The sequence below is a fragment of the Emydura macquarii genome, unplaced genomic scaffold (assembly GCF_026122565.2).
Source record: "Emydura macquarii macquarii isolate MOO-44397 ecotype Brisbane River unplaced genomic scaffold, CSIRO-AGI_Emac_v2 contig_295, whole genome shotgun sequence".
Lineage (NCBI taxonomy): Eukaryota > Metazoa > Chordata > Testudines > Chelidae > Emydura > Emydura macquarii.
Window position 1 is genome coordinate 14,068,483 of NW_027130432.1, and position 104,762 is coordinate 14,173,244.

A 104,762-nucleotide genomic window follows, 5' to 3' on the forward strand; every position below is an offset into this window, starting at 1 on the left:
TAGGGTGAAGAACCCAAAAACTCAAACCCAGCGGCAATAAGCAATGCCAGCTTGCCTCTGAGGACGCACATTTGACTAGCCCAAATCAGAGGGGCACCTGCCAGCACCAAACTCTGCTTCCACTTGTCCTTGTGATTTTTGCCTCAAAATGTGTTCGAAGTGGCCTCTCCTGACACCTCCCCACCCTCCCCTTGTGACTCCCCCAGCCGTTCTGCATCAGCTCACAAGTCTTACACCTCCTGAGACAGAGATCTTGCCGAGTGCTAGCACAGGGGTGGGGGCCAGAGCTAGCGACAGGGTTTGCTTTAGGAAAGAGGTTTTTAGGTGTCCTGTGAAGCATTTTGCTCCTGCAGGATTCTCATTCTCTCCCTTCCCCACAGTTGGAAATCTTCAGTCAGGGCAAAGGGAACTGCGACTGCGGATGACGTGCTCCAGGGCGCCGATACCTCAATCTAGTTTCCAGTTTGCACCTTAATCCTTAAACTGCATGAGTAACCTGTGATGCTGTCACAATCACCAGGGCCTTCGGGGGAACCTCTCTGCTTCATGCTCCTCACTGAAGACTTCTGCCTGGCATTTCCTCCATGTGGCTAGCTTGCTGCTGAATCTCAGCAAGCCCAACCCTAGCTGTGTGTGACTCACACCAGCATCAATGGAAAGGCAGCATGGAGTCCAATATAAATACCATTCAAGCACACATATAGGGACTTAACATTCTGGAATCAATAAATAACTACAGGCAGCCAAACTCCTGGGCTGGGGAGTGGGCTCTTCTCTTCACATGGCTCACTAATTTACTTCGTACTTGAGGCACTGAACTTGGACAGTCACTCTGGACCTGAATGAGCACAAGGAAGGCTTTCACTGCTCCACTTCCTGCATTAGGCTCTGAAACACAGCTCACCCAAGTGAGGAGTGCCCAGTGTGGGGGAATGGGGTGCAAAGGTTCCATTCCCCCCCAGCTCTGTGCACATGGAGGGTCACTCCTGCAGGAGGACCCTGGGTGTTCCCTGCTGAGTGGGAATGTTGCACACCTGTACCAGAGGAAGTGCACCTGGGAAGACAGCTGGCAGTTTCTTGTTGAGTTCTCAGCCATTGTATTGCTGCTGGTAGCGCAGGTTGAGCTCCCGCAGCTCCCGTTCCCGTACCCGCCGTGACTTGTTGGATTTGGTGGAGCGACTGGAGCGGGTGGACTGGGCCGATTTGGTGCTTTGGCAGCGAGAGGATGCCCTTTTGAGCAGGTTCTGGGAGATGGAGCGATGCAGGTTCTTCATGGACGAGGAGGCTGCCATGCTGACTACCCATGGGTGCTTTAAGGCTTGAAGAGCTGTCATTCTGTCACCAGGATCCACTGTCAGCAGGCGATCAATGAAGTCCTTGGCCAGATTGGACACGCTGGGCCAGGGCTGAAAAATGAATGGGAAATGATGAGAACAAAATACTCCCCATGACTTTGTTAGACAAGCACCAAGGAGGGCCAGCCACGCCCCTCAGTGCCAAGCACTGATTTGTTTCACTTGTAGGCATCCACAGGGCACTTCCCGTCTCCCACTTCCCTTCACTCATCCATACCCAAGTCCCTAAGTTATAACTAGCGTGGCCTCAGGCCACAGAGTGTAGGCGGCTTCCTTCAGCCTCCACCAAATGACACTGCCAAACGGGCTACTGGGGTCCACTGCAGATCACCCTCCTCCTTCGCTGGACTCTGAGCCCCAAGTCACCCAAGACTGAAGGCACCTGCCAGATCTTGAACTCTGTTCCCCTGCTCCGCAGGCCACTGGCCGGTACCAACAAAACACATATTTGGGCCTGGTTCTCAACTGCTATGAATCAGCATGGTTCGAATGGAGCTGTGCTGGAGGATGCGATCCTTTAGCTTTACATTCCATGCTAGTGCTAGGCCGGGTCACAATCCTTTCAGTCCATTGTTTCAGGAGGACACAATTTTTTTAAAACTGACAAACATGCATTTCAAACATCCCTGGCCCTGCTGATCTGCCATGAGAGCCTTCTGCTCTGGTGTGTCACACTTGCAACAGAATCTGAGAAAAGTCACCCACTTTCTGCATACTCAAGAGTCCCAGCTTCCCTGAAATTCATCCTCCCCACATGACACAGCCCATTAATTAAATGTTCATCAGCAAGGTCAGATGAAAGATTTGTTGGGAACAATGGCTTCTGCGAATTTAGTCTTTTTCTTGTCCACTAGCAGCGTGTAATTTTTAGAAATTTGTTCATTTTTCAGTTTGGGGGATAAATAATTTATCTGTCCAAATTTCAGCCTATGAGTTGTTAATGAATAATTCATGGTAAGTATCTGCTTGAGTATTAGAAATGTGGAATTCACCATTCAATACATGTGACTAGCTACCTAAATCATGCACAATTGTTCCCATCCCTATTACCTGAAATTCATTTTGTTTCTGCACAAAACAGATTTTGTTTGCTGATTAAACAAATATTGGTCACAGATCTAAAATATGCCTCCACAAACATTAAAAGGGTAAGAACAGAGACAAATCCAAAAAATGTTCGTCAATACATGTTCCCATAACTCACTCTACTGTTCATCAGTTGCGTACCTAAGAAATCTCAACACAGACTGTCATAAATCAACACTGAGGGGGTATTAATACGGCCTATGTTTGCACCCTCTCTCTCATGCACACACACACCCTTGCAATGCAAGGCTGAGGGGAATTACCCTAATTTCTCATGCACCGACTGCTGTAGTTTCCTTATTACCCTAGCCTCACTATATATTTTCAGATGTCACCTTCTAAAATTACAATTACAAAATTAAAAATATTTGTTCATGCTCTTCAGAATAAGCTTTTCTGATCCTCACCCAAGGCCTTCCAATCCCCGTCACACAAATGCCTGTTAATTTGAGTAGGTAACTACGGTTTCAATGTGTGTGAATGACACACTGCCACTCAAGTCACTCCAAGTGCCTTGTTTATTCAGACACTGGACAGCTCCCGCAGGAAAATGATTCTTAACTCCCCACCCAAAGTTTTCATTCTGTGCCAAGTGCTGCCACAAGCCAGCCCCCAACCCCAAAAGCTCACTGGTGGCTAGACTGCATCTTTAGGCAAAGCCCTGAAAAAAGAGGGCATGTAGTCTGTCCTGCTCCAGAAGGATTGTGACTTGGACACACCCTAGCCTAGAGTCACAGGGCATGTCTATGCTGAAGACTTAAGTCGATAGATTGACTTACAGCCATGGCAGTAATTACTGAGGTGGTTCATGTCCACACTGCCCTCTTTCTGTTGGAGGTACAGGTCCTCACCAGAGCACTTCCACTGATATAAATGAGGCAGTGTGGGGCGCTAAGAGCCTGGGCTCTCTGCTCCGCATATAGCTCCCCGGCAGGAGCTGGGCTGCCCCATGGTTCCTGGCTCCCTGCAGGGAACCCGGCTGCTGCCCCAAGGCCTCTAGCTCCCTGCCAGGAACCCAGTTGCTGCCCTGAGGGTTCTGGCTCCCCACTTCCTGCTACCCCAAGGTTCCCTACCAGCAGCACGGCTGCCCCCTCTCCCAGTTCCCTGCTGGGTGGCTGCCATGCTTCCAGCAGGAAGCAGGGAGCCGAGAGTTGGGAAGGTGGCAGCTTTGCTCCCGTTGGGGAGCAGGGAGCCGGAAGCCTCGGGGCAGCATCTGGGCTCTCAGTGGGAAGCCTCAGTGCAACCAGGCTCCCAGAGGGGGAATGGGGAGCTGGGAGTCCAGGAGGCAGCCTGGCCAGGAGTAAGGAGCTGAGTGGGCACAGCCCAGCTCTGAGGCAGCAACCATGCTCCCAGTGGAGTGGAAGGAGTCTTAGTGCAGCAGCCCAGCTGGAAGCAGGGAGCCAGGACCTTGGGGGACAGGCCCAGTTCAGAGCGGAGAGGGGGGAGCCTGGGCAGCAGCCCGGTGGAAGGCAGAGAGGCCGGGGGCAACTGGGCTCTAGCCAGAGCTGCTCCCCAAACACAGCTTTCTTGTCAATTTCAGGCTCTAACATGGAGCCGTGAAACTGACAAGGACGACAGGAAACAGCCATGTAAGTAACCCTCAGTGTCCACAGGGACACACTGTCACCCTCACTGCTCTGACATAAGCATCTCGTGGAGGTGGAGTTATGATGTCGGTGTAGTAGGGCACTTACATCAGTGGAAGCAAGATTGTATAGTGTGTACACAGACATACTTAGGTCGACATAAGCTGCCTTACATTGACCTAACACTGTAGTGTAGACAAAGCCACAATCCCCCTCCCACTTCCCTCCTTTTGAGGGGCATAGCTAGCGAGCAGGGGCTGTGCTCCACATCAAACCCAAACCCAAGACAAGGCAGGTCCTCAGCTGAGACCTAGTCTTATTCCCCTTCATGTGTAAGTAAGACAAGGCTCCAGGCTGTCCCTGAACAAATTACTGGGGTTTCACTAAATGACAAAATGTCACTGGCTAACTGAAATTAACTGACAAATCACACACACATTCCAAACAAAATGTAAATATGAGGAATTTTTGTAAATAATTTCATTAATTTAGGGAAAAACACATTCACAGAACATTGCAATTGGAAAGAAAAAGTGTGTAATCCAGTAAATAACTCGCTATTCCTCCCTCCCCAGGAACACCCAGAAGTACTGCCACACACGTTTATAGCAGCACAAACACAAAGCTACCCATGTTTGTAGTGATTTGCAATATGCAGTCATATTTTTATTTGTGATAACATATGTTAAAAGCACAAAACGAACAATTTTTAAAATTCCATGTGTGCTCTAAGATTAACGATACAGATGGTGGAGGAGGCAGGAAAAAACAAGAGCAGAAGTCGTAGCAGTAATAAGGTGGAGGAGGCTATATGGCATAAAACTGAGATCTGTGGATTCCATCCATGCAATGGCAGATCTATGAAATCACATATTTTGTCTCTCTCTCTCTGGGTTTTTTGTCACCTCTTTCACTGCAGTATTTTAAACACCATATGTGATGAATAAATACACAGCAGCATACAAGAAATGCCTGACCAGATCCCGAGCATTTGCGTAATGAAATGAGCTAGACAAGGATTTGGATACAACCATCACAACTAAGCCAATGCACAGACATGTAACTATTTGGTGTCAATACACGTTAAACAATAAAAATAAATGTAAAGTCTGCTAAATGACCAACAAATCATCTTCTGCTTCTCTATCATTGGGCAGGAAAGAAGAACCCAGTTATTTTAAAATGTGGAGTCCACATACTGTACACAGTCCGACAGAATGCTCCTTCTTGTGCAAAACAGCCAGAAAAAGATTTTCAAATGTCCTGAAACGCCATAGGTCTGCTATCTACCTCTACCAAAAGCGATCATCTCTCCCTTGCCTGAGAGATGCAAAGCCTCCTGATTATAACTAATCTAAGTATTAGCTAATCAGAGAAACTAATAGAGATTCATAGAGAATTTAAGGCTAGAAGGGATCACCAAAGGGCGAAGAATGGTCCAGCAGGGCACTGGCCTGGAACTTGGGATACTTAGATTCAATTTCCTGCTCTGTCAGACTTCCTGTGTGACCTTGGATTAGACACTGTGCCTTGGTTTCCCACCTGTAAAATGGGATAATAGCAGAGTGGGATTGGGAGGATAAATGCATTAGAGCTTGTGAGGCACTCAGGGGCCATTTTATGTACCTTAGACAGACAGAAGCATTTCCATGTGACATTTGTGATCAGCTGCAACAAATAAAAGTAGTCCTAGTGATTAATCTGTACATGATCTGCATAGTCTATAATTTGTGACCAGGAATGTTTTGGTGAACTATAAAGAATAAAGATATGTAAAAATCCTATTCTGTTTGCAGACAACTCCAGAACAGAAAAAAGGGACAAATTTATCAAATGAATTGTTTGATATGAACAGTTCAACCAACTATACAGTCTTCATGGCTGTGTGTTTTGGACATTAACAATAGGGCATGATGCTTCCACACCATGAGACAGTGTGAAACAGACTTCTGTTGCCAAGATACTTCTACTTCCTTTTCTTCTAGATAAGATTCCATCAACAAAGCACCAGATTTCATGGTAATTCAGCTTGTGAAAACATACAATCTGATTTCTCATGTTGCAGGTGTTTCAAACAACTTTATAGTTGTAAAAATGGGAATTTTGCTTTAATAAATTGTTAACTGATGGGCAAATATCTTTAATATTTTCTACTGAACTAATGAATATTTGTACCAACATTAATTGAATAAAGCATGATGTAAGATATATGGAAAGAACTATATAGGAGTTAGGGTGAATAAATTTTCTGGGTCAGGGAATATTTCATTCTCTGAGCAAGATGTAAATGGTTATTGTAAGGATATTTTTCCTTCACAGTTTAGTATTTTGAAAAAAATCCAAAATACATCTTGTTTTCTTTCTGTTTGTTTAGTATGAAGCACAGAGACCTCTGATGGAAATTGTTGAGAGTCAAATCTGGCAATTTTTCTGTGTACATCTTAACAGCAAGTGTAAATAGTAAGAAGTATGGTGTACTATTAAACAAACAAGTTTTACTCAGGTGATGAAATACTTTGCACTCCTTCACTGTGACAGTGAAATTACAAAACAAATAAAACACAGAAGCTGTTTATTATAAATTAGATTAAAATGAGCTGATCAGAGCAGCTAAAGTGCATATTCCCAGAAGGGGACATGGTCAAATAAAAATGTAATAATCACATTTTAAAATTTAGTAACAAGCCCAATACATGTTATGTTGGTAACAGAATATAACGTGGTATGTGTTATTGGGGAATAACACACTTCAGAAAAGCCCAGCCTTCAGACTCATGCCTATTGTGACAAAGGAAACAACAAGTCAGGCCTACCTGCTGCAGTTAGAGACTGCAAATTTAGCAAATTTGAAGCCTATGAACTAGAATTCTGGGGAAAGTTCTTACTTGAACAAAGTTATTATGGAGAATCAGTGCATGGTGGGAACTTTGTATTAAGAACTAGGTTTTGGTGACATGTTCCAAGATCACGTTCAAGTTTACTTTGTTTGTTTGTAAGTTAAGATTGTTTGGGTTAAAAGGCTTTGAAATCTCTAGAAAGGTCTGTTACTGACAGCCTGGGTACTCTTCCATGGACTGAGGAAGCAAACAAAACCAAGAGAACCCTGAAAGCGGAGGCTTTGTCACTGCTTTTGTTTGCTATGTCCCTTCTTTTCTTTGGTTTTCATGCCAGGTTACAGGTCTAAGGAAGTTGGCTTGCTTAACCTAACAAAAGGAAGGCTGGGGGAGATATGATTGTTCTCTATAAATACAAGAAAGAGAGAGTAGTTATTTAAGTTAAGGGCCAATATTGGCACAAGAACAAATGGATATAAACTGGCCATCAACAAGTTTAGGCTTGAAATCAGATGAAGGGTTCCAACCATCAGAGGAGTGAAGTTCTGGAACAGCCTTCCAAGGGGAGCAGTGGGGGCAAAAAACCTAACATGTTTCAAGGCTGAGGTTGATAAGTTTATGGAGTGAATGGTCTGAGGAGATTGCCTATAATGTCATATGGCCCATCCGCAGCTGCTATTAGCAAGTATCTCCAACGGCCAGAGATGGGATGGACTTTGAGTTACTACCGAGAATTCTTTCCCACGTGTCTTGTTGGAGGGTCATGCCTATATGTTCAGGATCTAACTGCTGGGAAGGAATTTTCCCCCAGGTCAGACTGGCAGAGATCCTGGGGGGTGGGAGGGGTGTTTGTCTTCCCCTCCAGCATGAGGCACGTGCTGGTTAAACTAGAGTAAAATGGTGCATTTTCTGTAACTTGAATTCTTTAAATCAAGATTTGAGGACTTCAGTAACTCAGTCAGAAGTTATGGGTCTATTACAGCAGCGAGTGGGTTGAGGTTCTATGGCCTGCAATGTGCAGGAGGTCAGAGATGATCATGATGGTCCCTTCTGGCCTTAAAGTCTATGAGTTTCATGAGTGTAAAGCCAATTGCACCTCAGACCTGGTCCCCTGATTTGATCTTTGCCTGCCACCAGAAGAGAAGACAAAACTTCATCCTACAACAGGAGCTCCCCCTCCAATCCTACTTTTCAAATTGACGTGATATGGACCAGGGACTGACTCAACATGCCCTAGGAGCAGCCATAACTCCAGCCTGAAGCAGACAATGAGAAAGAATTAATTTAAACATTAGTTGTGGGGTGCACAAAATAACATCCACGTCATAGTCCATATACTATGACATTCTGGTGGTTTTTCCAAGAAAGCAATGATTAAATAAAGCCCTTTATTGTTCTTTTTCCATTAGGGCCCCAACTTAAGGGCCTCTAGGCACTGTACAAACACAGAGAAAGAGACTCGAACAGCTTGCTGCCTTGATAGACAAGACAGACGAAGGGTGGGAGAGAGGAAGGTTTTCTTATCCCCATTTTACCAATGGGAAACTATGGCCCTGTCCATACACAAAGGTTGCACCAGTTTACTTACAATCAGTTTAAAAGCCAACCTAGTTAAACCAGTGCAAATACAGCACAGGCATGATGGAGACAGCCATAAGGCTGCATTGCAAGGACCCCATCCCAAGCCTGGTATAGAGAGCTCCAACAGTTCTGCAGCCCATAGGGCAGGCACTACGGGAAGAGAGCCATAACTTAAGCAGGTTCCTGGGGAACTCTCTAGTGCCCAGAGCAGCCCAGGAGTTGGAAGGCACAAATGCTGTCTGAAGAGCTGTTTAGGCTAACAATACAGCTAGGGTTACTTAAAAACAGGGCAAAAATATAAAGCAGAAATATCTCTGACTCCTGAACAGTTGTGAAAGTGCTGCTGCCACTGTTTCCATAGATCCAATTAAAATTTTCTTAACTGGTAGCCTGGGAGGATTCCTCACTTCCAGTCTCACTTGGAAAAGAGGAGAATTTTTAAGCTTGTGTCATTTCTAAAGGTAGGTCCCTGGTGAGAGTCTATCAGAGTTAAAATGGTAACCTCTTTAATGCTACTTGATCATGAAGAATCTCCCAATGAGTATCAGGAGACGGGTTAGAAACGTACGACGTGAGTGAGTGAGTGAGAGAGAGTGATTGTGCTGCTATTGCTGCTAATCAATGGCTGGAAAGCACCATATTTAAAACCCCAAAGAACTACTGTCATTCAAGAAACAGTCTTGCCTGACTGCTGTAAAGACCATTTTATATTGTGAGCCAAAGAATATTGTTTTCCTGATAAGAGAAATTTCCTTATATCAGCTGGACTCAAAATACCAAGAGGCAATCCCAGAAATAGTTGATTCAATTTACATTTAAGATTTATCAATCTCTGACAAAACTGAATCAACACTGAAATAGAAAGATGTCTTGTATTTGCCTCTTGTTACAGAAGCTCACAAGGTGAAAAATGTGGTACTGAAAAATGCAGGTCCTCACACAAATGACAGAGTCTTTCACTGGGACAGTTATTTTCACATGGGAATCCCAACTTGTTCTCTCTTGAATTCTTATGGATGGCCAAATGCATCCAGTAAGTTTATATGCTTTCCTTTCCTATTCCAAAATGGAGCATTTTTTCCTAGAACCTTTTGCCATAACACGGTTATTCTTAAAGACCAACATACTGTGTGCCCCAACTTTTTTGTCTAAAATAGGTCACGCATTCCAAACAATGTTGTACTAATGCTAGTGACAGGTATATCTGATTCCACTCACTTTACTCAAATTAATATAAAATATTGATGGACACGGAGATGAAAATGTTCTGATTTGTGGTTGTACCATTTCCCTGCAATGTTGAAGGGGTTTTTTTGTTTGTTTGTTTTTGACGAAATTCCTCTTCATCTCTATCATCGTTACATATTTCAATGTCACTAGCAATTGTGATTGTTTATCATATATCTTGGGACACTTCTTTTCCCACTGGTAAATGGAGACCAAAACATCAGGGAATCATCTGACCTCAATTTTGTTTGTTTCTCCTCAGGAATTTGTTCACATTCACATAAAACCTTTTGACCTTCATGAACACTGCCTGTTGCAGATATCATCGACTTTAACAGGATCTTCATCCTCTCCCTTTTAGGCTTACAACCAACAAAGTTATAGCCTCTGAAAATATTGCTCCCTTCTTTTAAGAAAGCCACTATAGCTCAGCACAAATAAATCTATTGTGCTATATCTTCAACAACTTTACCAGACTTAAAACTATATAAGTGAGGAAATCAAGCATTAGTTGTTACACTTCACATAATACTGGAGGGCCTCCTGTTTCTTGCATATACAAGGTGTTTGTATTAAAACTTTAACAGTTTTGTTTTGATGCACCTTCCATCCCCATGGCAAAGGTTTTCTAACTATTTTCTAAATCCCAATGTATTTTCACATTCTACAATGGCAAGGTGGCCCCAACAGGCCTTCCTGATTGAAATCTTTCTTGTCCCAGCCATTGCAATTTATGTGGAAAGGCATTAACTAATTCTTCTTAACCCACATTGCTCCCCTTTATATCTTCTCATGGCATTTCTATCACTTTTACAAACTGTGGTGGGAAGTGGATAACCAGAAGCCAGGAACGAGAATGTATAACAGAGAAGAAGCAGGCCCCTAAAGATGTTCAGTCATTCAGACATGTTCAAACCCAGATGGATTTATTCAAATTAGAAGGTATTTGGCCAATGTGGAATGGGGGACTAAAAGAGTCTCAGAATAACATACTCAGAAAAACAGGAACAAATATAAATTGGATCATTTCATGTAATTTTAGAAGATGACATAGCTGAAACTGTGCCATTTGATTGAAGACATCTGTAAACAACCTCCCTCTTTGAATAAGGAACTGGGACTAAAAAGTAACCAAGCTCAGCCTCAAAAGAAGAGTACCAACCCAGTTAAATTAAACTGAACAAAAACAAACTCCAAACAAAAGCTAATTGGATTTCTTATCCCTCCAATTAGTCTACTTTCATCAGTAACAGGGAGTATGGAGCACCCCTAATTAGAAATCTCTTCTGGTCAGCAAACACAAATCAGTGTATTGATCTGTTTATGCTACTGGAGGTTTCACCAGCTGTACTGTATTTATTTAATTAAACTCCTTTCTTTAAAAAGAAATGAAGAATATATACTGCTGAGACCACAAGTGGGATAAGTTTAGTATTTTCACAGGCCTTAGTCCCTGGAGAAGTTTGTTCATTTCACAGAAGCACCACACCAGTTGGCACAATATCAGTGTCTGGTCAAGTGAGACCCTGGTGTCCTGCAGTTCTGGACTGAAGTGCCATGGCAGAACTGTAGGGAAAACATACATTACACTTAATCTCATCATCATTCTGCCAGCCTCTAGACACAGCAGCTATTAATCCCTCATTTATGTGAACACTAATTTCAGCCACAAAAATCAAAGAAGTCTCCACACTACACTTTTACCATCCAAACCCTTCTGTCTGTAGCTCTGAAAAATTGTCTGAAGTTACATATTTGCTACACACTTTCACTCAGCTTCACTGTATTCTTTTGGTCCCCAAATGACAGCAGTACTTTTCACACTGTTCTGCAAAGAAAGGCAAAACCACACCTTTCCGAGCAGAATCTCAGCAGAATTCAATGGCTGTTCGCAGTGATTCCCTAAATGTGAGCAGCTGTTCCCCTGCCCTCTGCCCAGGCAAGATGCAGAGACCTCTCTTCACATTGCATCTGGCTTTTGCTCATGAGAGGGACACAGGATATAGACCGGGTTCAGAGTGGAAAACTATTGCCCTGAGGCTGAAAGAGTAAAGGTCAGTGGGAAGGAAGTGTCTGTACCCGTTGAAAGTCCTGGTCCATTCTGCTAACTCTGCTGCTCTCTTGAACCAGCAATGCCATCTCAGATCATGCATCCTGCAAGCAATGCCGTACAACAGATCACTAAATCGCAGCATGACAGAGGGAAAAGTTAAAGTCTACCTTGGCACAATACTTCTCCTGCAGTAGAGACCTGGAATACTCTCCTCTTCCTGCAATATGGGGAGCTGATCCTGCCACAGTAGGATAAATATTCACTTTTTAATCTTGTTTTTAATCCTACAGTAGGCAAGATTGATTCAGATTTTATTTACTGGCCCCTCTCCTAGGAAGGGTCAGACTCCAGTCTAAAACCCTAGAACTAGATGTACCCACTGACACACCACCTCGAAGTCTGTTGCTGATCTAGTACTGTGGGGCATCGTTTGGCATTCAGTTAGGGTACATTTAATTGCCAAGAAACACCCGCGGGAGCAAGTGTCAGAGCCTAGGTCAACTGACGTGGGCTCGTAGGGCTTGCTACAGGGCTCAAAATAGCAGTGTAGATACTACTGCTTGCGCAGGAACCTATCCTCCGAGACCAGCCCCCTCGCTGGGTTTCAGATCCCAGGCTTCAGCCTGAGCAGGAAGGTCTACACTGCAATGTTTAGCCCCATCGTGCGAGCCCAGTCAGTTGACTTGGGCTCTGAGAGTCACCACAGCTGGGGTGTTTTTGCAGTGGAGACGTACCTGAGAGCTCTCGCAGCTGTAAGCAGTGCTGATTAAGCTTCTTTGCCTGGCTAGTGTCTATACCACTTAAAGAATATAAATCACCTTCACAAAGCACATCTTCCAAGCTCCTAGGAAAGCAGAGCAGTTGGAAACTACTCCATAACTCAGAATCACCCCACATGCAATTCCATTCATTAAGAAATTTAATCATGAGAAACCACAAACCAGTGCAATCTGACCCACTTAAAAGAAGTGTGTGGCACCGAACTCTTCATTCCAAGGTCTCCAGTCACAATAAGATCTGTGATCTTAGTAGGGTGCAAAAAACCACCATTCAGCAGAATGCCCAAAGAGTAAGAAAGAGAAAAGCTGCCACATTAATCAAGGAGTCTGAGCTGCTCACAAAGGAACAGCACTAAATTGCAGATGGATAGCTAGAATGTCTGCAACAAGTAAAGGACACAGATGCTAGCCAAAGCTGTGAAATCAAACATGTAACACTTGCTGACCAACAGAATCCTTGGGAATTGAGCAGTCCAGCTAGTAATAGTTGGAGACGTGGAACCACGTCTGAAGATTCAGGAGCAAGAACTAAGGTGGAAACAAGTCTAATCCTTTTTCTTATAAACTGAGCTGCCTATTTGTGGGCAGCATACAAGTACATCTCCTCACTGAGAGCAGGGTGCTCCTCACACTGTCAGACCATGGCAGGACTCTGTGTACCAAGCAAATAGCAGAAAGAAGATAATTCAAATGTGAGAAATTGTTTTCAAAGTTTCATTATTGCTGTCACAGTCCTGCCATCCCACCCTGCCAATGCACCGTCCTGCTACCCTGCTCTGCCAGTGTACCTCAATCCTGCCCCACAGCACCTGCTACTATTTCCCTCTGGGTCCCTGCTCAGCTCTGACAGTGCCTCTTTATCTTGACTCACAGACACCGCCACCCTATTCCAGGCCTCAGCCCCCCTCCCCATCTCTGCCAATGCCAGTCAATCCTGGGCTGGAGCACTGACACCACCTAAGCAACCTCTCCAACATACAAATTGTCCATTTTCTAAATTCATGTGGTTGTTTTATAATCTAGACAAACATCCAGCTGCTTAATGGAGACTACACAACCCATCACATGCTGAACCAAATGAGGCCTGAACCTAAAGGTCCAATGACAAAAGGCTGGTGCTTCAGTCCAATTCATTACCTAGCCCTATGGCAGCATGAAAAGAGTGATCAGAATAGCAGAACAGTTCACAAAGGTTGGAACAAATTGTTTCCAAATGAAAAGATGCAATATGCTAAACTCTATGCAGCACAGATTCCCAAGCATTCAATAGTAATTTGATGATGCACAGAGGAGGGAGAAAGGGAGGATGAAAGAGGGACACACAACAGCTTTATTAATCCACAGCACTCTAAGTATGTGCGGCCATCTGGTGCTAGAAACTCCTATAACCCAGATTTTTCAAATGAAAACAGTCATCAGACTCTCCTTGCACAAACACGGTGTATGTCAGCTAGAATCAGGCACAGGAATTACACACCACTGCTCCAGACTCAATAGACAAACATTCAATCCTTCCTGCAGTACTCTTCTAGCTGTGCTGCAGTACCTGCAAGTTGGCCTGCACTGGGGAAAGGACTGGTGTGTTAAAACATGTTAACACACACATTTCAGTGAAAGTATTGCTCACCACCGCTTAGAACCCAGTGTGGACAAATGTTTAAAAACATGTTAGCAGGTTGTGGTTAGCCCCAGGGGGACTCTAGGTTTAAGCACCTCCCTACTCAAGTAACTCCATACCTGACAAGGTTCAAGGGTGGGAATCTTAGAAACAGCAATACACATTTAATTCTCTACAGACTAGATGATAACTAATGACTACAGAGAAACTTCTAACTAACACCGCTAAAGAGATGGAGTGAGTTAGCAAAAGGGCAAGCAAAGGAAGTAGTCAGTGACTTAACCAAATAATATTACAGGGATCTGAGTTCATAACAACAACATTTACAGTAACTGAATGAGGAAATATCTTCCCAGATCAGGCCTCCATTAGAACAGGGGTCGGCAAACTATGGCCTTGGCCAGCATGGCAGCTCCTAACCCCCTTCCCTCGGTCCTTCTCCCACCATGAGGGCCCAGTGGCGCCCTGACTGGAGCCGCTCCCAGCCCCAAGCAGTGCTGCGTGGCAGTTGCTCCTCCTGTGCAGCCCTGCCCCGTCCCCCCACCCCTCTGTATGGCCCACCATACATTTCTATATGCAGATGTGGCCCTCGGGCCAAAACGTTTGCCCACCCCTGCATTAGAACAAAGCACCTCCCAACCTTTAGTACAGATATCCTCACAAAAGCCCAGGCAGCTGGGGCAGGGCTATTACCCCCATCTAACAGCTGGGAACTGAGGCACAGACATACTAATTGCCCAGCCAAAGGTCACCCAGGGAGTATGCAAGCCAGGCCTCCTGAGTCACAGCACTATTGCCCTAGCCACCAGCCCATCTTTCCTCACTTGCTGAGTAAGCTCCAGCATCCAGCAAGCACTGACCCTCTAGCCGGATACGAATTCAAAAAGGTGAGACAGCGAGGAAGGGCTGGACCGTGTGAGTCTACTACCCTTACTAAGAATCCTATGGAAGTTAAGGAATCCCACTCAGTCCTATCTAGGAGCTACACAAGTCTCACCTGGAAGAACTACAGGCTGGCCCAGGGTTATCAAGTAGGTGTTCATCCATGGGGCTAGGCAGTAAAATCTTAGGGAAGCATCCAGCTGCTGTGAGCAAACCTGAGTCTCCAAGAGGTTCTGCAGAGAGAACTCAGTGCGATAGTGACAAACTAATGCATTCACTTTAGTGGACTCTGAATGCATCGCATGATCAGACCTTGGGGAGTGCAGAAACATGGCTTCACTCTTCAAGTGCCCAAAAGCATCCAGCAGGGATCTTCCCTCCACCCATCACCAGTCAATGGGACTACTCGCATGAGGAAATGCTACTCAGTATACATTTTGCAAAATCAGGTCCTACCAGTCTCTAATGCTATGCATCTCTCACTCAGCAGCTACCTTAGGGAAAGCAAACCCCCAGTGGTAGTGTGCCTAGTCTAGTAGTTACAGCAGTCTGCACTAGGTCAGGATCCCGGGGTTCTGTTCCCTGCTCTATCATAGACTTGCTGTGGGCCTTGTTTTCTCATTTGTAAAATGGGGGGGAGAAGGAGGTTACCATTTGTGAAGCACTCTGAAATTGTGAATTGAAAGATTCTATTGAATGGCCTATCATCATTTCTCTTTAGCGTGCCTTTACCAGGGTCAGCATCTTAAACTTGATCCCATCATCTCATGTCTAAACTTCCTTGATTCCTCTCTCTGTTAGTGCTTAGGTGATGCCAGTCATGCTACCCACACTAAGGCCACCGCTAGGAAAAGGAGGCTCACCTAGCTGTCTTAGGTTTCCTGTGGCACCCATCACTGCAGTCTTTGAGCACTTACTAGGTAATTAGATTAGCATATTGAGGTCCTAATGAACCTCATATTCTACTCCTCTGGAACTGGAAGAAGCTCTGCTTGGGATGTATATAGCTACCTTCAATGTACTGGAGTTATAAGCATATTAAAGTTGCAAAGACGGGCACTCAAAAGTTAGGAAATGCCAGAATTAAGGTTTTATGTGAAGTCATGATTCAAACCCCTTTCTTCCCCCTTGGATGTCTGCATTACAATACATGACCTGGAAGCCTATGGCACAGCTAAGAATAGATTCCAGCTATCCTGGGTCCTATTGTAGTGCCTCAAACACAAGCGAGCATCCCTTCTCTTATTGCAACCCTCTGCCTCATATACAGTCCACTCTGTGCACTGAATGAGGAAGCCTCCTATAGAACAAATGGCTATAATTCAAGAAAGCCTCAAACTGCATATGTATAAGTGGGCAGAGTTAAGGTTATATAGGCAACCTTAACTCTGGCCTTTCCTAATTTCCGAGTGCCTGATTTTGCAATCTTAATGTTCTTTTAATGTAGATTTATAAAGGTAATTTTCTAGATTTTAAAAAACAAAACCAGAAAAACAGATTTTTTACCAAGTAGAACCATAATGACCTTTCCATGGATAGTCAGCTGTCTTTCAGATCCATAACACAGACTTCCACACCTAGAGCTAAAGGAGTAACTGATATCAGCAGTAGGACATGTCTACTAGCAGGAGATGACACACAGAACTCTTTGTCAGACACCAGAAAACTGGGAATCAGGAGCCTTGGGTTCTACTTCTGACTCTGGAAGGGACTGTGCTCTAATGTTTACAGACAACACAGCCAACCATACAGCTCTAGCACATTCATTCTGCAAAGTAGAATAGCAAAATGAATGCAACTATATTAGAGATCTGGGGCAGATTCTAGCCCCCAATTTGATCCCTTGATGACAGTACAGGGGCTATGAAAGGTGCAGAGTAGCCTCGATAGAACTTCCCCAGTACAAGGGCATTGCTGAGCTACACAGCACTATCCTACCTCTCGGGCCTGGCAGAAGCATCCAGAGAACTATATTCTGGGTTGCAGAAGCCCACAAACAGTTATGTAAAGCTGCCATAAGTTTTAGCAGCCTCTGAGGCTGCTAACTTACTCTGGGGGAGTCACAGTGGCCCCAGGAGCAGCTGAGGTTCTGGGAAGCACAAAAACGGCTTCCCACAACCCCACCTCATTGTCTGAGCCTCTGAGAGAGACAGAATCCAGCTCTAGCTTCTATTTCCAGATCTGCCAGAAGTGACCTGGTGCAATCCCTCAGTTACCACACCTGTACAATGGATAGTATGTGACTTACCTCTGCCTAAGGTAGGGCCATGAGGCTCTGTTCACCTGAAAAGTCTGTGAAGTGCACAGAACTGTTAGCCCCAGCCAGTGAACAGCTGAGACTGGAACTCTCAGTCTACACTTGGTGCCCAGAACTCCTTCCCCAGTGGTTACAATAGACTGAAACAGAAAGGTTAGCGCCTGCAGTATCAACTCAGGAGGGGGGAGCTGGAGGGGAACAGTATGCCCCCAAGCCAGGGGCAAGAGCTCACTCTACTTTCAGCCGAGCAGGAAGAACTGTACTCCCCTTATTCCCTCTTAGGCTAGCCCATGAGGGGAGGCAGGGTTCAAAGAGCCAGCAGCAGCTGCGGCATTGCTCCCATCAGTTGTGCCAGATTTGTGTCTGGGAATATGCTCTGTGAGGCTGGTGTAGCAGGGATTTCTGTGGCGCTGGCACATACTCAGGGCAGATGAACTATTCCCAGATTTCAGACTCTGTGCATATGCAAATGGTGATTTCTAGAGACAGGCAGCTCAGTCAAATCTATGTGGATTTTCATGGGGACAGTAAAAGGTACCCTTGATCCCAGGACTAGCCCTCAGTCAAACTTCAAGTTCCTGCTCCACACACTGGAGGTTGCAGAACTCTTCAAAGCACTGAGGGGTGGGGAAGAGAGGAATTAACATTGGCAAACCTACCTATTTTTTCCAAATTTTGTTCATGCTGAACCATTTTTGCTGAAACCAGCTTGAGGCAGGGAGCAAACATGGAAAATTTCAACCGGAACTGCTGAAGTTTGGCAAAGCTACCAACAACTGGAAATGGGGCTCTAGTATAAAGCGACGGGCAATCATAAATTTAGGCAGGCTTTCTGATGGTGGTGAGTCACGCAGCACAGCCTGAAAGGGTTCATATTCTTGACTAATCTGATCTCCTCTGGAAGTTTGTTCTTGAGACAGGATGAAGGGACGAAAGGGCAAACCATTTCCCTCAGATAATTCCTAGGGGTGGCTTAGCGCTACTATATATTGAAAACTCTGAAGTTAATCATTCGAAATACACTGAAGTAATGAGTGCACTAATGTGTGGAGCATATTATACTGATGGAACTTCGCAAGCTATAGACACAGTCAGGCATACAACCACAGGAGCAGCTTGGTGTATGCAGCAACAACAGCAGGGCTGCTAATAACCACAGCGGGACACCTATCCCTTACCCCAGATGTCTGCACTGCTTCCATTTCACCAATCAGCCCTGATCTCTTGTCTTAGCAAAGTCTCAGGTTTCAGCACAATCCATAAAAGAATTAAGTCAAGATAAAGAGGGAATTGCGGAACGTGTTTGGGATCCCCAGCTCAGTGCTCACACAGAGCAACAGGGAGGGGTGTGTGTAAAAGGGGCAGATGAGGGAGAGAAAGGGAAGGACCCCCTACCAGAGACAACTAGATTGAACCACACACTCAAAAATCCAAGAAACCACTCTCAAACCTCAGACACGATACTGAGAGGTGCCCTAAAAACACCACAGATTAGAAAGACTAACTCAGCTCATACTAGAAAGGCTCTTATCACAGCAGTTAAGCAGGGTCTGGCTTGTTCAGTGTTGGATCAGAGACCTGCAAGAAAAACCCAAGGTGACACAAGAAGTGGTGTACATGATTCGGGGGGAGGGACTGTTCCCTCTGATGCAATACTGAAACCCCCCCAATCCATGCTCCAACTCTTGAGCAAGACTTATGAAGATCATAATACTTGAGACTGAAGAGCCCAAAAATAGATATGTTAGCCACAATGTCCCACCCAAATTCTAACTTGGAAAGTCACCTTCTCCATAGTATCCTTCCCATTCAAGTGAATACAATATACATCATCTCCTGCCCTAAGCTGATAGGTACTGCAGGGTTATTTCTTCCAGCTAGCTGCAGACTGAGATTACTACATGAGTTAAACTTTAAAAATATGAATCGAGTGTCTCTTCACAACTACAAGGGTTGGGGAATGAAGTTAGGACTCAATGGCTATAGCTGTGGAGTTGTTTTAAATTAAAGCTTGGCTTCTAAAGCCCAATTCTGCTCTAGGTGGGACGGATTCTGGGGGAAATTTCACAGCGATGGAATTGCAAAGTACACTACTGCCTTGTGTGTGCAGCAAAAAAAAAAAAAAAAAAACCACACACACACACACACACACACACACACACACACACACACACACACACACACACACACACACACACACACACACACACACACACACACACACACACACACACACACACACAACTAGCTTCCAATGCTTGTATGTCCTGGATCCCCACATAACCATTAGCACCCTTTCTGAAGCTGGCTTGGCCGTGCTCACTGGGGAGAGAGTCTCATTTCCCTCCCTTAGTTAAATAGTGTATAAACTTGCTTCCAATTTAGAATAGGAGAACTTCAAAATAACCTATATGCTCATATAAAGGCTTATTAACCAGGGCATCAAAGTCGGCCTATACGTGCCTCTGCTCTAGAACCAAGCTGGAATACACAGGGTGATGACAGGCCCACAGAAGCTAGTAGCGTGATCCTGCATTGATTAGTTATCTCCCACAGAAAAAGGGAAGAAGATGCACGTGTGAATACTGTTCATCTTTGACCTCTTCTACTCTAGGTAAGACAGTGACCCTGAATGCAGGTTCTTCAGCAGCTTCCTTCTTCTCCATGGCAACCAGCACCGACTTCCTCTTAGTCTTTAGCCTCCTGTGACTGGGCATACTCTGCACTTTTGGGACAGCAAGCCTCTCCCTGCCCGTTGCAGATAGGTGAGGCACCCTCTCAGGAGTCCCAGAAACTAAAGGCCTATGAGGAGAGCGCACTACATTCACAAAAGCTACGTCTTCACTGCAGAGTTAACCCAAGTGATTGGACTTCAGCTCTGAGCACCCAGGGTAGTTTAGCCTGGGTGCAAGCAGCCACACTGAAATTACTGTGTCCTTTGTGGTGCTCCAGTCCCGTGTGTGTGTTGTTAGGACCTGCTCTATGATTCTTTCCCAGTGAACTGTAAAGAAACTTGTCTGTCCTCTTTGGCACATAGGGGGAAATCTAGGAAGATATTGGAGAACTACCAGTACTCAAGTAGTTTATCTTGCATCCTTGCTGCAAAAAGTGGGCTACCTGCCTGAGCAAAAGCAGCACTCTGATTTTAGCTTGTGGCCCCATACAGGCTGAGCCTGAAACACCACTGTGCGTGCGCATGCTGGCACATATGAATAGGAATTGCGTTAGGACAACAACCCAAGTAAGAGCCCAGTTTAATTCTGCAATGAAGACAGACCCTAAATATGCTGGCAGGGCACACATGCTAATTTATGAAAATCTAGCTCTACTGCAGTACTGGAAACTCAAATCTATACAACACAGAACTGAGCCAGGACATGAGAACCAGAAAGCCAGCCAGTCCAAAGCAAAAGGGAAACTGCCTAGTGAAATGCAAAGGAATCAAACAAAACACAGCAGGAAGCCAATAGTTTAAATCTTTCTGTTAATAATTTAGGGCATAAGAAGGGTAGGGCAGAGGCTAACGTGTTTGGGATTTTTTAAACCTTGACAGTGGCCCCTGGCCCCTAATTCACCAGTGTTACTCAGCCATTAAGATTTTACAGGGCCCAGAGGTGCAGAAGTGAAAATGTAATATTGTGTATTACAGCCTTATGTCAAGCCCTATCTCTTTATCCCTCAGTTGTGACTCCTGCCCTCCCACAAGCACCAAACAATTGTGTCCTATACCAGTGGTAATCAATTATTTTTTGTCAAGGTCCAAATTTCTTGGTCAAGGTACAGTCAAGGTCCAGACTCCAGAGAAAATAACACAAAAACAAGAATAATAATAATGATTATGATAATGATAATAAGTAAATAAAAGGATTTTGTGGTCCATTCAAAAGCATCTGGTGGTCCGGATTTGGCTCCTGGTCTACCTACTGACTACCCCATCCTATACCTAAGCACTCAGCTTCCCCCAAGCTCAATCATTCTTTCAAAAAGCAACCAATATGCCCAGCATATTTTGTCCAGATATGCCCAGATATGTTGTCCCCAATCCCCTTCATGGCCACTTTACCTTGCATCTATGGTTGTATGGAAAGTTGTATTAACATTTGTGTCAAGGGGCTCAGGAAGATGCTGCACACAAATACATTCTTCTTGTATTTTTACCCTCAGTAATTGGCTCATTTCTCCTCTGTTCTAATGATGCCTGCTTGAATCACATTAGCTTCGTTCCTGGGCTACTGTTTCTCTGCTGAATACAGTGAAAGAAATATACCTGCACATGCAAACAGACTAAGAATTGTCTTCAAAATGGCATGAGATTGTCCAGCATCATTGTGGTTAAGATGCAACAAACACCTCAGAAAACACCTAGATATAAGCACACACTTTTGTGACCCATGGACACTGCAGGCCAAAAATGAATGAAAGCTCATGACTTCAGTCCTGATATAAGTGGCTCAACTCTATTGAGTTCGGCCCTTCATATATAACTGAGAATTGAAACAACCTAAAACATATTTAAGAGTCTATGTCTGCACCAGACAGAATGTGCATTAAAAGGAAAGATGCATTTACAACAAAACACAGGAAGATCAATTCCTATTTCACTTACCCTGCTGAATACCAACTTCGGGATTCTGAGTTCACGTTGCAAGAAGTGAACAGAGCAGAAGCACCTATTGAAGTAAGTGAAGAGAATAGGGAAGACATTCCAAAAGAGGTGCTTGTGATGTATCAGTTCTTTCAGAGGAAAGCCTCTTGAACTCAAGTAGCAGCAGCGAGTGAAGGAGAATCGATTTTCAAATGCATGCGTTGGTTTTAAGCCTGCAGAGATATCCTTTTCCTGACGCAGAAGAGGATTTTTATTTATTTACATACACAGTATTTTCCGCAATGTTCCACAGCAACATAGGCCCCAGATCACAATGTGCACCTGGCAAGAGGCTACAGGATTTTCTGAGTTTGTAATGAGCTGATAATATACTGTAGGGAACATAAGATGTCAGTTCCTCCAATGCATTTCAGCTAGCAGGTGTGCACAGAACAACGTGAATTCATCTGCACTCACTTTCACTAAGGTGGTGCATCAAAAGAAAAGAGAAAACAGAAGCTAGAAGAAGTTTCAAGAACACCAGCGCATAGCGTGTTTGTCAGGCTGACCTCAGCATTCCGCACCAGCCTGCAAGAGGGCCTATTTTAGTCCTGTTTAATGTTCCAGCTCTCCAAAGCAGAACACTTTGCCTCTTCAGAGGAGAGCCCTTCTTTCGCTCGCTGCCTTACTGAGGCTCTCGCTGCTCTATTAAAACCAATGTTTTCATGATCATCTGAAATGTAAAAGCACATTCCTCTGTAAATTGATTTATCCTTTTCCAGGAGGAGAGACTCGCACGTATTTAAAAACAACATTTCTTTCTCTCACAAAAAGTTTGTCTAGGATTTTTAGAACCATGTACGTGTTTCTGCACGTCTTTAGGCCTTAACTATTGTATTGTGTTACTGCGTGCACTGGCTAATGCAGCTCACAGATGAAACACTGAAGAAGCTGCAATGAGGACAGTCTCTTTCCATCTAAATAGCTGGAAGCTGAAATAGTGAGCCAGAGGCCCACATGCTCATTCAAGTCGGGGTGATGATGTGCAAAAGTGGCTTCAAAGGTCTCTTATCTGCTGCCCAGGTCCTGATGCGGCTCTGTGCTCGATATCTTCATTGTGTTGAATGAAAGAAAATTTACCCCTGCTTGGAAGAAAAATCTCTCTTCTTCTAGCAAAAGGTCCACAGATCCTTTAGAGTTGGTGTTGAGCCCTTCCACAGCTCAGGAGACAGAAGCAAACATGTAAGTCACTGGCAGGGAAGAGGGGCCCACCCCTAGTTGCAGACAATTTGAGCTAACTCCAACAGCTGCCTCCAACTAGTTCCTTTATTTAACTTGGAAACTACTAGCAAGGATTGCTTCAGATTCCCTAGTGCAATAGGTTACTGCAGAGCATGTATTCTGTCACCAGATAAGACAGCTACTAAGACAGGGCAAAAGCTGAATGTGTTCTAAGTGAGAACTGATCTGTGGAAATTCCTACTACAAAAAAGGAAATTTTCAAGTAAGCTTGCATACATTTGCAGTTTTTCTGCACAGTGGAGTCCTTTACAAAGGGATTTCAAAAGACGGTGGCTAGAAAGGGACAGCAGCATCCAATCTGACCACTGAGACAGGCATTCAGTGCCCTCTTGCCAAAGGTAGCATCATATAATTACTTGTATTATAGATCCTAGAAGCCCTAGTAATGAACCAGGACCCCTTTGGGCTAGGTATTGTGCAAACAGATAATACATTCTTGGGGCAGGAACAATCTAAGTATAAGACAAGACAAAAGATACAATACAGACAGATGGGGGAGTATAAAGAAACTGCTGGTCAGCATGATAAGCAGTACGCTCAGCACACCAGCAGACATGCTGGATCCCTATGTCATGGGTGCACAGGCTCGGTGCTCTGCAACAGTTGTGAATCAGATCCAGGCAAGGCCCTCTTCAGTGTGAAACCCCTCAGGGCAAACACTCATTAGGTCTCCTTGACTTCAGTGCCTCCTGGGACTGACCTCAGAGCCTTCACAGCACTCGTTCCACTCCATGAGCTTCCCACAGTGAGTTCACCTGAAGAGGACACCTGTGGTAAGCTTTACCATCCCAAGGGGGAGTCATGCACCCCCAACTTCCACAGTCAGCAGTGACTCTCAGCCAGCACTCTAAAATACAGGGGGTTTATTAGTGACCTGGAATACAGGGTAGGAAAGATCTTTGTTAGCACAGAAACCAGAAAGTTACAGCTAAGTCCATCTTAATCAGACTCAGAGCTCTGAGCCCTGGTCTACACTGGAGATTTAGGTCGACATAAAGTCACTTACATCGACCTCTGTACACCTGTGTCTACACTGGCACAACTGTTAAGTTGAATTAAGCCGTGGCAAAAGTCGACTGAATAAGGCCACCTCTGCAAGTGGCGTAGCGCCTAATTCGAATTTGTTAGTTTGATTTAGTGTCAGTGTAGATACAACTTCACTTAAATCGACTTAATTGCCCTCTGGGAGGTATCCCACAGTGCCCTGTTTTGACTGCTCTGGACAGTTACGCTGTGCTGTTCTGTGGTCACGCTACCAGGAAATGTCCCCTTCCCTCAAGCCCCGGGAAGATTTGAATTTTCATTTCCTGTGCTGCCAGTGTGGAGAGAGCTGTCACTGTACTCCGTATGGCTACTGCAAAGCCTAAACACGCTCCAGCATGGAGTCGACCAGAGGTCTTAGATCTCATCGGTCTATGGGGCGAGGAGTCCATTCTGGCTCAGTTTAAGAGCCACCAAAAGGAATTTGGACATTTATGGGAAGATATCCCAGGGCATTCTGGAGAAGGGACACAAGAGGGACGCGCAGCAGTGCCGTGTGAAGATCAAGGAGCTGAGTCAGTCATATCAGAAAGCCAGGGAAGCTAACAGCTGTTCTGGCTCTTAATCCAAAACATGCCGCTTCTACAATGATGTGCATGCAATTCTCAGTGGAGATCCCACAGCATCGATACCTCCACTAGGTCACAGTCCATGGACAATGATGAGGACTCCGTGGACAAAGGAGGAGGAGAAGGCTGAGGAGAGCAGGGTGCAGGAAAGCGGGGTGTCCGTTCTCCCTGAAAGTCAGGACATATTCCTGACCCCAGGGCAGTCCACCATCACACACGACAGCACTAATGATTCCAAGGAAGGCACATCTGGTGAGGTTTTTTTTCTTCTTAGCAGATCCTCTCTGTAAGGACACAGCGAGCAGACCCCTCTGGGATGTCAGGAGTGGAAGGAGGGACTGTGTTTGCCCTGTGCACTGCATGGGGAATATTGTCTACATTGTTGCAGTTGTATCATTTTCTTCACTCTGATAACAATGGCTACCTTGTTGTTTTTCTTTCATTCTGTAGAAACCTCGTCCTTGGCCCCACCCTCAAGAAATGCTGCGGAAAGACTATTGCAGATTAGAAAGAGGAAAAAAAAAAGAGAGAACATGTTTGGCGAAATCATGAACGCCTCAGTGGCCGCAAAGACAGAGTAAAGAGCATGGCAGCTCACCTTGTCCGAGAATATGGACATAGACAGGGAGAGTAGCAGAGAAATGATGGAGCATGATCGCAGCACCACGCAGGAGATGCTGCAAATCATGCGGAACCAGGTAGACATGCTGCGGCGGCTTGTGAAGCTTCAGGAGGAGCGGAAGCAGGACAGAGTCCCGCTGCAGCCCCTCCATAATGCTCCTCAACCGAGGGCTCTGCTGCCCTGGCCCTCCCCCACTCCCAAGAGGTCTTGGAGACGACTAGCCAGGCTGCAGTACATGCTCGCCTCCACCCCAGTGGAGGCAAGCAGAAAGCAGCGGCTGACACCCTGACAGCTGGCCAGCAAGCTACCAGCCTACCCCTTGAGATAGTGAATGGACACTTTCCCCCTTCCCCCAGGACTGAATGTTCATAAATAAAAGTTTGCATCGTTTCAACACGTTTCTTTATTAAATCATATCTTGTTCTGGAGGGATTTGGCAGGTACAGATAGCGATTGGGGGGACGGGGTGTTCACCAAAGGCAAACAACATACAGGAACAGAAATCAGTCCTGCATCTCGTTGCAGAACCTGGTTTTCAAAGCTTCCATAATGCAAAGCGCTCTGCGGTTCGCTCTCAGCGTAGTGCTGGCATCTGGCTGCTCATAATTGGTGGCCAGTCTTTCTGCCTCCACAGCCCAACCCTGGGGGAACCGCTCACCCTTCACTTCACACACGTTATGAAGAACACAACATGCAGATATCACAGAAGGGCGGTTCTTCTCACTCATGTCCAGCCTAGTGAGCAGACTCCCCCATCTGGCCTTTAAATGCCCAAACGCACATTCTACAACCATTCTGCAACTGCTTAACCTGTTATTAAAACACTCCTTGTTGCTGTCAAGGTGCCCGGTGTACAGCTTCATTATCCAAGGGAATAAGGGGTAAGCAGGATCCCCCAGGATCACTATGGGCATTTCCACACCCCCGATGTGAATTTTTTGGTCGGGGAAAAAAGTGCCTGCCTGCATATTAGAGAACAGCCACGAATTATGCACGTGTCATGCACCTTCCCAGACCACCCCACATAGAGGTCAGTGAAATGACCCCTGTGGTCCACAAGGCCCTGCAGGACCATGGAAAAGTATCCCTTGTGGTTTATTTACTCGGTTGCGAGGTGGGCGGGTGCTAAGATAGGGATGTGCGTCCCATCAATGCTCCCCCCCCCCCGCAGTTTGGGAACCCTATCATGGCAAATCCCTCCACTATAACCTGCACATTTCCCAAAGTCACTATCCTTCGTAGAAGTCTATTGATGGCCCTGCATACATGAATCACTGCGATGCCCACTGTATATTTATTGACTCCAAACTGATTCCCAATCGAGCAGAGACAGTCGGGGGTTGCCAGCTTCCAGAGATTGATGGCGACTCTCTTCTCCACTATCAGAGATTGTCTCAAGCAAGTATTCACGTGCTTCAGTGACAGGGCCAGCTCCAAGCACAGTTCCAGGAAAATTGCCATTCGCATACAAAAGTTTTGCAGCCACTGGTCATCATCCCACAGCTGCATAACGATGCAGTCCCACCAGTCTATGCTTGTTTCCCTGCACCAGAACTGGCGCTCCACAGACTGCAGGTGATTCGTTACAGCCTGCAGCAATCAGGAATTGTTCTGCTCAATGGCTTGTAGCAGGGCAGACTCTGTGGCATCGCTGTTGTCTGTGCTTCGGCTTCTTGCTCTACTTCGAAAATACTTGATGATAAGCCGTGTTGTATTTGTGACGCTCACAATAATAGTGCAGAGTTGAGTGGCTCCATGTCTCTGCAGCAATGGCGAGCACAGGGGGTATAAAAAGGGCGTGAAAATATTTTTCCTGTTTGTTTGGGGGAAGAAGGGAGGAGGAAGCAGTGTTGCATCATGGGACGATGACACTCGTCCCAACAGTCACCGCGGCTAATTGCACTGTGGGATAGCAATCCACAGTACACTGCTTTGAATGTCGACACAAGCGCAGTCAGTGTGGACACATGAGACCTGTGCAATGTGTACACGCTGCTGTGACTTCTAAAAATTGGCTGCTGAAAGTCAACTTAAAGTAAGTCGACTTCCCTCGGCAGTGTAGACATGGCTTGAGATCAAAGTGTCTTGCTTCCAACAGGCCAATCCAAGTCATTCCCATTTGCCCCATCTCCATCTTTTGTTGCGTTTCCCAGGCAAAACTGGTCACCTGGCCTCCACGTCTCTCCTTGTTCTCCAACTCACTGCAGCTGGCTGGCCTCTTGCAGAAGGGCTCCTCTACCCCTGCCATAAGTTGCTAATTTACTAAATGTCTGGCCATTGTCTGGGCCCAGGCAGCTAGACGACAGTCACATCTGGTCCCATACGGTTTGCTGCAAAGATCCAAAACCTTTGTCCCACCCCCAGTAGCCAGATCCTGTCCTTGCTTCTGTGAAAAGCATCCAGCAACAGGAAGCTACTGAAGCCTTTCCCCATTGCCTTTCTAATTTTGTCCCTACATACTTGTATTTTTTACCACATCTTTATACAAAAATACAAGCATGTAGGGACAAAATTAGAAAGGCTAAGGCAAAAATGAAATGAAACTAGCTACGGACATAAAGGATAACAAGAAAGTACATGAAAAGCAAGAGGAAGACCAAAGACAGAGTTGGCCCATTACTCAATGAAGAGGGAAAGACCATAACAGAAAATGCAACAATGGCCAAAGTGTTAAGTGCCTCTTGTTTGTTTTCACCAAAAAAAGTTAGCACTGACTGGACTGCAAAGGAATATATATATTCCTCCTTTGCAATTTGTCTTAGTTTCCACTTTTTGTATGACTACTGAGTTTCAGTCATTCAAGATCCCTTGGTTAAGATAGAGTGATTGATCTCTTACCATACTTAAACATTGCTATAGTTTGCTCTTGTGTCCTTAATAATGTCTCTTAAAAACTGCCAACTCTCCTGAATTCTTTTATTCCCTTAGACTTGCTTCCCATGGGATCTTACCTACCAATTCTCTGAGTTTGCTAAAGTCTGCCTGTTTGAAGTTCACTGACATTCTGCTGTTTTCCCTCCTACTGTTTCTTAGAATCATGAACTCTATCATTTTATGGTCCCTTTCACCCAAGCTGCCTTCCATCTTTCAATTCTCAGCTAATTCCTCTCTGTTTGTCGGAATCAAATCCAGACTAGCCTAATGACCCTTGTCGCCTTCTACACCTTCTGTAATAAAAAGTTGTTTCCAATGAATGCCAAGGCCTTGTGCTCTGTGGGGCTGGGTTAAGCTAGCTCTTCTCCTGACATATTACAAAGCCATGCTCCTACGTTATTTCCAAGACTGCAGGAAAGCACTCAAGAAAGCCTGCACTACCATCCTCAGCTACTGCTGTGGGTTGCCATGCCCTTCCACTTCCTTGCTTTTCCCCTCAGCAGCTGGCCAGGGAGGGATGAGCATAAGAGCAGCTGAGACATGGAGGAACAAGCTGGCAATAATGTGACCACTGACCCAACACTTGCTTCTGTCCACCTCCCCTCCCCCTTTTATTAAGGCATTGGCCAACCCTTCTGTAACTTGCCTTGCTCTCCATGGTATGCAGTAAGAAAAAATAACTTCCTCCTACAAGCTTGGATCTGCTAGGCACTACTGTCATACAAATGAAAATATATATGGACATCTGTTAAACTGACTGCAGCTAGTGCAAAAAATTTAGTCAATTAACAACTCAATTTCAGAGTGTTATGGGACTGTAGATGATTCAGGGCCCTGACTATGGATACTGGCAGGGTGGAGAAACTTGTCTGGCCACTACCTAAGTGGTATCTGTTACATGGAGAAATACAATACTTTCAAGTCCTCAGAGTATCCAGTCCAGTATCGATGTGGCTGTGCTATAGACTCAGACTCTAAGGACAGAAGGGACCAATATGATTATCTAGTCTGACCTTCTGTACAATGCAGGCCACAGAACCTCACCCACCCACTCCTGTAATAAACCTCTAACCTAGGACTGAGTTATGAAAGTCCTCAAACCATGGTTTAAAGATTTTAAGGTACAGAGAATCCACCAGCAAATGAGCCGTGCCCCATGCTACAGATGAAGACGAAAAACCCCCAGAGCCATTGCCAATCTGCCCTAGGGGAAAATTCCTTCCTGACCCCAAATATGGTGATCAGTTAAACCCTGAGCATGTGGGCAAGACTCGCCAACCAGACACCCAAGAAAGAATTCTCTGTAATAACTGAAAACCCACCCCATTTAATATCTCTTCACAGGCCATTGGCATATCTACCACCAGTAGTCAAAGATCAGTCAATTGCCAAACTAGGCTGTCCCATCATACCACCCTCTCCATAAATTTATCAAGCTCACTTTTGAAGCCAGCTTGGTTTTTTGACCCCACTGCTTACCGTGGAAGGCTATTCTAGAACTTCACTCCTCTGATGGTTAGAAACCTGTGTCTAATTTCAAGTCTAAACTTACTGGCGGCCAGTTTATATTCATTAGTTCTTGTATCCACATTGGCACTGAACTTAAATAATTCCTCTCCCTCCCTGGTCTTTATCCCTCTGATGTATTTACAGAGAGCAATCATATCTCCCCTCAACTTTCTTTTGGTTAGGCTAAACAAGCCAAGCTCTTTGAGTCTCCTCTCATAAAGCAGATTTTCCATTCCGCAGATCATCCTAATAGTCCTTCTCTGCACCTGTTCCAGTTTGAATTTATCTTTCTTAAAAAATGGGGGACCAGAACTGCACACAGTATTCCAGATGAGGTCTCACCAGCGCCTTGTTTAACAGTACTAATACCTCCCTATCTCTACTGGAAATACCTTGTCTGATGCATCCAAGGACCACATTAGCTTTTTTCATGGCCACAACCCTTTGGCGGCTCAGAGTTATCCTGTGATCAACCAATACACCCAGGTCCTTGTGCTATATTCACAAGCACAGCAAAAATATTTTGTAACTCTTGTTGTGTTCTAGATATTCATGTTATTGTGGCTCATTTGAGATTGTGTTCCTGAATGTACCATACTGCAGTGCTGCAGAAGACAAATATCATAGCTTCTGTCCCTTATCCTTTCTTAGCTATTCCTTACCCTGCTCTAACATGTATACACTATGTAAATACTACTCCCAGTATCCTGCCAACAGACATGCTGCCAAACAAGCACTGTTCCAGGGGCCTTAGGAAGGACACTGTATATCAAGGTGGTTTAACTCCCATGCCATCTGCTGTTAAGGAGGGGAGGGGGCTCAGCAGTGGATAAAAGCTGGTGTGATTCACAAAGTCATCAGAAGTGCTGAAAACAGATGGTGAGGGCTGACATTCATGGGCCATTTTCCCAAGTGAGAAGAGAGTCTTTTTAAAAAGAAATACCAATGAGAGGAGGTTCCTTCTGCCCATTAAGGAGGGTAATGCAGCTTCTGCTTTGGTACAATAATGGTAAGAGTTTATAAAGAACATTTCAGGCTTAGTTGATTTTATTTCCAATGGCTGTTGTAAAACATTTCAGGATCTACGATGATAGACCCAGGCTTTCTCTGGACAAATAGGTGTCCTGAAGGCTTGATCCTTCCTGGAGTTATTCAGTCTTAGCCAAGAGTTGATGCTGGCACAGAGTTAATGAGAAACTGAATCAGAGCAAGCAAGGACTTTGTTTTCTTCAGTTTAGAGAAACTTTCATGTTGATCATCCTGCAACAGTCTAATTAGTACTTAATTATATCACAGCCTATACAGACAGAGCGCACCATGAGCAAAGCAAGACCAAGCCCCTACCCCAAAGACTTCACAAGCAAATATAGACCAAATACATGACAGAGCAACATGTGGGAGAGAGCAGGCTAGGAAGGATTCTCAAAGGAAGCAGGTTTAACAGGAGGGATTTGAAGAAGGCAAAAGAGAGCTCAACGGATAAAAGATGGCAAAGCTGCTGCAAGAGTATGGGCTGCGTGAGTAATGCAGCCAAGAGTGAGAGGAGGAGATCAAGGGAACTGAGGAGACAGGCCTGGGGGAAGGAGGAAGTGAGGAGCAAGATAGGTAGGAATGCGATTATGTAGGGCCTTGAAGATGAGGATGAATCTGATGCGCTGTACAAGAAGAACAGGGTTATGATGTGGGGTTGGGAGATGGTCAGAGGAAGCAAATCTAATTTGCAAAGGAGGTTGGGATAGATTTAGAGGGAAGGATGATATATGCAGAGACAACAGCCTCTGTCTGAACTGTGTGGAACCAGCAGCTATATGTATTGTGTCACCCTTTGAAACCAGGTCCCTCTCTAGGTCTGAACATGAAGACAGCCACCTGGCCCTCTTTTGGAGCAACTGACCAAATAGCAATTCTGTGCAGAAATTGCAGACACTAGCGCAACAGAGGAAGAGAGTTAAATAAAACAGTAACCAGTCTTTCCGCAATGGCTACTCTGAAATTCAGCTGGGAACAAAGAGTAAGCAGGCTATAGGGCACATCTGGAAATATTTTAAAGTCCATGGCCTAGTCAGCTAATCATTTATAGCTTATTTCCCCAATGCTGATTTCCCTGCTCATTTATTCATTTATATATAGAGTGAACAAACGCAGAAATCCGACCACTGCACATTTGCCTACCAGACTGAGCCTGCTCAAGCTGACTAGAACTTCTGAACTTTCCTCTTTGGGACAGGAACCAAAAGTTCTGTCCCAAAACGGCGCTTGGTTAGCTGCACTTAAGTAGCAAACACTGCAGCTCCCGGGATCCTAGAGTACAGCCACAGCTCATCTCTTTGCCTAAATCCCTCCTGTGACACTGCAGCTCGCTGTGGGCCCTATACTTCACATCAGGAAGAGAGTCCATAATTAGTTCTGCATGCAATGTCCTCCAAGCACAGAACGGACACATCTGCTTTTCAGTGTCCTTACAAAAGAACTTAGGTGGGTGGCCAGTTGTCATTTGGGACAACCAAATCTGAAAGCTAAGATCTCCTTGGACAAGTGGACTTACAAAAGTTTGCTCTCCTGCAGCCCCTCCCTGCTTTCATTACAGATACCAGCCACAAATCCTATAAGTATATAAGAGAAGAGATATCCAAAAAGGAACTAACAAGTAGCATGTGTAAATTAAGCACAGCTCATTCTTCATTAGATGCTGCTGCTCTTGTCCTTACTTTGTTTAGCATCAACTCTTGCTGTGCTATGTCCAATCTAGACTGTAAACTCCTCAAGGCAGATATCTGCTATTGTATTAGTCTGTGAGATACCATGTGTAACTATGGCTGTTTGTAAGTAGCTTTTCCTCACCTTGCACCTAGCACATAGCAGGTTCTGCTCTCCTGAAGCACAATGATATTAAGATCATCGATCACCTACCTTTAAAGAGAGAGATAGGAAACCATGAAACTCATGAAGCTGAAAGCAGCCTTGCTCCCCCTCCAGGAAAGTCAGCATCTCCAGGAAACGGGGGAAAGATTTTTTCTTGTGTACACTTCATATGCAAAGGCTACTTAGTTACTATAGGAAGCAGGAAACCAGATCAAAAACCTGGGACAAGATCCTTATATTCTGTGGCAGTCTGCTGAAAATTCTGTGGCCAATTAAGATAAAATTACAAATGGAGGTTTATAAAATTAATAATCTAATCAGTGCAGCAGTTCCTGTGTCACTGTGAAATTAATCCAGTACTGTGAATAATCCATGCACATAAAACAGTAACACAAAAGAACAAAAACATTGGTTATAGCAACCACTGCCTGCTCCCTGTAAGAGAAAGGAAATTTATGCACGCCTACATGGAGTGGGCCCCTGCCTGTGGATTACTATTCTGAACAGCCAGGGGAACACCAGACAGCAGGGAGCAAGAAAGGTTTTGGTTTCACTTTGAAGAACCAGGGTAGATTGATTCAAATCAACAAGCAGGAAATCTTGATTTAAATCAATTTTAGTAACTTTCTTAAAGAAAGGTTGATTCTCATTGATTGATAACCATGAAAACATGTTGATTGCAACTAAGTAAGATCTTTGCACTAAATTTGGTGCTTCTTTTTGCTAGCCAGGAGGATACATTATATCTGTACACATTTATTTAAGCAATTATAAAGCTTAATTTACATTTATTCATAATCTTCATTTTTACCTTTTTGATGATCTTAGAAAATGGTGAATAATGCATTTCTAATTGACAAGATGATTAATTTTTTTACCTGTGACTTGGGTCAAGCTCTAGCTGGATGGAAATTAAATTTATAATGCACAAAACCAGATTTTAAAATTCAATAAATACACCTTAAATGTACTGGATATGTAAGAAAAAAGTTTATCAAAACATGTTTTTCCTTTAAAGCTAATTCATTAATTGATTAAACAAAGGAAGTGTAATTTGTAGTTAGTGAATTGAACTAATCTCCTTCAAGATTTTAGAACTAGTTGATCTCACCCTCACATCTTTCCTGCTTTTTCAACCCCCAATTGGTTTGTTAACTGAACAAACAAGTCATAGAACAGAACCAGCTGAATAAACTGAAATAGAGAAAATGTTCTCTCTGCACCTGCAGAAGAGGCTGCTGCTGTCAAAGGCTGGTTAAGCTCTTCAACAAACTACAGTTACAGGTGGCTTAGCCAGTGACTTCCACCAGTTCAGTTGTTTGACTTTCTTTAAAACTTGACAGCAAACATGTACTGCTTCATATTTAATTTAAATGCTTGTAAAAGATTATAAATTAAGGCCTTAACATAGGTTGTCAATTTAATATGTTTATTTCTTTAAAATAAACCTGTATTTAATTTACATTTTAGAAATCACTGATTTTTATCCTCCCCCCACAGCATTCCCTCTGGATGGCAGAAGAGCAGACAGGATACAGAGATTCCCTCCTCAGGTGATAAATTGATAGCTGCGCCAACAGCGACTCTCAGGATGGGGAATAGCCAGAGCCATGAGCTGCAAGGAAGGGATACCACTGTGACCCTGGTTAGTGCAGAACATCCCTTTTGCAGCCTCAGACTAAACAGACAGTTCCTTGAGCCTCTAAAAAACCTAAATCCCTACAGCACCTCACCGTATGGCACTTCTCTCAGCAATTTACACCATAGTTTCTAACAGAATCAAAACTCTGATTGCAGCACACAGGCAGAACCCATCCACTCAAACATCCACCTCTCCAAAGAGAAAACCCCAGAACAGGAACAGGCCCACTTACAACAGCCAGAGGGCATGTCAGCCACTTTGCTGGCACAATCAAGAAAACCAAACATAGACCAAAAGGCATTTTCAGAAAAAGGGCTAGGGGCACATCTACATGGCAAGGAGAGATCCAGAGCTAGCCCATGCCAGCTGACTCAGGCTCGTGGGGCTTAGGCTAAGGGGCTGTTAACTGTGGTGTAGACACTTAGGCTCCGGCTACACTCTAAGATCTGGGATCCTCCCACCATGCAGAGTTCTAGAACCTGGACTCCACCCTGACTGTCTACACTGTAAACAAACAGCCCCTTAGCCAGAGCCCAGGGAACTCAAGTCAGCTGGCATGGGCCAACCCTGGGTTTTTAAACTGAAGTGTAGAAAGAACTTAAAATGGTCTCAGATTACACTCTGCTGGGGTCCTCCTTACAGACAGAAAGAGCTGCCCTACAAGATTCTAGTCATATCCCACAGCAGTGCAGCCTTTTGTGGTGGGAGGTTAGTAACTGGATGGCTGTTAAAAGCTGTCCCATCCCTGGCATTAAAGAAGGATCTAGTAGGTAAGGTGCACAGCACTGCCATGAGAACAAGATAAGCAAAGGGGTGCTGTACAAACAGGTCCATAGGTAGACCTGCTCTGAACCAGGTTAGACAACACAGTGCTTATAAGGTATGCCTGGAGCCTTGGCTATACTGACACTCTCCAGACTCAATCCCAGCTACCAAGCTGAAATGCTGGTAGCAACTGGGGAAACGTTAGAAAAAATATCCTAGTGCAAACCCAGCCTAATAGGTGGAGCAGTACAAAGAGTACCAACCAAGCAAGATCCCAAACTGTACAAAAAATTGAGAGAAAAGCAGGCCTACAGGGAGGGTTCTGACAGGAGGGAGCCATCAAGTTAATGCCTCTGGTGGAATAAATGAGCCACGCAAGCTAACTGGAGGGCACAGTGCTTGTGTTTCAAACAGTAGGAATGAGTCACCATGAGAAGGGCAAAAATCACAAATGCAGCGCAATTCACACCAACTGGTTTTCCTTTATAGATGTGCAACGTCAAACAAGACTCATTTTCCCCCAGAAAATCTATTCCACCCACCCAGAACACAACTACAGAACAAAAGAGGAAATTAAACTGGCATTTTATAACCTGCAAAATACAAACTTTTAGGCTCCAAACAGTCTATGTATGTTGCCTGCCTTTGTACCACCTTTCCTAAGCCATTAGCACCATTAGCATGATTAGAAGTGGAGTCTCACTGAACTATGCAAACATGCTCCCCAGAGTCGAGTCTCATTCCCTCCTTTGCATCTCTGGGGATGCTGGAAGTGTGTGATTTGTTGGTTTTTTTAAAACGTGTCTAAAGAAATTAAACCTGTGTGAGCTAATAGAGCGCAGGATTGATTTCTGCCTCTCTGTCTCATTTAAAGCAACACAGGCCCCAAACAACAAGCTAAAGACCACGCTAGAGTAGAGTTTTCTGTTCCATCATCTGGGAACTGTCCCTACGCAACCACAAACACGTGAGCAGGCCTGCTGGTTTGGTGTGGCATTCCTGCTCCAGGCACAGACAGCAAGAGATGGTCTATCCCAAGCATGCCTACGCTCAACAGTCAGGCACACATCTTTAAAATGCGTGATGCTGAGCCCTCCCCACCATAAAGAGTAGATAAAAGTAGATTAAAATACCTCAGATATTTGTATTTAAAATTAAATACATTTTTCTTTTTAAAAATAGACCTCTTTAAAATTCAATTTGAAGTTATGAAAAACTATGTTAGGCCTAGACTTACTATAATTATAAAAATCATTTAAATTAAATAATAGTTAAGCAGCACGTTTGCTCCTGAACTTTTAAAGAAAGTCATTCCACTGAACTGGTGGAAACCACTGGATAAGCACCTGGAAGAAGAGTTTGTTGACGTACTACCAGCTTTTGACAGCAGTAACCTCTCCACATACTGGCACAGCATGTCAAAAATGGTATTACCTGTTTCTCAGTCACTGGTCACTTGGAAGAAATTGCACTTGAATGCTTATAGATTGACGTTCTAACAGATAAAGCACAAGATGGCATATTAGCTGGTCTCTGCTACAGACCACCAAATCACATTAGGAACAGGATGACCAACTCCTCATGCACCTATCTGTAATGTGTTGGGAAAAAAAGTTGTGAGATCAAGGGGAACTTCAGTTTGAATGATATATGCTAGAAGTCTCATGCTGCCAGTTCTAAAACATTCTTGGAATTTCTAAATATTATAGATGATAATTTCCTAACTCATCACAAAGCAAAGGAACACAAGGAGAAATCCATGGGCAGGAGAGTAAAGGACAATAAGGAGTTTTTTAAAGTATATTAGAAATAAAAAGAATCCTAACAATGATAGATGAAATGGAAGAATCATCAATAATAATGCAGAACAGGCAGAATTGTTCAATAAATATTTCTCTTTTGTATTTGGTGAAAAAAACAGGATGATGTAGTCATGCCATATGATGACACTCTTTTTGTTCCACTAGTATCTCAGAAGATGCAACACAGCAGCTACTAAAGTTAGACATCTTTAAATCAGCAGGTCCAGATAACTTGCATCCAAGAGTTTTAAAAGAACTAGCTGAGGAGCTTGCTGGACTGTTCATGTTAATTTTCAGTAAGTCTTGAAACAATGCGGAAATTCCAGAAGACTGTATGAAAGTTAATGCTTTGCCAATATTTCAAAGAGTAAATGGGATAACTTGGGTAATTACAGACCTGTCAGTCTGATATTGATCCTGGTCAAGATAATGGAGCGGCTGATACAGGATGTGATTAATAAAGAATTAAAGAAGGGTAATATTATTAATGCCAGTCAACATGGGTTTGACTTAGTATCACATAACATTTTGATTAAAAATCTAGAAAGTTATAGAATTAACATGGTACATTAAATGGATTAAAAGCTGGCTGATAGGTCTCAAAATGTAATTGCTAATGGGGAATCATCATCAAGCAGGTGTGTTTCTAGTGGAGTCCCTCAGGAATCGGTTCTTGGCCGTGCACTATTTAACATTTTTATTCATGACCTGGAGAAAAATAAAACCACCAATAGTAAAATATGCAGATGACATAAAAATTGGGGGAGAGGTAAATAATGAAGAGGACAGATCATTGATACAGTGAGATCTGGATCACTTGATAAGGTGGGTGCAAACCAACAATATGCATTTTAATATGGGTAAACATAAATGAACAAACCTAGGAACAAAGAATGTAGGCAGTACCTACACAATGGAGGACTTTACCCTGGGAAGTAGTGACTCTGAAAAAGACTAGGGGGGTCATGGTGAACATGAACAACAGTTGAACATGAGCTCCCAGTATGACACTGTAGCAAGATTAAAGGATTAGAAAACATGCTTTATAGTGATAGACTCAAGGAGCTCAATCTATTTGGCTTAAGGAAGGGATGCCTAGATTAGTCTATAACAGTGGTTCTCAACCTATTTACTATTGTGCGCCACATATGGGGCCCACAATGTGTTATGTGAATCCAATACTATTTGTATGGCCCTGAGGATGTCACATGTGTGCTGTCTGGGCTGCAGGTTGAGAACTACTGGTCTGTAAGTATGTACATAGGGAGCAAATAGTTAATAATGGGCTCTTCAATCTAGCAGAGAAAGGTCTAACAATCCAATGGCTGAAGTTGAAGCTAGATAAATTCAAATTGGAAATATGGTGTAAATTTTTAACAGTGAGTAATTAACCACTGGAACGATTTATGCAGGGCTGTGGTGGATTCTCCATCACTGACAATTTTTAAATCAAGCTTGGATGTTTTTCTAAGAGATCTGCTCTAGGAATTATTCTGGGGAAGTTCTATGACCTATGTTATACAGGAGGTCAGACTAGATAGATGATCACAATGGTCCTCTCTGACCTTGGAATCTATGAACAACAAAAAACAAGCAGCAGCATCCTCAGGTTACAACACAGCTTCACACAGAAAGAAACGAGGACTTTTCAATTAAAGTAACACTTTGCCCTTCTCTAGAAACATCCCTGCAAGACTCTCAGAGCATGTCACAAACCACCATTAAAAAGCATTCAGTTTTATGCCCATATTTTTGTAATATTTTTTAAATGCTATAAAGTTTATTATGTGTAAATGCATCCAGAACATCAGATATAAAAGTAAACAGCAAAACTGAAATAAGGAAAATAATTAATGGATGAGGAAATGAGGCATACAACTGTTAAGTGTTTGCCCAAGATCTCAGTGAGAGCATCAGAGCCAGGAGTCCTACTCCCAGGACCTGGTCTATCCAATAGATGACCTGTTCTTTCTTATACTGTAAGTGTCCTGGGCAGTTGAACACTGCTGGGAAGATCAATACAATATAATAAAAGGACTCGTTTGGAACACCATAATTCTGATTCCATCTCAGGGGATGCTGGTGACTTGAGCTTCATTCTTCTGGTTTAGGTTGTCATCACAGAAACCCTGGATGGAATTCTAGCTCTATAATAAACTGCCTGTTCTTTACACTACATAGAGCTTCGCAAGTATGACATATCTCCTGGAATATGTCACAGGTCTTCCGTTTAGTCAGCGAGACCAGTCTAATAAGACAAATGGAGACAGGTTGGGTTTTTAATGGGCAGCCTGCACAAATCCAGCTTTAATGGACTAAATAACTCTTACACAGAGACCTGGCATTATTAGAGGATCTTGGCAAGTTACTTTTCCAAAGGCCTTTCTCATTTCCTTGCCTTATTCTTCCTTCCGATCACTCCAAACAGTTTAGGAGCTGTCAAAGGAGACTGGAGTGATAATTGGAGCAGTGATGTCAGCAGTACCTGGATGAACTATTATGGGATGCTTCAACTATTGATCTGCTAATAGCCTCTTCAAACAGACCCCACGCTTCAGAAATAGAACTCCATTGGTAAGTAGCTATCTCTCAGACAGCAACTACATTACCTGAGTGTCAGATCATTTCTTGTCAAGAAAATGGAAATACTTCATAGGCCAGCATGCAGTCTGGCTTTTATTCCTCTCTCAGTATGGCTTTATGTTCTCTGTCTGGGATCTGAGCCCAGCCACATCTCAGAAAGTGGGTCTCAACCTTTTCTTATTCTCACGCTTTTGCCACAGTCAGCAAAAATCTACTGCAATCAAGGTGGATTGATTTAAATCAAAGTGATCTAAGTCACAGATTTAAATTAGCAAGCAGTAACTCTGGATTTAAATCACTGATTTATCATTGCATTTGTACTTTTTAGTTATTTTCCTAAAGCAAAGTCAATTTTCATTGGTTGGTAATCATTAAAACATGATTTGCAACAAAATATAGCCTATATACTAAATTTGGTGCAATTCTTTGCTAACCTAGAGGATATGCTGTAGCTATACACATTTGTTTAAGCAATTATATAGCTTCTTACATTTATTCAGACACTTAATTTTTACATTTTTGTATTACTCTGGAAAATAGCAAATGAGGCATTTCTTACTAGATGAGGAATGATTTTATTTATTTATTTATTTTTTAAATTTGTGATTCTGTCAAGCTCTATTTGGATGGAAATTTGAATTCAGTTAAAATGCACAAAAACAGCATTTTAAAAACTAATAAAAGTGGGCTGAATACATAAGAAAAGAGTATCAAAAAGTTTATCAGAACATGTTTGCATTTAAACTAATTGATTTATTAAATAAAGGAAGTATTATCTATAGTTACTGAATTCAACTGACTGTTTCTGGTCAACATCTCCTTCAAGATTTTCAAGCTAGTAGATCTCATCCTCTCACACCTTCTTTATTCATGGACTAGAAAACAAATTTTTCTGCTTTTTCAGCTTCAATTGGTTTCTTAAGTTTGAATGAACTACTCATTAAACTGAACTAATTGAATAAACTGAAATTAAGAAAATATTCTCTCAGCACCTGCAGAATAGACTGTTGCTCTCAAAAGCTGGTTTAGTGCATCAACAAATTTTGATTCCGATGCTTAGCCAGTGATTTCCACCAGTTCAGGGATTTGACTTTCTTTAAAACTTGGCAGCAAGCATGTACTGTTTCATATTTTTTTATTTAATTTATTTGAATAGATTATAAATTTAGGCCTTAACATAAATTGTCATCATTTCAAATATTTTAAATGTAAATCTAAATCTGCAATTTAATTTTTAAAAATTCAAATTTAAATCAGAAAAATCCAATTGTTTTAAAAATCAATTCTTATCCACTCTGACTGCAATGAGGTTAAGATGCAGCTTCCTCCTCTCCTGCAAACATCCCTCATCAGTGACACCTGTTTTTCCTGCACAGCTCCAGCTGTAAACTCCTGGCAAACAAACACCCTTACATATTTCTCTCCCCAGCGTTCCCCTCTTGGGTAAATGCACCCTCATAGTATCACGGTTAGAACTGAAAAAAAACCTGGCTGCTCCTGTCTTGTCCATCGCTCTGCATTCTCTGTCTAAGGCAGATTGCTCCTTACAGTAGATTCTCAAAAGTTTTGTCCAGTCTAGTTTTAATATACCAAGCAATGGGGCTCCCATCCCTTCCCCCAGGAGCCTGTGCCACAAACTGACAAATCTCACCCACAGGCTCATTTATGAGATTTTCCTCCTTATAGAAGGAGAAAAAGTAAAGAAAAGCAATTCTCTACGAATATCAGGAAAGTGGAAGCATTTACCTCCCCAGAGGATGCCTGATGCTTGGAAAGACTCTAGAGAGCTTTTAGAAACCTGCCAGGCTCCTCTGAACATTTGGCCCACTTTCCCACCACCTAGAAATCAGTCTCTTGCACTGTGCAGCACAATGCTACATCTGTGCTAATATGTGGCAGCAGTAGAGTCTGTGCAGTTCAGGGATAGAAAGGCTTGTTTAATCTCATAAATCAGAACTTTCTACAAGAACAGAAGCCAACTGGGCAACAGATACTGATTGACGCATACCACACTCCTTCAAACAGTAAGGGGACATAGCTTTCCAAAACACACCCCAAAAAAATCACATAGTAATCATGGACTATCCCCCCAAATGCGTCATTCTTGGCAGGATAGCTCTAGTAATGTGCTTCAAATTTGCCAGGATACTGAGTTAATACCTCTACCTTTAGAGACAGTGTCATATAATCTCTGATGACCACAGGTGGTCAGAATCTTGGTTTTGTGTCTCATCTGAAACATGGTACCTCTGAAAGCACAGTGCCTTCATCCATACTGGCAGACTAGTAGTAGTAGTTCTAGTAGTGACTCCGAGAGAAAAGTATCACTTACCAGTGACACTTTCATCAGCGCATCCTTGAAGGTTCCCTACGCAAATTCTGACCCACTTTGACGGGGTTTAGCTTGCAAGATCTAACCAGATCACAGCATGAGATGGTATAGCTGCTGCAGGTCAGTTTAGGAAGATCACAGCTTGACAGGATAAAAGATTATTTTTGGCGTGGGCCTGTCCTACACACGCTTACACCTTCCAAAGCTTTTTTAGGGAGAATGACTTACGTTTCTACAGCACTTTTTATTCTGAAGGAGACCAAAACATTTTGCAATCTGAGTACACATTAGGAGACTCACTCCATCCATCACTGAAATGCCAACACCCCCCCACATTTCTAAAATGCCAGCACAATTGAGATAGTCTTCTGTTTTTCAGACATGGTTATTTTACTGTCACTCCACAACCCTCTGCTTCAGAAACTACTCTTAGTCATGTGTTGGCTCCTTTCCCACTTGGTTCCTCTTCACAAAGTCATGCTATTCGGGAAATCTCAGCTGAATTACAACTTTGTTTCTGAGTACTTCCAGAAAAGAATGCAGGTAAGTAAGGCTACCTCCAAATCTGGGTGCCCTCATCCTCCTGTAACTATGGGACAAGGAGTGGACTAGATTCAAAGACAAAATATCGGGCCAAGTTCAGAAATGATCAAATCCTCAGGACCTAAAGTCTGGGGGCTAGATCCATACAGGTGACTTAGGCTCCGTGCTGCAACACCTAACCTTAGGCACTCTGCAACTCATGGAATGCAAAGCCTCGAGTTAGGTGCCCATGTTCCCTACACAATGCATGGGGAGAGTAATGCGCCTAAAAAGGAATGCACAGAAGCCAGGACACTTAGTGGGGAGACACCTAAGCTAGTCAGCAGGAAATGCCGAAGAGAGGGTTGGGGCCTCAAAGAAAGTTAGGCACCAAACTCTGGGCTGGAGGGAGGCTCCCATCTCTACCTGGGATTCACAGCCACAAACCCACTCCTATGGCACCAAAGCCAGGTTAGCCCTTTTGTAGCAAAAGAACAAAGTGGTGGTTTTCTCCTTGCAGCCAATAGCCTGGGTGAGATAGGGCACTCACCCAGGCTGTGGGAGACCTGGGTTTAAACTGCCCCCTGCCAGATTCAGAGCAGAGACTTGAAGCCAGGTCTCCCCCCTTCCAGGTGAGTGCCCTAAGTTATTGTGGGGTAAGCATCTCAGTCTCATCTGTTGAGTACATAAATAAAAATATTCATTGTGCCAGAAAGAGAGAGAATGACTATCACCTACTGGCTAGCACACTCTCCTAGGACAGTGGTGCTCAACCAGGGGTACACATACCCCTGGGAGTACGCAGAGGCCTTCCAAAGAGTACATCAACTCATCTAGATATTTGTTTAGTTTTACAACAGGCTACATAAAAAGCACTAGCAAAGTCAGTACAAACTAAAATTTTATACAAAATGAGAAAGTAAGCAATTTTTCAGTGTGCTGTGACATTTTGTATTTTTATCTTTGATTTTGTAAGCAAGTAGTTTTTAAATGAGGTGAAACTTGGGGTATGCAAGACAAATCAGACTTCTGAAGAGGGTACCAGAATCTGGAAAGGTTGATGATAACTGTCCTAGGAGACCAGGTTCCAGTCTCTCCTCCAAGAATATTTTATACCAAGTGGAACAGCTTCAACAGGAAAGATTGAGACACTCGCTCCAGAATGCCCTGGAATGATTTGGGGACCCTGTCTATACAACTTGTGACTGCTGGTTGATAAAATTACTTTATTCTGAGATTATCATGAACATGCTGTATCACAGAAAGCTTCTGTATGTGTATCCACCATGAGCTGGCAGGGTTGTGTCATGTCTTCCCCGGACCAGGGACAATGGAGAACATTTAACATTAACCATGGTGCTGTGCATGGACAAGATACATGCTAAGGGAATTTGCTCAAGCTGGGAAAAGACAATTCCTCTGTCTGAAGTGAGGGGAGGGGAAAGAGTAGTGGAAAATTATCAAATACCAACCAGGGTATTGGTAAAGGGGTATACAAACAGACTCACAATCACACAATGGAACTTGGAGTGCGACACACAGGAAATGTGAGCAGGAGGAAGAAAGGGATCAGACCTGCCAAGGGCAAATTGAGCAAAATGACCTAAAGCAAGATGACTCCATGTTCCAGGCTTAGCCATGCACTGCAGAAGGATGACTCTGCACAACCCAAGGGACTCTGACCCCAACCATGGAATGGTGAGGAAACTGAGGCAGAGAAATGCACACTGGGTTATTTTTGTACGGATCTGTGTATCTCTCTTAGAAGCCAGTGCAAAGTGTGTTTTTATATGCTTTATACCTACCAAGTTTTCCCCCCGAGAGAGTTAAACTAACCCAGAAGGCTCACATTTTTTATGGATACTGGGAGAGGGCATGTAAACAATGGGGAGCCTGAAGGGTCAGCGCTATGCCCAGAGGCTATGGAGACCATGAGGTCTGAGTTCTAAGACACACCTCTCAGTGTGCAAAGGTCATAAGAAAGGGACAGTGAGTGATCTCTGTTCAGATTCTGAAGGCTTAAAACACCTAGGAGCCTGGCTCTAAGCCAACCAGATCTGTGGCAATCCTATTGCCCAGTAGTTAGGGCACCCACCTGGGTGCTGGGAAAGCTTGGTTCAGATCCTTGCTCTGAATCAGGGAGAGTGGGAATTTGAATCCAGGCCTTGCACATCCCTGGGTGAGAGCTCTATCCACTGTGCTACTGGATATAAAGACAACTGCATCATCTCTTGCTCCTTAGCTGCATTGTGCACTCTAAAGCAGCCTCTGAGCCCACCTACCATATCTGGCCCCAAGGCAGACAGATGGCAGTATGGCCAGTTTGAGGATTCCACAGGGACTCAGACAGAAAGTAGATGTCCAGCAACTCAGCAGTGTCAGGACTAAGGTAGCTTTGCCTGTGCTCACCAGCTGAAACTTATGTGCCTAGGGACTTTAGAAGCCTCCAGGATGAGGTGGCATCTGAGTGGGGTTTTAAGGATCTAAGTTTTGAACCTAGGCACCTAAAGCGGCAGTTAGGCACCCCGAGCCCTTTGTGGCTCAGCTTGAGGTGACCTGTACAGTGCAACTAAAGTCTGGGAATTTCAAAAATGAAGTCTTTCAAGACAGATTTGTAGTTTGTAACTGAAACAAAGAGCAGATAGGTGTATGCTGCATCTTTTTTATCCTCCTAACACCATAGGATGACGGTGTAAAAGAGAGAAGGTATCAAATCTAATCGGAGCCTAGCACTAAGCCAACCGTTAAAAAAGTCTTAACACAGCTCTAGGATAAAATGTCCAAAGGCTCCTAAATCATTTAGATGCATAAGTGCCATTTTCAAAAATGACTAAGCAAACTCAGTTTCAGTGAAAGCCAATAGGTCACAAGCGGAGTTCCCCAGGGGTCGGTCCTGGGGCCGGTTTTGTTCAACATCTTTATTAATGATCTGGAGGATGGGGTAGATTGCACCCTCAGCAAGTTTGCGGACGACACTAAGCTGGGGGGAGTGGTAGATACCCTGGAGGGTAGGGATAGGATACAGAGTGACCTAAACAAACTGGAGGATTGGGCCAAAAGAAATCTAATGAGGTTCAACAAGGACAAGTGCAGAGTCCTCCACTTAGGAAGGAAGAATCCCATGCACAGCTATAGACTGGGGACCGACGAGCTGGGCAGCAGCTCTGCAGAAAAGGACCTGGGGGTAACAGTGGATAAAAAGCTGGATATGAGTCAGCAGTGTGCCCTGGTTGTCAAAAAGGCTAATAGCATACTGGGCTGCATTAGGAGGGACATTGCCAGCAGGTCACGGGAAGTGATTATTCCCCTCTATTCGGCATTGGTGAGGCCGCATTTAGAATATTGTGTCCAGTTTTGGGCCCCCCACTACAAAAAGGATGTGGATAAGTTAGAGAGAGTGCAGCGGAGAGCAACCAAAATGATTAGGGGGCTGGAGCACAGGACTTATGAGGAGAGGCTGAGGGAACTGGGCTTGTTTAGTCTGCAAAAGAGAAGAATGAGGGGGGATTTGATAGCGGCCTTTAACTACCTGAAAGGGGGTTCCAGGGAGGATGGGGCTAGGCTGTTCTTGGTGGTGGCAGATGACAGAACAAGGAGCAACGGTCTCAAGTTGCAGGGCAGGAGGTCTAGGTTGGACATTAGGAAAAAGTTTTTTACTAGGAGGGTGGTGAAGCACTGGAATGGGTTACCTAGAGAGGTGGTGGAATCTCCATCTTTAGAGGTTTTTAAGCTCAGGCTTGACAAAGCCCTGGCTGAGATGATATAGCTGAGGTTAGTCCTGCTTTGAGAGGGGGTTGGACTAGATGACCTCCTGAGGTCCCTTACAACTCTAATATTCTATGATTCTATGACTTAAGTTCCTAAGTCACTCTTGAACTTTTGAAAATTTTACTCTAGTCTAGTTTCCATCATAAAATAAGCATTCTGCTGTCCAAAATGAGCAGAACACAATTTGGGTCACCCAAGCTAAACTCAGATTCCAATCAGCGTCTTAACCAGTTAACGTTCTTCCTATCTTGTCTTACAGGGACCAGGGGGCTGTTCTGCTTTGTTTAGGAAAAAAAAAAAAGCTCACTGTTCCTAGTGGAATCAAACCTGAATGCGGGAGAGAATCCCCTGCAGGGTAGGGGGGATTTTAATGGGCCAGGATTGAAGATCTCTGCTAATTCCTAAAAGGAGCCAGCACTGAATTAATCTGTGTAAGATTCCCAGCCCTGAATTAACCTAAGGCAAATCAAGAACAGCTCGGACTGTTGTGGCACAGGAATTTGATCTGAGGCTGTTACAGAAGCCACCTTATGTACCACTTATTGAACAAGGCAAAGCCAAATGGAAACCCCTTTCAAGATAGCCACCTTGCACTGCTTATGATCACAGGTTTCCAATCAGAGCACTAATGATTTCTGTTAGAATAGAACTCTGTGGCAAAGGTTGAACTAAAGGGGCCTCCAGCCAGACTCACCTCCCCTGAGTAACTGTACTTTCCTTTCAGGATCTGCCGGTACAAGCGGGTTCGGTTATCATCCTCAAAGGGCATAGTTCCACTCAGGAGGATGTACGAGATCACGCCCAGTGCCCACATGTCCACAGAATTGGTGTAGGGTTTCCTCACCAGAATTTCTGGGGCGATGTATTCTGGTGTCCCACAGGTGGTTTTCATTAAGCAATCGTCTCCCTTCTTCCGAGCACTTGCCAGCCCAAAGTCTGTGATCATGATTTTAGAATCTGTTCCAGGATGGTAATAGAGCAAATTCTCTGGTTTTAAGTCCCGGTGTGTAATGCCCAGTGTATGTAAGTACTTTACCCCATCCAACACCATCTGCAGCACTCGGGTAGCATCTCTCTCAGTAAAGGAGCCTTTGGCAATGATTCGATCAAACAGTTCCCCTCCAGTGGCCAACTCCATCACCATGTAGACTCGTTCCTGGGTCTCAAACACCTCAATGAGTTGGATGATGTTTGTGTGCCGGACACGTCGCAACACACAGAGCTCTGATTCACACACTTCCCTCCCTTCCCGGTACTTGGTCTCTATCATCTTGATTGCATAGGGCTGCTTGGTAGCCTTATGTTCCACCCGCACAACGCGGCTAAAGCTGCCTCGGCCAATTAGGGCTTTGATGTCATACTTGGCTGTCACCCTGGGGTCAAACTTGGCACGGTACTTAGCCACCTTGTTCTTACGGGGCTCAGGCTGCTCCATGTAGTTAGGTGGGTGGCCACTGGAATAGGGGTTGGTGTGACGAGGGGGTGAGGGGGAGCCAGCTTTGATAGCAGCTCCACCATCATCCTTGATGAAATGCTTGTACACGTCATTTTTATGACCAATGTAAGGCTCAACCTTTTTAACCAGATCTAACTGAACATCCGTGGGGGGCTCGGGAAGCACTTTGCTTGTCCCACAGCCCATCACTGAATGGTGTTAATCACCCATCAAGGCATTCTCCCAGGGCGACATCAGCAGCAACCACATCTGGGACAACTCCCACATTCGAACCTTTCAAAAAACAGAGAGAAGAGAGCTATGAAGTAGGAGTCAGGGAAATGAAAATTTATAACGTCAAACATCATGCAAATGACTCATGGTTCAAGATGCTACTGTAGATGAAGGGTGCAGCCACACAAGCAAAAAAGGTGGGTTTTCACCGTGCATTATCTAACATGGTAAAATCGGTGTATGCACAAAGCAGATGTACTTTAAACACATGGGGAGGCCAAATTAAGTCCTAGAGGAGAGTCCAACTGGGATTAGAAGAGTTACCCATGTGAGTCAGCTAGTACATTCCCCTGCATTATGGTAGAACTGAGCATAGTATCCCCTAATATGAGGGTATCCTCTCAGAGAGACAAGGTGGGTGGGGACCAACTTGAGTTTGTGGAAGAGAGATGCTTTCCAGCTACACACAGCTCTTCAGACCTGAAGAAAAGATATTACCTCATCCACCTTGTCCTCTCTAATATCCTGAGACCAACATGGCTATAAAACTGCAAACAATAGAAGATATCCTCTCCTGTCCATATTAGGCTTTTGTAAGGCACCCATCACCCTACTTTCTGGGCATTATTTGTAACCTTGAATCTCAGATTATGGGAATGCCACAGCCTTGCTTGGAAGCTTGCTCTTACTGAACTCTTCCTAAACCTTTTCCTAATTAACTGGGAAAATGTATCTTAAGTCTGTTATTTCTCACTCTGTCCTCTCTGACTATTGATAGCTGGTACCTGTCCTCTATATAACATCACTTTACTAGAATGCCGTTGTCTTCATTCAGGCATCTTTTCTCCATGCCAAAATCTCTCGAACATTCCCAACAGCTTTTTTCCAAACCTTCAGCAGCTTTAGCTGGTCTCCTGTGAACTCTCTCAGATTTGCTTGTTTTTTTAAAAAAAATTGTTGCCCAAATATGAACACAGTGCTCCAGCTGATAGCACCGTTGTGTGGAGTGGACAAAATCCCATGCTTGTTTCATATGTGATATTATATTACAATAAATGTAGTTCAACAATTATCTGCTCTCTGCTACTACTCCCCAGTCTGTATCCTCTATTCTACAGCTGCAGATCTGATTATCTCTTCTGTATCCCCACTGCATACTTCCTTTGGTAGGATCTCATAGGACTCATTTCAGCCCACTTCGCTCATTTACCCAGATCAGTGCAGTCTGTTCCTGTCCTCTCAGGTATTTGTGATCCCTTTCAGTTTTGTACCATCTTTTAATCTGATAAGTGCATTGACTGCTTCAACCTCCAAAGCTTCACCTAAAATATTGAATAGTACCAGACCTAGAACAACCCCTGGGGCAACCCATGACACCTCCTCCTAATGTATCACTAATCCGTGCTCCAATTTTTAAGCACTTGTGTAGACATTTTAGAAGACAGAGTCTCTGAGAAAGGTTTTCTGTTGAGCATTTGGTATTCACTTTCGTCACTAGTCTCATCTGGAGTCTCAACCACAAATGCTAGTGGGGATGTTTTATGTAGGATTCTAGCCCCACGTGTACCCAACTGGCACAATGAGCTGCTGTTCACAAGGTGCATCCTGTACACCACAGGTGCATGCCCTTTTACAAAACGATTTATGTCTTTTACCAAAAAATCACTTCCCAATGCACTAGACACACAGAAGAACATGGATCAACCGGGAAAGAGAAAAGGGTGTTGCCTTGTAGGTTTTTTGACTGACTCATTCAGGCGACAGGAATTCTAAATAGGTTTCCTACAAATGTAAAGATTATGTTTCAACACAGTTAACCAGAGATCTAACACAATTACATTACATATTGCCTGTGCAGAGTAGACAAAATTGTGCAGTCTTACCATACTGGGAACCATGAATCTGTGAATGTGCTTAAGTAGCTGAGCCCCTAAAAAGGTGACTTGAAAACAAAAGCAAAATCAGTTTGTGCCGTTTTAGGTCTTCTCTGTATATCATGAAAGATCTCCACTCCCACATCAAAAGAAGAAGTTCTGCTTGTTTTTTACTTTAGAAATATCTTCCCCATGTTTTTTGGAGAACTCCTTGATGGGCCCAGAAAAATAGACAGGATGCTTTCCCAGCCTTCCTTCTAACAGTTAGCAATTTGAGTTATATATGAAGTTTTAAAATCTATTCCCTGCTCAATCACATTTCACTTCTTTGAAGAGTGTGATGCTGTAATTCTACTAATAGGATAATACTCCCATCCTTTGTTGAGTCTTCCAGGTAACAGTGTAGACAAGACCTGAATCTCTAATATAAAAAGCAAGCAGAAAAAAAAAAAGGAAAACCTTTCAGGATTTCTCTCTCAATCATAAAAAGACAAAAAGTATACACACACATTTCCCCCCTTTTGCAATTAATCTTTAAAGGTGGCCTGAAAAGCCTTTGGGGAAAAAAAGAATTAAGATCAAAGATCAGTAACACAGTAGCTATGTAGAGATAAGTAACACAATAATTACATGTTAAAACAAAGCCTAAGAGATAGCTAACTGCTTCTGCATTTGCCCTGCTGCTGTTCATATCAGCAGATGCACTTCAGGTAGGGTAGGAAAATTCTCTGCTTTAAGTGCTCACAAAGACAGCCACTTTTACAGAGAATCCTGAACATAAATCTTGACAGGTAGGCAAAGAAAGAACCAATTCCAAATTAAATCTATAATTATGTATAACTTTATATCTACACATTGATCCTGCTCCAAATGGGGGAAACAGATTTACTGCTGAATAATTATCCTTACATAGTTCCATTCCAAGCAATCACTGTACATGTGGTTTTCAAGTCTGCTGCAAATTAAAGCTAAGAATTCATTTTATCAGAACTGTCCTTCTCTCCTACCCCACCTCCAAGTCTGATTTAGGATTAATGGTTTGATATAGTCTATTGACATTTTCAGAAGCAGGCAGATATTTCTGCTGCACTGTCACAAACAGCAAGACACACATTAGGCCATGTATGGCTTCAGCTACTACTCACTTAAAATCATTCAGAAAGTCCTTTCTGCATTCAGATGAAGAGTCACATGGGTCAGACCACACCTGCATTTCAGGCAGCTGCTGGAATCACTTCTGAGAAACAGCCAATAATCCCTGCAGCTAGCGGTCCCAGCTCAGCAAAATGACATTGGGAAACAGACATAACAGGGCTCAAGGAATGAACCAGCTTTAACATCTCCAGAGGCGAGGCATCAAACTGTGGCCACAATGAGTTAGGCAATCTCTCTTCCCAGTCCCTATTTTGCACATCACAGAATTATTGCATAATTCGGCAGTTTCTGACCACAGAAATCCAGGACTGCAATAGCTGCAGTTCAATGTTAAAGGGGATTGGCCGAGTTGTGCATGGAAAGCCCAGAACTGCAAGTGTAGAGTGTGATGGAGGCCACTTCAGGGTCACTGACAGAGTTGTGGGGCAAAGAGGAGGGTAGGATTAGAAAAAGTAGCAACCATTGCAGTTCAGGACTGTGGTATGTGAGTAACCCCATAATGGAATGGTAAATCAGGACTGAGATGCGTAGCAAAGCTTTGAGAGAGTATCTTGCACAGACCAAGCCCAGCCATTACTATCAGCCATTCATTTTCAGAAGCACTAATTTCACCAACTAAATTAAAATGAAGTGAGAAGTAACCTTTGCTCTTCAAAGCATCACCCAGGAAGACTCATCATAAAGAGCAGAGCAAGATAAACTAGAGTTTTAAGACACAAACTGTTCTTGGCAAGGAGATTGGTGAATAAATTCTCATTTAAACCTCATCTTTGTTACACTGCCAGTCTACAAGGGTTACCCAACATTACAGAGTGCACACAGTGCTGTGGAAGCGGTGTTTTAAGAGTATTTTAAGTGCTACTCCACACACCTACTGGAAGCACTATTGCACTGGAAGTCTTTAAGGTCAGCTATTAAGATGGATTGGGGGGGGGAGGGGGGGAGGAAGGGGATATGACAGGACATTCAGACACTATCTTCCCTGCTCCAGGAAATCCTATGGCAGATCTTAATACTGCCCAATGCCAGAGTCCAGATCTAATGATCAAATTTGTTTTATTTTGAGTCACTTTTGCCTTTTCACAGGGGCATGGAAAAGTTTTACTTTTAGTTGCAGTGAAGTGGAACTCATTCCATTCATTGTGTTGGAACAGAAACTGCTCCTGTGCCCAGGGGAATGCAGCTTTCACTCCCCACACAGTATTCCAAATGAAATCTGCTGCACTTTAGCAAGACTATGGCATTTGCAGATTAAAACAAGATGACTGCTAGGAGTTGGAGATGCTGCCTACACACATTTTGGCAATTAGCCTGACCATTTTAAATTACTATTCTGGCTCAAAGTCTGGTTGTGGTGTGCCTGTGCATGCACAGGGGACTATGGGAAAGCTGTTAGCCTCAATGACTTATCACACACCTCAATTATGGCACACAACTGGCATGAAGAGAGCCCAGATTACGCCTCATTCAGAAGGGGATTATGGGTAGAAAGAGGAACATTTTAAAAGGGACACAAGGAAGTTTAGGCCCAACGTTCAGTTTGGAAAAAGAAACCAAAAGTTTAGAAAATCTAATGTTGAGACTTTTTTTAAATATCAGTGAAAAAACCTCTTCTAATCTAACCTCTCTGGCAACATTGGAATGTCAATTACAGGGGCCCTGCCTTAGAGCACAAGAACTACAAAGGGAAACCAGCTACAGAAAAAGTGAAACTGACCTCTTGAGTTTAACTGGTCTTTTGAGTGAAGTGCCCAAAAGTAAAAAATAGCCTAACAGGCCAAAAGAAATCCAATATTCAACCTGAAAGGATATTAAATAATCTCAGATATTATTAGTAACATAGGGGTGGTTGTTTTAAAATATCATCTGGCCAGTGTGCATTTAAAGCATGTGAGGAACAGCCAGGTGCATTAAAACCAATTAAATTCAAGTCTCAATGCGACAGTCCAATTCAGAGAATAGTCCAGAAGAGAGAGGGACTGAATCTCTGCCCTAGTCAAAATGATTAATCTAGGCCCAAGTTCCAGTGCTTGTATGCCACAGTCTGCATTGAAATGGTCCTGTAGAACATTATATTGCATACAGACCAGAGGAAGAAGGAACTATCACATTAGATGAGTGCAATGAGTGCTCTTTGAGCAGGAAACACATATTCAGCATATCCACATAGTTTGGGTATTAGCTGCATGTTTTAGCCACGGTTGTAATTAGCATGATCTGGTATTAGTTTCATACATTAAAGCTACTCACTGCTTCCCTCAGACAGCAGCCTGATTAAGATCTTGTGGCCTAATTGTCAAACATACTGTGGACTCACAACTTCCACTGATTCAGTAAGAGTCCTCAGCATCTCTGAAACCCAATCCTGCTGATTAATAAGTTATTTGTGGGTGCTCTAGAAGATAAGAAACCTCAGAGACAACTGAGTAACCACACTGAGGATGCACCGAAAGGCTTTCAGTCACACAAAGGAAATCAGAGACATCTTCAAAAAGAGTGAAGCAATTTAAATTCACACACACTTTTCAGTGATACATTAATACAAAAGTTTGAAAGGCAAGGTCTTTAATGCATACAAACTAACACAGCAAAGGATCATCCTTTCATCATACAAGTTCATCTGCAAGTCTTCGTGCTGTTGAGCAGGTATGATGAGGAACACCTCCATGGAACTCTCTCAGTCCTGGATAATCTTACTAGAAGTACAGTCTCAGTGGTCATTTTGCTGCCCACGGTTGGTATTTATTGATCATCACTTCTGAGACACCATAACTGTACATGATGCTTTATGAAGTAAGCCACACTCCAACCTCAAAACACAGAAGTAGACAAGGCCCAAAATATACAAGATTTAGGCACAAATCCACACACCTAGGACATCTCACTAAATCCCATGCAACCTGAATATGAGGGAGTAAAACGTGTGCTGTTCACATACTTGTTATTGTCTCTTTCTTCCACTGCAGAAGTGCTGCTATATTCTTCCCTCCCTTGCCCTCTACCTGGGGCTTCCCAGTGGGCAAAGCTCAGCTTCCTTGCTAGTTAGTATCGGAGATTGTTCAGCATATGCTGGAAGGGGGGATGTCAGGGCAGCTCCAGTTTGTGACAAGTTGCCCTGCTTGTTTGGCATGGCATAGAGACCATTGGTCATAGATGTCCATACACTGGAGTGTGTTGTTGCTAGGACAAGAAGCTTACCTAGACTCAGGTAGGAGGGATGCTGACCAAATAATACTACATAGAACCTTGTGTAGGGCTTGAAAAATAAACCAGATATCTATCAGCAAAAGCTGATAAGAAAGATGAAGTCCCTGCCAGCAAAGTCCATGGACAATGGCCCTGGTTCTGCTAAGGGAAACCAAAGACCATTCAGTTTTTTCCAACTTCGTCAGGGGAGTCAGATACCACAATGAGTGTGGTAAAACTAACTAAACAGACTCAACTGTTTAAAGCCAGAGGGGACAACTATGATCATCTACCCCGACTTCTCATCTAACAAGGGCTGTGCAATTTCATCCAGTAATTCCTGTAGTGGAAGAAATCATTTATCTCCATGATGTAAGTGAACACTACTGAGCCAAATAACTTGTGGTTAATGACAACATTATCTCTTAGAAAGACATCCCATCTTGATTTAAAGAATTCAAGTAATGATGAATTTAACATTTCCCTTGGGAAGCTGTTCCAATGATTTGTTAGTCTTACGGTTAAGAAGTTGCATCTTATTTCTACTTTGACTTTTCCCTCTAACATCACCTTCTGGCCATCAGATTTTGTAATGCCAGTGTCTGTTAGTTTAAATGGCCCCCAACATCACAGCTTCTCCTTGTGTCAGTATCTACATCAATCAAGTTGCCTTTGAGCACCTTAGGTTACTGAAGATTAAATCTGCTTAAGGCTTTCATTGTAAGGTAGGTTTACCAGACCTCAGATCATTTTTGTGACTGTTCTCTGAACCTAGTCCACCTTTTCAATATTCTTTTTAAGTATAGATACTCGAACTGTACATAGTATGCAATATAAAGAGGTAATATCGCCACCCACACTCATTCCTGTTGCCTTGTTAAGTACCAAAGGGTAGTATTTACCCTTTTTACCACAGCATCAAACTGGGAGCTCATGTTCAGTTACTTATCTCCAGCAATCCTCCAAATCCTTTCCAGAGCCACTGATTCTAGGAAACAGTCCCCTTTTCTATAAGTATGGCCTACATTCTTTGTTCTGAAGTGCACAGCCATGGATTTAGCAGTATTAAAATATATTTGATTGCATTTAGTGTAGGTCTATATGACTGATAGGTCCTTGTCATTATGTGCCACCCCATCATCTTTGCATCATTTGCATAATTCATCAGCATGATTTTCTTTTCTTTTATGTCATGAATAAAATATATTGAACTGTGTTGGGACAAGAACCATTGAACTAGCAGATTGCTATGTTAGCCACCACTGATTCTTTGTTTATTTTGAATTCTCCCATACTAGAACACATCTATGCTTGTTGTCCCTATCAGGACTAACTGAACATGAGTGATTATAAAAAATGCTTTAAAAACAAAGTCTAGGGGTTTTCTCCATACATCCAAAAGAGAAGGAACTTCTTAAAAACCTTCAGAGAATGTTGATGGAAGGAGGTTGTCCTTAAGCCAAATGAAAGAAGCCATACCTAGAAACTTGAAGCACACAGTTAAGCATTTCATTGTGATACAGCAACCCCCAACGCTGATTGTTGCCATGTTTGGATTTCCAACTCTCCCCCTGACATCCTGTTCCCCCACACACATCTACCACATTATGTAAAAACAGACCCATTGCACAAACATCCATTAGAGAAAGACAGTAAAAGCTAACTTATACCTCATTTCTACCCCACATATCACGAATCTTTGGGACCTAGAGACAACCTATCCCAAAGTAAACAGGAACAAAATAGGATTCTTCTGCTGTTTATTGCAATCTGACTGTCAATTCCAGGCTTTATACTACTGCTACCCCTATATTATTAGTGTACTGACTGGGAGATTGGTAAGTACTGTAGTTAAGATGGGCCAAATCAAGGGCAATGCTCCAGCTCTCCCCTGCTCAAGTGCTATCACCTGCACTAATGTTGGCTCACATTGCTCAGCCAGAAGCTAACAACAGCCCTTGACCAACCATCTATCTAGGGCCCTAGCCTAGAATGTTTTGCAGGGTGTTTTTAAGCTGGTCAGAGTCCACGTGCTCAGACCAAGGAAGCTCCCGTGGGCAGATCTGGGAAGACAGGCTGTCAAAGCCCCACTTTCCCCTCAGCACTGGGGATCTTTTGCCACCAAGCCCTACGCTCGGGACTCTGCATTTCTGAGGGCCGGAGGTACACACGGGAAGCCGCCTTCCCTGCTGCGCTCCCGCGGCTCTGGGAGCCTGCGCGTGCCGCTAAGGAGAGGCAGGGAGCCGGAGCGCCGACCTCGGAGCCACAGCGGGGCGAGGGACCGGGCGAGCGGCCAAGCTCAGGCTGTGCTCCCGCCCAGCATGCATGAGGGACCGCCTCGGTACCGACGGGCCGGCCGGGGGCTCGCTGAGCGTCCCACGTCGCCCCGTGCACGGTGGGGGACAGACACGGCACGGGGCAGGCTAGGCTCGGCTCGGCTCGGCTCGGCCCGGCCCCGCCGCTGAGGGGCGACAACGGACCCGCCCCGCGGAAGGACGCGGGCCACAGTGCGGCGCGCTCCCCGAGGCAGGTGGCTGCGGGGCGCCGCTAGGGGCGGCTCCTGGGGCCGGGCGAGCCCCGCACTCACCTCAGCCCACGGCGGCTGCGGTTCCGACCCAGGCTGGGGGCTACGGCCCGGCGGCGCCCGCGTCATCCCGTCACCACTGCGCGCCGGGGAGGCCCAGGGGGCGGGCCGAGCCTGCTGCCCCGCCCTGCGATTGGCGGAGGGTCGGCCCCGGCGGTTCCCGGGCAGAGGTGAGAGGTCAGCCTGGCTGCCATGGAACCGCTGGGGGGCGGGAACAGGTGTCCCCGCTCCGTCGGCAGCGCGTCTGACCCGTCCCGGGCCCCGGAAGCGAGCCGGTTCCCGGGCCCCGCTGTCCCGGACCCTGGGCCCACAGGGCGCTGCGCCGGCCCTTTAATGGGGCGGGCGGCTGCTGCTCCCGCTGTGCTGGGGCCGAGCCTGATCCCGCCCCTTCAAAATGACGCGCCCTCCCCCCTCCCGGGCCTGAGACATGGCCCCGGCCCGACCTCCGTCGGCCCGACCTCCCGCCGCCCCACCCCAATACCACCACCCCCAGCCCGACCGCCTGCCAGAGCCACAATCCCCCACTCTGAGCCCCGATACCCCCGCCCCAGTCGCTCACGCGCCTTCTGGCATGACACCCCTCCCGCGTCCTGACACCCTCCAGCCTGACGACAGCTGCCTTAACCCCCCCGGCTCGACCAACCCCTCACACACACCTTCAGGTCAACTGAGCCCCAACACCTCTGGGCTCCCCTCCCCCAGCCCTGAGCCTCCCCAGACCCCACCAGCCTGATTCCTCTGGACCTTCAACTCCTCCACCTGACTCACACCTCCGAAGCCTTGAGGCCAGCCTGACACCCCCCCCCCCCCCCCGCCAGCCCTGACACACCCCTGACCCCAAACCTGAAATCCTGACACACATCCCCATCCCAACCACCAACAGACCCTGACACACACACACCTCTCTCCACCCCTCACCCTGACACCCTCCCACCCCAACCTGTTTAAAGAAAGCTGTTAAGATAATTCTCATATATGCATTTGTGCTTAAAAAAAATTAAAAAGGAGCTGTGGTGTTACTGTTTTTTGAGAAAATGAACAGACTCTCCAGGGTTCAAGAACTGATGATTTGAGGAGGCAGCTGGTTTCAGGTTAGACTGATAGATTGACTTGACTTAAGATGCTCTGTCAGTATGTTAATTATGCATTTACTAAAGACTGTTGCTGTTACTACTCATGAATTAAGAGTAGGGGACTACTTGAATATAAAACAGAACATATTCATCAACTGGACTACCTCCTGAAGGCCTTGCATAGTGCCCCCTCCAACTCCCACTGTGTCTGTTCACTTTGGCTCAGTCCCTTCATGAGAGAATGAGATGCAGTGAGAGTTTGGGCAGAAAAAAATGAATGAACTCTGAGGAAAAGCTTCAGGGCCTGGCCTATAATTGGTTTGTTTGTTTATTTATTAGCTTTATAGCTCCCCATCATGGTTGGCTGTAGGTGCCAATACATAAAGGGAAAGCAGCATCAGTGCCTTCCAGGAGAGGCGCCCGATTCTCTCTTCACTTGGATTAAAACCAATCACTTCTGAGAAGATCCGTTGTGATGCTCCTTATTGTATTATTTATGTCATGGTCATGCTCAAAGGCCCATCAAGCGGAGATGCCATTGCACGAGCCATAGTACCAGTGTCCTGGAAGACAATCATTGCCCTGAAGTCTCTCCAGAAGTAACATTGGCAGGGTTCTGCAGCTCATTGCCAGAAAGCCTGCTGGAAGAGAGAGAGAGAGGGGGTCTTGCAAAGTGCCTGAGTCTCACATCCACAGGGTCAGTGCTACACACCCAAGCTTTTGAGCAGTCTCTGAGGAACCCCTTCAGTGTGCTGGACCCCCAAAGGATAGGCCACACAGCTCACTGCTCCCTAGACTAAGCTCCTGGGCTCCAGCACTCCTGCTTCATAGTGAGCTCTGCCCAGTGAGTCCTACTGAACTGAGATAGATTCCTGAGAGAGACTTGTACACTCTCCAGGGACTAATGCACCTCAGCCAGTATTTGCAGTGACATCTTAAACAATCTTTTCAGAACAGAGCAGGGTTCACTGGGTGGAATTTAGCATTGGAAGTTGTTAGATTAGAATAGAGAAATAAAGGTTCTGGTCAAGCCACAGTTCACCAGCCAAGCTGTAGTGAGCTCCTTTGTGAGGCTCAGCTACTCTCTGACTTCTTTCGTCAGTTCCGAGATGAGAGAGCCCCGTTTCCCTGGAAGCCACTTCTTTATTCCCTGCTGGACACATTTGTCCTTTGTTGTCCAGGCTGGGCTATGCTGAGTTCACAACTCCACCCTGCCTTCCTTTGGGGCTGGAGCTTTCCCCTGTTGAGTGTCACTTCATGAGTCATTGGAGCTTGCATTCTCTCTCTGGAATTGCTGTTGATCTAGGTCAGTTTCAGCCAGTTCATAAGTGATTCTATTAATTCCACTCAGACAAGGAAAAGAGGTGACACAGGTACACCACACACCTATGTAGTCTGACCAGAGCAAACTTCATCTTCCCCATCCTCCCCCCCCCCACCCCGCCTGGGTAGCAATGTAAAGTAATGGTGGGAAACTGAGGCACACATAGGATTCATAAAAACATTATAGAAATATTCCCACTTTGTCACGTCTTCCCCCTGCAAGACTGAACTAAGTGGGTCACTTTAACTAGTGACCAGGGAAAGTTCAAACCCTGAAATGCTATTCATAAATACCACTGCGTATTTCTCATCTTGGTAGATGTCTTGCCAGACACTTCCAAGATTCTTACAGCACACTGTCTAAACAGCCAAACTTAGTTTCCAGTACTCAGTTCAGAGCAGTTTCACCTCTTCCCTTAGGTCTGTGAGTTGATACTAGCAGGGTGCAGATGGTATGAAGGAGCATGAAAACTCCCCCTTTTGGCTACCCCAAAACCTTTGGGTTTGAAACTGGCTGAGGTCCTGACCATCTTGCAGGGAGTGGGGAGGGCCGTGAGCCCACATTTCTCCATCTATCAGAATCTCTCCACCCTATGAATGTCTTCCCATTAGCTACCGCCTGGGGATCTGATGAGGGTGAGCCCAGGAGAGTACAACAGGACACATTCTGTTGCCTGGAGTGGTAGCCTGTCTGCCAGCACACCCTGTGCTCCAGAGCTTTGTGTGACTGCTTTCCTCTAGAAGTTCACTCACTTAGTTCACTCTCTGAGCCTGAGCTGCAGGTTGCTTTCTTTGTTGGACAGAGGGCGAGTAGGTCTTCTATTCCCGGTAACCCTAATTTCATCAGCCCTTAATCAATAGCCGTTTAGGCCTATTTTCCTACAAATATTGCACCTCAAGTCTTTGGGCTCTCTTGGAGGTTTTCTACCCGCTTCGGCAGTCACTCCTGCTTTGCGTTTACTCAACTCCCACTTCGGGCCTCCCCTTCTGACCACTTGGAGTTTATGCAGGAGCCAATCCTGCACCCTGCCCACCTGTAACCAACCCACACTTGCAGCATCCACTAGCTGTCACCTGAGTGCATAGGTGCTAGAGCTCCTTGATGGACAAAGAAGGGGCATGCGAAGGAATTAATTGTAGCAGCAGTTTATGGACACTGATTCCAGGTGCAGCCAGCTGTGCAGGGCTCTGCCCCAGGGGGAACTAAGTCAAATGCAGGGCCGGGATTTGTAATAGGGCTGGGAATGTTCTGACCATTACTGACAATTGTAGGTATCTGGCCTAAGGCAAATCAGAGCTTCCAAGGCCAGAAAAAACTCTTTCCCTTACACCCAGCACTTCACAGCTGGCCGATTATGGAATGAGAGGTTTCTGCTTTTCTTTGAAGCACCACACTGGAGGCAGGACACAGGACTAGATAGACCAATGATCTGATCCAGTCTGGCAAATCCTGTGGTTCTTACGCATGTTTTAAGTAACCAGTTGGACATACCAGGGTACAATCCAGCCTAGTGCAACCTTGGGTGTCTCACAATGCCTTGCTGAAGCAGCTCCTACCTGAGCAGCTCACAGACATGCAAGCCACACCTTGAGCGTCTGTGTATGTAACTGCAGCCTGCCAGCTACACCCTGGCTCTTACCAACCTTGGTTATACTGCAGGGAGGCCCTAACACATCCCCAGATCTTCCCCCCCAAAATGTAAGTACAAATATAATCAATCCATTATTCCTTTAAGGGAATAATATGCCAGTTTATTACCTTAAATAGTTACCCGACATTTCAACTTAAACATACTGGATTAGATAAAACAGTAAAATAAGTTTGTTAATGATGAGAGAGATTTCAAGTGAGTACAAGTAATGAGGCATAAAAGTCAGAAATGGTTACAAGAAAAATAAAGATAAAATGCTTCCTAGTATCTACTTAAACTATTTTAGTTGCAAAGCAAATTCTCTCACCACATGATTCCAGCAAGGTTACTGACCAAACGCTTCTGGTCAGGACCCCTACCCAAGAGTCTAACAGCTGTTTCCTTTTATCTCCTCAGGGGCAGAGAATAAACTGTGCAGGAAAAGAGAAAGGGAGGGTTTGGGGTCCCTCCTTTTTATAGTTGCAGTCCCCCTCTTGAAAAAACAGTTCCAGCTGAGACCATGAAGACAAAGTTTATGTGGAATGATATTCCCTGTTGTTTTTTTCACTTGTTTGGACTTCTTTTGTTTTCCCTTTCTGCATGACAACTCCATTTACTGTTTAAATGCAAATAAAAGAAAGCACACATTCCTTCCTTTGTTAAGAACAGACCCGACTTCTGCCTGCTCAGGGCTGAGGGGTTTGCACCATGTATCATTAATATCATACAGGGGAATCTTATAACTTCACAGGCAATGTCACCACACATTTTACCAGGACAACAATGACCAGCAAATGATTAATTTTCAAATTATACCTTATGAGGCAAACTTCTGTACAATAATTATTACAGTAGTGTGGGGGATGTGAATACAAGGGTGTATTCCATCACCCCCAATGAACATATTTGTGCTGTGGCTTTAAGAATGAGCTGCCTTAAGGGACTGTCAATCATGAGTATGATTTCCTGTTGAGTGGAAAGCACTGGAGGCAATCGCTTATCACCATGCTGATCAGATCTGTGCATCACACTGAGCCCACAAGTATTAAAGTGTGTCTGTTATTTATAAATGGCATGCCTTGCCTGCTTTCCATATTATGTTAAAAACACTTTACACCTCACCTCCCTGAAAGGTTTAAGGGATTATTGGCCCCCAGTTCTCCTGCTGCCCCAGTTCTGTTCCTGTACTCAGAGCAGGAATGAAGAGGAGATAGCTTTAAGCCCCGCTTGTGCCATTAGACCATCTGAGCCGTGCTCTGCCCCAGTGTGAATTACAGCAGCCCCAGCTAGGTGAAGCTCTGGCTGCAATGGCCCCTATGAGCTGTACGCTAGCTACAACACAGCACACTCCTGCCACTCCCTTTGCATCCAAAGCTGCAAGGAAGGCTGGCATAGCCAGGGTTCCCCCTTGTACTGGGGGGAGCCCCTTCATGGTGCTGAAACAGTATGGGGGAGCCAGGGGTGGAAGAGATACTGGGGCCCACTGTGTGTGATCCGTTTAATCTAGATGTAAATCTGCAAGGGAATCTGTCCCGATTTGAAGGAACAGTTTGGGTAACATGTGAATCAACCCCACGGGAATTCTTTCTGCCCTGCTGTATTCCTGCCAGTGAGATGCCCACTGTGCTGCAGCACAATGCCAGCCTGGTGCCTTGACAGGTAGAAAATGTGGGAAATGGCACTTCAATGAGCAAGCTGAAGGTCACCGCCTGCACAACTGGGTGGAGGCCATGAGGGACAGATTCATGTTCAATTAAATCTGCTTAAAAAAAGAAATCCAACGTCACACATGCTTGCTTGAGGCAATATTCCAGAAGCTGAGCTTAGAACAATGTCGCTGGGTGTCTGCCTGGGGAGGACTGGGATTCACCTCCCGTGGTCATTCCCTGCCCATGTTCGGAGCCGTGGGGATTTAAGCAGACTGTGTTTTGACATTTTCAGCATAGTGGAGATCCCAGAGCAGTCACAGGAAATGGCCTGCTCTGAGCTGCTGGAGTTTTCAAGAGCTACTTCCCCACCATGCACGACTCTTATTACCGCTTCACTGACAGATCTCAATGGTTCTTCATCGTGACAAAAATCGGCAAGTGTAGCCTGTTTAAAAGTCATTTCTCCCCGGGCTGGAGGCCCAGTGAGATTCCCATCTGAACATGCTGGGATCACCATTCCTACTCCCTGTCCCCAGAGCCACGGGAAAGGAGATCCCAGGGGATCTAGTGCACTGAGGATGCACAGCAGCAGCAGATATGTGCTGAAAACACACTGGAGCAAGTTCTGCCTTTCAGCCATGCCTCTAAGGGCAAGTTGCCTGACAGGCAAAAGCAAAGCTCAGAGAGGATATCTTTGACTCAGGGGATTAACAAGAGGCTACGGAGCCATTCCTCTCCCAGTCATTGACTCCAGTCCTTGCCAGATTGCTGATGCCTGGCTTTGTTACCTCCTTGATGGTAGGGTGGGAGGTTACTGTCCTGCCCTTTGCAGACTCACCACAAATTTGTCTTGAAGTCATTTGAAGGAGGTTGTGAAGCCTCTGTCTTCCAGCGTGATGATCGGTGGACACAATGGCATGCTGTGGTATTGCAGTGAGCCAGCGGAGCTTCCCGAGAGAGGTGTGTGTCTGCAGTGACATTAGCAGGGCCCCTCATGAGCAGCCTGACAAGGACTGGACAGGCCATGAAGACTGAAGGTCCCGTCAGGCAGGGGTGAGGCAGATGGCTGGGGCCATGAAGGGGAAACCTGCCCTGCCACTGCCTGTGCTCTGCCTGTCGTGAGGATGAAGAGTGGGTCTCATCACCCAGGGTTCCCAGCCCAGCAGCAGGCAATCCACTGGGCAAATAGAAGACGGATTTAAAATTTGACAACTTAAGATGGGGAGGGTGGTGGTGGCCGTGACAGCTGGGGGCTCATGGCTCTGTTCCACATGTGGCCACCTCTGTCACACAGATGCCTAGAATAGTCTCACCATCTGCTTTCCGGCCTCCCAACAATGGACGAGCCCCAGATTTCCCCCTGCGATTACAAAAAGTGACTTTATGCATCAGCTCCTTTTAACTCTCCCCTTTACCCTGTGGACGTGTATAGATATGTAAAATTCAGGTTTGGCCCTTAGAAAAGAGAGGGAGATAATGTCTGCAAAGCATTTAATCTTCTGCCCAAAGAACAGCAGAGAGCAAATTAGGATTGACTCCAATTAATTTGCCTTGATGGGCAAAATCTGGAGAGCAGCCATTTCTAGGAATTAAGAACAAAAGCAGGGACCGTAAAGTAGGTCGCTGGAGTTTCATAAGCAGTGAGCGGGGCTTTCACCATGCGCTGAGCACACCAGAGATGCCCACTGCCTGGCAGGGATGACCCTACAGCTGCTTCCATGTGCAGCACCAGGCTGCCCAAATGCCAGCCTGGCATTCAGAACTAGCAGGACTCTGCACTGGTGTTCAAAGCAGAGAAGGCACTTACCTGCCTGGCCATGGGGAGGAGCCTAACAGGGGCAGATGCCCTGTGGGGGCCTGACAGCAGCATCCAGTGTGGGGACAGAACTGGGGGAAGCAGGGCACTGGAGGGGAGGAAACGTAGTTCCGTTTCTGACATGCACTGGATCTCCTTCATCCCATTGTCACCTTGCAACTTGTCCTGACTCCCGCCTTCCCTGGCATGCCCCTAACTAGCTCTCAGTCACCCCTGCCCCACTCTGAGGCTGTTGGCCTGCTCCTCCTTCTTGGTCTGAGCCCTCAACACATGCACTGACTCCAGTCAGTCTTCCCCAGGTGTCTTAGCTTCCCCAGCCCTCTGCACTGTGGCATTCCTTTCCCCACAGGCACTGCCACTGGGTTCTCAGCCCCACCCATGGAGCCTCAGCCCCATCCTCCTCTGGCCCAGCAGCCTGGGGTGGGAGCAGGGGAGAAGCATTTAGCAGCTGAGCTGGTGGGAAAATGGCAATTATTTTTAGATACATTTGGGGGACTTTTTTTTTTTTTTTTTTAATTTGCCACAATTTGTTTTTGATGTGGGGGAGGGATGTTTGTTTTTTCAAATCACATTTTCAGAGGAACTGTTTAGTTTTGAAAATCTAGCCCAGAATTGTTCTGGTGTCATCTTGGTAAACCAGAAAAGTTCATCCGAAATGAACAGTAAAAAAGTCCCCAGCAATAACTAGCCCCCCATTAGGAGTGCACAAAGGGCCTGACAAGAGGGGGCTCAGTGGGCTCTAGCCCTTTTAGTGCGTTCACAGGGGAGAGGCCCACACAGCATTTGCTGATCTGCAGCCCCCTAGATCGACCCAGGATTTCTGAGTCCGCTTGATGGGGCACTAAGGGAGTAAATTAGAAAAGCTATGGGTAAAAATTCAGCCTTTGGCAGCTGCTGGAGACAGATGCCCTGCCATGGGATAGGGTATTGACCAGTGTGAACCCGGATCCTCATCAGGCGACTATGCCAGGCTATAGAAATTAGCAATAGCCCTGCGTGTCACCCCACTCCAACACAGCTCACACTGCTGCTGACCAAAGCTCATTTCCCACACTCACACCCCTGGGCCAGTCTCTGCCTCTTGGATCCCCCAGCCAGGGGAATCTAGAATCATTGCAATGTCCCCCATTGAGTGCACAGTCTGCAAAAGAGAAGAATGAGGGGGGATTTAATAGCAGCCTTTAACTACCTGAAAAGGGGGTTCCAGGGAGGATGGAGCTAGGCTGTTCTCAGTGGTGGCAGATGACGGAACAAGAAGTAATGGTCTCAAGTTGCAGCGGGGGAGGACTAGGTTGGACATTAGGAAAAAGTTTGTCACTAGGCGGGGGGTGAAGCACCCAGGGAGGTGGTGGAACCTCCATCTTTAGAGGTTTTTAAGCTGCGGCTTGACAAAGCAGGGGGTTGGATTAGATGACCTTCTGAGGTCCCTTCCAATCCTATGATTCTATGCTATTCCACCCCCATACACCAGGGCCAACACAAAGCTAGACTGTGCTCCCTGCCCCACAACTTGGTTCATGTCAAGTTGAGACTGACGGGCAGTACCCCACACCCTTCCAGAATGCCCAGGGCACCTAGGCTTACCCCCACGGAAAACTAGAACCTACAGTGACACCAGCCCCACACCGCAGCTTGAACTCTGCCCCTGCAGCTGGCAAGCGTCCCCAAGGATGATATGGTTCAGCCAGGGTTGCTCTGTAACAAACCGGCAGGAGGAATGATGCAGTTAATGGGACATTTTAAGTGCTGGGTTGTGTCCCAGAGAACGACATTTCCTCCTGTACTTGTGCCACGTCAGGGGGAGCTGTAGGGACAGCAGGTGCGAGATGAGGAGAGGACATCTGCACCCAAAGGGGTCCTGGCCCCTTGCTGCACTGAACAACGTGGGTATGGCAAGCAGAGGAGTATGGTAGCTTATTCTTGCTGTGGGGCTGGGATGGGTGTAGCAGTCTGGTAGCAGACATGACAGACCACTACAAGGCAGGGGGAAATGCAGGGAATGTCCCAGAGGAATCCTTAGGACAAGGGTCAAGTGGTGGGAACATCGGGCAACTCTGTGGTTTGTTGAGAGAGGATGAAGTGGATGGCTGGGTCTAGCCCAGCTTCTAGGTAATGCCTAGAGTTAAAGCTTGTCACCACGAGCCACCTCCTTCCTCTAATGACAGCATGTCTGCAAACACGAACTTGCAACACAACCCTGCCAGACTGCACCCGTGCAAATTATTTTCTCTGGTATGTTAACTTTGGCTCTACAATGTGGCTTGAGCTGTTTTTACACTGAATAGCTTTTCAAACAAGGCTTCTCCAAAGGGACAGTCATGGGTGTCAGCTGCTAGCTGAGTCAAACCTGAGCAGATGGTAACAGTATGGCAGGATCAGAGCTACACTTCGACCCCCACGTGTCCATACAAAACACCTTGTAAAACTAACATTTTTGTCATGTGATTTTAAAGGGGTGGGGGTGGGGGGTGGCTGTATCTCAGGAAATCCTTGCTCAAATAACCACAGATTTGGGCCACTAACCCTACCCCAGATCCCCAAGAGGTGCAGCACAGTTAAAGGAAACCCAAGTAAACATCTGGATTTTGAGTACTTTGGTTTACTGTTCAATGGTCAATTTTTTCAATCTCAAATCATACCTACTGGTGCTACTGTTCCACCATAATCCTCACCTTCTTTTCCCCTGTCGGGAGGGCTGTGGCAGTACTGGGAATTTTACAACAGTGTTCCCTGATCAAATCCATTTGAAACCTACTGGCTTAAAGGGAAAAAAAAGGGGCAAACTAATTGCTCTGTACTTCTTCCAGGCCTCTGGGACCCTGGTTTTTCCCATACATGCCAGTCTGGGCACATTGTCCAAATGCTGCCCACAGCACAGGCACCCAGGACTACTAGCAATAATCATTACATTAGAGTCCCTACAAAAACGTGCTGGTTACCATTCGGATGCAGGACAACGCTCTCCTGAAGAATTTACAATCTAATATCCAGTAGGCTCCGCTTCTAGCTGTGGGTAAGTCACTGCTCTGCACCCAAACTTGCCTGCTAGTCAAATGGGAACAGTCGGGTCACTAACACAAGTGAGAAGAGAGCTCCCCCTGCCCCCAGTCTTCACGCCTGCCATCACTGCATATCCACTGCAGAGACAGTGGTTTGCACTCATCAGGTGCCCTCACAGGCATAATATTATTTAATAAAGAACTATTAGTGGGCTGTTCTCATTATGTTTATCCAGCTCCAGCAATTCTCCATAACAGTTCCCCATAACTCCTACACAACAGGTTATGAAAGGGGCAACATTACATACAAACTAAACAAAACCATCCGGATCCGTAACAAGCAAAACCTGCTGTGGAGATCAGTGTGTGACCAAGCAGGTAAACCTTACATTAATTATTCTGAAAGCAGCAGAGCGAGCTATCCAGCCTAAAGAGAATCTGCTTTGTCTGGGCAATTAATCTTCCCCTGCCTGGGAAACATACTGCACACGATCCTTTTTTCAATGTTAATAATGGAATGAGCAGTTCAGCTCTCCTATTACAAAGCTCCAGCCACAGCCAGATGCCCCAGTGTTGACTCCCAGGGTGTAGTATACCCTGCCTCACTGCTCAGGCTTCTTACACCATTAGCAGGGGACAAAGGGATGCTTAGGAGTGCCGCCCAGCTGTCTGGAGTGTGGGGAGCTCTGTGCTACAGAGAGTGGGATGGGCTGATGCTCATGATAAAATGGTGAATCTGTGTGGATATGGGCTCAGCCAGAGAGGAAGGATGGCCCAGTGGTTAGGGCACTGCTGTAGGAGACCCAGGCTCAGGTCCCACCTCTACCACAGACTTTCTGTGTGACCTTGGGCAAGTCACATGAGCCCGTAATGTCCCATCTGTAAAGATGTCTCAGTCCTGTGAGACAAGGTGGATGAGGGAATAACTTTTATTGGACCAACTTCCATTGATGGTTTGTGGAGGCCCTCAGCTACTATGGTAATGGGGGTAGATGTGTGTCTTAGACAGATAACGAGAAGGTCTTCCTGTTTACAGCCCCATCAGGTTTTCTGAAGTTAGGGACAACAACACACATTTAACACAATCCACCTCACTGCCTCCTGCTGCCTATCTGGGGAATCAGCTCTCAGCCAGACAGATGCTTCTCTCCACAGTGTTTCACACTCAGTCCTGTCTCTGCTGGACTCTCCTTTTTGTGATTCAGCCCTCTGGTTGAGTCACAATCCATACTCCCCCTTTCCATACCAGGGGATTCTGCAGTCCATTCTAGCCACGTCCCACTGGGGACGCTGCAGTCCTGCCACCAGTCCTAGGGTGATTGGGGATGCAGAGGGGACCCTGGCCCATCCACTACTCTGGGTCCCAGCCCAGGGACTCTCTGTGTGCAGTAGCCACCCACAGCCACCTTCCACTGCAACTCCTGCACAACTCCTCTGTAGATTTCCCTGGGCCACCTCCCTGCAGCCCCAGTACCTTCTCCATCCTTGCTTCAGGGCATTTGGCACTGCAGAGTCCCAGCAACAAACCACTACCCTGTCCACAGTACTGACCATCCTTCCCCTCCAAGTTCTTGGGAGGCACTGTCCTAGTAGCCTGCTGTAGCTCCTTTATGTACTGGCCTCCTGGGCCCTGATTGGCTGCCATGCAGCTCCTTCCTATTGGCTGCCTTTCTCAAAGCCTCTTCAACGGCCCTCTTAACCCTTTCCTGGCCAGTGCCCCATCACAACACAGCTTTGCTATTGTGATGTATGTAATTTCCAGACCTCCAAAGATTTAGTTCTCTATTGGAGCTGAGCAAAAATCAGAACTTCCATCCTGCAGGAAATTCTAACACATCAACATTTGTTTTTATCCTGAGCAGAGATGAAAAATATCAAGTTTTTCATGGAACCAAAAATTCTGAAAAGTTTCTCCTCAGAAATGTCAAAAAGTTTCACATCAGTATTTCTGATCAAAGTGAATCCTGGTGGCCTCCTGGTTCCCAGCCCAGTGCACCTTCACCTAACCTAAAAGGCAATTTAACGGGGGAAGCATGAAAATGATAATGAGATGTCATCTCATCTGGTCTGTGTCCGGAGCAGTTGTGTGCTAATGTGCCATGTTAGTGGGCTGTCGACAGGCTTGGGGGAACGCTGTATTAAGCAAAATGTAGACAGGAAATGGTGCTTTAAAACATGTGTAACTTAGCTACAGCTGGGTGGATTTTCATGGGACCTGCAAAAGGCACTTCCCTACCACTATCCCCGCCCCAGCCAGTGTAAAGTTCCTGATTCAAATCATGGAAACACTGAGTTCTTTAAAAAAAACAGTCAAAGTGTTTATGATGGAACGCGCTGAGCAGTCCCAGGAGCGGCTTGTCTCATAACACTGATGCCCACTGGCGGATATTGCACTGGCGTCATCTATGGCAGGAGACAAGACCTGGGGTACAGCTCCCAGCTATGATCTTTTCAGAGTCTGTCTTTGGGTTCCTCTTGATTTCACACATAACAGAACTTGGTCCCCCATTTTCCAACCCTGCAGAGTGGCCAGCTACAGGGGCTGCCAGGCAGCTGAGCCAGGGATTCTGGGAGCCTGCGGGTCTAGAACCCACTTCAGTGCAACCCCTGCACTCCACACCACTCCCCCAGCCTCAGGACAGTGGAACCCGTTCCTTGGCAGGTGAGTGACAAAGCCCATAACGCCTGCCCCAGTTTGGATTTGTGGGAACCTGCTTCCAAGCCCTGCTGTGCTGCCGGAGGGAAGGAAGTCATCCACACCCCTTCCATGACACCCCCCCCCAACGCTCCCCCGAATCTACCACAGCTGGGAAGCTCTGTGCTGTCTGCGGGGGAGGGCTGCACATTCCCATGCCATTGCACCCTCTCATTAGCATAGCCACGCCCATCCTGAGCCCACTCTGAAGCAGTATTTCTCTAGGGCACAGGGGTGGAAACTGTCAGAGTCCCACAGAGCCTGAAGCATGGCACCTGCCTGAAGATCATGGAAACATTCAAGAGAGGAAGTGGGGTCAGCTGGTTAAAACAAGGGCCTGGGAGTCAGGACTCCTGGGTTCTAATCCTGACTGAATACATCAGTTGCCCGCTCTGTGCCTCAGTTTCCCCATATGTAACTTGGGGACAATGAGCCTGACACCCCCTTATGCACACATCCCATTCATCTGTGTTTGTAAAGGTCCTCAAACAGGAGATGCCAGAGAATGATGGGTGTTTTGTCACCGGGTGGGTTTATCCCAGACCTTGTCTGCCCCCCCTTGTGGGGCGTGAGATGTGGCGCTTTGCCATGGCCATCCATGCGCCTACGTCAGGGCTCGCCCCACTGAGCCCCCCCCACCACACTCGCTCCAGCATTGCTGGGGCCCAGATAAAGCACAACACAGAACCCCACGGCTTGGGCGGCTGGGAGTGGCCCATGAAGCCAGCGGCTGATCCTCTTAGTGCAATCCTGCAGGGATCCAGCACTAATTCACCCTTAAACACCGGATTGTCGGCAATGGTAAATGAACGACTCGGCAGATTATCCGCCCCGTGGGCTGCCTGAATGGCAGTGAGAGCACACAGGGGCCTGGTGGAGTGCGGGGGGCTCAGCCCAGGTGGGCAACCCTCGAGGGGCACCGGGGGAAGAGTGAGCAAAGCAGATGTGTGCAGCACCCAGCTGGCAGGTGCCAGGCCTGTGAGTCAGGTGATCCCCTGGCTGCAAGGCAGAAGGTGGCTGGGCAGAGCTGGAAACGTCACTCATCCCACCGCCTTCCCCTCCCGCAGGCAGTCAAAGGAGAGGGAGAGGCACCCATGGCCAAAGCATCCTGCCTGTCCCTGGCTGGGCGCTGCCCAGCCCTGTGGGGCACAGAGGATCAGGGTATTAGGATAAAGGAGCTGGGACTGGCCCCAGGAGAGCCCCATATGCAGGGGCCACCACGCCCCGAGCTCCGCAGCCACAGCTCTCGCTGGCTTCTGTCTGTGCCGGAGCAAGTGACCCTGTCTGCACAGACTCCAGCCACACACCCGGCTCCCTTTGAGCGGCGTGTTTGACTCACTATAACAAACCAGTGTGCACAGTCCAGCCTGCCTGAGACCCTACAATAACAAACCAGTGTGCACCACCTGGCCTGCCTGAGACCCTACAATAACAAACCAGTGTGCACCACCCAGGCTGCCTGAGACTCTACAATAACAAACCAGTGCGCACAGCCCAGCTGAGCCTTCCTGAGACCCTACAATAACAAAGCGGCGTACATAGCACAGCACAGCCTTCCTGAGGGAGACCCTACACTAACAAACCACCATGTACAGTCCTTCACTGCCGAATGACCCTGAAATAACAAATCTCTAGGGGGCAGCTCTGTGTGTGTGGGTTGTCCCTCAGTGAAACCAATTTAAACTGAGTAACTCCCTGACGCCTGTCCTAGCTGGTGCCGATGCCAGTCCGTGTGGCTAAGGGAGGCTGGCTAAAATCTGCTCAGCCGGGGGGGTTCTCTCCCAGCAGCATCCCCCACACACCCGCCCTCCAGCTACCGGTCCCTGTGCTGCTCTCCCGGGCACGGCACGGTAGCTAGTGCCTTTCCCCAGGGCTCAGCACAGACACACCTGGCTGCTAGACTAAAGCTGCCACCAGCCGGCAGCTTGCTGCGTCCCAGCGCAGGTTACGAGATGGAAACAGCAGAGGCCCTGGCTCAGGCTCCAGGGAGAGGCCACCTCTGGTTTGTGCTGGTCAGCAGGGGACATGCTGCGCCCAGGAGGCTCTGCAGGGCCCAGGCACAGCCTCTGCTCCCTGGTCAGGGACCCGCCCACAGGTACAGAGTGGCCAAGAGCAGATTTAACTGCTGGGCATGTCCCATGGTGAAGCAGGTGTCTGAGCCCCCTCATCTCAGCCTGGACTAGTGAGAGGAAGGCTGAGCTGGTGCTCCCACATGGGCCTCAGAGTGTGGGGCTCAAGACTCCCAGGGCCTCCTATCGGCTGGCATCAGAACCCACCCGGGTCATCGCCGCCTTCCTGAGAAAACAAGGGGCTTGGGGGGGAGGGGTGTCTTTTGTGTTGCCCACATGCAGCTTGTTAGGCAGTTTGACCGTTTGCTAATTAACCCGACCCAGCATGCCAGGGGCCATGGCTATGACATGAAGAGGCCTTAGTCAGCCGTAATGAGCTTGGCAAGGTGACTCAGCCACCCCCGTCTAGCCACAGAGGAGCCTTCCTGGCCAAACAGCTCAGCCAGGCAAGCATTAGACTGAAAATCCAAAGGGCCCTGGTTCAATTCTGGGCTGCAGCCAGCTGCAAAGCAGCGAGCTCCTGCACTGCTTCCGGATTTCTTGTTGGTTCCAAACCGCTGCTCTAGGAATTATTCTGGGGACATTCACTGGCCTGTGTCATACAGGGACTCAGCCTAGAAGTAGATAGTTCCTTCTGGCCTTTGCATCTATGCTCCTCCTAGAGCTTTGCCCACTGCATCACAGTAAATTGTTCACCCGCAACTGAAATGCAACCACCTCTGGGGTGGAGTGCAGCTGGCATGCTGCGCCAGCAGCCCTGCTGTGTACGAAGTGAAGCAAGGCAACTGCTCAAGCTGGGGATGGGGGGAATTGCAGGGATGGAGGCAGGATGTAAGGCTGGCGTTTAGCCAGGAAGCCAGGGCTCACACCCGGACCCCTGGGAAAAGCTCCACTACTGGAGAGCAGGATGTTGCGGTGCCAGGGGCCCCACTCACCTGCTGGTAACAATGGCAGATTCCCATGTGGCCTCCCTCCTTGCAGGCAGGCACAGCAATGGCTGGTGTGCGTGCTCTCTATCAGCAGTGCCATGGGCACCTGGCTGGGAAGAGGGGCACAGGAGAGCTTGTCTCCCTTGGCGGGGCGGGGGGCGACCCTGGCACAGGAGCCCTGGGAGCCACACATTTGCACAGCTAGGCCCCATTTGTGCTGGGGGCTGGAGAATGCCAGCAACGCTCGCTGGGCACCCAGGGGGCAGACGGCAGCATGGCCCAATGGCCCCAGGAAGGAGCCTCATGTGCACATTAAACTTAGACTCCCAGCTTTGCTCCCTGGTGATGGGGCAGCAGGACTAGAAAGGCCATGGAGATCAGAGGGCCAAGACTGACTGTGTGGCCCAGTCACCCATGGGGACAGGGATGAGGGGCGCAGTGGGGATGGAACATCAGAGCAGCCTTCACTCCCCACCCCCAGCCTCCTGGGGAAGGGCTCCCTCTGACTGGGGAGCAGGGACCCAGCTCAGCTGTTAATAGGAGGGGTGGCACTGATGGGCAGGTGCCCGAGGCTGGGCTCAGGACCTGCAGGGCTAAGATAGGGGAGGGGAGGCCAGACCCCTTTCATCATCACTCAGCAGCCCTGGTCACCCAGCAGAAGAGGAGGCCGACAGCTGTCACGTCCCCACTGCAGCGGCAGAGAACAGGGCCCTTGCAGAGCTCAGGCCAGGGGCACCGAAATCCAGGTGCCAGGGGGAGCCTCTCCCCGGCTGACATGACCCAGGGTGCCCAGGGAAATCAGGAGCGGCGTCCTGTGCCCACCTGCTATTGGCTGCACCCAGCTCCCCGTCAGGCTCAGCTTGTCACCAGGCTTCCCCCATGCAGCAGGCTGGCTGGCACACTAGCAGAGCAGCCCTGGTGCCGAGGTTTAATTGGGGCTGTTGGGGAGGTGTTGAGGGCTCAAGCGCCTGTAAGCAAGAAGGCAGATGAATTACATGCTGGGCAGGCAGCGCTGGGAAAGCTGAGCCTAAATCCAGGCAAAGCACTTAATACCCTTTAAGGGGAAATCACGCTGTAGTACAACCCCCTCCCCCCGACTGCCCGTGCATATGCCCAGACCGTGCTCCTGCCTGCCAGCCTGGGGAGAGGGGAAGGGAACTGGTTGGGTTTCCCTGCCACCTAGCCACTCTCCAGTGCCGTCACTGCGTTGCTCTGGGGTGATGGACTTCATGCCCTCATGGGACTTAGCTCTAACTGGGAGCCCAGCTGCTGTCCCAGATCCTGGCAGCTCTGCCTGGGGGGATAGACCAGGGGTTAGGGCAGTGGCCAATGCTGTGGGAGACCGGGGCTCACCTCCCCGCCTGGCCAGAGGCACCTCGCGCCTGCAGTTTGCAGGGTCAGGGAATTCAGATTCCATAAATCTGAGCGAGCTGCAGCCCCCAGAGCGGGCAACCAACCTGTTACCCCTTTGGCTGACCTGTGAGCCATCTCCACAGACCAGCCAGCCCACTATCCCCCCAAACTGCTTCCAATTGGCTACACTACAGATGGGCTAGGGGTCAGATATCCCAGCCCTCCCCGCCCCCCCCCCAATCCATCCTGCCCCAGGCAGACAGGCAGAAACCTCAGCCCTCCTCCACCTAGGGACTAGGATGCTCTCTCCGCCCCTTCCCATCGCTCCTCTCAGCCCCTGTGAACCAGAGACTACCAGGGAGGGCAGGGGCACCAGCAGCCCCAGGTCAGCTGGACTGAGTGGGCTGGAGCAGAGACTCTCTGCTGCAGTAAGGCGGGGGTCGCCTTCTGCCGGCCCCTGTGGGAGAGACAGGGCAGGCACTGACCCTCCCCCTCCCCAAATGCCCACTCTCAGATCCCAGCAGGGAGCCAGGTCCCTACACTCAGCACCAGCCTGCCAGGGGTTAACACCCATCAAAGAGCTGTGTGAGAGCCAGGGTGCCTGGGAGGGCCCAGGGTGGCAAAGGAGGGGCAGCCCTGTGGCACTGAGCGAATCTGGCCCCAGGAGACCTGGCTGAGCCCTGGGGCTCCGGGCACAGGCGTTTAGCAGTAGCACATCCAAGTTTTCCTCCTAGTGGGTCATTGGTTCCTTTCTGTGGGGTGGAGGCGCCGTGTGCCATGGTGGGGCGGCCTGCCCTTGGTTCCTTCCAGCAGGTGCCGAGCCATCCCTCTGGGGAGACATTGCTTCCCAGCAGGACACCAGCAGCTGCCAGTTCAGGGCACCCCAGTGCATGGGGCCTATGGGGCGAGAGGGTTGTTGGACACCTGGCTGCATGAACTCAGCTGCTGCGAGCTGACCTTTCCTGCCCAAGGATCGCAGCTCTGCCACCTCCCGGAGCCGTTTAGATGTGCTGCTGCAGCCCTTTGCACCTGGGCTTAGAGGAGGTGGCAGCGGGACACGTACTAGGAGAGCCCCGCTCTGGCACAGCAGCACTGGGGCTGGGACAGGAGGTGGAAGCTGTGGGATGTGCTTCCCGGGGCACAGAAAGCTGCTGAGCCCTGATTTTAAGTGTGCCCCAAGAACTTCTCTCCACTTGGCTTAGAGATGTCAGGGGTGCCAGGGCTGCCCCACAGCTTTTTTCTCTGGGAGCCCCAGGGCAGGTGGTGCAGGCGCCACCCTCTCGTCATGCCCATCCTGGGAAGGGAGAAGGCAGTGCCCATTCTGCAGCGACCTTGGCCGTGTCCTCCCTGTGCCAGGTACTTCCCCCAGCCCTGCAACGCCCCAAGCCAGCTTCCTCTCCAGGTCCAGTGCCTCAGACAGACAGGCTGGGCCACCAGGATTGCTAGCACCAGCTTTGGCAGGCCTGGTTCCCCTTCTCCAGATACCCCCAGCTAAGCCTGGTGCATTGCTGCAGCCCCATCCCCACTTCCATCTAGTCAGAAGGGGGTCTCCTGCTCCTTCCACCTTCTAAGCTGGGTCATCTCTCTGCAGGTCAAGCCCAGCCCTGCCGCCTAGCCCCGGGGATTGCTCCCGCAGACTCTCCCTCGGACGGGAGTGTCTCATGCACTGGCTGCCTTCCCTGGATGCAGCCTCCCTGGGATCCGAGGGCCAGGTTGCCAAAGGTATTTAGGCACCTAAAGGTTTTCAGAAATGACACTAGGCACCTTTCTGCATCTTCCGGTGCTTAAATACCTTTGACAATCTGGCCCAAGGCCTCACAGTGAGTCGGGGCAGAAGTTGGGAGAGTGGCAGGACGCAGTGTAGGAGTTCAGCATGTTAGTCACTGCGCACAGGGCCAGGGGATCAAAGCAAGCCACATACTACACTGCTGGAGAGAAAGGGAGCGAAAAGTAAAGGTGTCTTTTAATAGAAATATAGATCCATCTGCATGAACCCAGAACAGAGACATAATCACAGGCCTGGCGCTCACATCTGGTTGATTATTCACTGCACATTTAAGTCAACTAAAGAATATTTGTGTGGCAGTAAAAAACAAAACAAAAAAACCCAAGCCCAGTGGTGTTAATTAAAAGGAAGGCATGCGCTCAGAGCTCTCTGTGCCCCAGGACTAGGTGACCAGATGTCCCGATTTTATAGGGACAGTCCCAATATTAGAGGCTTTTTCTTATATAGGCGCCTATTGCCCCCCACCCCTTCCCATTTTTCACACTTGCTCTCTGGTCACCCTCTCCAGGGCAGGCTGGGGCACTGCACATAGCTCGCTGCTAGAGGACTTCTCGGGGCAGATACAAGAACAGCCTGATGCCAAGTGACGCTATCTCCTAGAGACATTCAAGAGACTCTGCAGGGCTCCACAGGGAGGCGCTGTCCTGTCCTATCATCCAGCGCCAGGTACGGCTCCGGCAGGGGGAAGTGTTGGTTTGGGGACCCTCCCTTTAGCCGTGCCACTCCAATGTTTTGTGCCCTCTCGTGCCTGCAGGCAGTGCCGGGCAGGGAGCCATACAAGGTGCCGATCTCGCGGGGGGAGGGAAGCAAGAAAGACAGCCTCACTTCCCCCCTTCTGGGAGCCTCCCCCATGGGACCAGTCCCACAGGTGCCCAGCAATGGTGGGACACCCATACAGTCGGCTTGGCAGCAGGGAGGGAGTGGTCAATGCCTCCGGGGAAACAGAGCAGAATCAACCATCAATGGGAGGGGCTGGCGTTCAGGATTCAGCCTTCAAAGACCAAGCACCTGTGATGGGCATGGACTTTGGTACCTTCCTAGACTGTGTGTGCAGACCCCTGCCAGGCAGTGCCCACAGCCAGGGTAGCCCCCAATGCCCACACACAAGTGCAAACACGTGAGCAGAGCACCGACACTGGGCAGGAATCAGCTGGGCGCGGCCCTGCCCCCTTGCTGCTCATCGGTGTGGCCTGGCTCGGGGCGCAACACTCCACGTGTTGCTAGGGCTGTGAGGCTGTCATTGCTGTTACCGCAGCATCCCCTTGGCTGGGATGGCACATGGCGCTTGTGACAGCAGGACAGGACAGGTTGTTTTCATGCAGGTGCCCTCAGCAGAGCACGGCCAGGAAGGGAGCAGAGCACGAGGCAGAGGGCAGGGCCACGGCCAAGGGGAAGGAGCTGCGGGAGGTCTTCCCAGGGGGCCATCAGCAGCTCCAGGGGGAAGGTTCCTAGTCCCAGCTTCCTTGACACAGCCACCTGCTGACTTCTATAAGGGAGAGGAGGGGCACAGGAACCGTAGAGCTGTCGGGTTGGATCAGGGGCAGCCGGCCTGGGGAGTCATAGGCTAAGCCTGTTTCTAAAGATCCAACTCGGGAACTGAGACAGGCTCGGGTGGAAAGTGACTCCAGGAGCGGGCATGGGGGGCACAGGAAAGCTACCGGCACAGGCAGGGCCGAGGGAAGTGGGAGCCAGTCCCTGCAGGGAACGCTGCGCACACAGGGCAATGGGGGATCTCGGTCGCCATGGTCCAGGGCACCCAGAGAACACACAGGGCAATCGCTGGAAACACAGGACTCTGGGGATCCAGCCTCATTTGCCCCATGAGACACGACGCTCCTGGGCCCAGGCTGTGCCAGGGGAACGCAGCCTCGGCCAGCCTGAAAGAGACTAGGAACACCACACAGGCAACAGGCTCTGGTGCCCACAGCTCCTGGCGCGCCGGATTTTCAGACTGACCCAATCTATCTTGCAGAGATGGTGCCTGGCCCTGCGAGTGGCCTGGCTGGGTGATGGCAAGGGTTGCCTGGCTAGATGAAGGGCGCCAGCAGTAGCGTGAACAGCAGGACAGCGCCGGCCAGCAGGCTGGGCAGGGGGAGCAGGGCTGAGCCCCGCAGAGTCTCCTTGTTTGTTTCGTCCGTGTCGGAGCCCCGCACGCTGCCAGGCGGCCTGGTCCGCGCGCTGCACAGGTCATGCAGGTTCCCTTGGAACTGGATCTTCCTGGACTCCTGGCGCAGCGACTCCCAGATGGCAGCAGCTTCATCAGGGCAGCTGGATAAGACCCTGCTGGCACAGGTGTGAAAGTCATCCCAGGACCTGGGCCAGGGACAAGGATAAGTCAGAGGCGAAGGCCAGGAGGGCACGTTGCAATCAGGCCTTGTGATCTGTGTGTTACACAGACTGACAGCCCCCTGGGCCCATAGCCAGCCTGGCCCTGCCTACCATGCCCATAACTGGCCCTGCCCCACCCATAGCCAGCCCCACTCCACCCTAGCCATAGCCAGAACCCAGCCCTGCCCTGACCCTAATCAGCCTGGCTCCATCCCTCCCCACCCCTAGCCAGTTTAGCCCCACCCTACCCTGCCTCTAGCCAGTCCCTCCCTGCCTGATGACAGGATGGCCCATAGCCAGCCTGGCTCCGCCATGCCCTGTCCATAGCCAGCCTGGCTCTGGCCCTCCCCACCCCTTGCCAGCCTGGCAGAGTTGCTTAAGTTAGCACAAATCTTCTAGGAAGAGTTGCCCAGCCCCCCTATGCAGAGAGCTCTGTGCCCATGGCTAGTCCCTGTTCCTGGCTGATGGGGTGAGCCGGATGAGATGTGGCCCTGTGCACATCAGCCCTCCCGGACCCCACCTCGACGCCAGGGTCAGCTGGTTCCTCCCAGTGCACAATTCCCACCCATCAAGTCCCTGCTGTCCCCTGCCCCCAGGGCCGATAGGACCCGCCCAGAAGGTAGGCTGAGAACCTGCCCTTTTCCTACACAGCTGGGCCCCTCAACCTGAGGTCCAAAGGGTTCTGCCCAGAACTCCAGCGCCATCCCCTTTGCCCCGCAGCCACAGCCTAACCCCTCTGTCTGGGGGGCAACTGTAGTGAGGCTCTGTGGTGCTTTCATAGGGCGGCCAGGCCCCTGGCACTGCCACTCTCACCTGCAGATGGTGTCCAGCTCCTGCCCCTCCTGCCTGCTGTCCTCCTGCTGCTTCTGGACGCTCTGGGCCATGCTGTCCCCCAGGCTGATGAGGCATTTGGCAAAGCCCTTGTAGATGGTGTCGCATCTCCTCCCAGCCGTGCTCAATGGATCTTCGGCCACAGCTGCATCAGGGACAAGAGAGTCGCTGATTAGTCCCCCCGACGAGCAGCCCTCACTGGGCAGGTCTGCAGCCTGGCACTAGCTCCCCCAGGTGCCACCGTGGGGCTTCTGCCTGGCCCCACCCCCTGGATTTTCACCTTTCCCGCCTGGCAGAGTGTTGCACGTGAGCCCCATTCCCACGCTGCGCCTGTGTGTGGGGGGACTATCCAGCCACATGGGGCCAGGCAGAACTGTAGCCCCCTGATGGCAGAACAGGGGGATGGGCAGCCGTCTCCCAAGAGACCTGACATCGCCAACGCGAAACCCCCTGTTGAATCATGAGCTTGTAGAAGGGATGCAGGACTCTGTGCAATGCCCTCCTTATGCTGGAGGTCCACAGAACCACACCCCCCTCCACACACACACACACGCTAGCTCACTGGGGCCCCACTCTGGACCTCCTATCCCACAAGCGAAGGGGATGTTACTGTTATCTCCACCACCTTTCACCCCATGGGAGGCTGCTGGTCAGTGGTGCGCAGAGTCCACCACCAATTCTGAAGCAAAGCACAGTGGGTTGTGAGTTCCAAAGGGTCTCACTGCACTGGGGGGCTGGGGGACAAAACGGCAGATGAAATTCAGTGCTGATAAATGCAATGTAATGCACTTTGGAAAACATAATCCCAACTCTACATACAAAATAATGGGATCTACATTAGCTGTTACCACTCAAGAAAGAGATCTTGGAATCACTGCGGATAGTTGTCTGAAAACATCAGCTCAATGTGCAGTGGCAGACAAAAAAGCTAACACAATGTTAGCAACCATTAGAAAAGGGATAGATAATAAGACAGAAAATACCATAATGCCACTATATAAATCCATGGTACATCCACACCATGAATACAGCGTGCAGTTCTGGTCATGTCGTCTCAAAAAAGATATATTCAAATTGGAAAAGGTACAGAGAAAGGCAACAAAAATGATGGCCAATCAGTTGCAAATCTCCCCGTCTTTGCTAATGGCTGAGCAAAACACTGGTATTGCTCCAGGGCCTGGCATACCTGTGATGGGGGCTACTCAAGGGAAACAGGCTGAGCGGGCACTGGGCCTCTCACACTCACTAGTGCCAATGGCTGCTGGCAGTGCCACCCCCGGGCAATGAGACACTGAGATAAACCCAGGAGGAGAAGGAATAGAAGTAAATCGGTGGCACTTGGGTAACCAGTGATAGGGGGAGGGGGATGAGAACAGCCTAGGAACACCTGGGATGGGGGCACTACAAAGAGGAGAGGGATTACAGGGATGGGACTGAAATGAACAAAGAAAAATGCAGACTGGCAGGGAGCAGTTCCTGGCTTGAGATCTACTGGGCTGGGGGATAGTCTCCCCAAGGCAGGGGGCCCTGTAGAGCACCCTGCCACAAGGAGCTGCCCCAGAAGTGGAGCAGGTGCCTGCTCTTGCTTTTCCCTGCTCAGGTTTCTAGCATTTTATATAAAAAGGCCATTCCTGTCCAAAGCGCTCATCTTAGATCACATGACTCCAGCTGCTGCTGCCCTAGGATAGAGCCCTGCACGGGACGATTTTTTTAATCCTGCTCCCGTCCTGCCCCGCAATACCCACTCCCACCCCCTCCTGAATTGCTTCTTGCATTTTTATCCCCCTTCTACCCGCAAAAACCTTAGATCTCCCAAATCCCACAAGAGAGACAGATTCCCCTATGCTACTAAAAAAACCACTCACACAAACAGTCAGTTAATATATTATCTGTATAAACAGAATTCAGACACAATTTTTACCACTAAAAGAATAAAACAAATCTCGCTTAAATCATGTAAAAAAAAAAAAAGACTAACTCCTATTATAATAGACATCAAATCTTTTTCTATCCCTCACTTAAATTTAAGTATTAAAACCTTTATTTTTTTAAAAAGAAAAGAAACGCTTGCTTGACGTTGCTGAAATTCCATTTATGACAAATGGCTGTCATGCGTATGTATATCACATAGAATGTCAAAGCAAATTGCACCACAATTTTGCCTTAAAAGGTGCAGATTTTTTTTAAATGATTATAAAGAGAAAGTTGTTTTAAACCACTGTGAGACATTCCCCAAGGTACAACCTAGACTGGTGAACAGCTGTGTCCCCTCAATTCACCAATCTGGGGTACCTTTTACCCTACTTTGCTGTGAAAGCAACCACTCCTGGTCTAAATCTGGTGTAAATCACTCCCAGCTATGTTTTAGGAGAGCTAGAGCCAGCCACTCTTGAATTACATTGCAGGACAACACCAGCAACCTCCCAGTCCCAGACTTTCCCCCAGCAATGTGCGTCTTGGCCAAGCACCCTCTTGGCCAATACAAGCTTATATAAAGTCTGTCATATATTAATAGAGAATGATATGCACAAATCCTGTTATCTCAAATGGAGTTTCACAAACTCTTCAATCCAAACACACACTGGTTTAGATAAAACAATAATACAAGGTTATTAACTAGAGAGAGAGATTTTAAGTGGTTACAAGTAACGAGGCATAAAAGTCAGAATTGGTTACAAGAAAATAAAAGATAAAATGCAATTAATATCTAACTTAAGTTAAATTAATTCAAAGCAAAGTTTTCTCTCACCAAATGCTCCAGCAGTCTTACTGGCTGGGAACCTTTCAGCCAGGACCCCTCTCCCAGTTCAGTGTTAATTTCCTTGTGCTTCAGGAGCTGTTGATGCTGTGAGCAGAGTGGACGGGAGGAGTGTTTTGGGGAATCTGTTCCCCTTTCTTACAGCTTCTTTTTAAAAAAAAAATCATCTCCAGAAGATTTCGGAGGACGGGAACTTCCAGCTGTTTTTTGGTCAAAATGTAAATTTCTTGCTCACACCCTTTTTCCTGCCAAAGAATGGCCGCTTACCCAGGTGATGGTCCATTTGATTTTGTTGACACCTGACTGATGCATCAGTTTGTCTTTGAGGAACTGGTCTGTGCCTGCTTTTCTAAACTAGGAACATGTCTCACAGTAGACTCTAATAACTTCCCATACAATGCTGCCACACATTTTGCCAGGACAATAATGATCAGCAAATTATGAGTTTTCAAATGATACCTCCCAAAGCATTCTTTGTACCAAATCCATTATCGTTTTATAAAGGGTGAGCATAGGGACACAGATGGTCACAACTGCTTAAGCACTGTTTCTAGAACTTTGAAAGATACCATTCTAGTCATTTATGTGTCAGGATCATTGTTGCTTTTTGACAAACATTTAACGGAAAAACAGCTCACATCACTAGGTTTGTGATAGAAATAAATTTTAAAAAAAGGCTCAAACTAAGTGATCAATAACAAAGGTCAACTTAAACAGCAGGCGTAGCTAAACTTGCATTTTGTTTTCCTGCAAATTGCCACAGTCTGGTTTCTACACGGGCAAGCCTTTGGTTGCATGCTGTGTCACCCAATGCCGGCCCAAGAGGTGCATGCACAGTCAGTCTGTGTTTGTTGCACTGGTGCCTTTCACTCACCAACAGTTGTGCACACACTGCTCGCACCCACAGGTCTTGTGCATCCACACTCATGCTTATTTTGACTTTCAAAGCAGTACAATGTGGGTAGCTATCCCACAGTGCAACTCGCCACGGTGGCTGTTGGGACGAGTGTCATCGTCCCAGGATGCAACACTGCTTCCCCCTCCCTTTTTCCCGCAAACAAACAGAAAAAGTATTTTTGCGCCCTTTTTTCACTCCCCGCACTCGCCATTGCTGCAGAGACATGGAGCCAGCTCAACTCTGCACTATTATTGTGAGCGTCACAAATACATCGCGGCTTATCATCGAGTATTTTCGAAGCAGAGCAAGAAGCCGAAGCAGAGACAAGAGCGATGCCACCGAGTCTGCCCTGCTACAAGCCATTGAGCAGAACAATTCCTGATTGCTGCAGGCTGTAACAAATCATCTGCAGTCTGTGGAGCGCAGGTTCTGGTCCAGGGAAACAAGCATAGACTGGTGGGACTGCATCGTTATGCAGCTGTGGGATGATGACCAGTGGCTGCAAAACTCTCGTATGCGAAAGGCAACTTTCCTGGAACTGTGCTCAGAGTTGGCCCCGTCCCTGACGCGCATGAATACTCGCTTGAGACAAGCTCTGACGGTGGAGAAGAGAGTCTCTGGAAGCTGGCAACCCCCGACTGTTACCGTTCGGTTGGGAATCAATTTGGAGTCGGTAAATCTACAGTGGACATCACAGTGATTCATGTATGCAGGGCCATCAATAGACTTCTGCTGCGAAGGATAGTGACTTTGGGAAATGTGCAGGACATAGTAGAGGGGTTTGACACGATGGGGTTCCCAAATTACGGGGGGAGCCGTTGATGGGACGCACATCTCTCACTTAGCACCCGCCCACCTAGCAACTGAGTACATAAACCGCAAGGGGTACTTTTCCATGGTCCTGCAGGGTCTTCTGGGAAGGTGCATGACGCATGCATATTTCGTAATTTGGGGCTGTTCTCTAATATGGAGGCAGGCACTTTTTTCACCGACCCAACAATTCACATCGGGGGTGTGGAAATGCCCATAGTGATCCTGGGGGATCCTGCTTACCCCTTGTTCCCTTGGATAATGAAGCCCTACACCGGGCACCTTGACAGCAACCAGGAGTGCTTTAATAACAGGTTAAGCAGTTGCAGAATGGTTGTAGAATGTGCGTTTGGCGTTTAAAGGGTAGATGGAGGAGTCTGCTCACTAGGCTGGACACGAGTGAAAAGAACCGCCCTTCTGTGATACCTGCATGCTGTGTTCTTCATAACGTGTGTGAAGTGAAGGGTGAGCGGTTCCCCCAGGGTTGGGCTGTGGAGGCAGAAAGACTGGCCGCCAATTATGAGCAGCCAGATGCCAGCACTATGCTGAGAGCGAACCGAGGAGCACTTTGCATTAGGGAAGCTTTGAAAACCAGGTTCTGCAACGAGATGCAGGACTGATTTCTGTTCCTGTCTGTTGTTTACCTTTGGTGAACACCCCCTGCCAATCAATATCTGTACCCGCCAAATCCCTCCAGAACAAGATATGATTTAATAAAGAAACGTGTTGAAATGATGCAAACTTTTATTTATGAACGTTCAGTCATGAGGGAAGGGGGAGAGTGTCCATTCACTGTCTCAAGGGGTAGGCTGGTAGCTTGCTGGCCAGCTGTCAGCGTGTCGGCCACTGCTTTCTGCTCGCCATCACGTACTGCAGCCTGACCAGCCTCCTCCGAGACCCCTTGGGGCGGGGGAGGGGCAGGGCACAAAGCCCTCAGTTGAGGAGCATTATGGAGGGGCTGCAGTGGGACTCTGTTCTAATTCAGCTCAAGCAAACACACCAACAGCAACTCTCACAGTCTGGCTCCTTTTCCTGGGAGAGCACGGGGGGTGCGGCGAGCAGCCAGGTTGGAGTGCCCAGAGCACCAGGGAACTGGCCCGAGAGGAGGGCCGGGAGCACATTATTAGCTGGGGGATGTGGCCAGCCCCTGTTTTCCACCAAGATGTGTCAGCAGCTGCTTTGGGAACAGGCTGCATGTTCCTCCGCTGCGGCCTGCCAGGGGCCCAGACAGAGAGGCATGAGGGGTCAGGCTGGCAGCTTGCCAGGGACCAGCAGGCCACCCATTTAAAATCACACCCACAGCTCCTCTGTGCCTGGAGAGAGCAGGCACTAGGTGGCTGACTGCCGGGGCTTAGGGGGCAGTGCAGAACAGGGGGGTTGTTGTCAGTCACTCAGCTCGGCCCAGGCCCCTGTGACTAAGCCAGAGCAGACTGGGAGGAGCCAGGGACCATGCATCCTCCCCATAGGGCTGCACTGTAGCTTGTCCTGCAGCATGGGGTCACCCTGAGCTCAGGCACCCTCGTGGGGCCAGGCACGGGGCCAGCCTTAGGGCCGGGCGATCAGGGTGGTCACCCTGGCCGCCAACTTGGGTTGGGTCTTTTGCACTCGACTGCTTGAGAAGAGCAAAAGTGTTTTCCACCTACGGGGCAAAACACCCAACAGCCGCCCCAGACCTCCCCACGCACACAGCCGACATGAGCCGCAACCAGGCCTCCCGAGTCCCACTGCTGTGCTGTGCCCACTCCCTTCCCTTCCAGGCTGCCTGCAGCTAGCGCCTGAGCCAGATGGGACCGCGGTGATCACCTGGCCTGGCCTCCCGCGTAACACCGGCCAGAGACCTTCCCTGCAAGGATTCCTGCTTAGCTAGAGCAGAGCATTCAGAAAGAGATCCAGCCCGGATTAAAAAACAACCCAGGAGCCACCACAGCCCCGGCAAGGGGTGCCCACGGTTCCCTGTGCTGGAGACCTGGCTTAGCCTGAGCTGCTTGGCCACTCTTTGAGGCATAGCTGCAGCAGCCTGGCAGCTTTTTACAATTGGCAGAGACCAACAGAGTGCTGAGTAACCTGGTGGTGTCTGGTTCTGGGCCCCACAGCAGCTCAGAAATAGTGTGGGTCTGGCACAACACAGCAAATAGTTTGTTAGTTTATAGTTGTATGTCGATAAAGATAAACAAAGACAAGAGTTCATACTTTTTGCATTAAGGCGCGTTCTTTCCCACCACCTCTCCCACTACCAGATGCTGTTTTGCTCCAACATGGTGGGAACATAAATACGTAGTTAGCATTAATAATAAAATATAAAAAAGTAAAGACCATCAAAAAGTCACCCAAAATAAGCAAATAAAATAACAATGTGTACAAAAAAGTATAATAAGCCACCACCCAGGCAAGGGGTGCGCTTCATCACCGCCTGATTCCTCAGGAGGTGCTGTCGGCCTGATCCCCTGGTAGGCTCCTGAAGCTGTATACCGCCTCTTGAGCACACAACTCTTTTGGTCTAATGAGCATGATACGGTGTCGTTAATTGTTGGCTTTGTATCAGACTGACTATCTAAGAAATCCCTACACACCTTCCTGATCTGCACATCAGGCATACCGTGTCTGATTGGTAACTTCACACTGATCACAAAGAATGCCCCGCAACAGACTGCCCTCCCTGTTCAAAATCTGCCCCGATTTCCGGTTGGAATCTGCCTCCTTTCACCTTCCAGCCATTGGGCCACGTTACCCCCTCACCTGCTCCCCACGCTGGACTCCAGTTCCCAGCTCCCCTGCGGGTGCCCTCCCCCTTGATCCCCAACAACACACACAGGCCATGTTGAGCCTCCCCCCCCCCCCCCCACCCAGGAAGTGTCTGTGGGGATGGCCGGTGGCCCCTGTGCTGGCAGCTCTCACAAGTGCAATTCCTCAGCTCCCTGGCCAAGCCAGCATCAAGCCTCCTGAGCCTCAGGGCAGCATGTAAACAGGGCCTTACATCAGCAGCCTCTGGAGGACTGGCAATGACACAGCATGTGCTCTGCATGGAAGCTAGGGCCAGGCTCCCCTCCGCCCATGCCCCACGGTGGCTGGGGGTGGAGGGCCTGGTGCAGGGGAAGCAAGTGAGACAGCTACAAGCGGCCCAGCCAAATGGCAGCTGAGGGGGGAGCCTGTTCAGGCCTGAACTGATGTGAAGGGCATGTGTGCCAGAGCCTGGTGCCAGGGTAGGGAAGATCCAGAGCAAATAGCAGGGGCTATTTCCCAGCTGGGAGAGAGAAGCACCAGAGTGGAACTGCCTAGAGGGAGGAGTAGGAGCCCCAGCACCTGGGACAGAGCCCAAGAGAGGTTTTGGGAGAGCTGCCCAGCACACTTTGGCCATGTCTACACCTTCAGCAGCCAATTTTTAGAAGTTGCAGAAGTGTGTACACACTATGCTGTTTGCACAGGTCTCGTGCGTCCACACTCACCACGCTTATTTTGACTTTCAAAGCAGTACAATGTGAGTAACTATCCCACAGTGCAATTAGCCACGGTGGCTGTTGGGACGAGTGTCATCGTCCCAGGATGCAACACTACTTCCCCCTCCCCCGCCAAACAAACAGGAAAAGTATTTTCGTGCTCTTTTTTTACTCCCCGCGCTCGCCATTGCTGTAGAGACATGGAGCCAGCTCAACTCTGCACTATTATTGTGAGCGTCACAAATACATCACGGCTTATCATCGAGTATTTTCGAAGCAGAGCAAGAAGCTGAAGCAGAGACAAGAGCAATGCCACCGAGTCTGCCCTGCTACAAGCCACTGAGCAGAACAATTCCCGATTGCTGCAGGCTGTAACAAATCACCTGCAGTCTGTGGAGCGCAGGTTCTGTTCCAGGGAAACAAGCATAGACTGGTGGGACTGCATCATTATGCAGCTGTGGGATGATGACCATTGGCTGCAAAACTTTCGTATGCGAAAGACAACTGTCCTGGAACTGTGCTCGGAGTTGGCCCCGGCCCTGACGCGCATGAATACACGCTTGAGACAAGCTCTGACAGTGGAGAAGAGAGTCGTCATCGATCTCTGGAAGCTGGCAACCCCCGACTGTTACCGCTCGGTTGGGAATCAATTTGGAGTCGGTAAATCTACAGTGGACATCGCAGTGATTCATGTATGCAGGACCATCAATAGACTTCTGCTATGAAGGATAGTCACTTTGAGAAATGTGCAGGACATAGTAGAGGGGTTCGTCCTGATGGGGTTCCCAAACTGCCGGGGGGGGGGGGGGGGGCAGGAGGGGCGTTGATGGGACGCACAGCCCTATCTTAGCACCTGCCCACCTAGCAACTAAGTACATAAACCCCAAGGGATACTTTTCCATGGTCCTGCAGGGTCTTGTGGATCACAGGGGTCGTTTCACTGACATATATGTGGGGTGGTCTGGGAAGATGCATGACGCACACGTATTTTGGAATTCAGGTCTGTTCTTTAATATGCAGGTGGGCACTTTTTTCCCCGACCAAACAATTCACATCGGGGGTGTGGAAATGCCCATAGTGATCCTGGGGGATCCTGCTTACCCCTTGTTCCCTTGGGTAAAGAAGCCCTACACCGGGCACCTTGACAGCAACCAGGAGTGCTTTAATAACAGGTTAAGCAGTTGCAGAATGGTTGTAGAATGTGTGTTTGGGCGTTTAAAGGGTAGATGGAGGAGTCTGCTCACTAGGCTGGACATGAGTGAAAAGAACCGCCCTTCTGTGATATCTGCATGCTGTGTTCTTCATAACGTGTGTGAAGTGAAGGGTGAGCGGTTCCCCCAGGGTTGGGCTGTGGAGGCAGAAAGACTGGCCGCCAATTATGAGCAGCCAGATGCCAGCACTATGCTGAGAGCGAACCGCGAAGCGCTTTGCATTAGGGAAGCTTTGAAAACCAGGTTGCAATGAGATGCAGGACTGATTTCTGATCCTGTCTGTTGTTTACCTTTGGTGAACATCCCCTGCCAATCGATATCTGTACCCGCCAAATCCCTCCAGAACAAGATATGATTTAATAAAGAAACATGTTGAAATGATGCAAACTTTTATTTATGAACGTTCAGTCATGGGGGAAGAGGGAGAGTGTCCATTCACTGTCTCAAGGGGTAGGATGGTAGCTTGCTGGCCAGCTGTCAGCGTGTCGGCCACTGCTTTCTGCTCGCCATCACGTACTGCAGCCTGGCCAGTCTCCTCCGAGACATTTGGGGGGCAGGCAGGGCAGCAAAGCCCTCGATTGTGGAGAATTATGGAGCATTATGGAGGGGCTGCAGCGGGATTCTGTCCTGCCTCCACTCCTCCTGAAGCTCCACAAACCGCCGCAGCATGTTTCATTGTAGAAGTGGCATGTTTTGGGCGAGGAGCCAGAATGGCTGTTAGCTTCCCTGGCTTTCTGATATGACTGACGCAGCTCCTTGATCTTCACGCAGCACTGCTGAGCGTCCCTCTTGTGTCCCTTCTCCAGCATGCCCTGGGATATCTTCCTATAAACGTCCAGATTCCTTTTGCTGGCTCTAAGCTGAGCCAGAACGGACTCCTCGCCCCACAGACCGATGAAATCTAAGACCTCTGGTCGACTCCATACTGGAGCATGTTTAGGCTTTGCAGGAGCCATACGGAGTACAGTGACAGCTCTCTCCACACTGGCAGCACAGGAAATGAAAATTCAAATCTTCCCGGGGCTTGAGGAGAGGGGACGTTTCCTGGTAGCGTGACCACTGAGCAGCACAGCGCGACTGTCCAGAGCGGTCAAAACGGGGCATTGTGAGATACCTCCCGGAGAGCAATTAAGTCGATTTAAGTGAAGTTGTGTCTACACTGACACTAAATCGAACTAACAAATTCGAATTAGGCGTTACGCCACTTGCAGATGTGGTCTTATTAAATCGACTTTTGCCACGACTTAATTCAACTTAACAGTAGTGCCAGTATAGACGCAGGCGTACAGAGGTCAACGTAAGTGACTTTATGTCGACCTAAGTCGCCAGTGTAGACCAGGCCTTTGTTCCCCTAGCTGTTGGATTTGGTTGACCCTGCCCATGCTGGCAGACCAGTGGATCCCAGCAGTGCTTTGAGCAGGGAGTTGGGGTCAGGGAAGCCGTGCTGACGCTCAGAATCACCCCTCTCAGGCAAAAGCAGCCCAGGGGGTTCCTGGCAGAAGCCAGGGAAACGATTCACCCACCAGCCCAGCCAGCGGGGGCAAGTCCTCCAGGGGACAGGCTGAGGTGCTGAGGGCTGCGCTGGGACTCGGACAATGGGGCTGAAGCCTGCGCGGCCCATAGTACCTGTGCAAGGGGAAGGGACAGGTTAGCTACCTGGGAGCATGGGTATCCACTAGACGAGGCAGTGTGCCATGGGTCTCCCGCCCCCACTCCCTACCAGCCAAGGCAGCACAAGCGCCCCCTCCTGGGCCACTCCCAGCAGCTGTCAGTGCTTATCTTTAACCTCACTGGTGCAGGGTTTGGTCAATCAAACAGAATATTTCCAAAGCCCCCTTGGCTCGTAAGCTCGGAATATCTGGGTGCTGGCAGCAGCCGGGCTCTGCAGCCCGAGGCCCCTGCCATAGGCAGTTTGCGCAGGGGACGCAGGTGTGCTGCACCCCACCATAGAGCAAGTCAGAGCCACCTGTCTAAGAATTCCTTAGCTTGCCAGGATGCTCATGTGGCTGCGTTTTCAGGCCCCAGGTGCTGGACAATCTGGGTCCCCTGCCGCCCCACCCAGAAAAGTCCTTCCATTCGGAAAAGTAGTCCCCGCTCAGCTGTGCTCTGTTCTCCCCCCACATTGTCCCCCGATTCCCTGCTCTCTGTGATTCTGGGGGACCACTGAAACGGGGGACAGGCAGGTGCCCATCTCCTCCTAGCCAACAGCATTCACCACACCACAAACTGGTCACCACCCCCGCTGTAGGGTGACCAGATGTCCTGATTTTATAGGGACAGTCCTGATATTCGGGGCTGTGTCTTATATAGGCGCCTATTATCTCCCCACCCCCAGTTCTGAGTTTTCACACTTACTGTCTGGTCACCCTACCCAGCTGTGAACCAACCTGGGCAGTTTATTAACACGAAAGCAGGCGGGGAAGAGGGCTGCAGTTCTATTTGGTTTTTAAACATTAGAGAGACTTTTTTCCCCAACCGCAAAAGACGCCCACACAGGGTTAGCAATAAGCAGAGTCAGCGAGAGAGCTCCCGATTCATCCGCCCAAGCGAAAAGGACTCCAGGGTCTCCCTCCCATCACTGTCAGAACAGAAAGCAAAGTCTTGGTGCCTACCTCCACAAAGCGCCTGGCAGAGCGGGGAATCACCTGCCTGGGGCAGAGCAGACAAACCGGGCCCAGCAGTTTCAGGCAGGAATGGAGGGGGAGCGCTGGAGACCACTGCAGGAGGACAGTAGGGAGGCAGAATGGAATCAGCCCAGCTGGAACTTGGCCAGGATACTAGATGAACACCTAGACTCTTCAGCACCTGCAGATTTATCTCACAGTTTCTCCAAGACCCCTTCCCAGCGCAGCACAGGGCCTCCTAGCGCTGGGGTATGGAGGGCAGCAGTCAATCAGCCACCCCATTGCCTGCTGGCACCCTTCGCTCTCTAAGCCAAGGGCTGACCTGCAAGCAATGCAAAGACAAAGGGGGCAAATACAGAATCCAAAGGGCCAAGAGGCTTCCTGAAGAGAGATGTGGTTAGTTTTCTCCAGCGTGGCACTGCCCCGTTCCGGGACCTAGAATTCCAAGAGGCAGACACAAATGTTCAACAGTCACTGGTGGTTCAAACCTGCTGCATCAGAGTAACAGGAATCCTGGGTGACACTCCTGGCTTGCCATGATCCGCAGTATGTATGGAAGAGGGGAAATCTGGCTGAGCCCACCCCAGTGTCAGCAGTGTGATGGAGCTTCCCTTCATCAGCACCTGGGGAAGGGCCGGGGATCTGATTAAAGAAGAGGGAAAAAAGCTGCCACGAAATATCACTAGGATGAGTGGAGTAGTAACTAATGAGATGACAGCAGGGACCAGTCGCTCGTGGCACTGCCCTGGGAGAGCCGAGAGCTGCGGATGGTGCTGTCACTTCACTCCCCCCATGATGGAACGGACGTCCAGCAAAAGGACACTCACACCAGATCAGGGTCCCAGATCACCAGCAAGCTGATGGCAGGTAGCCCCGAAATCCACGCCAGGATTTCTCTAACTACCCCAGAAGAGCGTCAGACAGAGGGTGCCTTCTGCAGGTTCACAGGGAGCAGGAGAGTAGTTAAAGGTAGTTCCTCCAGCCTGCTGAAAGAAAGCCTGGAGAAGTACCTGGCACTTAGATAGGCTACAGGATCCCGACTTTCTGCCTGGCAGCTGTGGTGAATGAATGGCTGTGCTCTGGTACCAGAAACAGCACTCAAAGCGCAGGCGGGGGCTGTTGAAGGAGCTGGGAAAGTTGGGGGGGACAGTGAGGGGAGAGATCTGCAATTCTACAGGAAGGTCTGAGATGGGAAGCCCTGGAGGACTGGATCCTCGATCACCACGACCCTCTGCTTTCCCCATAGTTGCTTTCCTCATTCTGTCTAGGCTGGGCCGAGAGCAGCAGTGACCTCCCAGCCCCATTCCCCGGGAACGTCCGGCACACCCAGCGGGAACGTTCCCTGTAGGGGGGCCTGGCGCACTGAATGCTGAGCACATCCAGCCCTGCCGGATGCCAGCCTAAGCCAGAGAAATTCGAGCCCTGCAAAGCCAGAGGGAGGCCCCTCTGCTGGGCTTGGTGTTAATTAGTCAGATGGAAGCCAAATATCACTCCAAGGACTCACCACTCAACCAGCTGGGATAAAGGATCCAAAAATAACCCTTGTGCAGAGCTGTGCTGAGCCTCCCCAGCTCCGTCTCTGCCCTACACAGAGCGCCCTAGAGCCAGGCCTGTGAGCCCAGCGACCCCTGCTTCCAGCCAGGAACTTGGACAGAAGTGCTCAGTTCCAAATGGGGCCGGTCGCCACGGACAAGTGGGAGGAACCTGCTGTGCAGGGGCAGGGAGCTGGCAGAGGGGAGGGCTGGTGGACCCCAGGATTAGACCATGCTCAAATGTGGCTCAGGGAGCTTAGTCCTCCACATGCTGCAACACTCCACTCTCAGGGCTGGTGGGAGAGACCCAGAGATCCTGAACCAGAGTGTGATTGGTCCCCATGAGATTCCTAGGCAGATGCATAGATGGTCGCAGAAATGCAGAGTGAAGGTTCTGACCTTCAAAGAAGCCAACCAGGTTAAGGGCTGGGGACACCCAGGCGGACACGCAAACTGCCTTACCCCTGTCCTCGTGCGACACCAGAGAGGCCTCAATGAAAACAGCTGCCACTGATTCTTCGACACTTTTCCCAGGTTCTTGCATTCTGAGTGCCCCCCGTCCCCCCTCCCCCTGACTAGATGGGGCATCTGAAAGTGCTGAACACCAGAACCAGGGGCTTATTTCAATCTGTGGACGGAAACGAAGCAATCAGAAGAGTTAAAAGGAAAGCAATGAGAACAGCCAAGGGCTTGAGGTGCCTCCCGGCAAGAAGTGAATTACAAAATTGTTGGGAAGCCTAGAAGGGAAGGGGATGGGTAGAATCACTGGAGAGACAGGCTAGTGCAGGGAATCACCTGGCACTAGCTGTTGAAAAGTGGGGGGCAGAGAGTGGAGTTGTGAACCACAAGTAGGATCTGGAAGGCGGCCAGGCATCCGATAAAGTGCTACATAAACCTGGCTGGACAGTCACTCATTAGCCTTCAGCACCAGGTTCACTGGGGAGCGATTCCATCTGAACTGCAGTCAGTGCGAACGTGCTGAGCAAAGTTGATCAGCATCTAGTGATTACCAATGAAGGCATCTGCCTTAGCCTGCCTGAAGTGGGAGGAAACAAGGGACTGAGATAGTGAGAGCAGCTCATTCCTAGAAGGTAAAACGTAATCACCGCCAGGAGTCTCCAGGTAGCAAGAGCAAAAGGATTCATGCTCATCCCAATCTGCTAAAATTAAGATTTTTGGCTCCGCCAAGATCAAATGTGCCTTTGGCTGAACCTTTCCTGCTGAAGCGAGATCAGAAAGCGGATGAGTGTGACGACCCTGCAAGTGAGATTTTCAAGGCAGTCATCAAAACGTGTCTGTGAGAAGTTTGGCCTTTGCTCCAGGCCTTCAAGTAGCTCTTCAGCACCAGCTTGTTTCAGGAGCTGCGTGTGCTCTTCACCCCCATAACGGCAGAGATCAGTCGGTGCCTGCGCTGTAAGAACTGAAAACAGAGATTTGAACTTGATAAAGTTGGAGCCTTTTATTCTAAAAGCAACCTTCAAAGTAGCATACAAGGAGCACAACAGAAACAATGCAAGCACTCTGCAACTGGAAACATGCTGACGATATCACGCAGGAATGCAGAGAACAGTCTGGCTGTGAGGCCTTCGCCATTTGCTCAGACAGTGAAAATAAAGCAAGAGATGAGCAAACCCCTCAAGTGCAGACATCCGGATGCTCAGCACTCTGCCTGAAGAAAGCAGCACCAGCAGGCTGGCCTGATGCACACTGTGAAAGGTCAAGAGGTTTCTGAAGTCACCATCAACCTTATGGCTGGTTGACTGAAAAGGAGGAGGGCAATGGATGCCCCAGCTTCCCAAAGGTGCTTGCTGGACCCCTCAGGAAGACTCTTTCATCTACATCTAGGCTCCTCGGGTTCAACGGGCTCAACGAGTAGTGATCAATGGCTCCATGTCTAGCTGGCAACCGGTCACAAGTGGAGTGCCCCTGGGGTCGGTCGTGGGGCTGGTTTTGTTCAACATCTTCATTGATGATCTGGAGGATGGGGTAGATTGCACACTCAGCAAGTTTGCAGATGACACGAAGCTAGGGGGAGTGGTAGATACCCTGGAAGGTAGGGATAGGATACAGAGTGACCTAGACAAATTGGAGAATTGGGCCAAAAGAAATCTGATGAGGTTCAACAGGGATAAGTGCCTAGTCCTGCACTTAGGATGGAAGAATCCCATGCACAGCTACAGACTGGGGACCGACGAGCTAGGCAGCAATTCTGCAGAAAAGGACCTGGGGGTTACAGTGGATAAGAAGCTGGATATGAGTCAGCAGTATGCCCTGGTTGTCAAGAAGGCTAATAGCATATTGGGCTGCATTAGTAGGAGCATTGCCAGCAGATCGAGGGAAGTGATTATTCCCCTCTATTTGGCATTAGTGAGGCCGCATTTGGAATATTGTGTCCAGTTTTGGGCCCCCCACTACAAAAAGGATGTGGACAAGTTGGAGAGAGTCCAGCGGAGGGCAACAAAAATGATTGGAGCACAAAACTTATGAGGAGAAGCTGAGGGAACTGGGCTTGTTTAGTCTGCAGAAGAGAAGAATGAGGGGGGATTTGATAGCAGTCTTTAACTACCTGAAAGGGGATTCCAGGGAAGATGGAGCTAGTTTGTTCTCAATGGTGGCAGATGACAGAATGAGGAGCAACAGTCTCATGTTGCAGCGGGGGAGGTCTAGGATGGATATTAGGAAAAGGTTTTTCACTAGGAGGGTGGTGAAGCACTGGAATGGGTTACCTAGGGAGGTGGTGGAATCTCCATCCTTAGAGGTTTTTAAGTTGTGGCTTGACAAAGCCCTGGCTGGTATGATTTAGCTGAGGTTAGTCCTGCTTTGAGCAGGGGGTTGGACTAGATACCTCCTGAGGTCCCTTCCAACTCTAATCTTCTATGATTCTATGATTCCTCCATCAGCAGGTCACACTAAGCATGAGGGCGGCGCTGATCCAGATAGCTGAAAGAAAGCTGATGTTGTGCCAATATTAGGATGGCCAGGTAGTTATAGGCCTATCAGTCTGACATTGATCCTGGTCAAGATAATCGAGCAGCTGATCTGGGACTCAATTAATAAAGAATGAAAGGAAGGTAATATAACTAATGCCAATCAACATGGGTTTATGGAAAATAGATTCTGCCAAACTAACTTGATTTCTTTTTACAACATTACAAGTTTGCTTGATAAAGGCTATAGTGTTGATATAATATATGTAGATTGTAGTAAGGTATTTGACTTGATACTACATCACATTTTGATTAAAAAACTAGACCAATATAAAGTTAACACAGCACGCGTTAAATGAATTAAAATCCAGCTAATGGATAGACCTCAAAATGTAATCATCATCGAGCGGATGTGTTTCTAGCAGGGTCCCGTGGAGATTGGTTCTTGGCCCTATGCTATTTAACATTTTTATTAATGACCTGGAAGAAAACATAAAATTATCACTGATAAAGTCTGCAGATGACACAAAAACTGGAGGAGTGGTAAGTAATGACGAGGACAGGTCACTGATAGAGGGAGATTTGCATCACTTGGTTAACTGGGTGCAAGCAAACAATAGGCATTATAAGATAGCTAAATGGAAATATATACCTTTAGGAACAAAGACTGTCAGCCATATCTGAAGGAGATTTGAGGGTGGGGGTGGATAATCAGCTGAACATGAACTCCCAGTGCGATGCTCTGCCAAAAGAGCTAATGCAATCCTGGGGTGCATAAACAGGATACAGAGTCAGAGCAGTTATTTTACTTCTGTATCTGGCACTGGTGCGACTGCTGCTGAAATCCTGTGCCCAGCTCTGGTGCCAAACAATTGAAGAAGGATGTTGATAAAGTTAAGAGGGTTCAGAGAAGAGCCATAAATAATTAAAGGATTGGAAAACATGACCTAAAGTGACAGATTCAAGGAGCACAATCTATTTAGTTTAACAAAGAGAAGTTAAGGGGTGACTTTATATGTGCCTACTTGGGGAACAAAAATGGGCTCTTCAATCTAGCAGAGAAAGGTCTAACATAATCCAATGGCTGAAAGTTGAAGCTAAACAAATTCAAACTGGAAATGAGATGTCAATTTGTAATGGTGAGAGTAATAAACCATTGGAACAGTTTACCAAGGGTCACGGTGGATTCTCTATCACTGACAATACTTAAATCAAGATGGGCTGTTTTTCTAAAAGCTCTGCTCTAGGAATTATTTTGGGGGCAGTTCTCTAGCCTGTGCTCTACCAGAGGTCAGACTAGATGATCACAGTGGTCCTTCCTGGCCTTGGAAACACCGAATCTATAAAAACCAAGGACCAGACACAGAGGCACTAAAGTCACAAAAGCAACTGAAGGAGGGTTGAGAGAGGCAGGGCAGATCATGAGCGGCTGACGCAGCTGCTACAGTCGCTGGGGAAATCTGGCTCTCTCTAAATAACAATAAAGAACTGGAGCCACACAAGGGGAAAAACTGAGAAGTGATTAAGAGAAGCTGTGGATTCTTTCCATTGCTTTACCCACATGACTGAGCCCAAACACAAAGGGCACTAGGGGGAACCTGAAACAGAAGGAAGTGGCAGAAATGCTACTCAGTTCCTTCCCTCTCTCCTAGCATGTACAGTGAAAGATCCGGGTTTGCACCCACACCCACCACAAAGGAACTCCCGTCCCAGCCTGCTACATCAGAATGGCAGCAAATCGTTTCAGATTTTAGCCCTGACCCCTCTTCTCCGGTCAGATTTAGCACATCCAGACCAGCTCAGTCTAAACTTCCTAACAGGTGGGATGCTGACAAAGGATTTAAGGTGAGAAAATTGTCAGCATCTTAGGGCAAGTACAAAAAGTGGGAAGAGGCTTAACCAGGTAGCAGCTGGGGGCTGGGCTGGTGTATTCCTGGGATTTACTTGCAGCCTCTTGACTTTTCCAATGTGCCTTTCAGTGTCTGAGGAATAAGCCTGGTTACAACTCGGCCGGGTTTCAGCTCTGAGAATCTTCTGCGGGAATTGCCACTGCTCTGGGTTCTCTCTCACCCCACCAAGACAGCACTGTTCTCCCAGGAGGGGGAAAGCCACAACAAACCTGAGGAGAGATCAAGAGGGGAAAGGGAGCTATGCACAGGGGGGAGGGAGAGATCAGGAAGGGAAAGGGGGTTAGGTGTCGTCTTTCCCCCCACCCCCAACAAAATCACAATGGAAAAATCTGCTGAGAGTTCAGGTGAACAAAGCCAGGTTTTGACAGCGCCCCAGGGAGATGGATTCAGAAAAAGCTACCAAATCTGAGCAGGGTCTCCAGGGGCACCAGCACAGTCTTGCAGCGAGGCCAGGCTGGGTTATTGAGATCCTGGCATTCTGTGAGCAAGAGGTCTACACAAGCCACAAAAAAGAGAGTCCCCCTACAAACCTCACCAGCTGCTTCCCTCAGCACCTGCACTCTTGAGGGCAGACCTGCCCCTAACCCCAACAGCTCTACCCTTCCCCATTTGCTGGGAGCCCTAAATGCTGCTGCGCTTCTCTTCTCAAACCCAAATGCTGCATGATTGCGGGCACTTTCCTTCTTCTGGGAAAGTCTTGCCTCATTCATCAGAGAGCCAACAGCCTGCTCCCCAGGGACACAGATCTTCCCCCCACTGCATAGGTCCTGCATGGATCTGTGCCCATAGAAAGACCCCAGGGAGGTTGGGGGGAGGGAGAAATCACACACTGGCTCCAAACAAGTGTTATTTGTTTATTCATCTAAACAAAGTATCTCCCCCCCCACACACACACACAAAAGCCATACACAAAGATCAGGAGCATGCTGAGATTTTTAGGTGGGCGGTGAAGTTGTCTTAGCCAGCATTCACCTCCACATGGCCAGACACAATGCCCCAGCCCCAGAAAGGCTTCTGGGGTGCAAGGCAGCTCTTGGGTCAGGAAGGGGCCAAAGGAAGCCAGGCACATGAGATCCAGAGCCCAGAGGACTGGGGGGCACATGGCAGCGGAGCAGGGTGAGTGAGCAAGGGGCAAGAGGCTCAAAGAGTGGTTTGGTGAGGGCTGAGAGGACAAGGTTGAGGTCCCACGTAGGGGGTCTTTTGACCGAAAGGTATTAAGGAGACTGCAAAGGAATCGAGCCATGGTGGGATGGCTGAAGACAGAACAAGCCTCCCCAGGTGGGAGGAATGCACTGATAGCTGCCAGGTGGACTTGAATGGAGGCGTGAGCAAGGCCGGAAAGGCAAAGGTTAAGGAGATAGTCGAAGATGGGTGGTATGGACACTGTGTTTGTAATCAAGTGGGGGAGGGTGGCGAAATGATCTGTTGGAAGGAATGCCCTTCCCGCACTGGCGTCCACATGTGCTCCTAAAAAGGTGAGTGCTCTGCCTGGTACGAGAGTGGACATTGCCTCATTGATGCATATGCCCAGATTGATTAGAAGTTCCCATAGCGTGCGGATAGTGCCAATGAGGCGATCTCGGATGATGCCACTAAGAGCCAGTCGTTTAGGAAAAAGGGAGTGCCCCAAGCATCTCAGATGTGCTTGCCACCACAGTGAACACTTGATGCGTGGTGGCAAGCCCAAAGGGGAGTACACAGAATTGGTAATGGGAGTGTGCCACTATGAAGCGAAGAAATTTGTGGTGGGCGGGGTGGATGTCCACGTGGAAGTATGCATCCTTCATATCGAGAGCCATGAACCATGCTCTGGGAGGGAGGGAATGATTTGGGGAAGGGTAGTCATTTGAAAGTGGAGTTTGTGGGTGAATCAGTTTAGTGCCCGCAGATCCAAGACGGGGCAGAGATCGCCTCCTTTTTTCGGAATGAGAAAATAATGTAGGAGTCAATAGGGATGTTTTGAGATTTGTTGGTGGGAGGAAGATGCTGTGAGGTGGAGGTCGCGGAGAATCTTGGCCATTGTGACGGCTGGCGTCAGCATGGTTGGTCCTATTAGCATGGCAGATGAGGTTGATAGGTGGGCTGGGTGGGGTACCATAGATGGAAGGATGATCTGCTCTGGTAGCGGGCATGGGCCGGGGTATATAGGTCCAATGACCTCAATGCGGCTTGGGAATCCTGAGTGAGTGCAGACTCTCATCAGTTTCTCGCTAAACAACTTTTGGTTGACAAAGTGGAGGTCCTCTAGGGTGGTTTGGACCTCCTGGGGGAATCCCGACATCTGCAGCCAGGAGTCTCACCTGAGCACTATTCCCAGAGTCTGGGAGCATGCTGCCATGTCCACTGCATCAACTCACTGCCTGGAGGGCAACCTAGGCCACCAATCTGCCCTCATCAATGAGGAATTTGAAGTCATTTTGTTTGTCCTTCAGCAGGGAGGCTTGGAATTCTGCCAGCTTCGAGTACAACCAGAAGTCATACTCCGCTAGTATGGCATGGTAGCTGATGATTCTAAATTGTAAGCCTACTGAGGAGTAGACCTTCCTCCTAATTAGGTCGAACTTCTTGGCTGCCTGATCTGGAAGAGTTGTTCTAAAGTGGTGTTGTCGGGCACGTTGCATTGCTGCCTGCACTACGAGGGAGTTGGGTGGTGGGTGGACAAAAAGAAAATAGGTATCCTTGTCTGGGACAAAATAGCGCCTCTCTGTGCATTTGGGTGTAGGGGTGAAGAATGCTGGGGCACACCAGATTGCTTGGGCCGGTTGAAGAACTGCCTTATGAATTGGAAGTGCAATCCGAGTGGGGCCCATAGGTTGCAAGATATCCAAGAATTCGTCTTGGGGATCTTTAACATTCTCTGCTGTGAGGTTAAGAGCCATTGCCATCCGGCGGAGGAGGTCCTGATACTGCCCCTGATCATCGAGTGGGGAGAGTGTGGGAGGAATAAGTGCCGTGTCCAAGGAGGAGAATGCCCCAGTTGGTATTGGCGGTTCCACTGGTTCCAACCATGCTGGGGGCATCGTCGTGCCATGTGGCTCTTCATAAATGGAGAGAATGTACTCTGATGGAGACCTGTAGTGTTGTGGTGGCGCTCTGTGGCTATGGTAGGGGTCCCAGTGATCCAAGTAAAGCCAGGCATGTCGGTCCCTTTGCATTGGTGGGCCATGCGGAAACCAGCACCAGTGCTCTGCCCATGGCAAGTATGCTTGCTGTTGATACCACGGCCTATGAGGCGATGAGAAGGATGCCCTGGCTCTGATGATCACGCCGAGTCCAAGTGCTGTTGGGGAAATGGCGGGACCATCGGAACCAGTGGTGCTGGTATGGTTGGTGCCAGCTGAGTGGGCGGTCGCATAGGGGCTCATCTGCTGGAGACAGAGCCTACATGATGCCCAGCAATCCATGTAGAGGTGGAGAGCTGCCCATAGGCAGAAGCAATTCTGCTGTACACCGCAGAGGCAGTAGTCTGCCCAGTGTGCGCGGTAATGGGGATGTGCTCAGTCCTGGGCGAAGCAAGCATAACGGACCCGGCAGAATCAACGGTGCCCAGGGAACCAGTGGTGCACTGGTCATCATGGCAGCTGCGGCTTGTCCAGATGTTTTGTTTTCATTCCGCTTTGGACTTCTTTGGAGCAGGAGCCTCTGTGTCGGCGCACAACTTCGCACCTGGCTTGTGGCAGCTTGGAGAGGTAACGCTGTGCTTGGGGGCAGATCTTACCGGAGATCCCCCTGTGCCCATGGCTATGCTTCTTGTGTGCCTTATTTGGTGCTGTTGGCACCGCTGGTGTTGGACTGGCAGTGGACGGCCGCACCACCGGTCTGGCCAGGCATTCCTGTGGGACCGCCAGTGCCACTTCTGAATGCACACATCGACACATTGCCTCCCACGTGAGGTGTTTCCAGAGTCTCAATTCTCCAGCCTCTCGGGTTTGTGCTAGGAATAACTGGCAGATAGAGCACCGAGCGACAACGTCGGTCTCACCTGTGCAATAGAGGCAGCGTTGGTGTCTGTCGCTGATCAAGAAAGATCGTGGGCAATTCTTAATCCCGACCTGTCGGGGCACAGTTCCCCAGAACGGGTGGGATGCCTGGAGTAGAGTCCAGCGACGGTCGCTAACTAATGACAACTTTAACTTTTTTTTTTTTTTTTTAACTACTACAAAACTACTATATTCAAACTACAACTATTGAAGAATAAACTTTTTTTCCCCAGCTACGCAGTTGGAAGACGAAGAGGAGACTCTGGCCATGCGGCGGTAAGAGGGAGCTAAGGGGGCGTTAACCCAGGCAGCCGCACAAGACCTTGGACACACCACATGGACCACTCATGACATGTGAGTCCACGGAGACCACTTCAAACAGTTCTGGCTCTGGCATATGGCGCGTGTGCGCACCCACATAGGGATCAGCACTCAAAGAACATCTCTGCTCCCACTGGGGAGTCCCATTTATCCATCCCAGGATCGCATTAGCCCTTTTGGCCACAGTATCACACTGTTCCTTAATGTATACATTTACCTTTAGCCATATAAAAACACATATTTTGCTTGCGTCCAGCTTATCATGAGATCTACATCTCTCTGTATCAGTGACCTGTCCTCTTTGTTATTCGCTACATCCCCAATGTTTGTCATTTGCAAATTTTGTCAGTGTCCATTTTATGTTTTCTTTCAGATCATTAATAAAAATGTTAAATAACATAGGGCCAAGAACTGGTCTCTCTGGGACACTCCTAGAAATACACCCACTTGATAATGGCTCACCATTCACAAGTATGTTTTGAGACCTTTCCATCAGTCAGATTTTAATCCATTTAACATGTGCCATGTTCATTTTATATTGGTCTAGTTTTTTAATCAAAATGTTGTGCAATACCAAGTCTTACAAAAGTCTAAGCATATTATGTATGTCAACACTATTACCTTTCTCAATCAAACTTGTAATGTCAAAAAAAATTACATTAGTTTGACAGGATCTATTTTCCATAAACCCATGTTGATTGGCACTAATTATATTACCTTCCTTTAATTCTTTATTAATCAAGTCCTGTATCAGCTGCTCCATTATCTTGACCAGGATCAATGTCAGATTCACAGGCCTATAATGACCTGGGTTACCCTGTTATCCCTTTTGAAATAGTGGCACAAAGTTAGCTTTCTTCCAGACTTCTGGAACTTCCCCACTGCTCCAAGATTTATTAAAAATCAACATGAACAGTCCAGCAAGCTCCTGAGCCAGCTCTTTTAAAAGTCATGGATGCAAGTTATCCGGACCTACTGATTTAAAGATGTCTAACTTTAATAGCAGCTACTAAACATCCTCCTGAGAGACCAGTGGAATGGACAGAGTGTTATCATATGATATGACTACATCTGTGTTTTCTCCAAATACAGAAGAGAAATATTTGTTGAACACTTCTGCCTTTTCTGCATTATTATTGGTAATTCTATCACATACATCTAGAAATGGACCAATACCATTGTTAGGATTCTTTTTGTTACTAACATACTTAAAAGACTCCTTCTTGGACACAGATTTCTCCTTGTGTTCCTTTGCTTCCCTTATCCATTTTCTACAATTCCTACCTTCTGACTTATATCATTATCAACTTCCCTTTTTTTGCATTTGTTATATATGATTTCTTTATTTTTCATAGCTGTCTTCACTTCCCCTCTAAACCAGGTCAGTATATATGGCCTTATTCCTCGATTGTGGCTTTTTGAGCATCTAGTAAAGTGTTCTTAAACAATTCCCAATTATCATTCTTTTTTTTTTTATTCAATTCTTTCTCCCAGCTGATCTGGGTCATAAATTGTTTCCTGCTCTGTAAATTGACCCTTTGAAAGTACCAAGTATATATATATCACTCATCTGGACTTTATTCTGTTTGTGCATTATAAATGTGATCAAGTCATGATCATGCGTACCTAAGCTATCATTAATTTTTAGTCTGTGATCAGTTCCTCTCTATTTGTCAAAACAAAGTCTAATATAGAATTCGCCTATGTTGGATGCAATACATTTTGAGTTAGGAAATCATCATCTATAATATTTAGAAATTCCCAGGATATTTTAGTACCAGCAGCATGAGACGGATGTGTCATTCAGATTGAAATGCTCTATGATCATGTAACAGATTTTCCTATACATTGTAGTTAGGTGTGGAAGGAGCCGGTCATCCTGTTCCCTAATGTTATATGGTGGTCTGCAGCAGACAACAAATACCCCAGCCTGTGCTGTATCTGTTAGGACTTTGATCCAGAAGTATTCAAGATCATTTTCTTCTGAGTTATTCATGACTTGGAAAAAGGTAATGTCATTTTTGACAGAACGCCATGCCCCCACCCCTTGGCTCCCACTTGATCCTACCTAAATAGGTTTTACTGATTTTAACATTCCAGTTGTGGGAATCATCTGATCTGGTTTCAGTGATACCAGCTAAATGAAAGTTATGCTAATAAACAAACCATTCCAATTCCTTGTTTGTCACCCTGGCTCCCAGCGTTGGTGGGAAGGGAGAAATCCATACACAAAGAAAAGAAACCTGAATACAACCACTTCAATAGGAGGCAGAAGTTCAACATAAATTACTGAGCAGGCAACTGTCAAGTCTAGGATTTGTGTTCATGAGTTGGGGGGCCATGAGTCAGAGGCCCTCACCCCACCCCGAATTATGTTCCAGCTCACATGACCATTTGCTGAATGAATTATGACGTGCTGGTTGCCTTGATCTGCAGCTCTGGGACATTCCCCATGTCAGGAACCTCGCAGATAAATTAGCTACTCCAGCAGAGAAGGCAAACAGAGTGCCAGAACAGGAGAAGCTGCACAAGACTCTCTCGGCCCCTTAATCCTGCCCTCCTTCCTAGCTCGGGCCAGGAACTGCTGCCTGATAAACTTGGGGTTTTTATTTGTATTTTTAATATGCTTACCGGGAATAAGACTTCCTGAATGTTCAACAAATAATCCAGCCGTAATAAAATCTACTTATCGCCATCCAAAGCAATCTTCCCACAGACCAGATCTGCATCCTCTCAGGACTCTTGCATTAACACAGCCCCTTCAATAGGACACAGCAAAGCCCAGGGTTGCTCTCAAAGCAGGGAGAGCACATGTCAGCAGCTGACAACATTCCCCCTGGGGGGAACAATAAAGTTGCTCTCCTCCCCAGTCCAAACTTTGTAGGACACAAAGAAAACCCCCAACACCTAAACTCTGGCCTTTTAATGGGCTGTCTTTTACAAGCCTCCTGTGTGACTAGAAGATGGGCCATTGGGGTTAAAGGGACTGTGAAGGAAGAGAAAATTTGCATTTGGGTCCTTCTCCCTCTCTCTTTGGATAAAGGAGACCTTGAAATAAACAAGAAATAATCAATAGAAGCCAGGGGCACACAATGGGGGACTGTCGCATCTTTTTGCATTAGAAAACCCCTGTTTTCCCTGGAGAAGTGGAAGGAGGGCATCAGAAATGCCAAGGAAGAGAAACCAGGTTCATTGAGAAGGGAAGGGATTTTTTATTCTGGTTAATGTCCATTTAACACCAATCCCCAGCCAAGGTTTAGAAGAAAAGCTCTTTTGTTTAAGACACAACACCACACTGCCCCTTCAATGAAGGGCTGAGAAAGCTCCCTGTCCAGTTCTCTGAGCCCTCCAAGGAAAGTCAGGTTGGAGTA

At 47.6% G+C, this 104,762-nt stretch overlaps 2 protein-coding genes and 1 long non-coding RNA gene across 4 annotated transcripts; all 3 read right to left on the bottom strand.

Moving 5' to 3' along the window:
* Positions 1-400: 400 nt before the first annotated feature.
* Positions 401-56,668, bottom strand: PSKH1 (protein serine kinase H1). Of its 2 annotated transcripts, none has more exons than XM_067553013.1 (3): positions 56,508-56,668; positions 46,731-47,765; positions 401-1,406 (listed from the first exon to the last, which is right to left on the bottom strand). In XM_067553013.1, exons 2-3 carry the CDS (start codon positions 47,676-47,678, stop codon positions 1,089-1,091), a joined length of 1,266 nt encoding a protein of 421 aa, XP_067409114.1. In that variant the 5' UTR covers positions 47,679-47,765; positions 56,508-56,668; the 3' UTR covers positions 401-1,088. The 2 variants fall into 2 exon arrangements, with proteins under 2 accessions (XP_067409114.1, XP_067409123.1); XM_067553022.1 differs by lacking the exon at positions 401-1,406 and adding an exon at positions 34,081-34,237.
* Positions 56,669-57,724: 1,056 nt separating this feature from the next.
* LOC137154508 (uncharacterized) lies at positions 57,725-68,623 on the bottom strand. Its single transcript, XR_010920224.1, has 2 exons — positions 68,470-68,623; positions 57,725-58,218 (listed from the first exon to the last, which is right to left on the bottom strand). It is a non-coding gene; the product is annotated as an uncharacterized lncRNA (long non-coding RNA).
* An 8,496-nt stretch (positions 68,624-77,119) lies between these two features.
* Positions 77,120-92,797, bottom strand: NRN1L (neuritin 1 like). The gene is made up of 3 exons (XM_067550330.1): positions 92,716-92,797; positions 78,969-79,131; positions 77,120-78,140 (listed from the first exon to the last, which is right to left on the bottom strand). The coding sequence occupies exons 1-3, from the start codon at positions 92,795-92,797 to the stop codon at positions 77,855-77,857; spliced, it is 531 nt and encodes a 176-aa protein (XP_067406431.1). The 3' UTR covers positions 77,120-77,854.
* Between the last annotated feature and the right edge of the window lie 11,965 nt (positions 92,798-104,762).

What these genes read in the sequence shown, in the direction of transcription:
- PSKH1 (XM_067553013.1), bottom strand. Translation starts at nt 47,678, where the DNA reads ATGGGCTGTGGGACAAGCAAAGTGCTTCCCGAGCCCCCCACGGATGTT. An exon ending in AGTACAGTTACTCAGGGGAG is followed by an intron (nt 1,407 to 46,730) that starts GTGAGTCTGGCT and finishes TTCATTTTTCAG; the next exon opens with CCCTGGCCCAGCGTGTCCAA.
- NRN1L (XM_067550330.1), bottom strand. Translation starts at nt 92,797, where the DNA reads ATGCAAGAACCTGGGAAAAGTGTCGAAGAATCAGTGGCAGCTGTTTTC. An exon ending in GGTGTCGCACGAGGACAGGG is followed by an intron (nt 79,132 to 92,715) that starts GTAAGGCAGTTT and finishes TCCCTGATGCAG; the next exon opens with CTGTGGCCGAAGATCCATTG. An exon ending in GAGCTGGACACCATCTGCAG is followed by an intron (nt 78,141 to 78,968) that starts GTGAGAGTGGCA and finishes TCCCTGGCCCAG; the next exon opens with GTCCTGGGATGACTTTCACA.